Source organism: Struthio camelus, chromosome W (genome assembly GCF_040807025.1).
Source record: "Struthio camelus isolate bStrCam1 chromosome W, bStrCam1.hap1, whole genome shotgun sequence".
Lineage (NCBI taxonomy): Eukaryota > Metazoa > Chordata > Aves > Struthioniformes > Struthionidae > Struthio > Struthio camelus.
In genome coordinates, this window is record NC_090981.1 from 587,894 (window position 1) to 730,253 (window position 142,360).

Sequence of the window (142,360 nt, forward strand, 5' to 3'; positions counted from 1 at the left end):
TGGCAGGCTCACCTTGGTACGCTCCCTTTTGGCGGGCCCTCCTTCGCTCCCTTTTGGCAGGCTCTCCTACACTCCCTTTCGCTCCCTTTTAGTGGGCTCACTTTGGCACGCTGCCTTTTGCTCCCTTTTGGCAGGCTCGCCTTCGCTTGCTCTCTTTCGCTCCCTTTTCATTGGATGGCCTTCGCTCGCTCCCTTTCACTTCCTTTTGGCAGGTTAACCTTGGCCTGCTCCCTTTCGCTCCTTTTTGGCGGACTCTCCTTCACTCCCTTTTGCCGGGCTCTCCTTCGCTCCCTTTCGCTCCCTTTTGGCAGGTTCGCATTCGCTCGCTCCCTTTTGCTCCCTTTCGCTCCCTTTTGGCGGGCCCTCCTTCGCTCCCTTTTGGCGGGCTCACCTTCGCTCCCTCCCTTTTGGCGGGCTCTCCTTCGCTCCCTTTTGGCAGGCTCGCATTCGCTTGCTCCCTTTCGGTCCCTTTTGGCGAGCTCGCCTTCACTCACTCCCTTTCGCTCCCTTTTCATGGGATGGTCTCGCTCACTCCCTTTCGCTCCTTTTCATGAGATGGCCTTCGCTCGCTCCCGTTCGCTCCCTTTTGGAAGGGTCACCTTGGCATGCTCCCTTTCGCCCCCTTTTGGCGGGCTCTCCTACACTCTCTTTCTGTCCCTTTTGGCGGGCTCACCTTCCCTCGCTCCCTTTCACTCCCTTTTGGCAGGCTCAGCTTGGTACACTCTCTTTCGCTCCCTTTTTGGGGGCTCTCCTTCGCTCCCTTTTGGCAGGCTCTCCTACACTCTCTTTCTGTCCCTTTTGGCGGGCTCACCTTCCCTCGCTCCCTTTCACTCCCTTTTGGCAGGCTCAGCTTGGTACACTCCCTTTCTCTCCCATTTGGTGGGCTCGCCTTCGCTCGCTCCCCTTCGCTCCCTTTTGGCAGGCTCACCTTGGCACGCTCGCTTTTGGCGGCCTCTCCTTCGCTCCCTTTTGGTGGGGTTGCCTTCACTCTCTCCCTTTCGTTCCCTTTTCATGGGATGGCCTTCGCTCGCTCCCTTTCACTCCCTTTTGGCAGGCCCACCTTGGCACGCTCCCTTTCGCTCCCTTTTGGAGGGCTCTCCTTTGCTCCCTTTCTGTCCCTTCCGGCAGGTTCGCATTCGCTCGCTCCCTTTCGGTCCCTTTTGGCGAGCTCGCCTTCGCTTGCTCCCTTTCGCTACCATTTGGTGAGCTCGCCTTCGCTCGCTCCCTTTCGCTCCCTTATCATGGGATGCCCTTCGCTCGCCCCCTTTCGCTCCCTTTTGGCAGGCTCTTGTTCGCTTGCTCCCTTTTGCTCCCATGTGGCGGACTCTCCTTCACTCCCCTTTTGTGGGCTCGTCTTTGCTCACTCCTTTTCGCGCCCTTTTGGCAGGCTAAGCTTGACATACTCCCTTTTGCTCCCTTTTGGCGGGCTCTCCTTTTGCTCCCTTTTTGGCGGGCTCTCCTTCGCTCCCTTTCGGTGGGCTCTCCGTCGCTCCCTTTTTGGTGGCTCTCCTTCGCTCCCTTTTGGCAGGCTCTCCTACACTCCCTTTCGCTCCCATTTGGTGGGCTCACCTTCGCTCGCTCCCCTTCGCTCCCTTTTGGCAGGCTCACCTTGGCACGCTCGCTTTTGGCGGCCTCTCCTTCGCTCCCTTTTGGCGGGGTTGCCTTCACTCTCTCCCTTTCGCTCCCTTTTCATGGGATGGCCTTCGCTCGCTCCCTTTCACTCCCTTTTGGCAGGCCCACCTTGGCACGCTCCCTTTCGCTCCCTTTTGGAGGGCTCTCCTTTGCTCCCTTTCTGTCCCTTCTGGCAGGTTCGCATTCGCTCGCTCCCTTTCGGTCCCTTTTGGCGAGCTCGCCTTCGCTTGCTCCCTTTCGCTACCATTTGGTGAGCTCGCCTTCGCTCGCTCCCTTTCGCTCCCTTATCATGGGATGCCCTTCGCTTGCTCCCTTTCGATCCCTTTTGGTGGGCTCACATTGGCGCACTCCCCTTTGCTCTTTTTGGCGGGCTCTCCTACACTCCCTTTTGGCGGGCTCGCCTTCGCTCACTCCCTTTCGCTCCCTTTTGGCAGGCTTGCCTTTGATCGCTCCCTTTCACTCCCTTTTAATGAGATGGCCTTCTTTCGCTCCCTTTTGGCAGGCTCACCTTGGCACGCTCCCTTTCGCTCCATTTTGGCGGGTTCTCCTTTGCTCGCTGTTGTCGGGCTCTCCTTCGCTCACTTTCTGTCCCTTTTGGCAGGTTCACATTCGCTCGTTCCCCTTCGGTCCCTTTTGGCGAGCTCGCCTTCACTCGCTCACTTTCGCTCCCTTTTGGTGGGCTCACCTTCGCTCACTCCCTTTTGCTCCCTTTTCATGGGATGGCCTTCGCTCACTCCCTTTCGCTCCCTTTTGGTAGGCTCACCTTGGCACTTTCCATTTCACTCCCTTTGGGCGGGCTCGCCTTTTCTCGCTCCCTTTATATGGGATGGCCTTCGCTCGCTCACTTTCGCTCCCTTTTGGCAGGCTCACCTTCGCTCGGTCACTCCCTTTCGCTCCTTTTTGGCAGGCTCGCCTTCACTTGCTCTCTTTCGGTCCCTTTTCATTGGATGGCCTCGCTCCCTCCCTTTCGCTTCCTTTTCATGGGATGGCCTTCGCTCAGTGCCTCTCACTCCCTTTTGGCGGGCTCTCCTACACTCCCTTTCGCTCCCTTTTCGTGGACTCACCTTGGCACGCTCCCTTTTTCTCCTTTTTGGCGGCCTCTCCTTTGCTCCGTTTTGGCAGGCTCGCCTTCGCTTTCTCCCTTTCGCTCCCTTTTGGCAGGCTCACCTTGGCACGCTCCCTTTCCCTCCCTTTTGATGGGCTCTCCGCTCCCTTTTGGCGGGCTCTCCTACACTCCCTTTCGGTGGGCTCACTTTGGCCCCCTCCCTTTTGCTCCTTTTTGGTGGACTCTCTTTTTCTCCCTTTTGGCGGGCTCTCCTTCGCTCCCTTTTGGCAGCTCGCTTTCACTTGCTCCCTTTCGGTCCCTTTTCATTGGATGGCCTCGCTCCCTCCCTTTCGCTTCCTTTTCATGGGATGGCCTTCGCTCAGTGCCTCTCACTCCCTTTTGGCGGGCTCTCCTACACTCCCTTTCGCTCCCTTTTCGTGGACTCACCTTGGCACGCTCCCTTTTTCTCCTTTTTGGCGGCCTCTCCTTTGCTCCGTTTTGGCAGGCTCGCCTTCGCTTTCTCCCTTTCGCTCCCTTTTGGCAGGCTCACCTTGGCACGCTCCCTTTCCCTCCCTTTTGATGGGCTCTCCGCTCCCTTTTGGCGGGCTCTCCTACACTCCCTTTCGGTGGGCTCACTTTGGCCCCCTCCCTTTTGCTCCTTTTTGGTGGACTCTCTTTTTCTCCCTTTTGGTGGGCTCTCCTTCGCTCCCTTTTGGCAGCTCGCTTTCACTTGCTCCCTTTCACTCCCTTTTGGTGAGCTCGCCTTCGCTCGATCCGTTTCGCTCCCTTTTCGCGGGCTCACCTTCGCTCGCTCCCTTTCGCTCACTTTTCCTGGGATGGCCTTCGCTCGCTCCCTTTCGCTCCCTTTTTGCTGGCTCACCTTGGCACACTCCCTTTCGGTGGAGTCTCTTTCGCTCCCTTTTGGCGGGCTCTCCTTCGCTCCCTTTCGCTCCTTTTTTGCAGGCTCGCCTTCGTTCGCTCCCTTTCGGTCCCTTTTGGCGAACTCGCCTTCGCTCGCTCCCTTTCGCTCCCTTTTCATTGGATGGCCTTCGCTCGCTCTCCTTCGCTCCCTTTTTGCAGGTTCACCTTGGCCCGCTCCCTTTTGCTCCTTTTTGGCGGGCTCTCCTTCACTCCCTTTCTGTCCCTTTTGGAGGGCTCACCTTTGCTCGCTCCCTTTCAGCGAGCTTGCCTTCGCTCGCTCCCTTTCGCTCCCTTTCCATTGGATGGCCTTCGCTCGCTCCCCTTTGCTCCCTTTTGGCAGGCTCACCTTGGCACACTCCCTTTTGCTCCCTTTTGGCAGGCTCTCCTTCACTCCCTTTCTGTGCCTTTTGGAGGGCTCACCTTTGCTCGCTCCCTTTTGGCGAGCTCGCCTTCGCTCACTCCCTTTTGCTCCCTTTTCATGGGATGGCCTTCACTCACTCCCTTTCGCTCCTTTTCATATGAGAGCTTTCACTCACTCCCTTTCGCTCCCTTTTGGCAGGCTCTCCTTCACTCCCTTTCGCTCCCTTTTGGGGGGGCTCACCTTCGCTTGCTCCCTTTCACTCCCTTTTCCTTGGATGGTCTTCGCTCGCTCCCTTTCGGTCCCTTTTGGCAGGCTTACCTTGGCACGCTCCCTTTCGGTGGAGGCCCTTTCGCTCCGTTTTGGCGGGCTCTCCTTCACTCCCTTTCGCTCCCTTTTGGCAGGCTCACCTTGACACGCGTCCTATTTCTCCCTTTTGGCGGGCTCTCCTTTGCTCCCTTTTGGCGGGCTCTCCTTCGCTCCCTTTCGCTCCCTTTTGGCGGGCTCGCGTTCGCTCACTCCCTTTCGCTCCCTTTTGGCGGGTTTGCCTTCGCTTGCTCCCTTTCGCTCCCTTTTGGCAGGCTCGCGTTCGCTCGCTAACTCCCTTTTGCTCCCTTTTGTCAGGCTGGCCTTTGCTCGGTCACTCTCTTTCGCTCCCTTTTGGCAGGCTTGCCTTCGCTCGCTCCCTTTTCATAGGATGGCCTTTGCTCGCACCCTTTCGCTCCCTTTTGGTGGGCTCACCTTGGCACGCTCCCTTTTGGCGGGCTGACCTTTTCCTCCCTTTTGGCGGCCTCTCCTTCACTCCCTGTCGCTCCCTTTTGGCAGGCTCACCTTGGCACGCTCCCTTTTGCTCCTTTTTGGCAGGCTCTCCTACACTCCCTTTTGGCATGCTCTCCTACACTCCCATTCACTCCCTTTTGGCAGGCTCGCCTTCGCTCGCTCCCTTTCGCTCCCTTTTGGCAGCTTCACCTTGGCACGCTCCCTTTTGGCAGCTTCACCTTGGCACGCTCCCTTTTGCTCATTTTGGCGGGCTCTCTTTCGTTCCCTTGTGGCAGCTTCTGCTTCGCTCTGTCACTCCATTTAGCTCCCTTTTGGCAGGCTTACCTTGGCACTTTCCCTTTTGCTCCCTTTTGGCGGGTTCGCCTTTGCTCGCTGTTGGCGGGCTCTCCTTCGCTCGCTTTCGCTCCCTTTGGGTGGGCTCACCTTCGCTCACTCCCTTTTGCTCCCTTTTCATGGGATGGCCTTCGCTCGCTCACTTTCGCTCCCTTTTGGCAGGCTCACCTTCGCTCGGTCACTCCCTTTCGCTCCTTTTTGGCAGGCTCGCCTTCACTTGCCCCCTTTCGGCCCCTTTTGGCAGGCTCGCCTTTGCTTGCTCCCTTTCGGTCCCTTTTGGTGAGCTCGCCTTCGCTCGCTCCATTTCACTCCCTTTTGGCGAGCTCGCCTTCGCTCGCTCCCTTTCGCTACCGTTTGGAGGGCTCACTTTGGATCGCTCCCTTTTGCTCCCGTTTGGAGGGCTCACTTTCGATCGCTCCCTTTTGCTCCTTTTTGGCGGGTTCTCCTTCACTGGCTTTTGGCGAGCTCGCCTTCACTTGCTCTCTTTCGGTCCCTTTTCATTGGATGGCCTTGCTCCCTCCCTTTCGCTTCCTTTTCATGGGATGGCCTTCGCTCAGTGCCTCTCACTCCCTTTTGGCAGGCTCTCGTACACTCCCTTTCGCTCCCTTTTGGCGGGCTCACCTTCGCTCGCTCCCTTTTTCTCCTTTTTGGCGGCCTCTCCTTCGCTCCGTTTTGGCAGGCTCGCCTTCGCTCGCTCCCTTTCGCTCCCTTTCCATTGGATGGCCTTCGCTCGCTCCCCTTCGCTCCCTTTTGGCAGGCTCACCTTGGCACGCTCCCTTTTGCTCCCTTTTGGCAGGCTCTCCTTCACTCCCTTTTGGAGGGCTCACCTTTGCTCGCTCCCTTTCGGTGAGCTCGCCTTCGTTCGCTCCCTTTCGCTCCCTTTCCATTGGATGGCCTTCGCTCCCTTTTGGCAGGCTCACCTTGGCATGCTCCCTTTCCCTCCCTTTTGGTGGGCTCACCTTGGCACGCTCCCTTTGGCTCCTTTTTGGCGGACTCTCCTTCGCTCCCTTTTGGCGGGCTCGCCTTTGCTCCCTTTCTGTCCGTTTTGTCAGGTGCGCATTCACTCGCTCCCTTTCGGTTCCTTTTGCCGAGCTCGCCTTCGCTCACTCCCTTTCACTCCCTTTTCCTGGAATGGCCTTCGCTCGCTCCCTTTTTCTCCCTTTTCATGGGATGGCCTTCACTCACTCCCTTTCGCTCCTTTTCATATGAGAGCTCTCACTCACTCCCTTTCGCTGCCTTTTGGCTTGCTCTCCTTCACTCCCTTTTGGCAGGCTCTCCTTCACTCCTTTTCGCTCCCTTTTGGAAGGGTCACCTTCGCTTGCTCCCTTTCACTCCTTTTCGTATAATGGCCTTCGCTCGCTCCCTTTCGCTCCCTTTTGGAACGGTCACCTTGGCATGCTCCCTTTCGCCCCCTTTTGGCGGGCTCTCCTACACTCTCTTTCTGTCCCTTTTGGAGGGCTCACCTTCACTCGCTCCCTTTCACTCCCTTTTGGCAGGCTCACCTTGGAACGCTCCCTTTCGCTCCTTTTTGGTGGACTCTCCTTCGCTCCCTTTTGGCAGGCTCTCCTACACTCCCTTTCGCTCCCTTTTGCTGGGCTCAGCTTGGTACGCTCTCTTTCGCTCCCTTTTTGGCGGCTCTCCTTCGCTCCCTTTTGGCAGGCTCACCTTGGCACGCTCACTTTTGGCGGCCTCTCCTTCGCTCCCTTTTGGCGGGGTTGCCTTCACTCTCTTCCTTTCGCTCCCTTTTCATGGGATGGCCTTCGCTCGCTCCCTTTCACTCCCTTTTGGCAGGCCCACCTTGGCATGCTCCCTTTCGCTCCCTTTTGGAGGGCTCTCCTTTGCTCCCTTTCTGTCCCTTCCGGCAGGTTCGCATTCGCTCGCTCCCTTTCGGTCCCTTTTGGCGAGCTCGCCTTCGCTTGCTCCCTTTCGCTACCATTTGGTGAGCTCGCCTTCGCTCGCTCCCTTTCGCTCCCTTATCATGGGATGCCCTTCGCTTGCTCCCTTTCGATCCCTTTTGGTGGGCTCACATTGGCACACTCGCCTTTGCTCTTTTTGGCAGACTCTCCTTTACTCCCTTTTGGTGGGCTCTCCTTCGCTCACTTTCTGTCCCTTTTGGCAGGTTCACATTCGCTCGTTCCCTTTCGGTCCCTTTTGGCGAGCTCGCCTTCACTTGCTCCCTTTCGCTCCCGTTTGGAGGGCTCACTTTGGATTGCTCCCTTTCGCTCCTTTTTTGCAGGCTCGCCTTCGTTCGCTCCCTTTCGGTCCCTTTTGGCGAACTCGCCTTCGCTCGCTCCTTTTCGCTCCCTTTTCATTGGATGGCCTTCGCTCGCTGCCTTTCGCTCCCTTTTTGCAGGTTCACCTTGGCCCGCTTCCTTTTGCTCCTTTTTGGCGGGCTCTCCTTCACTCCCTTTCTGTCCCTTTTGGAGGGCTCACCTTTGCTCGCTCCCTTTCAGCGAGCTCGCCTTCGCTCGCTCCCATTCGCTCCCTTTTCATGGGATGGCCTTCGCTTGCTCCCCTTCGCTCCCTTTTGGCGGGCTCACCTTGGCACGCTCCCTTTCCCTCCCTTTTGGTGGGCTCACCGGGGCACGCTCCCTTTGGCTCCTTTTTGGTGGACTCTCCTTCGCTCCCTTTTGGTGGGCTCGCGTTCGCTCAATCCCTTTCGCTCCCTTTTGGTGTGTTCGCCTTCGCTTGCTCCCTTTCGCTCCCTTTTGGCGGGTTTGCCTTCGCTTGCTCCCTTTCGCTCCCTTTTGGCGGGCTCTCCTTTGCTCCCTTTCTGTCCGTTTTGTCAGGTTCGCATTCACTCACTCCCTTTCGGTTCCTTTTGGCGAGCTCACCTTCGCTCACTCCCTTTTGCTCCCTTTTAATGGGATGGCCTTCACTCACTCCCTTTCGCTCCCTTTTGGCTTGCTCTCCTTCACTCCCTTTTGGCGGGCTCTCCTTCACTCCCTTTCGCTCCCTTTTGGCGGGCTCACGTTCGCTCGCTCCCTTTCGCTCCCTTTTGGCGGGTTCGCCTTCGCTTGCTCCCTTTCGCTCCCTTTTGGCAGGCTCGCGTTCGCTCGCTAACTCCCTTTCGCTCCCTTTTGTCAGGCTGGCCTTTGCTTGGTCACTCTCTTTCGCTCTCTTTTGGCAGGCTTGCCTTCGCTCACTCCCTTTTCATAGGATGGCCTTCGCTCGCACCCTTTCGCTCCCTTTTGGTGGGCTCACCTTGGCACGCTCCCTTTTAGCGGGCTGACCTTTTGCTCCCTTTTGGCGGCCTCTCCTTCACTCCCTGTCGCTCCCTTTTGGCAGGCTCACCTTGGCACGCTCCCTTTTGCTCCTTTTTGGCAGGCTCTCCTACACTCCCTTTTGGCATGCTCTCCTACACTCCCATTCACTCCCTTTTGGCAGGCTCGCCTTCGCTCGCTCCCTTTCGCTCCCTTTTGGCAGCTTCACCTTGGCACGCTCCCTTTTGGCAGCTTCACCTTGGCACGCTCCCTTTTGCTCATTTTGGCGGGCTCTCTTTCGTTCCCTTGTGGCAGCTTCTGCTTCGCTCTGTCACTCCATTTAGCTCCCTTTTGGCAGGCTTACCTTGGCACTTTCCCTTTTGCTCCCTTTTGGCGGGTTCGCCTTTGCTCGCTGTTGGCGGGCTCTCCTTCGCTCGCTTTCGCTCCCTTTGGGTGGGCTCACCTTCGCTCACTCCCTTTTGCTCCCTTTTCATGGGATGGCCTTCGCTCGCTCACTTTCGCTCCCTTTTGGCAGGCTCACCTTCGCTCGGTCACTCCCTTTCGCTCCTTTTTGGCAGGCTCGCCTTCACTTGCCCCCTTTCGGCCCCTTTTGGCAGGCTCGCCTTTGCTTGCTCCCTTTCGGTCCCTTTTGGTGAGCTCGCCTTCGCTCGCTCCATTTCACTCCCTTTTGGCGAGCTCGCCTTCGCTCGCTCCCTTTCGCTACCGTTTGGAGGGCTCACTTTGGATCGCTCCCTTTTGCTCCCGTTTGGAGGGCTCACTTTCGATCGCTCCCTTTTGCTCCTTTTTGGCGGGTTCTCCTTCACTGGCTTTTGGCGAGCTCGCCTTCACTTGCTCTCTTTCGGTCCCTTTTCATTGGATGGCCTTGCTCCCTCCCTTTCGCTTCCTTTTCATGGGATGGCCTTCGCTCAGTGCCTCTCACTCCCTTTTGGCAGGCTCTCGTACACTCCCTTTCGCTCCCTTTTGGCGGGCTCACCTTCGCTCGCTCCCTTTTTCTCCTTTTTGGCGGCCTCTCCTTCGCTCCGTTTTGGCAGGCTCGCCTTCGCTCGCTCCCTTTCGCTCCCTTTCCATTGGATGGCCTTCGCTCGCTCCCCTTCGCTCCCTTTTGGCAGGCTCACCTTGGCACGCTCCCTTTTGCTCCCTTTTGGCAGGCTCTCCTTCACTCCCTTTTGGAGGGCTCACCTTTGCTCGCTCCCTTTCGGTGAGCTCGCCTTCGTTCGCTCCCTTTCGCTCCCTTTCCATTGGATGGCCTTCGCTCCCTTTTGGCAGGCTCACCTTGGCATGCTCCCTTTCCCTCCCTTTTGGTGGGCTCACCTTGGCACGCTCCCTTTGGCTCCTTTTTGGCGGACTCTCCTTTGCTCCCTTTTGGCGGGCTCGCCTTTGCTCCCTTTCTGTCCGTTTTGTCAGGTGCGCATTCACTCGCTCCCTTTCGGTTCCTTTTGCCGAGCTCGCCTTCGCTCACTCCCTTTCACTCCCTTTTCCTGGAATGGCCTTCGCTCGCTCCCTTTTTCTCCCTTTTCATGGGATGGCCTTCACTCACTCCCTTTCGCTCCTTTTCATATGAGAGCTCTCACTCACTCCCTTTCGCTGCCTTTTGGCTTGCTCTCCTTCACTCCCTTTTGGCAGGCTCTCCTTCACTCCTTTTCGCTCCCTTTTGGAAGGGTCACCTTCGCTTGCTCCCTTTCACTCCTTTTCGTATAATGGCCTTCGCTCGCTCCCTTTCGCTCCCTTTTGGAACGGTCACCTTGGCATGCTCCCTTTCGCCCCCTTTTGGCGGGCTCTCCTACACTCTCTTTCTGTCCCTTTTGGAGGGCTCACCTTCACTCGCTCCCTTTCACTCCCTTTTGGCAGGCTCACCTTGGAACGCTCCCTTTCGCTCCTTTTTGGTGGACTCTCCTTCGCTCCCTTTTGGCAGGCTCTCCTACACTCCCTTTCGCTCCCTTTTGCTGGGCTCAGCTTGGTACGCTCTCTTTCGCTCCCTTTTTGGCGGCTCTCCTTCGCTCCCTTTTGGCAGGCTCACCTTGGCACGCTCACTTTTGGCGGCCTCTCCTTCGCTCCCTTTTGGCGGGGTTGCCTTCACTCTCTTCCTTTCGCTCCCTTTTCATGGGATGGCCTTCGCTCGCTCCCTTTCACTCCCTTTTGGCAGGCCCACCTTGGCATGCTCCCTTTCGCTCCCTTTTGGAGGGCTCTCCTTTGCTCCCTTTCTGTCCCTTCCGGCAGGTTCGCATTCGCTCGCTCCCTTTCGGTCCCTTTTGGCGAGCTCGCCTTCGCTTGCTCCCTTTCGCTACCATTTGGTGAGCTCGCCTTCGCTCGCTCCCTTTCGCTCCCTTATCATGGGATGCCCTTCGCTTGCTCCCTTTCGATCCCTTTTGGTGGGCTCACATTGGCACACTCGCCTTTGCTCTTTTTGGCAGACTCTCCTTTACTCCCTTTTGGTGGGCTCTCCTTCGCTCACTTTCTGTCCCTTTTGGCAGGTTCACATTCGCTCGTTCCCTTTCGGTCCCTTTTGGCGAGCTCGCCTTCACTTGCTCCCTTTCGCTCCCGTTTGGAGGGCTCACTTTGGATTGCTCCCTTTCGCTCCTTTTTTGCAGGCTCGCCTTCGTTCGCTCCCTTTCGGTCCCTTTTGGCGAACTCGCCTTCGCTCGCTCCTTTTCGCTCCCTTTTCATTGGATGGCCTTCGCTCGCTGCCTTTCGCTCCCTTTTTGCAGGTTCACCTTGGCCCGCTTCCTTTTGCTCCTTTTTGGCGGGCTCTCCTTCACTCCCTTTCTGTCCCTTTTGGAGGGCTCACCTTTGCTCGCTCCCTTTCAGCGAGCTCGCCTTCGCTCGCTCCCATTCGCTCCCTTTTCATGGGATGGCCTTCGCTTGCTCCCCTTCGCTCCCTTTTGGCGGGCTCACCTTGGCACGCTCCCTTTCCCTCCCTTTTGGTGGGCTCACCGGGGCACGCTCCCTTTGGCTCCTTTTTGGTGGACTCTCCTTCGCTCCCTTTTGGTGGGCTCGCGTTCGCTCAATCCCTTTCGCTCCCTTTTGGTGTGTTCGCCTTCGCTTGCTCCCTTTCGCTCCCTTTTGGCGGGTTTGCCTTCGCTTGCTCCCTTTCGCTCCCTTTTGGCGGGCTCTCCTTTGCTCCCTTTCTGTCCGTTTTGTCAGGTTCGCATTCACTCACTCCCTTTCGGTTCCTTTTGGCGAGCTCACCTTCGCTCACTCCCTTTTGCTCCCTTTTAATGGGATGGCCTTCACTCACTCCCTTTCGCTCCCTTTTGGCTTGCTCTCCTTCACTCCCTTTTGGCGGGCTCTCCTTCACTCCCTTTCGCTCCCTTTTGGCGGGCTCACGTTCGCTCGCTCCCTTTCGCTCCCTTTTGGCGGGTTCGCCTTCGCTTGCTCCCTTTCGCTCCCTTTTGGCAGGCTCGCGTTCGCTCGCTAACTCCCTTTCGCTCCCTTTTGTCAGGCTGGCCTTTGCTTGGTCACTCTCTTTCGCTCTCTTTTGGCAGGCTTGCCTTCGCTCACTCCCTTTTCATAGGATGGCCTTCGCTCGCACCCTTTCGCTCCCTTTTGGTGGGCTCACCTTGGCACGCTCCCTTTTAGCGGGCTGACCTTTTGCTCCCTTTTGGCGGCCTCTCCTTCACTCCCTGTCGCTCCCTTTTGGCAGGCTCACCTTGGCACGCTCCCTTTTGCTCCTTTTTGGCAGGCCCTCCTACACTCCCTTTTGGCATGCTCTCCTACACTCCCATTCACTCCCTTTTGGCAGGCTCACCTTGGCACACTCCCTTTTGCACCCTTTTCATGGGATGGCCTTCGCTCGCTCCTTTTTGCTCCCTTTTGGCAGCTTCACCTTGGCACGCTCCCTTTTGCTCATTTTGGCGGGCTCTCTTTCGTTCCCTTGTGGCAGCTTCTGCTTCGCTCTGTCACTCCATTTAGCTCCATTTTGGCAGGCTCACCTTGGCACTTTCCCTTTGGCTCCCTTTTGGCGGGTTCGCCTTCGCTTGGTCACTCCCTTTAGTTCCCTTTGGGCGAGCTCACCTTCGCTCGGTTACTCCTTTTTGCTACCTTTGGGCGGGCTCACTTTTGCTCGCTCCCTTTTCATGGGATGGCCTTCGCTCGCTCCCTTTCGCTCCCTTTTGGCAGGCTCTCCTTCGATCCATTTCCTTCCCTTTTGGCAGGCTCGCCTTCACTCGCTCCCTTTCGCTCCTTTTTTAGCGAGCTCTCCTTTGCTCCCTTTTGGCAGGCTCTCCTAAAGTCCCTTTCGGTGGGCTCATCTAGGCACGCTCCCTTTTGCTCCCTTTTGGCAGACTCTCTTTCGCTCCCTTTTGGCGGGCTCTCCTTCGCTCCCTTTCGCTCCCTTTTGGCGGGCTCACCTTCGCTCCCTCCCTTTTGGCGGGCTCTCCTTCGCTCGCTTTTGGCAGGCTCGCATTCGCTTGCTCCCTTTCGGTCCCTTTTGGCGAGCTTGCCTTCGCTCACTCCCTTTCGTTCCCTTTTCATGGGATGGCCTTCGCTCACTCCCTTTCGCTCCTTTTCATGGGATGGCCTTTGCTCGCTCCCTTTCGCTCCCTTTTGGCGGGCTCACCTTGGCCCGCTCCCTTTTCCTCCCTTTTGGCGGACTCTCCTTCACTCCCTTTCGCTCCCTTTTGGAGGGCTCACCTTCGCTCACTCCCTTTTGCTCCTTTTTGGCGGGCTCTCCTTCGCTCACTCCCTTTTGCTCCTTTTTGGCGGGCTCTCCTTCGTTCCCTTTTTGCTGGCTCGCCTTCGCTCGCTCCCTTTCGCTCCCTTTTCATTGGATGGCCTTCGCTCGCTCTCTTTAGGCGAGCTCTCCTACACTCCCCGTCGCTCGCTCCCTTTTGGGAGGCTCACCTTGGCAGGCTCACCTTTCACGCCCTATTGGCAGGCTCACCTTGGTACGCTCCCTTTTGGCGGGCCCTCCTTCGCTCCCTTTTGGCAGGCTCTCCTACACTCCCTTTCGCTCCCTTTTAGTGGGCTCACTTTGGCACGCTGCCTTTTGCTCCCTTTTGGCAGGCTCGCCTTCGCTTGCTCTCTTTCGCTCCCTTTTCATTGGATGGCCTTCGCTCGCTCCCTTTCACTTCCTTTTGGCAGGTTAACCTTGGCCTGCTCCCTTTCGCTCCTTTTTGGCGGACTCTCCTTCACTCCCTTTTGCCGGGCTCTCCTTCGCTCCCTTTCGCTCCCTTTTGGCAGGTTCGCATTCGCTCGCTCCCTTTTGCTCCCTTTCGCTCCCTTTTGGCGGGCCCTCCTTCGCTCCCTTTTGGCGGGCTCACCTTCGCTCCCTCCCTTTTGTCGGGCTCTCCTTCGCTCCCTTTTGGCAGGCTCGCATTCGCTTGCTCCCTTTCGGTCCCTTTTGGCGAGCTCGCCTTCACTCACTCCCTTTCGCTCCCTTTTCATGGGATGGTCTCGCTCACTCCCTTTCGCTCCTTTTCATGAGATGGCCTTCGCTCGCTCCCTTTCGCTCCCTTTTGGCGGGCTCACCTTGGCACGATCCCTTTTGCTCCTTTTTTGGTGGACTCTCTTTTGCTCCCTTTTGGCGGGCTCTCCTTCGCTCCCTTTTGGCAGGCTCGCCTTTGCTTGCTCCCTTTCGGTCCCTTTTGGCGAGCTTGCCTTCGCTTGCTCCCTTTCGCTCCCTTATGACGGGCTCTCCTTCGTTCCCTTTCTGTCCGTTTTGTCAGGTTTGCATTCACTCGCTCCCTTTCGGTTCCTTTTGGTGAGCTCGCCTTCGCTCGCTCCCTTTTGCTCCCTTTTCATGGAATGGCCTCGCTCGCTCCCTTTCACTCCCTTTTCCTGGAATGGCCTTCGCTCGCTCCCTTTTGCTCCCTTTTCATGGGATGGCCTTCACTCGCTCCCTTTCGCTCCTTTTCATATGAGAGCTTTCACTCACTCCCTTTTGGCTTGCTCTCCTTCACTCCCTTTTGGCAGGCTCTCCTTCACTCCTTTTCGCTCCCTTTTGGGGGGTTCACCTTCGCTTGCTCCCTTTCACTCCCTTTTCCTTGGATGGGCTTCGCTCGCTCCCTTTCGCTCCCTTTTTGCAGGCTTACCTTGGCACACTCCCTTTCGGTGGAGTCTCTTTTGCTCCCTTTTGGCGGGCTCTCCTTTGCTCCCTTTCGCTCCTTTTTTGCAGGCTCGCCTTCGTTCCCTCCCTTTCGGTCCCTTTTGGCGAACTCGCCTTCGCTCGCTCCCTTTCGCTCCTTTTTCATTGGATGGCCTTCGCTCGCTCCCTTTCGCTCCTTTTTGCAGGTTAACCTTGGCCCGCTCCCTTTTTCTCCTTTTTGGCGGGCTCTCCTTCGTTCCCTTTTGGCAGGCTCTCCTTCGCTCCCTTTCTGTCCGTTTTGTCAGGTTCGCATTCACTCGCTCCCTTTCGGTTCCTTTTGGCAAGCTCGCCTTCACTCACTCCCTTTCACTCCCTTTTCCTGGAATGGCCTTCGCTCGCTCCCTTTTGCTCCCTTTTCATGGGATGGCCTTCACTCACTCCCTTTCGCTCCTTTTCATATGAGAGCTTCCACTCACTCCCTTTCGCTCCCTTTTGGCTTGCTCTCCTTCACTCCCTTTTGGCAGGCTCTCCTTCACTCCCTTTCGCTCCGTTTTGGTGGGCTCACCTTCGCTTGCTCCCTTTCACTCCCTTTTCCTTGGATGGGCTTCGCTCGCTCCCTTTCGGTCCCTTTTGGCAGGCTTACCTTGGCACGCTCCCTTTCGGTGGAGGCCCTTTCGCTCCGTTTTGGCGGGCTCTCCTTCACTCCCATTCACTCCCTTTTGGCAGGCTCGCCTTCGCTCGCTCCCTTTCACTCCCTTTTGGCAGGCTCACCTTGGCACACTCCCTTTTGCACCCTTTTCATGGGATGGCCTTCGCTCGCTCCTTTTTGCTCCCTTTTGGCAGCTTCACCTTGGCACGCTCCCTTTTGCTCATTTTGACGGGCTCTCTTTCGTTCCCTTGTGGCAGTTTCTGCTTCGCTCTGTCACTCCATTTAGCTCCCTTTTGGCAGGCTTACCTTGGCACTCTCCCTTTTGCTCCCTTTTCATGGGATGGCCTTCGCTCACTCCCTTTCGCTCCCTTTGGGCGGACTCGCCTTTTCTCGCTCCCTTTATATGGGACGGCCTTCGCTCGCTCACTTTCACTCCCTTTTGGCAGGCTCACCTTCGCTCGGTAACTCCCTTTCGCTCCTTTTTGGCAGGCTCGCCTTCGCTTGCTCCCTTTCGGTCCCTTTTGGTGAGCTCACCTTCGCTCGCTCTATTTCACTCCCTTTTGGCGAGCTCACCTTCGTTTGCTCCCTTTCGCTGCCTTTTCCTGGGATGGCCTTCGCTTCCTCCCTTTTGATCCCTTTTCATCGGATGACCTTCACTCGCTCCCTTTCGGCGGGCTCTCCTTCGCTCCCTTTTGGCGGGCTCTCCTTCGCTTCCTCCCTTTCGCTCCCTTGTGGCAGACTCGCCTTCGTTCGCTCCCTTTCGCTCCCTTTTGGTGGGCTCTCCTTCGCTCCCTTTCTCTCCCCTTTGGCAGACTCGCCTTCACTCGATCCCTTTCACTCCCTTTTGGCAGGCTCTCCTTCGCTCCCTTTTGAAGGGCTCTCCTACACTCCCTTGCGGCAGGCTCACGTTCGCTCTCTCCCTTTCGCTCCCTTTTCATGGCATGGCCTTCACTCGCTCCCTTTCGCTTCCTTTTGGCAAGCTCACCTTGGCGGGCTCTCTTTCGCTCCCTTTTGGCAGGCTCTCTTACACTCCCTTTTGCTCCCTTTTGGAGGGCTCGCCTTCGCTCAGTCACTCCCTTTCGCTCCCTTTTTGCAGGCCCACTTTCGCTCCCTTTTCATGAGGTGGCCTTCGCTCACTCCCTTTCGCTCCCTTTTTGCAGGCCCGCTTTCGCTCCCTTTTCATGAGATGGCCTTCGCTCGCTCCCTTTCGCTCCCTTTTGGCAGACTCTCCTTCACTCCCTTTCAGTTCCTTTTGGAGGGCTCGACTTCGCTCGGTCACTCCCTTTCGCTCACTTTTTGCAGGCCCACTTTCGCTCCCTTTTTTGCAGGCTTGCCTTCGCGCACTCCCTTTTCATGGGATGGCCTTCACTCGCTCCCTTTTCCCGGGATTGCCTTCGCTCGCGGCCTTTCGCTCCCTTTTCATGGGATGGCCATCCCTCGCTCCCTTTCGCTCTCTTTTGGCAGGATAATCTTGACATGCTCCCTTTTGCACCTTTTTGGCGATCTCTCCTTCGCTCCCTTTCAGTCCCTTTTGGCAGGCTCGACTTCACTCGCTCCCTTTCGCTCCCTTTTGGCAGGCTCACCTTGGCACGCTCCCTGTTGCTCCCTTTTGGTGGGCTCGCCTTCGCTCACTCCCTTTTTCTCCCTTTTTCTCCCTTTTGGTGGGCTCACCTTCGCTCGCTCCCTCTTGGAAGACTCACCTTGGCACGCTCCCTTTTTTCGCCCTTTTGCTCCCTTTTGGTGGGCTCTCCTTTGCTCCCTTTTGGCAGGCTCTCTTACACTCCCTTTTGCTCCCTTTTGGCGGGCTCGCGTTCACTCTCTCCCTTTCGCTCCTTTTTGGCAGGCTCACCTTGGCACGATCCCTGTTCCTCCCTTTTGGCAGGATCTCCTTCGCTCCCTTTTAGTGGTTTCTTTTTCGCTCGGTCAATCCCTTTCGCTTCCTATCGTTGGGCTCACCTTCGCTCGCTCCCTTTCGTTCCCTTTTGGTGGGCTCGCCTTCGCTCGCTCCCTTTCGCTCCCTTTTCTTGGGATGGCCTTCGCTCGCTCCCTTTCGCTCGTTTTTGGCAGGCTCACCTTGGCGTGCTCCCTTTTGCTCCCTTTTGGCGGTGTCTCCTTCGCTGCCTTTTGGCAGTTTCTCCTTCGCTCGGTTACTCCCTTTCGCTCCCTTTTGGTGGGCTTGCCTTCGCTCGGTCAGTCACTTTCTCTCCCTTTTCCTGGGATGGCCTTCGCTCGCTTCCTTTAGCTCCCTTTTGGTGGGCTCTCCTTCGCTTGCTCCCTTTCGCTCGCTTTTGGCAGGCTCACCTTCGCTCACTCCCTTTTGGCAGGCTCAGCTTGGCGGGCTCCCTTTCACTCCCCTTTGGCAGACTCGCCTTCACTCTCTCCCTTTCACTCCTTTTTTATGGGCTCTCCTACACTCCCCTTTGGCAGACTCGCTTTCACTCTCTCCCTTTCACTCCTTTTTTATGGGCTCTCCTACACTCCCCTTTGGCAGACTCGCTTTCACTCTCTCCCTTTCGCTCCTTTTTGGCAGGCTCACCTTGGCACTCTCCCTGTTCCTCCCTTTTGGCAGGATCTCCTTCACTCCCTTTTAGCGGTTTCTTTTTCGCTCGGTCACTCCCTTTTGCTCCCTTTTTGCAGGCCCACTTTCGCTCCCTATTCATGGGATGGCCTTCACTCGCTCCCTTTTGGCACGCTCACCTTGGCACGTTCCCTTTCGCTCCCTTTTGGCGGGCTCCCCTTCACTCCCTTTCAGTCCCTTTTGGCAGTCTCTCCTACACTCCCTTTCGCTCCCTTTTGGTGGGCTCGCCTTCACTCGCTCCCTTTCGTTCCCTTTTGGTGGGCTCTCCTACACTCCCTTTCAGTCCCTTTTGGCAGGCTCTCCTTCGCTCGCTCCCTTTTCGTGGGCTTGCCTTCGCTCACTCCCTTTTTCTCCCTTTTGGTGGGCTCACCTTCGCTCGCTCCCTTTTGGAAGACTCACCTTGGCAGGCTCCCTTTTTTCACCATTTTGCTCCCTTTTGGCGGGCTCTCCTTCGATCCCTTTTGGCGGGCTCTCCTACACTCCCTTTTCTCCCTTTTGGCGGGCTCTCCTTCGCTCGCTCCCTTTCGCTCCCTTTTGGCAGGCTCTCCTTCGCTCACTCCCTTTTTCTCCCTTTTGGTGGGCTCTGCTTCGCTCCCTTTTGGCAGTTTCTCCTTCACTCGATCACTCCATTTCGCTCCCTTTTGGCGGGCTGGTGTTCATTCTCTCCCTTTCACTCCCTTTTGGCAGGCTCACCATGGCACGCTCCCTTTTTTCACCATTTTGCTCCCTTTTGGCAGGCTCTCCTTCGCTCCCTTTTGGCGGGCTCTCCTTCGCTCCCTTTCGCTCCCTTTTGGCAGGCTCGCCTTCACTCGCTCCCTTTTGCTCCCTTTTCATGGCATGGCCTTCGCTCGCTCCCTTTCGCCCCCTTTTCCTGGGATGGCCTTCGCTCGCTCCCTTTCTCTCCCTTTTGGTAGGCTCACCTTGGCACGCTCCCTTTTGCTCCCTTTTGGCTGGCTCGCCTTCGCTCGCTCCCTTTCGCTCCCTTTTCATGGGATGACCTTCGCTCGCTCCCTTTCGCTCGCTTTTGGCAGGCTCGCCTTCGCTCGCTTCCTTTCGGTGGTGTCTCTTTCGTTCCGTTTTGGCAGATTCTCCTTTGCTTGGTCACTCCCTTTCGCTCCCTTTTGGCGGGCTCTCCTTCGCTCGCCCCCTTTCGCTCCCTTTTGGCTGGCTCGCCTTCGCTCGCTCCCTTTCGCTCCCTTTTCATGGGATGACCTTCGCTCGCTCCCTTTCGCTCGCTTTTGGGAGGCTCGCCTTCGCTCGCTCCCTTTCGCTCCCTTTTCATGGGATGACCTTCGCTCGCTCCCTTTCGCTCCCTTTTGGCGGGGTCGCCTTCGGTCCCTTTCACTCTTGCCTTCGCTCGCTCCCTTTTCATGGGATGGCCTTCACTCGCTCCCTTTCGCTCTCTTTTGGCAGGGTAACCTTGGCATGTTCCCTTTTGCTCCTTTTTGCGAGGTCTCCTTCGCTCTCTTTCAGTCCGTTTTGGCAGGCTCGCCTTCGCTCGCTCCCTTTCGTTCCCTTTTGGCGGGCTCTCCTACACTCCCTTTCGCTGCCTTTTGCCAGGCTTGCATTCGCTTGCTCCCTTTCGCTCCCTTTTCATGGGATGGCCTTCGCTCGCTCCCTTTCGCTCCCTTTTGGCAGGCTTGCGTTCGCTCGCTCACTTTCTCTCCCTTTTCATGGGATGTCCTTCGCTCACTCCCTTTTTCTCCCTTTTGGTGGGCTCTGCTTCGCTGCCTTTTGGCAGTTTCTCCTTCACTCGGTCACTCACTTTCGCTCACTTTTGGCGGGCTTGCCTTCGCTCGGTCAGTCACTTTCTCTCCCTTTTCCTGGGATGGCCTTCGCTCGCTTCCTTTCGCTCCCTTTTGGTGGGCTCTCTTTCGCTTGCTCCCATTCACTCAATTTTGGCAGGCTCGCCTTCGCTCACTCCCTTTTGGCAGGCTCAGCTTGGTGGGCTCCATTTTTCTCCCTTTTGGCGGGCTCTCCTTCACTCCCTTTCATCCCCCGTTGGCAGACTCGCCTTCAGTCGATCCCTTTCACTCCCTTTTGGCGGGCTCTGCTTCACTCCCTTTTGACGGGCTCCCCTACACTCCCTTTCACTCCCCTTTGGCACACTTGCCTTCACTCGATGCCTTTCATTCCCTTTTGGTGGGCTCTCCTTCAGTCCCTTTCGCTCCCTTGTGGCAGGCTCCCCTTCGCTCGCTCCCTTTCGCTCCCTTTTCATGGGATGGCCCTCACTCGCTCCCTTTCGCTCCCTTGTGGCAGGCTCCCCTTCGCGCGCTCCCTTTCGCTCCCTTTTCATGGGATGGCCTTCACTCGCTCCCTTTCGCTCCCTTTTGGCAAGCTCACCTTGGCGGGCTCTCTTTCACTCCATTTTGGCAGGCTCTCTTATACTCCCTTTTGCTCCCTTTTGGAGGGCTCGCCTTCGCTCAGTCACTCCCTTTCGCTCCCTTTTTGCAGGCCCACTTTCGATCCCTTTTCATGGGATGGCCTTCACTCGCTCCCTCTCGCTCCCTTTTGTCAGACTCACCTTGGCACGCTCCCTTTTGCTCCCTTTTGGTGGGCTCTCCTTCGCTCCCTTTCAGTCCCTTTTTGCAGGCTCGCCTTCGCTCGCTCCCTTTTGGCGGGCTCTCCTTCGCTCCCTTTCAGTCCCTTTTGGCGGGCTCGCCTTTGCTCATTCCCCTTTTCTCCCTTTTGCTGGGCTCTCCTTGGCACACTCCCTTTCGCTCCCTTTTGGCGGGCTCTCCTTTGCTCCCTTTTGACAGTTTCTCCTTTGCTCGGTCACTCCCTTTCGCTCCCTCTTGTCGGGCTTGCCTTCGCTTGTTCCTTTTCACTCCCATTTGGCAGGCTGGTTTTCGCTCACTCCCTTTTGCTCCCTTTTGGCGGGCTCGCCTTCGCTCGCTCCCTTTCACTCCCTTTTAATGGGATGGCCTTCGCTCACTCCCTTTCGTTCCCTTTTGGTGGGCTCACCTTGGCATGCTCCCTTTTGCTCCCTTTTCATGGGATGGCCTTCACTCACTCCCTTTTACTGCCTTTTGGCAGGCTCACCTTGGCACGCTCCCTTTTGCTCCCTTTCGCTCCCTTTTCGCGGTTTCTCCTTCGCTCGGTCACTCCCTTTCGGCGGGCTCGCCCCCTTTCCATGGGATGGCCTTCGCTCGCTCCCTTTCGCTCCCTTTTGGCAGGCTCACCTTGGCACACTCCCTTTCATGCCCTTTTGGCAGTCACTCCCTTTCGCTCCCTTTTGGCGGGCTCACCTTGGCATGCTCACTTTCGTGCCCTTTTGACGGGCTCTCCTTCACTCCCTTTCTCTCCCTTTTGGCAGGCTCGCCTTCGCTCACTCCCTTTCACTCCCTTTTGGCGGGCTCGCCTTCACGTGCTCCCTTTTAATGGGATGGCCTTCGCTCGCCCCCTTTCGCTTTTTTTTGGCAGACTCACCTTGGCACGCTCCCTTTTGCTCCCTTTTGGCGCGCTCTCCTTCGCTCCCTTTTTGCAGTTTCTCCTTCGCTCAGTCTCTCCCTTTCACTCCCTTTTGGCAGGCTCGCCTTTGCTCGCTCCCTTTTCATGGGATGGCCTTCGCTCGCTCCCTTTCGCTCCCTTTTGGCTCGCTCACCTTGTCATGCTCCCTTTTGGTGGGCCCTCCTTCGCTTCCTTTCACTGCCTTTCGGTGGGCTCTCCTTCACTTGCTCCCTTTTGGTGGGTGCTCCTTGGCTCACTGGCTTTCGCTCCCTTTTGGTGGGCTCTCCTTTGCTGGCTTCCTTTTGGCAGGCTTTGCTTCGCTCGCTCCCTTTTGGTGGGCTCTCCTTCGTTCCCTCCCTTTTGCTCCTTTTTTGCAGGATCTTCTTCACTTGCTCCCTTTCGCTCCCTTTTGGCAGGGTCACCTTCGCTTGCTTCCTGTTTTTTCCTTTTGGCGGACTCTGTTTCGGTAGTTGCCTTTTATTTGGCTCTCCATTCCCTCCCTTTTGGGCGGGCTCTTCTTCAGTTGCTCCCTTTTGCTCTCTTTTGACGGGCTCTCCTTTGCTCGTTCCCTTTCGCTCCCTTTTGGCGGGCTCTCCTATGCTCGCTCCCTTTTTGTGGGCTCTTCTGCACTCACTGCCCTTTGCTCCCTTTTGCTCCCTTTTGGCAGTCTCTCCGTCGCTTGCTCCCTTTTGCGGGGCTCTCCTTTGCTCGGTCGCTCTGTTTTGGCAGGCTCACCTGCGCTCACTCTCTTTCGCTCTGTTTTGGCAGGCTCTTCTTGCTCACTCTCCTTCACTCCCTTTTGGCGTGCTGTCCTCCACTGGCTCCCTTTTGGCGGTTTCTCCTTTGCTCGCTCACTCCCTTTTGCTCCCTTTTAGCAGACTCTCCTGCGCTTGTTCCCTTTTGCGGGGCTCTCCTTTGCTCGGTTGCTCTCTTTTGGCAGGCTCACCTGCGCTTGCTCCCTTTTCATGAGCTCTCCTTCACTTTTTTGCTCCCTTTTGGTGGGCTCTCCTTCATTCGCTCACTCCATTTTATTCCTTTTTGGCAGGCTCTCCTTTAGCTTGCTCCCTTTTGCTCCCCTTTGGTGGGCTCTTTCGCTCACTCCCTTTCGACGGGCTCGCTTCCTTTTTTTTCGTTTTGGTGGACTCTCTTTCATTCGCTCCCTTTTGCTCACTCCCTTTTGACAGGTTCTCCTTCACTCGCTCCCTTCTGCTCCATTTTGGCGGGCTCTCCTCCGCTCACTCCCTTTTGCTCCCTTTTGGCAGTTTCTCCTTCGCTCGGTCACTCCCTTCTGCTCCCTTTTAGCAGACTCATCTTGGCACACTTCCTTTTGGTGGGTTCGCCTTCGCTCACTCCCTTTTGCTCCCTTTTGTCAGGCTCTCCTTCACTCGCTCCCTTTCGCTCCCTTTTGGTGGGCTCACTTTCGCTCGCTCCCTTTTGCTCCCTTTTGGTGGGCTCACTTTCGCTCGCTCCCTTTTGCTCCCTTTTGGTGGGCTCGCCTTCGCTCGCTCCCTTTCGCTCCCTTTTCATGGAATGGCCTTCACTCGCTCCCTTTCACTCCCTTTTGGCGGGCTCGCTCCCTTTCGCTCCCTTTTGGCAGGTTTGCCTTCGCTCGCTTCCTTTTTTTTCTTTTGGTGGGCTCTCCTTCATTTGCTCACTTTTGCTCGCTCACTCTCTTTTGCTCCCTTTTGGCGGGCTCTCCTTTGCTTGCTCCTATTTGCTTGCATCTTGTGGGTGCTCCTTCGCTGTCTTCCTTCGGGCAGGTTTTGCTTCACTCACGCCCTTCTGCTCCCTTTTGGCGGGCTCGCCTTCACTCGCTCCCTTTCGGCAGGCTCCCCTTGGCTCGCTCCCTTTTGCTCCCTTTTGGCAGGCTCTCCTTCACTCCCTTTCACTCCCTTTTGGCAGGCTCGCCTTCGCTCCCTCCTTTTTCCTCCCTTTTGGTGGGCTCTCCTTCGCTCGGTCGCTCCCTCTCGCTCTGTTTTAGCAGGCTCTCCTCCGCTTGCTCCCTTTTGCTCCCCTTTGGTGGACTCTCCTTTGCCCGCTCCCCTTTGCTCCCTTTTGGGGGGGGGCTCTCCTTCGCTTGCTCCATTTTGACCTGCTCTCCTCTCGCACCCTTTTGCTCCCTTTTGGCCTACTCTCCTTTGCTTTTTCCCTTTTGCTCCCCTTTGGCGTGCTCTCCTTTGCTCGCTCCCTTTCGGCCAGCTCTCCTTCATTCTTTTTTGCTCCCTTTTGGGAGACTCACCATCACTTGCTCCCTTTTTTTTCCTTTGGGTGGACTCTCTTTCGGTAGTTCCCTTTTGGCGGGCTCTCCTTCGCTCACTCCCTTTTCCTCTCTTTTGGTGAGCTTCCTTCCCTCACTCTAGTTTTCTCTCTTTTGGCGGGCTCTCCGTTGTTCACTTCATTCTGCTCCCTTTTGGCAGGCTTTCCTTCGCTTGGTCCCCTTTGCTCCCTTTTGTTGGGCTCCCCTTTATTTGCTCCCTTTTGGTGGGCGCTCCTGTGCTTGCTTCCTTTTAGTCCCTTTTGGTGGGCTCTGCTTCGCTCACTCCTATTTGCTCCCATCTGGTGGGCTCTCCTTCACTGGCTTCCTTTTGGCAGGCTTTGCTTCGCTCACTACCTTCTGCTCCCTTTTGGCAGGCTCTCCTTGGCTCTCTCCCTTTTGCTCCCTTTTGGCGGGCTCGCCTTCACTCCCTTTCACACCCTTTTGGCAGGCTCTCCTTCATTTACTCCCTTTTGGTGGGTTGGCCTTCGCTCGCTCCCTTTTGCTCCCTTTTGGCAGGGTTGCCTTCGCTCACTTCCATTTTTTTCCTTTTGGTGGACTCTGTTTCGGTAGTTGCCTTTTGGCAGGCTCTCCTTCGTTCCCTCCCTTTTCCTCCCTTTTGGCAGGCTCTCCTTCGTTCGCTCCCTTTTGCTCGTTCCCTTTTGGCGGGCTCTCCTTCGTTCCCTCCCTTTTCCTCCCTTTTGGCGGGCTCTCCTTCGTTCGCTCCCTTTTGCTCGTTCCCTTTTGGCGGGCTCTCCTTCGTTCCCTCCCTTTTCCTCCCTTTTGGCGGGCTCTCCTTCGTTTGCTCCCTTTTGCTCGTTCCCTTTCGGCGGGCTCTCCTTCGTTCCCTCCCTTTTGCTCGTTCCCTTTCGGCAGGCTCTCCTTCGTTCCCTCCCTTTTCCTCCCTTTTGGCGGGCTCTCCTTCGTTCGCTCCCTTTTGCTCGTTCCCTTTCGGCGGGCTCTCCTTCGTTCCCTCCCTTTTCCTCCCTTTTGGCGGGCTCTCCTTCGTTCGCTCCCTTTTGCTCGTTCCCTTTCGGCGGGCTCTCCTTCGTTCCCTCCCTTTTCCTCCCTTTTGGTGGGCTCTCCTTCGTTCGCTCCCTTTTGCTCGTTCCCTTTCGGCGGGCTCTCCTTCGTTCCCTCCCTTTTCCTCCCTTTTGGCGGGATCTCCTTCGTTCCCTCCCTTTTGCTCGCTCCCTTTTTTTCTCCTTTGGGTGGACTCTCTTTCAGTAGTTCCCTTTTGGTGGGCTCTCCTTCATTCTTTTTTGCTCCCTTTTGGCAGATTCGCCTTTGCTCACTCCCTTTTTTTCTCCTTTGGGTGGACTCTCTTTCGGTAGTTCCCTTTTGGTGGGCTCTCCTCTTGCTCCCCTTTGCTCCCTTTTGTACTGCTCTCCTTCTCCTGCACCCTTTTGCTCCCTTTTGTACTGCTCTCCTTCTCTCGCACCCTTTTCGCCTGTTCTCTTCTGCTTGCTCCCTTTTGCTCCCCTTTGGCAGGCTCTCCTTTGCTCGGTTGCTCCCTTTTGGCAGGCTCTCCTTCACTCACTCCCTTTTGCTCCCTTTGGCTGAGCTCTCCTTTGCTCGCTTGCTCCCTTTTGGCGGGCTCTCCTTTGCTCGGTTGCTCCCTTTTGCTCCCTTTTGGCGGGCTCTCCTTCACTCCCTTTTTTCCTTTTGGTGGGCTCTCCTTCGTTCCCTTTTTCTCCTTTTTTGCAGCCTTTCCTTCACTGCCTTTCTCTCTATTTTGATAGGCTCTCCTTTGCTCCTGTAGTGACAACACCTGTTTAAGATCTGGTGAGGAGTTTGGTGACTGGGAGAGTATGTGATAGCAGCCCCAGAGTGTGAAACTACACTGACCGAATTCCCATCAGGGCCAGGCATGCATATTCCACTTTGTCAACAACGTCTAACTGCTTCCCGGACAGTAGCTACCAAGTTTAGCACAGCTGAGATAAGGAAATAGTTCTATTAGATAAAAGGGGCCCTTAGAATACAAGTTGAGTCCCGCCTGGGCGTCCAACCTGTGCTTCCAGCAGCCTCCCATCAGCAACCCCTCTGTGCAGTTCCCGGGGCTCCCTGTGCAACTTGGAGTGTAAGTCCTTTACTAAATTTATCCTGTTTAACCCCTCATGAACCCTGAGTGTCTCTCTATGCTGGTATCTGACTAGCCCTTTCCCACCTTGCGGTCACAAGAATGGATATAAGATTATATAATTTGGTATCATCTTTCTTTCTGGGATGTTAATAAAATAGTTAACTTCCTAGAGAGAGAGAGGGAGTTTTTGCACTTTTGGTGGGATCCAAAAGAACCAGTGCCTCCTGGTGCAAAACAGTTGTAAGCTCAGAATGCTTGTGGGCTTGGAGCTCTGTGAAGGATACTGGATGTCAGCACTGGTCCTGGAGGCTGGGCTATAAAGTTCTTTTCCCATTAAAAAAAAAAGTAATGGGCAAGGATTCTACTATCAAAACATGCCCCAAAGGCTGGTGTGACGTAGTGCCTGGGATCTCATGGGACCTAAGTACGTTGGCCCAGTGTATCGAGACTCAAAACACAGTGGTTGGGTGACTATCAGATAGCAGACCTCTGACAACACAACTTTTCCCTATATGGAAAGCAATTATGTCAGTGCTACAGGGGATTCCCCTAATTGGCTCCAATCATTCTTAAAACAACAGGTGCTATTCACAACTGGAAAAAGCATAATTTTTAGCTGGATGTTATTCTGATTCAGCCTGGCAATTCACATGTTCCTTGCTAAGACCTCAACAATCAGGAGACATGCCAAAATGTTTGAGGGAGATTTCAGAAGACTGAGATTCCTGGAACTGAGGTACAAATGCTGCACTCAGGAGCAACATTTAAGCTCAGGCCCTCGCTCTTGGGCCTTGTCTGAGCTATGTTGTAGATATACCTGTGTCCAGCCTTGTACCTTGCTCATCCTGACTTGACTTCCTGGCTTGACCTCAGACCTGCCTCATGACTATGAACTTGTGCCTGACCTGTGGCTGACCCTGGTCACTGTCACCAGACCTGCCCTGCTCTCCTTGTTCAGGTACTATGGAATTGGGCCCTGCTTGTGAGGCCACTGCCCTGCCTGCCTTGCGGTAACCTTTGACTGCTGGCTCACCTGCCCTTGTGGGGTAGCCTGCCCTTGCTTCTCCCTGACAGGGACATGCATTTGAAATTCTGGTAAAGCTACCATGTTGCGGAAGTCAGAACTGGTCTGGGTCACTGGCCATGAATCCACATGGTGAGACTTTTTCTAGCAATGTGAATCAAATCTTGCTTTTAATGCATAACTAAAGCATGACCCATAACTAATTTTTCTTCTCTTTCAGAATTACTTTTTGTTCTGAGATCAAACATAGGCTTCCAGTATCAAACTATTCATTCAGGTACATGGTTGTTTACAATGATAAATATTTAATGATAAATATTTAAAGGTCTGTCAGAACCCCAAAAGGCCCAAGAAAGTTTGTAGTTGTTTTATAGTAGTGGGAACAGGGTACTATTGCATAGTATTGCGCACTTTCTCAGGGACAGCTTTCGTCTGCCCCCTCCAGACTATCCCTAGGAATTGCGCACTAATGTCCGGCCCCTGCACCTTCTTAGGGTTCACTGTACTGTAGAGTCTGTACTAGTAACAATAGCTGTTCATGGACTCGTTCTTTAGAAGGTCCCGTTATCAAAATATCATCACTATAATGATGGATGGTACCTCCTGCAAGGGGGAGAAGGGAGATCAGCTGTGACCATCTGGTGGCAAATCGTGGGGCTGTTTATAGCCCTGAGGAAGGACTTGAAACATATATTGCTTGTTTTCCCATGTAAACACGACTTGAGCGTGTGATTGTGGGGATATAGCGATGGAGAAAAATACATTCACCAGATCAATGACAGCTCGCCATTCCTGCAGATGTTTCCCCACTCCTTCTAGTGGAGTTACCATGTCAGGTACTACGGCCGCTAATGGTGGGGCAACTTTATTTAGCTCCCTATAATCCACAGTCATACGCCATGAACCATCAGGCTTCCGAACAGGCCAAATAGGACTACTGAAAGCCGACAGGGCAGGGCGTATGATTTGGGTATGCAATAAAGCGTCTAGAGTTTCCTGAATCTCCTTTTCCCCACCAGGCATCCTATATTGCTTCACTTGCACCACAGTGGGGGGAACCGGTAAATCCACGGGGGGGGGGGTGTCCCATTTTGGATACCCTCTAATCAAAGTGATGGATCGCAACTGTGGTAACGCAGGACTTTTTCCAAAGGAGAACAATCCTTGCAGGGTCTGAATATCTCTGCCCAGTAGAACGTCGATCCCCAAGATATACTCATGAATCGGTGCTAATAAAACAGGGGTAGAAAATGGGGGGGATTTTTCCAATTGCTAATGTAACTACAGCCCGTACTGCTGGGGTGGCCGATCCTCCCAACCCACACGTGTGGGTAGTGGCCTTCCCCAGAGCTACCACGCGATGTAATGCGGAAACTTCTGCCCCAGTATCTGCTAAAGCACGCACAGCAATTTCTCCTCCAGTACATAAGGGTGTCGGTCCCCCCCCCCCGATGGCAAGCCGCAACTGGCACTCGTATTGCAGGGAACCTGCCTCCCCCTCACTGTCTTTTGGCTGGCGGTTTCCAGGCTGTGGCTGGGGCGGGTGGGGCGGTAGGCTGTGTCCGATATTGCTGATTCGCAGGTAACTGCTGCCACCGCTTAAACAAGTCAGCAGTAGAAAGACCATCTATCTCATCACATAATACCCCTGCCTGCAGCAAAGCAGTCCACATCTGCCTCCTCGGTCCCTTTCCACTCAATTTAATAGTCCCTGCCAATTTTCTCACCTTGGAATTCTGAACTGCTCTCACTTCCTTAGTATCTGGTCCACCAACAAGTGCCAAATCCCTTATATTGTTTACCAAAGCCCCTACTGTCCCAGCTGCAGGCATTACTGTGCCAAGTAGTAACGGCTTTAAGGCACTTGAAGCCCCCTTTAATAATTGGGTTTTCATCTGCCGCGTTATTTCCACACCTTCCTATCTGTCTCCATCTGCTCACCCAATAGCTACCCCGAGCTGCCGCAACGCATTAATCCCTTCCTCAAAAGTACGCCACGCTCCCACTGTAGCAGCTAAATCACCTGTGGATGGGTAAGCACCCACCACAGCAGTGCATAACCATTGACATAATGTTGGAGCTTCAATAACATTCCCTGCCTCATCCTGCGCAGAAGTTAATTGGGTAAGATAATACTGTACTTGAGCATCAGTTGATAAGGGACTCATTAAATTCAGCTCCTCTCTTAAGAGAATAAGTGATCTGGTACCTGCATCCCATGCCCTCACTAACCAGGCTCACAAAGACTCCCCGGGCTGCTGCTGGAAAGTAGTTAAAAACTCATGCAATTCCTTGGGGGGTATACATCCGAGATTGCTCCACTGTATTCCCATCTACTTGCCTCTCCCACTTCAATTGCACAAGAGGTCGGACCTGGGGAGTAGCCAGTTCTCCTTCTAATCCAAATTCAACCTCCGAGTCAGATGAAGTGCTCCAAATAGTACCATCCCACTCCTCAGGGTCCCAGGAGGGTCTAGTTATCATTGCTCACACCTGGGCCACTGTAGCTGGGGCTTTACCATAGCGTGCATGGTGTTTGTTAGCCACTCGAAAAGCCAATCACTCTACCCTATGGGTTAATTCCTGACTCTTTTCAGCTTGGGTCATAATCAACTCCTGTGCTACCATCTTTGCATCATGCAATTCTCCATTCTCCTTCTCCAGATCTTTTACTCTTTGCTGCAAAGATGATACCCCATTAGCTAAGGCCCATCAGCAGTGCCCACCCTAATCATTCAGCTAGCTGCTGAGCTGCTTCAGAAGCAGTGCAGAAGGGCATAGCCTGTAAAGTGGATTCAACCACCTTCAGGGTAACATTTTCCCCCGCGCCAACTCTGGCCAGTCCTTGGGGACTGCCAGAATGGCAAGCAATGTGGCTACCAGCCGCGACTGCTCAGTCTGGGGCCATCCTGGCAGCCGCAGGCGAGCAGCCCCTCCTTGGCTCTCACCCTCCCCCTTCAATAAGTAATGCAATCTGCTAGGGCCATCTCAGCCAGTGTGTCTTGCCCTAAAATTTTGTGCCTGGGTATAACTCTCTGTTAATGCACATCTTTCACAGGTTATAAGATCTGAAGGAAAATCATTGGCCCAGTGGACTAAAGGAACACAGTCTTCCTAAAGCGCTTAGAGATAAGTGGATCTTCAAAAGTACCTGGACTCCCCAATGGGAAGGCTCTAAGAGGGGAATCTGTCAATTTCCAAGGGCAGAGGGAGGTAGGTGGGCAGGCAGGTATTGAATCAATGCACAGTTCCTACATCCAGGTGTGGGGGAAGGGTACAACCTATTAAATGAGGAGGTAGGAGTTTGAGCTGGACTAGGAAACTCGAAGGAGGAGTGGCCACAACAATCCCCAAACTTCAATGTATAACCCTGGTAAAGGCTGAACAATGGTTCACTGTAAATGAATGGATATGTTGGGAAGGTAGTGCTGACCTTAGCTAGAAGCATGGGACATCAATTGACAAAAAACCTTATCAATAAATGTGTAACATGGACTGACACCATTTATGGTACTGAACTGAAATTACTTCTCAATAATCAAGAGATGGACTTAACTTGGCTAAGTCACGTTGCAACATTGAAGGACATCAACACAGACCTACCCACCGAGTAGATTACTCAAACCTTCAGAGGTGGGAGCAGATCCAGCAAAAGCTCAGAGATCTGGATCTACAGGTGAGAACAGGGCTCACTCCAGAAGCACAAGTCAGTGAGATAGCCTTCCACCTTGTTGCCAACAATGTTATCTTGTGGGTGGGGAGATGCATGTGCTATCAAGGCCAAAATACTGGACTTGCTTACTTTACTCTTAAAGGGGCATTATTGCTCTTAAGTGTCTCACTATGTACAGGTTGCATTGTGCTTAATGGCTCAAGGTGATGCCAGCAATGGCCCAAGGTTAGACTGCAGCTGCTTGTATCCCTCACAGGTAACGCCCAGTAGAGCTGGGTTCCTGCACCCTATGTGTGCAGCCCATGTAAGAGGGTGCCATGAGAGGTCCATTTGGGATCTATGGGAGAGAGAGGGAATGGTGCAGCTCCTTCTGATATTACCTTTAAGTGGAGGAGCATTAGGGCTGCAGGCTGCTAACTAGGCCCTGGCCTGAGGTTCAGCTTACTCAACAGGTCATGGAAAAATTCTGGCCATGACATGAGAAACTGCCAGATGTGACAGATAACTTTCGGCAGCTTGTCACTCTGTTACAGGCAGCACTATGAGGGATGGCTGGATTTCAGAGGTGGTTAAGGGGGAAGCTACATGAGAGAACAGAAGGCTGGCGGGGTGGGGGGGGAAATCTTATCAACGTGTATAAATATCAGATGGGAGGGTGTCAAGAGGATGGGGCCAGACTCTTCAGTAGTGCCTGGTGACAGGACAAGAGGCAAAGGGCACAAACTGAAACACAGGAAGTTCCGTCTGAACATGAGGAAAAAGCTCTTTCCTGTGAGGGTGAGTGAGCACTGGCACAGGTTGCCCAGAGAGGTTGTGGAGTCTCCATCCTTGGAGATATTCAAAACCCACCTGGACACAGTCCTTTGCAACCTGCTCTAGTTGACCCTGCTTGAGCAGAGGGGTTGGACCAGATGATCTGCAGAAGTCCCTTCCAATCCCTACTAGTCTGCGATTCTATGATTTTTCACAGTAAAGTTCCTTACTAGGTGAAGTTTATGGCAGATCACCTGATAGGAGGCAACCATAAAAAGCTCTTTGCTGGAATAAAAGCTAACTTGAGAACTATTACGTCTCTGGTCAGATGCATGATCAGTGGCCTACCTAACAGTAGTGTCTGAGAAGACATTGATTAGTGATTTATCCAGTGGGAAAGTAAAATGGCAATATTCTGAACTTTGATTATAGAGAAAGGATACTACAGGCAACACCTGGCTTGAGGAGGTCTTCAGACTTGCATGCAACCATGAGGTATGTTATCATTATGTAGTTTTCTATGCTTCATGGAATCTTTACATCTCTATGCAGATTTTAAGATGACTTGCAGCTTATGAACTTGAACACAAAGAGCTTTGGATCCACATGGAGAAATAAGCAATTCTAGGTAGTATTATGTGAGAGTTGAGCACACTAGTCTGTAGTTTTGCCAGATAATCACTGAGAAGCATTTAATCATTTCTCTAATGTCTCCATGTTCTTCTAGTAAAAGATGATCCTTAAAGAAGGATGAGTTGTTTGAAGAAAAAGCCTTTTTTCAGGTTGCAAGATTATTTCTTGAGTGTGATTTAATGCCACTTTGTCCAGGTGAGTCACCTTGAGGGGATTTGCAAACTATATAAAACACAGAACAAACAAAGATGACTCACCCAATATGTAGGCTCAGCTTGAGAAATTTATGATTAAGGCCAGGTAAACACTCATTCCCAGAAAGGATTGCTTGCTATCTTATTTATGGTGAAATTTAATTTCACTCCTTTAGTTTCTACTGCCTGCTTTATTACCCATTCTTACAATGGAAAAGACAAGAAATATTTGAGTACCACAAGCAGATTTGTTTTAATAGCATAACTGGTTCAAAGTTAATCTTCAGTTTTTTATTCAAATTTAAGTTTGAGTCATTAGATTTGAAATTGAGGGATGATCTTAAATTACCTACCCATGTTGTAATCAGTACACAAGAGGGTATACAGACAGGCACACCCCATCTTATTATTTTTCTTTACACTAAAGGACTGCTAATAATTACATATTCCTGGGTTCAAGAAAAAAAAAAACAAGCTTCTATTAAAAAGAAAAATCCACAGAACTGAAAGGAGCATTTTGACTCCTCAAACATAATTTAATACTTCTTCAGATACAAGTGTTAGAGTAGTTTTAATTTAAAAAGATGAATCTAGGTAATCTAATACCCCCTCCTGTTGTCTGGACACCCATTAGAAAGGTTTTTTAGGAAAGAAACAGGCACAAGAATTTTTCTATAAAGGTTCCTATATGTAGGATTAGGCATACATACCCAACTGTCTTTTGCCATCCAGAAAATAAAAGAACAAATGGATTATATCTTACTTCTGGTAAGAATCAAAGCAACTGTTACAAACTCCTTTCCTGTAACAAAATATAGAACTTTGAGTTAAGTAAATTCATGCATGTGTAGTTGAATTTATTATAGATCTTACAGTCATAATAGGCATTCTTATTAGTATTTTTTTAATTAATCTATTAATATAAATAGTTGTTTTGAACCAGGTCTTTATAAATTATTGAATGCTATACATAAATTTTGCAGTTGTGGCACAATTTAACTTTAGGAGACAATATTAGTTAGAAGTTACATTGTCCTAGATAACATAAACATTAATAAAACAATCAGTCAAAAATAACGTTCACAACATTTAGAATACTCTAAATACTTGGAGTACAGATATTAATTTTATTATGAACTTTAGAAATTCTTTTAAATTAAAATCAGATTGAGGATAAAGGCTGGGGGTTGACCTGCTGGAAAGCAGCTCTGCAGAGAAGGACCTGGGAGTGCTGGTGGACCACAAGTTGACCATGAGACAGCAATGTGCCCTTGTGGCCAAGAAGGCCAAGGGTATCCTGGGGTGCATTAGGCAGAGTGTTGCCAGCAGGTCGAGGGAGGTGATCCTGCCCCTCTACTCAGCCCTGGTGAGGCCACATCTGGAGTCCTGTGTCCAGTTCTGGGCTCCCCAGTACAAGAGAGGTGTGGCCCTACTGGAGAGAGTCCAGCGGAGGGCTACAAAGATGACTAGGGGACTGGAGCATCTCTCCTATGAAGAAAGGCTGAGGGAGCTGGGCCTGTTCAGCCTGGAGAAGAGAAGACTGAGAGGGGATCTCATCAATGTGTACAGGTATCTGAAGGGAGGGTGTCAAGAGGATGAGGCCAGACTCTTCTCAGTAGTGCCAGTGACAGGACAAGAGGCAAAGGGCACAAACTGAAACACAGAAAGTTCCGTCTGAACATGAGGAAAAACTTCTTTCCTGTGAGGGTGACTGAGCACTGGCACAGGTTGCCCAGAGAGGTAGTGGAGTCTCCTTCCCTGGAGATATTCAAAACCTGCCTGGATGTGATCCTGGGCAATATGCTCTAGGTGACCCTGCTTGAGCAGGGAGGTTGGACTAGATGATCTGCAGAGGTCCCTTCCAACCTCAACCATTCTGTGATAAAACCATACTTGAAATCCATACTTAAAGCAGTATAAATTCTCCTCAAACCTACTGTAAATAGGATGAAGTTCTAATTCCAAGACTGTTAGACTTCAGGACAAGATAATGTGAGTTATAAAATTATATGAACAGATTACTGTTAAATATATTCATAGTTAATAGAAAACTAAACTGAAAGTCTCCTAAAATAATCCTGTTAACATCATACCTTTTTTAGCTAAAAAAGAGAGTCAGGAAAAAATGAAACTATGAAAAAAGATGAACTGTTCTAAAGCTTAGATGTCATTTGCTACATCAGTAGAAAGAATGCAAAGAGCCTAACACACCTAAGTGATAACTATCACCTGGAAATCTGAAGGTGGACTGTCCGCAGAATCGTTGATACCTAACAATAAGGTACCAAATATTAAGAAACATCCTTCCTGGGACTGGTCAACTTACTAGTATAAGTGAATAGAATAAATATTAATAAAAGAAGTACAACTGTAAGCTATCATCTTGATTCTGCCCAAAGAGGGTCTACCCATTTCAAGCAGTGAGACTCCTTTAAAAGATAGAAGCCTTTTTATTTGGGTGATGAACTCAGCATCCAAGTCATTGTCTTGACTTATGAAAGAGGACTCATTCCTGAGAGACAAGAGACAAAGAAACTACATGAAGACTCTAAAGAGATATGATTTAAGATTTACATTAACAGTGGCTGCTGCACTGCTGTAAATCCCTGATATGACCACAGCACACCTTGGTCTTGCCCAGGATTCCTTGAGGCATGGCAGACTAGCCAAAGCTACTGTGTATGGATGCTGTGCCAAATAGCTATGAATAACAAGTCCTGAGCATCCACATATGGGCACACACACTGCCCTGTTATCCCAGCATGCATAAGATGTCTGCAGAAAGTAGAGGGTATTGGATTATCTGTATATGTGCAGGAGGAGTGTATAACACACATGAACTATTTCTATCTGTGATATCTCAGCTGGGAGCCCTATCTCTTGTAGAAGCTCACTGTTGAGGGTTATCACTAGTTCTGTTCACCTGCCTTTAATTTTAAAGCACTATTGAGCATGTACTAGTATTGCTCTGCTATTAGCTTCACTTAATTTACCCTTATGGCCCTCTCCGCTGCTCCTCTGTAAAGTGTGTGCCTCAGAGAATACTTTCATTCAGTCTCTTCCCTAGAAGAGCCATGCTACATGGGAGTGAAGGAGGAGAAAGAATGCTTCATAACTCTTGATATTACTTCAGTCTTCATATACCTATACTACAAAAAACTTAGAATACAAGATATTGTTCCATACTGATCATGACTTTATTATGTACAGCCTAACTGTCAGGGAACAGCAAAGGCCAGCTGCTCCCTCAGGGATGGGGAACTGAGTGCAATAGCTCTCATGGCAAGCAGGGTAGGGGCCTTGCCAGTCAGGGCCCACCCCCACAGTACCTGAATGAGACAAGCAGGGCAGACCTGGAGATGGTAGCCAGGTTCAATCAAGAGTCCAGATCATCAGGCAAATCTGTGGTGATGAGGCAGGTCTGAGGTCAAACCAGGAAGTCAATCTGGAGGTCAGGTGAGGGTAACCAGAGTCAGACATAGCTCAATGATTGCCAGGCAGATCCATAGTGACAGAACATGCTGAGGTCATGCTAGGAAATTAGTCCACAGGTCAGGGTCCAGATCAATAAGGTCTATGACAGGGCATTAGCATGGCTGAACTATAGATCAGTGCTCCTACAACATAGCTCAGGTAGAAAGTGAAAATGCAGGGCTGAGCTTAAATGGAGCTTATGGGCAGGGTGTGGGTGTAGGCCCCAGGTGAGGCTGTTCAGGGCCATTAAGGCCTATTAGTGCACTCAGGGCCCTGACACTAACTAGTGATGCTAGCCTGTGTACTTGTAATGAGCATAAGTTATAAGCTTTAAGTAGTAGGGGGCTGCAGTGGTGACCTGTGGGGGGTGGGGAGGTCATAAACTGCCATGAGTCAGTTGAAACTGCTTCCAGCCAGCTCTGAAACTGAAATAAACAGTGGGAAAAAAAACCTATCACATGCCAAAACTGTATCAAATTGGAGAAGTGCATGGTGCCCCTGCTCAAACATATTTAAGAAAGAAACCAGCAGTTGCTAGGGGCTGGAGACACACTCTTGGGGGGGGGGCACTCTACACCAAAAGGGGGTGCATACACCCCTAAAGGGACTGTGGTCCATGGACAACCCATGCTGCAGCAGGTACACTAAGGAATAGAGCAGAAGGAAACCATTACTGGTGGATGTTATCACTAGGCCACTCTCCATCATCTTTGAAAGGTCCTGGAGATCAGGAGAGGTGCCTGAGGACTGGAAGAAAGCCAGTGTCACTCCAGTCTTCAAAAAGGGCAAGAAGGAGGAGCCAGGAAACTACAGGCCTGTCAGCCTTACCTCCATCCCTGGAAAGGTGATGGAACAGCTCCTCCTGGAGGTCATCACAAAGCATCTGGAGGACAAGAAGGTGATCAGGAGTAGTCAGCATGGATTCACCAAAGGGAAATCATGCTTGACCACTCTGATAGCCTTCTATGATGGAATGACTGGCTGGGTAGATGAGGGCAGAGCAGTGGATGTTGTCTTTCTGGACTTCAGCAAGGCTTTTGACACTGTCTCCCATCACATCCTCCTAGGTAAGCTCAGGAAGTGTGGGCTAGATGAGTGGACAGTGAGGTGGCTTGAGAACTGGCTGGATGGCCGAGCTCAGAGGGTTGTGGTGAATGGCGCAGAGTCAAGTTGGAGGCCTGTGGCTAGTGGTGTCCCCCAGGGGTCAGTGCTGGGTCCAATCCTGTTCAACATATTCATCAATGACCTGGAGGAAGGCACAGAGTGCACCCTCAGCAAATTTGCTGATGATACTAAACTGGGGGGAGAGGCTAACACACCAGAAGGCTGTGCTGCCATTCAGAGGGACCTGGACAGGCTGGAGAGCTGGGTGGAGAGGAACCTCCTGAAGTTCCACAAAGGCAAGTGCAAGGTCCTGCACCTAGGGAGAAATAATCCCATGCACCAGTACAGGCTGGGGGTTGACCTGCTGGAGAGCAGCTCTGCCGAGAAGGACCTGGGAGTCCTGGTGGACAACAAGTTAAACATGAGCCAGCAGTGTGCCCTTGTGGCCAAGAAGGCCAATGGTATCCTGGGGTGCATTAGGCAGAGTGTTGCCAGCAGGTCAAGGGAGGTGATCCTGCCCCTCTACTCAGCCCTGGTGAGGCCTCACCTGGAGTACTGTGTCCAGTTCTGGGCTCCCCAGTACAAGAGAGACATGGCACTCCTGGAGAGAGTCCAGCGGAGGGCTACCAAGATGATTAGAGGGCTGGAGCATCTCTCCTATGAAGAAAGACTGCAAGAGCTGGGCCTGTTCAGCCTGGAGAAGAGAAGATTGAGAGGGGATCTCATCAACATGTACAAGTATCTGAAGGGGGAGTGTCAAGAGGATGAGGCCAGCCTCTTCTCCGTGGTGCCCAGCAACAGGACAAGAGGCAATGGGCAGAAACTGAACCACAGGAAGTTCCATCTGAACCTGAGAAAAAACTTCTTCACTGTGAGGGTGACAGAGCATTGGAACAGGTTGCCCAGAGAGGTGGTGGAGTCTCCTTCGCTGGAGATATTCAAAACCCGTCTGGATGTGATCCTGGGCAATATGCTCTAGAGGACCCTGCTTGAGCAGGGGGGTTGGACTAGATGATCTCCAGAGGTCCCTTCCAACCTAAACGATTCTGTGATTCTGTGATTCTGTGATTACACATACCACCTCAGCCTCCTCCATCAGCTTGCTGGAGGAATTTTGATGGACTGAGCATAACTTGTGGTGAAAATATGGAAAATTCAGACCGGGGAGGGGAGAGGGTAGATGTTTATGTTTATATAACTGTTTGTCTAATTGTTTGTGGGTTTTTTTTCTCAATACCCAAATCAGTGATCGGAGGTTTTTGTTAGTTGTCAATAAATTAAGTCAAATATTCCCCGACTCTAGACTGTTTTGCCCATGATGGTGCTTACCTTAGACTTTCTGAAACTAACCTCTACTAGCCTGCATTAACTCAAATGCTTTTTTTCCCCCTTGACTGGAAGATTGTGTTTGCAGTATTCTCATGTCAGATTCTGAGACATTTTGTAACTGTTTGTATTATAGGCTAAAGATGATACATGTTTAACCAATCTTTCAAAAGTGATACTTTCTCTCCTCAATGCAAATTAATTTGAATGACATGATCACCCCATTGGGTCTCATTCCAGCATGGCTAAACTCTGCTTGCTTTGCTTGATTTCAACTTTCCCCTTTATACTCAACTTTTTTAAATTTCTTATTATTATCCTCCTTCTCTCCCAGCAAACAAGAGTTATCTTTCTGTTGTCTTACTGTTGTAACAATCTTATCGGAATGTGGTTATTGTCACAGAAGCTGTTTTAAAAAATTTATTGTACTCATCTTCAGCCACTCATGTACATGAATGAATAGAATTGTTGCATGAACTTGAAATATCTTTCATTCCTCTGCTTGATCTTAGGAAATACCATTTAGCGAAGAGGATATCAAAAATAACTGAGCAATACCTTTTTAATTTGAGACAAGAAGGACAATCTGGAGAACTATAGGCTAATCAGCCTCACATTGGTCCCTGGGTAAATCATGGAGCAGGTCCTCTTGGAAGCCATTTCTGGGCACATGAAGGAGAAGAAGGTGAATGGGTACCAATTTTATTAAAGGTAAATCATGCTTGACCACACTAATAGCTTTCTGTAATGAAATGACTAGATCTGTGGATGATGGGAGAGTAGTGGATGATATCTACCTTGACTTTAGCAAGGCTATCAACATGGTCTCCCACAGCATCCTTGTATCCAAGTTGGGATGTTACAGTCTAGATAGGTGATCTACTAGATGGGTGAAAAACTGTCTGGATCTTTGGGCTCAAAGGGTAGTGGTTAATGGTTCATATTCTACCCAGATGCCTGTGACAAGTGGAGTACTGCAGGGGTCTATCCTGGGACCTGTCCTGTTTAAGATCTTTATGAATGATCTGGACGAGGAGATGGAATGTACCTCATCAAGTTTGAAGACAACAGCAAACTAGAGGTTGCAGTTGATATGCTTGAGGGCAGGGCAGGAGGTTGGACTAGAGATCCCCTGAGGTCCCTCCCAACCAAAATGGTTCTGTGATTCTATTTCCCCCTCCACTGAATTTGTCTTCCAAGTAACAATTAGTGGATGATTGTTATTTCTCCTCATTTTTAATAATGATAACTTGTGTTCCTTCTTCATTTTAATTAAAAACATTTTTTGAAGTTAATTTTTAAATCAGCCCACTTTGGAGATCTACTGAATCCCCCATAAAGAGGACAGGGACAGATACAGCTAAAATCAAAAGACTGGTCAGTAACTTTGGTCAGGATTAGCATCTAGGCCTCATTATTCCTAGTTTTATGTCCTATTCATTTGCCTGAAATACCTCTTACATTGGCAATTAGGAGCCTGGGGACATGGTGGTAGAAGAAAAAACTGTAAATCAGTGTTAACCAAGGAAACCCATGCTATTAAATCCCAGAAGTCTGAGCCGTCCATCCCTCCATATTTCATTGTACTGATATTCAAGCTAAATTAGAGTCAAACCAGGTATCTTCATGTATGCTGCAATCACACAGTGCAGTGTAGACACGGCCAAAAAATGGTAACGTGAAGGGATGTACAAATTAAAGACCATTGTAGCCTAGTAAATATAGCGTTGCTATTGCTTGTAACAAGCCACAGGCTTTGTGTTAAGCTAGCAACACAGGCCTCAGGACCTGTCAGGCTTTGTATGGAGCTTGTTTTGACCTGCCTGGAGATTTATTTAGCTTGTAACAGTAATTATCTACTGACCAGGTGACTATTACCTACTCTGTTTTAGCTTATCTTTGTATGACTGTGTGGTGTAACACCAATTGTTATATATATTTCTGTAACTAATAGATAGTAGTAACAAGTATTTATTCTGTGCACAATGAACGATCTGTGACCCTAAAATAAAATGCAGCATGGGATAATAGCAGAGGCCTTGAAAGTACAGGCCCAGGATGATACTGGAAGCTCCAGAGTAATGAATAACTCACCAATGGTCCATTACTGGTGTAGTGAGAACACCTGCAGAAGATCTGGCAAGGAGCCAGGTGACTGGCAGATTACGTGATTGCAGCCCCAGAGTGTGAAACTACACACTGACCAAATTCCCATCAGGGCCAGGCATGCATACTCCATTTTATTAACAATGTCTAGCTGCTTCCCAGCTGGTAGCTACCCAAGGTTAGCACAGCTGAGATGAGGAAATAGTTCTAGTAGATGTAAGGGGGCCCTTGGGATATGCAGGGAGAGTCCCACCTAGGCATCCGACCTGGACGTCCGACTCATGCATTCAGCAGCCTCCCATCAGCGACCCCTCCGCGCGGTTCCCGGGGCTCCCCGCGCAGCTTGGCGCGTAAGTCCTCTGTTAAATCTACCCTGTTTAACCCCTCTGGAACCTTGAGCGTCTCTCTACGCCGGCACCCGACCCTCTCTTGCCCGCCTTGCGGTCACATTTGGTGCGGTCGGCAGGGTCCCGGTGTGGAGATGCCTCTTTGGGGGCGAGAGGACCGGGGGGAGGCGGGGAGCCACGTTCCCGGGTGGCCCGCTACGGGTCAATGGGCACCCATGGCTCGCGAGCTGGCGAGGCGCCCCCGCAGCGTGGCCAGAGCTAGAGGGTGAGCCGGGGGCATCCCCAGAGCGGCTCGTGGGGCTGGTCTCCGAGCTCCGAGCTCCGGCTGGCAGAAGCAGGGCTGGCAGCGGGGGATCTGGGGTGGGTCTCGCTGACTGCGCTCCGCACCCCGGACGAGGCGTTGCTGACGCAGCGCCAGCGAAACGGGCAGGTGGAAAGGGGTCTCGAAGCCGCTAAGGAGGCTCGACAAACGACCCAGGAGGCCGCAACTGCAACCGCGGGTCGAGCCGAGAAGCTGCAGCACCGGTGCGCCGCTGCGGCCGCCCGCATCGCAAATCGCCGGTGGCGACAGGGGGGTGGCGAGATGTCCGTCCCCGGCGGTGCGGGCACTGGTGCGAAAAGCGGATGGGGATCCGGAAACTTGGGACGGCAATATCTGGGACCCCGACGAGCCCCCCAGCTCGGAGACGGACCCCAAGTGTGAGGGGGAGGCAGCTGCCCGGCCGGTGGCAGCGCAGCCGCTTACCGGACCGAGCGCGGCCAGCCTGCAAGGGACCGCAACTGCTCGCGATTTTAAAGCGTCGGAGCTGCAGGATGTGCAGGGGCGCTACCGGCAGCAGCCCCGTGAAGGGTTGTTAGAGCGGCTGTTGAGGCTGTGCGACGATGGGCCAGAGGCGGTTCATTGTACTAGAGGGGAGCTCGATGCGACGGGGGCCCTGCCCCAGGATCCCAGGCTGCGCGGCACCCTCCGTCCCCCGCAGCAGCAAAGCCGAAGCGTTTCCCCCTCCCTAGTGGAGCGGGTGCTGGGCGCGGCGCGGTTAACCTGGCCGGCTGCCGCGGACGTCGATGACGGGCTCACCGGGTGGACTGCTATCGCGGCAGGAATGAACCGGCTGCGGCAATCAGGAATGCTGTCCGGAACGTATTCCCCCGCGTTTACCGGATCCGATCCCCGTGAGCAAAACCATCCGGACTAAGATGCTGCGAACCGGCCCGCCCATCTTAAAGCGATGGTGCTGCCTGTGGGTGGTGGGGGAAGTTGCAGCGCTGCCATCTCAGTTGGCAGAGGTGTCCTCTGTTAGCAGCGGTGGGAAGCCAGGACACAGGCGGGTCAACGTGAAGCGGGCAGAAAGGGCGAGTCGCGGCACTATGTTCCGAGAGCTGCTGCGAGCGGCCATGTCATGGCGGGAGGCGGACGGCGAACCCAGCGCAGAGCTGCTCGAGCGGTGGCTGCAGCTGCAGCCGGAGCAGCGCACACCGCCCCCGGGGGTGGGGGCGCGCGGCGAGCAGCCTGGAGAGCACTGGGGGGGCGCGGTGGCACCCACTGCCCCGCCAGTTCAGAAGTTGTACAAATCTCTTAAAAAATGAGCACTGAGCATGCTTCTCAGTCATCTAATGAAGCAAGGCATACATTTCCTTTCCAGAGACACTGCTGCCTCATTAATGGTTGCATACTTGCTGGGACAGTTTGCATGCTGATATCTGTAGATGTCTTGCTAAAAAAACAACAGTGTACAAGGGAGAGTAGAAGAACAAAGCAGAAATGTGTGCGTGTGGGTGGGGGTGTTGTCTGGAGAACAGAGAATCATAAAATCTGTGAAGAATTTTCAAAACCTGTACTTGCTGGCACAATATGTACTATATCAGCTTTCATTATATGTATATAGTCTTAAGTGCTAAGAGCCATCACAAACTAATGGATGTTATGCTGACCTTCCCCTTAGCCTTGCAGAAACTGTATTCAGCATTTGATCTGATTATAATGTAGGAACTTACTAGTGAAGCTGGAGAAAATGGGAATTAGGACAACCATGGTATAGCAGGAAAGGAGCTGATTAAAGGTGGGGAGGGGGTCTGTACTGACAGGGGACCATGATGCTAGACGTTATTTTAGAAGCTCCTCAAGGACTTCTGTTCAGACCCATCTTATTTAATAAGATGCTATAGACCACCTTATCGGGAAGAAGTAGATGAGGCCTTCTTCAAACAACTGGAAAAAAATTCACGTTCCTAGACCCTGGCCCTCATGGGGGATCCCTGTATCTGCTGGAAGGGCAACACAGCAGGGCACAAGTAGTTCAGGAGGTTTCTGGAGTGCATTGATGACAACTTCCTAACACAGGTGATTGAGGCTCCAATGAGGGGAGGTACTCTGCTGAAACTCATTCTTACAAACAAGGAAGAACAGGCTGGCATGTGAAGGTCAGGGGCAGCCTTGGCTGCAGTGATCATGAGATGGTGGAGTTCAGGATCCTGAGAGGAGGAAGCAAAGCAAAAAACAGGATCACAACCCTGGGCTTCATGAGAGCAGGCTTCAGCCTGTTCTGCTTGGATCTGCTTGGAAGCATCCCATAGGATATGGTCCTGGAGAGAAGAGGGATCCAGGAGCGCTGGTTGATTTTCAAGGATCACCTCCTCCAAGCTCATGAATGGTCCATCCCAAAGAGCAGGAAGTCAAGCAAAGGTGGCAGGAGGCCTGCATGGATGAACAAGGTGCTCCTGACTCAACTCAAACATATAAAGGAAGCATACACAAGTTGGAAGCAGGGACAGGTGACCCAGGAGGAATATAGAGACACTGTTCGAGCATGCAGGGATGGGGTTAGGAAGCCAAAGCTCATCTGGAGTTCAATCTGGCAAGAGACATTGAAGGGCAACAGGAAGGGCTTCTACAAGTACATCAGCAGTAAAAGGAAGACTAGGGAAAATGTAGGCCCACTGCTGAATGGGGCAGGGGACCTGGTGACAAAGGACACGGAAAAAGCTGAAGGTCGCATCTGGAGTACTGTGTCCAGTTCTGGGCTCCCCAGTACAAGAGAGACATGGCCCTACTGGAGAGAGTCCAGCAGAGGGCTACTAAGATGATTAGAGGGCTGGAGCATCTCTCCTATGAAGAAAGGCTGTGAGAGCTGGGCCTGTTCAGCCTGGAGAAGAGAAGACTGAGAGGGGATCTCATCAATGTGTACAAGTATCTGAAGGGAGGGTGTCAAGAGGATGGGACCAGTCTCTTCTCCGTGGTGCCCAACGACAGGACAAGAGGCAACGGGCATAAACTGAACCACAGGAAGTTCCATCTGAACCTGAGAAAAAAACTTCTTTCCTGTGAGGGTGACTGAGCACTGGCACAGGTTGCCCAGAGAGGTTGTGGAGTCTCCCTCCTTGGAGATATTCAAAACTCGTCTGGATGCGATCCTGTGCAACATGCTCTAGAGGACCCTGCTTGAGCAGGGAGGTTGGACTAGATGATCTCCAGAGGTCCCTTCCAACCTTGGCCATTCTGTGATTCTGTGACTCTGTGACTTCTTCACCTTGGTCATTAATGGGAAGATTTGCCTTCAGGAATCTCTGGCCCCTGAGACCAGTGGGAAAGCCTGGAGCAAGGAAGACTTACCTTCAGGGGAGGATGATGGATGATCAGGTTAGGGGACATTTAAACACACTGGACAAACACAAGTCCATGAAACCCAATGAGATGCACCCATGAGTGCTGAGGGAGCTGGCTGATGTCATTCCAAGGCCAATCTTGATCATCTTTGAAAGGTCATGGCAATCAGGAGAGATTCCTGAGGCCTGGAAGAAAGCAAATGGCACTCCTATATTCAAGGAGGATCCAGGGAACTACAGGTCAGTCAGCCTCACCTTGATCCCTGGGAAGGTGATGGAGCAAATAATCCTGGAAACCATTTCCAAAGGTATTAAGGGCAAGAAGGTTATTGGGAATAGTCAGCATGGTTTCCCACAGCAACCTCATAGACAAACTGATGAAGCATGAACTAGATCAGTAGATGATGAGGTGGACTGAAAACTGACTGAACTGCTGGGCTTTAAGTCCTGCATCTGAGGAGGAATTACCCCATGCACCAGTATACACTGGGGGCCAACCAGCTGGAAAGCAGCTTTGCAGAAAAAGGCCTGGGGGTCCTGGTGGACAAGTTGAACAGGTGCCAGCAATGTGCCCTTGTGGCAAATCAGGCCAATGGTATCCTGGGGTGCATTAGGCAGAGTGTTGCCAGCAGGTCAAGGGAGGTGATCCTTCCCCTCTGCTCAGCACTGGTGAGGCCACATCTGGAGTCCTGTGTCCAGTTCTGGGCTCCCCAATACAAGACAGACATGGACCTGCTGGAGCGAGTTCAGAAAAGAGCCATGAAGATGATTAAGGGATTGGAGCATCTGTCATATGAAGAGCGGCTGAGAGAGCTGAGACTGTTTAGCCTGGAGAAGAGAAGGCTCAGGGGGGAATCTTATCAATGTGTATAAATATCTGATGGGAGAGTGTCAAGAGGATGAGGCCAGACTCTTCTCAGTGGTGCCCAGTGATAGGATGAGAGGCAATGGGCACAAATTGAAATACAGGAGATTCCACTTGAATGTAAGAAAACACTTCTTTACTGTGAGGGTGACTGAGCACTGCCACAGGTTGCCCAGAGAGGTAGTGGAGTCTCCTTCCCTGGAGATATTCAAAACCTGACTGGACATGGTCCTGGGCCACCTGCTCTAGTTTGAGCAGCGGGGGGTGGACTAGATCACCTCCATAGGTCCCTACCAACCTCAACTATTCTGTGATTCTTTGATTCTGTGGATATTTTCATTAATTACTTTGTTGCAAAAAGCAAGAACACTGTGCAGAAACTTGATTATTAGACCAAAGTTTGGAGGTACTGTCAGCACAAAGGAAGAACAGAATGTGAAGCAGGAAGAAATTACTTTGATAAATGGAGTAGGAAAACAGGAGGAAATTTAAATAGTACAAACTGCAAAGTCATCCCCTCAGCAGTAACTAGAATTTCTGCTCTAAGCTCGGTCAGCAGTTGTAAACTGCTGAAAAGGTAAGAGAGATGTGGGTGTATATAGCTGATCCTAAAGTGCCTATGTCATCAAGATGACAAGGCTGTGAGAAGGATGAATGCTTTCACTGAGTGTTCAAGGCAAGGCACAGAAGTACAAATGGTACTAGTGATATTTCATGGGGAGGGGGGATGGTGTACAATTATGCTCACCCTTGTCCAAGAAAGATTAAATCACACTGGAACAGGTGCAGAGAAGGACAACTAAGATAATCAGGGGAACAGAGAGAAGACTACAGGAGCTTGGCTTGTTTAGCCTTGCAAAATTAAAGCTGAGAGGGGTACAACAACTGTCTATAAATACATCACAGAGGGGGATACTGAAGGGCCATGTTGGAACAAGAACAAGTAAGTATAAACTGATGACAAATACATTTACACTGGAAACAGGAAGGCAGTTAACTTTCAGAAGAGGAAGTTTCAGACACAGCTTGCTTTACTGGTAAGAGGGCAAGAAAACCACAATTAATCTGTTTTAAGATGCTTTTAAAAAACAAGAAATTGTATAAGATCTCTGAGGAAGTTTCCTCCTGTCGTGTCTCTTATGTTCCTAATTACTAAGTTTTATGATTTTATGGTCTCTGACCTAGGAGTCGCTTTACATATGTCTATTAAGTGAAAAGAGTAGCTATGCATACAAGTGATTTCCTGATGAATCCAGAGGTCCCACATTCTCCAGCTGTCAGGTCATGCATATGCTAGGAAAGCAATGTATTGCAGCAGTTATGTTACTCCACAACAGATGGCCTATAGAGGCTATGAACAATGTGACAAAAGCCTCAGAGAATACCATATTGTTCTCTTTTATTATGCAGAGTCACTGAAAGCAAAATGTTGTAAAGTGAATGCCCAAACCCAAGTAATACATAAGTCCATAGTCAAGTCCCTATGAATGGACCTGTTTTGGGGTCTAACTCTTCATTTCTGCACTGGAAAAGATTAAACTATGTGTGGGACAGTATGATTGAGGCTAAATTTGTTTAAATGAGTATTAAATGAGTATTAAACTGTATTTTGATAAAATTAAAATCCTTGTAGATAACCATAGTGATGACTGTAACATGATTAATGCCTCATATGAAAACAAACTCGTCTAATTTATTTGTGGTATGCCTAGTCAGTTCTGTAGGATTTGGTTCAATATTTTTAGATAACTATTATGCTTGGAATCAATGTTCCAGATTAATGCTGACAGTATCTGATGTCATTTCCCTTTGAGCTACTTGTAGTGCAGTCAGCAATCCATTCCACAACTGCTCAGTCCAGCCCTGAAGTTAGGAAGGCCCTTTATTGTGACATTATCAAATTACAGAAATAGCACTGAGCTACTCTGGTTTGATCACATTATTTGCCATCCTAACGTCTTGTACAATAACTGGTGTTGCTTTGGAAATGGTCAGATGTGTGGCCTTCTCTATAGGGGCTCTACTAAACTACAGAAGCCCTAGAGGTAGTTTCTGGCTTCCATTTGTGCCTGTTAATACAGCACAGGGACAAAGACAGGTCAGAAGCTCAAAGCGTAACCATTACAATAGTTGTCAAATAGAGTCCACATTCTGAAACACTGTAACCTCCCCCAGCAACAACAGTCCTTGGAAAAAAAATAGCCATCAGATAATTGTCCTCAGAGACACAACAGATGACAATTATCAAAATCAAATAATTTTATTCCCTTTCCTTTTAACTCTCTAATACTTGAAAGAAATCAGTGATTAAGCAACCAAACATTTATGGATAAAGAGTTTTGTTTACTTCCCAGTAGGGGAACTCTTTTGACTTATACAGAATTCATTATTGCTGCTCCACTTAACGACAACTCATCTTTATGCATACAAAGACTTACAGATGTTAATTCCAATGCCCAAACAATAGCCTCTACCGGGCATTGACACTGATGGGCTAAGCTTCCAGAATCATTGACCACGATTGTTACAAGCTTGGAAGATGATCTTTGCTTTAAAATGCTTTGGGAATCATGCAATGTGCAGCCTCATATTCGATTACAAGCTCCCAGATGGCCTTTCTTGGCTCTACTGCTTTGGAGTGGGACTTCTCAAAGTCTGAAGGCTCTGGCCCCTTGTGATGACTTCGTCAGATCTTAAGTCAAGCACAGATGAAAGGGCACTGAAATAGCTGACAAGATTAGAATTACATCTAGACCCTCTTCTGGCTGCAGCTGGTACTGGCTGAAGTGATTATAACTACCCTGCTGCAAGTTACCACTGCTCACGTGATTGCTCCCTAACATATCACAGTCTAAATACGTTGAGTTAGCTTAAACAGTTGGTCTTTACTATTACAACAAGCATATTGTAATGCTGTTTCAACATTGCCCTGTAGAATAATTGAGAAGGAGGTAAATAAAGCTTTTGAGTGCATTTAAATTAGATTAAGGGTGAATTAACATGAACCATTTATATTATATTGATTCTGTAAAACTGGAAATAAAGTATGAGTTAACCTGTTCCCAGCGTGGTGCTTGCAGCTGGTTCAACTGATTTTATTGTAGTCTTCCAGAAATATACACTGGAATTCTGTGCTAATGGATGTTACACAGAAAGCAAAGTAGAGCTAATAAGCAAGGCTTGTAGAACAGAGGACAATCAAACTAAATGGAATATCTCACCCTAATGGAAAAATAAAATGTCCACATCCTAAGACACTTTACACTAATCTGTGCCCATTTAATGTAAACAGCTGTGGAAAATCATTGCTTTCCAAACATTGTTCTATGGGATAGGTCAAACTGTGGAAGTTAGAGGGTATAAAAGCTACCTTTCATTAAGGATAAGGATAGAGCTCTCCATGTTACTGCCTGTTAGTTACTGTGCTACCATCCCTATCTTCCCTGTTACAGTGTGTACTCACCTTGATCTGGAGTCTCTCTAGAGCATCACATACAGTCTTTCTACAGACATACCTAGGTGACAGCCCTTCCTAACCACCCTCACAAGCCCCAAACTGTTCAGAAGCCTGATGGTTCATGGCATATGACTGTGGATTATAGGGAGCTAAATAAAATTGCCCCACCATTAGCAGCCATAGTACCTGACATGGTAACTCCGCTAGAAAGAGTAGGGAAACATCTGCAGGAATGGAGAGCTGTCATTGATCTGGCGAATGCATTCTTCTCCATCACTATATCCCTGCAATCACAAGATCAGTTTGCGTTTACATGGGATAATAAGCAATATATGTTTCAAGTCCTTCCTCAGGGCTATAAACATAGCCCCACCATTTGCCACCAGATGGTCGCAGCTGATCTCCCTTCCCTCCTTGCAGAAGGTACCATCCATCATTATAGTGATGATATTTTGATAACGGGACCTTCTAAAGAACGAGTCCATGAACAGCTATTGTTACTAGTACAGACCCTACAGGAGCGGGGGTGGGCTGTGAACCCTAAGAAGGTGCAGGGGCCGGACATTAGTGTGCAATTCCTAGGGATAGTCTGGAGGGGGCAGACGAAAGCTGTCCCTGAGAAAGTGCGCAATACTATGCAACAGTACCCTGTTCACACTACTGTAAAACAACTACAAGTTTTTTGGGCCTTTGGGAGTTCTGGTGGACCTTTATACCCCACTCAGCATATTTAATGCAGCCACTACAGCGTTTGACCAAAAAAAGTAGCCAGTGGCGATGGACTACAGAACAGCAGCAAGCCTTTGACCTGTGCAAGGAGGCGGTGGTCCAACACTCCGAACTATTCACTCCATATAAAGGACAACCTTTTGAGCTGGAGGTACCGGTTATGGGGGATACTGTGTCTTGGGGGTTGTGGCGACAACGTGCCCATGCAAGGCAGGAACCTATAGGTTTCTGGTCCCGTTCCCTGCAAGGGGCCACAGCAAATTATACACCTCTGGGAAAACAGCTTTTGGCTGTGGTGTGGGCTTTGCAGGATACCAAACGAGTTACAGGACGTGACCCGGTGACTGTACACACCCCCATCCCCATCCAGGCATGGGTGACTGACGATACAGTCAGGGCCCATGTAGGGGTGGCCCAAGGTGCAACTCAATGGAAATGGAAACACTATTTACAAGCCCGGTTTAGGGGAGGGAGCTTTCACCAGCACATACGGTCGCATCAAGCGAGGCGAACAACCCTTTGCAACCTGGCAAGTGGATTATGTAGGCCCGTTGCCCCCCTCACAGGGGCGAAAGTATATATTACCTGCTGCAGACACTTACACAGGCCTTATGTATGCATAGCCTACCTCCCATGCGAATCAACCCATTACTGTCGTGGGGCTTAGAGCAGCTCATGTATACTTATGGTATACCAAAAGAAATACAGAGTGACCAAGGTACCCACTTTGCCAGCCATGTAGTACAAGAATGGGCAAAGGACTTGGGGATCACCTGGGTCTTGCATATACTGTACCACCTTCAAGCTACTGGATTAAGAGAGAGAACGAAGGGCCTGCTGAAGGAACAAATTTGGAAACTTACCACCACGCAGACATTAAGGGGGTGGGTGAGCATGCTCCCCCAAGCGCTGTTTATGCTTAACAACGGGCGTGTGGGAATGCTTCCTCCCTACGAGCGAGTACAAGCCAAAGCAACCCTAGCAATCCCTGCTCGGATATCTGTAACGGAAGGGGGAATTGCCCCCCGCCTGCTCACCTCCGGGGAGGTAGAAGTCTATGCACCCGAGCAACTGATGATTACTGAACAAAGAGTTAGCAGCTTACATTTGAGACTTGACTGCCCTTCACCGTGTGTATGGCTGTTTACACCTTTAATACCTGTTCAAATAGCCCCACTCTTATTGACCTCTCCTCAAGATTTCTCTTCCAGGTATCCGTATCCACGCCAGTGGATGTCTCGCAGGGAGCACCAATGCTGCGAGGAATTCTGATGCACAGTGCCGGAGTGCCTCAAGTTCAGCAAACACCCTCAGTACACTCTCTAGCCAGTGTGTGGATACTAACTCCTCAGAAGGCAAAATGGCCTGGCACTGTTTTAGCAGATGGTCCAGGAGCCACTGCTCGAGTTCTTCCTGATGGCGATACCATGCCTTTCTATCTTCCCATCAACAGGTGAGCACGCCAGCAGCTGTAAGTTCCTGTTGGAGCGTTGCCTCTTGCTGACCATGACAGATGCCATTGACCTACAAGACCATCCAGCTTGCCATGTAAATACATGGATGTGGCTCGCACAAAGATCAGCTAACCTCTCTGCTTTCTGTATTGCAGGAGGACGATCAGTGGATGATGTCTTAACTACGTGTTACATAGGTGTACCGACTCCACTCGCGGTATTGCAGAGTTACACTTTCCTAAAAAATTTTTGATATTTCTGTTACTCCCATGAATTTATATGATTTGGGTATTGTTTCCCAAAAGCTGACACCTTGGACTTACTCTTTTTGTATAGCTAACCTATCTAAAGCAGATATTTGCTTTTGCTTTGTAAATGCTACCTCTGTTCTGCGGAATGTAAGCAATACCCAGTTAATTTGTAATGACACTATGAATATTGCCTATGCATCTGCTCACCTGATGCTACCACTAGGATGGTTCCTTCTGTGGGGCACTACAGCATAAACATATGTACCGGCCAACACCACAGGTGGCCCATGCACTGTGGGTCGTGTTACTTTTGAGCATCCTTCCCTTTATGATGGAGCAGCGAAGGACCCCAGGGCATGTCCTGGATGCCACTTGTAACCCCCCATATAAGTTTATTTTCTCATGCAGAAGCCTTAGGCCTATTGTTAAGCCTGGTTGGGATCCTGGGGGTGGTGGCGCATAATTATAAACAGTTAGAGCATGTGGCCTGTGCTTTAGCTCAAGGCTTAAATTGGACATTTAGAGCCATTGCCTCTTTAAATAAAGAGTTGGGAGCAGTATGGCAAGGAACACTGCAAAGTCGTCTAGTGATTGACTATCTCCTACTGCAACATAACCACGGATGTCGTGACCTCACTGGGATGTGCTGTTTTAACATCACTGGTGAATTGGCGTCTATTGAGAATGTATCAGCCGCTTACAAGATATTATCCAACATATTCGGCAGAACGACGGAGATGCCTGGCTGGCTGATTGGTTTGGCTCCCTAATGGGATGGCTGGGCCACCTCATACAAGGAGGACTCTTGTTTACCTTTTGCTTTGTATTATGCTATGTTTTGATTTCATTGCTTTGTAAACTCCCTTGCCCTCATACCCCATGCCCTTCTGAAGATTGGGACGGCCTGTAACTAGCTTTCCAAGGCGGGGGTGGAGTGTATGGGAAAATGCAGAAGAATGTGGAGCAGATAGGCGATGGAAGCTAGCCAGACCGTTCCGTGGGAAAAGGAGCATCTACAGGGCATGCTGGTCCACAGTCACGCAGCTGAGCCTGTGCCAGTGTGACGCTGCACCTGGGCTTTGAATCGAGAATAGCAATGAGCTCACTATGCTTACTGAATATGTGTGTAGTCCATTAAAACCTCCTATAGTGCCCCCCTGGTGTTCCTCGCCATGGACCGACGCTCAGTGGTGCCAAGGACTCTCCCGCTCCATTATTGCCTTGATCGGGAAATCGCTGGGGAACCCCCACTCAGATGCAGCGGTAATAAACACTCAGTATCCACCCTAGTGTGCCGTGTGATTGTGTATCTGTCCCTGCCGGGAGTCCAGGCATTGCCCCTACCTTTACCCTTACACCACCCAAACGCAAAGTGTGGATATTTATTGCAAGTTATTGCAGAGCTTGAATAGACCAACACAGCAAGCACTGGGGCACTGACTGATACAAATGTTTGTCTCTATGTTTGCAAGAGAAACAGCAGTAAGACCAAGTAGCTCAGAGAAAAGGTAATAATAGAAGTCCAGATGTAGAAGCACCCTGTTTGATTCTTCTTGTGCTCAGAGAATAAGGAGCTTGTTGCCTGGGAGCAGTAATAGTAGGCTGCTCCCTAAGGGCAGGTAAGCCAGGAGCCAAGGGTGACATCAAGGCAGGCAGGGCAGTGGCCTCACTGACAGGGCACAGTCCCACAATACCTGAAAAAGCAGAGTAGAGCAGGTCCGGTGACAGTGACCAGGGTCAGCCACAGTCCAGTGATCATCAGGCAAGGCCATAGTGACGAGGCAGGTCCAAGGTCAGGCCAGGAAGTCAGTCCACAGGTCAGGGTCTGTGTTAGGAGTTGCTAAATCCAGTAGCCCAATAGAGGCAAGGCTGCTGCAGCTCCATCTCCCCAGGTCCAGCCAGTAGTGAGGCTGAGCATGTATTCTCAGTAGGTACACATGCACACATAGACACCATATAAATATATATAGTTATATAGATATATATTTGTATGTATGTACATGGCCAGCCACACACATCAATGCAGACAGAAAACACAGCACCCACAGAAATACAAAGAGCACAAACGGCCTGATCCAATTCTCCTCTCTGGCTAATCTGGATGAAAGTCCATTAGTGGAAAATATATACATATATATATCTATAATATGGATCCCTCCAGTAGTTGGCCTTAGACACTCAGTCTACCCAGCAGCTGGCCCCTAGATCCCCTGGTCTCACTAGTTTCTGGGGAGTTCCTGGACATATGAGTCCCCAAGGCCTGCAGCCCCATTCCAGTTGCTGGTACTCAGACCTCCTCATGCACACACACACACAATGGATCCCTCCAGTAACTGGATTTACACAAGCTTGCTAATCTAGTGAGGAATCACAGAATCACAGAATCGTTTAGGTTGGAAGGGACCTCTGGAGATCATCTAGTCCAACCTCCCTGCTCAAGCAGGGTCACCTAGAGCATATTGCCCAGGATCACATCCAGACGGGTTTTGAATATCTCCAGGGAAGGAGACTCCACCACCTCTCTGGGCAACCTGTTCCAATGCTCTGTCACCCTCACAGTGAAGAAGTTTTTTCTCAGGTTCAGATGGAACTTCCTGTGGTTCAGTTTCTGCCCATTGCCTCTTGTCCTGTTGCTGGGCACCACGGAGAAGAGGCTGGCCTCATCCTCTTGACACTCCCCCTTCAGATACTTGTACATGTTGATGAGATCCCCTCTCAATCTTCTCTTCTCCAGGCTGAACAGGCCCAGCTCTTGCAGTCTTTCTTCATAGGAGAGGTGCTCCAGCCCTCTAATCATCCTGGTAGCCCTCCGCTGGACTCTCTCCAGGAGTGCCATGTCTCTCTTGTACTGGGGAGCCCAGAACTGGACACAGGACTCCAGGTGAGGCCTCACCAGGGCTGAGTAGAGGGGCAGGATCACCTCCCTCGACCTGCTGGCAACACTCTGCCTAATGCACCCTAGGATCCCATTGGCCTTCTTGGCCACAAGGGCACACTGCTGGCTCATGCTTAACTTGTTGTCCACCAGGACTCCCAGGTCCTTCTCTGCAGAGCTATTTTCCAGCAGGTCAACCCCCAGCCTGTACTGGTGCATGGGATTATTCCTGCCTAGGTGCAGGACCTTGCACTTGCCTTTGTTGAACTTCAGGAGGTTCCTCTCCGCCCACCTCTCCAGCCTGCCCAGGTCCCTCTGAATGGCAGCACAGTCTTCTGGTGTGTCAGCCACTCCTCCCAGTTTAGTATCATCAGCAAACTTGCTGAGGGTGCACTCTGTCCCTTCCTCCAGGTCATTGATGAATATATTGAACAAGACTGGACCCAGGACTGACCCCTGGGGGACACCACTAGCCACAGGCCTCCAACTTGACTCTGCGCCATTCACCACAACCCTCTGAGCTCGGCCATCCAGCCAGTTCTCAAGCCACCTCACTGTCCACTCATCTAGCCCGCACTTCCTGAGCTTGCCTAGGAGGGTGTGATGGGAGACAGTGTCAAAAGCCTTGCTGAAGTCCAGAAAGACAACATCCACTGCTCTGCCCTCATCTACCCAGCCAGTCATTCCGTCATAGAAGGCTATCAGATTGGTCAAGCATGATTTCCCTTTGGTGAAGCCATGCTGACTACTCCTGATCACCTTCTTGTCCTCCAGATGCTTAGTGATGACCTTCAAGGGGAGCTGTTCCATCACCTTTCCAGGGATGGAGGTGAGGCTGACAGGCCTGTAGTTCCCTGGCTCCTCCTTCTTGCCCTTTTTGAAGACTGCCGTGACATTGGCTTTCTTCCAGTCCTCAGGCACCTCTCCTGATTGCCATGACCTTTCAAAGATGATGGAGAGTGGCCTAGCGATAACATCTGCCAGCTCCCTCAGCACTCGTGGATGCATCCCATCGGGGCCCATGGATTTGTGGATGTCAAGTTTGGACAAAAGATCTCTAACCTGATCCTCCTCCACCAAGGGAGAGTCTTCCTTTCTCCAGCCTTCCTCTCTTTTCTCCAAGGTCTGGAATTCCTCAGGACTGGCCTTAGCAGTGAAGACGGAAGCAAAGAAGGCATTCAATAACTGTGCCTTCTCTGTATCCTTTGTCACCAGGGCACCCGCCCCATTCAGCAGCGGGCCCACGTTTTCCCTAGTCTTCCTTTTGCTATTGATGTATTTGAAGAAGGCCTTCTTGTTGTCCTTGACATCCCTTGCCAGATTTAATTCCAACTGGGCCTTAGCCTTCCTTGTCGCATCCCTGCACACTCTGACAACGTCCCTGTATTCCTCCCAAGTGGCCTGGCCCCTTTTCCACATTCTGTACACTTCCTTCTTCTGCTGGAGTTTTGCCAGCAGTTCCTTGCTCATCCATGCAGGTCTCCTGCCCGCTTTGCTGGACTTCTTCCTCAGAGGGATGCACTGATCCTGAGCCTGGAGGAAGTGACGCTTGAATATTAACCAGCTCTCTTGGACCCCTCTTCCTTCTAGGGCCCTACCCCAGGAGATTCCCCTAAGTAGGTCCCTGAAGAGGCCAAAGTCTGCTCTCCTGAAGTCCAGGGTTGCAATCCTACTCATTGCCCTGCTCCCTCCTCGCAAGATCCTGAACTCCACCATCTCATGGTGGGCTTTAAACTAGGTATGTCACAGGGTTGGAGATCACAGCCTGTACTTAAGTGAGGGAATGGAGAACAGGGTAGAAAGTACATGGGTGATAGGAGCAAGGGAAACCTCAGGAAGGATAAAACAGGGTGATGGGGGGGTGGCAACTTCCAGTGCCTGCACACAAATGTGGGCAGCCTAGGTAACAAACAAGAGGAGAAAGTGGTTGCAGAACTATGACATCATTGGAGTTAGCAAGCCAGGAGAATTTTTGGAGGGTGTCAGAGAATTTGTTAACATAGTTGCTGGATGGGCTGAATGCAGTGATGCTCTCCTGGATCTACGACCCATGAACAAGGAAGAATTGGTTGGGGATGTGCTAATCAATGGCAGCCTTGGCTATAGCAACCACAAAATAGTGGAGTTGAAGATCCTGGGTGGAATGAACAAGGTGAGTAGCAAAGTACAGACCCTGGACTTCAGGAGAGCAGACCAGCTTATTCAGGAAACTGGTAGGTGGGATTGTGTGTGAGTCAGCTTTGAAGGGCAAAGGAGCTCAAGAGAGCTGGCAGGTCTTTAAGGGCAACCTCTTCCAAGCACAAGAATGGTCCATCCCAGTACTCAGCAAAATGAGTAGACATATCAGGAGATGGGCTTGGCTAAACAAGGGGTGCATGACTGAGCTCCAATACAAAAAGGATGTATACGGGAGGTGGAAGTGAGGACAGGCTACAAAGGAGGACTATAGAAACATTGCCTGGGCATGAAGAGATGATGTTAGGAAAACCAAAGCCCAACTAGATTTGAAGCTGGCAAGGGATATAAAGGGCAACAAGAATAGTCAGCGGTACGTCAGCAGTAAAAGAATAAACAAGGAAAAATGTGGGCCCACTCCTGATTGGGGCAGATGATTTAGTGACAGGGGGTGCAGATAATGCTGAGGTACTCAATGCCTTCTTTGCCTTGGTCTTCAGCCACAAGGTCTCCCAGGCCCCTGTGCTTAGAGATAGGGTTCAAGGAGGAGAGGAACTACCAGTGGTGGTAAAAGATCAACTCAGGGATCTCTTGAGAGAACTCAATCCATGCATGTCCATGAGACCAGATGGGATGCATCTCAGAGTGCTAAGAGAACTGGCTGATATTATTACAAGGCCACTCCCTATCATCTCTGAAAGGTTGTGGAGATCAGGGGAGGTCCTTGATAACTGGAGAAAGGCAAATGTTGCACCCATCTTCATAAAGGACGGGAAGGGAAATCTGGGCACTACAGGCTGGTCAGTCTCACTTTGTTCCCTGGGAAAATCATGGAGCAAGTCCTCTTGGGAAGCTATTTCTGGGCACATAAATGTGAATGGGAATAGTCATCCATGCTTGACCAATCCAATGTCATTTCATTATGGAAGGTATAGATCTGTGGATGAGAAGAGCAGTGGATGATGTCTACCTTGACTTTAGGAAGGATTTTGATACCATCTTCCATAGCATCCTTGTATCCATGTTGGAATGTCATGGTCTAGATGGGTGGACTACTAGATGGGTGAAAAATTGGTTGGATGATTGGGCTCAAAGGGTAGTGGTTAATGAGTCGTACTCTACCTGGAGGCCAGTTACAGGTGGAGTACTGCAGGGGGGGGTCTATCCTAGCACTTGTCCTGTTTAACATCTTTATCAATGACCTGGTAGAGGTGACAGAATGCACCCCATAAAATTTGTGGATGACACCAAACTCAGGGTTTGCAGTTGATACTCTCGAGTGTAGGGCTGCCATCCAGAGGGATCTAGACAGACTGGAGGAATGGGCTAACAGGAACCTCATGAAATTCAACAAGGACAAATGCCAAGTCCTGCACCTGGGATGGGAGAACACAGGCTGGGGACTGACTGGCTGGGGAGCAACTCTGCTGAAGAGGACCTGGAAGACAGTAAGGTAAACATGGGTCAGCAGTGTGCCCTGGCAGTGATGAAGGCTAACAGTATCCTGGGCTGTATCAAGAGGAACATAGCCAGTAGACTGAGGGAAGTGATTATCCCCCTCTACTAAGCACTTGTTAGACTGCATCTAGACTGTGTCTGGTTTTGGGATCCCCCAATACAAGAAAGATGTTGATCAACTTGAGTGAGTTCAGTGGAGGCCAAGATGGTCAGGGGGCTGGAGCACTTGTCCTATGAGAAGAAGCTGAGGCAACTGGACTTGTTCAGCCTGGAGAAGAGAAGGCTTCAGGGGGACCTAATAGCCCCCCAATACCTATGAGGAGGTCATCAAGAAGATGGAGCCAGGCTCTTTACAACAGTGCATAGCAGGAGGATGAAACAACAGGCATAAACTGAAATGGGGGGGGGGGTTCTGACTGTACATAAGGAAAAAATTTGTCAGTGTGAGGTTAATTAAGCATTGGAACAGGGGCCCAGAGAGGTTGTGCAGTCTCCATCCTTGGAGGTTTTCAGGACCTGACTGGACAAAGCCCTGAGCAACCTGGTCAGACCTCATAGCTGACCCTGCTTTGAGCAGGAGGTTGGACTAGAGATCCCCTGAGGTCCCTTCCAACCTGAATGATTCTGTGATAACAGCAAAAATAGACAAGACACAAAGTGGCTACTAACTTTATCTTCAGAGAGGGTGTGTGTTTGCTTGCATATGTTCATACTTATGTGCATGCTCCTCTCATACCCTTCTTTCCACACTGTCATCCATCTTCTTCCTTTGCTGCTTGCGCACGCGTCCTTCCTTCTTATTCCCTTTCCCTTTCCTTCTAGTCCCCGAACAGTGCCCATCGCCTGCTGTTCCTTCCCCCTTGCTTTCATACGCGGAACCTGTGCGCGCGTCCTTTTTCGCTCTTCCCCTCCTCCCTCCTTTCCGGGGCGGTGAATGCGACTCCAGGCCTAGGAGTGAGCGGCGACAAGCATAGGCTGAGCTTTTGCTACTTATCTGTCTTTATTCTTTTTCTTTCTCCCGCTTCTGGGACGCACGGGAGCAGCGAGTGTGAAGGGTGCTCCCCCACCGCCATGCAGATCACACTGAAAACGCTGCAGCAGCAGACTTTCAAGATCGACATTGACCCCGAGGAGACGGTGCGGGGGGGGGGGGGGCGGGGGGGGAGTGCTCGTGCTCTGTTCTTTCCTTCACTCCGGCTGCAGGCGCCACACCTTCCATTCCCGGAAAAGGGGGTGGGGGCACCTACCCCTTTCTCGCTAGGGGTTGGCAGACAGGGATGAGAAGCAAAGGTGGAGGGGGGCTTCCAGTGTGTGTGTCCAGTTCTCCCTAACTCCTCTCTGTACTTCCCTTCCTCATTTGGTTGGAGGAAGTGTGTGTGGCAGGTAGAGGATAGCATGAATTGTACCTTTTTCTTTGGAGGAGGAGGGCAAAGAGAACTATAGGGAGTTATAACCTTTTCTCTCAGTAGCATGTGTGTGTACATAGGAGTGGATAATGGGCATAAATTATAACCTCTGCTGGTTTGTATAAGGAGTACTGGCAGTGGGTCATGGCCTTTTGGAGAGGGAGTATAGGGGAGGGAAGGAAACAGGGGAAGTTGCAGGATTCTTTCTGCAGAAGTGTATATTGAAGAGGGGCTGATGGTTGTTTGCCCTTAGATGTGCTTGTGCTTCCCTACTGGATGAGGTAGGTGTGTACTGGGAGCAGGATGCCTGTATCTGAGGAAGGTGGGCGACTGTTGGGAGGCTTTTTTGTTTAGCCTACAATGTGGACTGTAATAATTACTCTGTCCTTGTGGGGTGAGAAGGTGCGTTTGAGATTCTGCTAGCCACTTTGAGGTGTGTATTGGTAGCTCCTGCTCAGCAGGTGTTTGGGCATGTGGTAGGATTTGTAATAGAATCAGTTTCTCTCCTTGATGTAAGTTACAGTGACTATGCAATTCTGTAAGGAGAGAAGAGACGCTGTTTGCAGGTGTGTGTTTCTCTGCTGGTGCTTGGAGTTTGTTGAAAAGTCCTCAGGCAAATATAGTCATATTGAGATGGGAAGAAGGGCCTTCAGTATGCTTTCAAGTTTGGAAAGTGCCTTACAACTCCCCCTGAGGAATACAGATACTTGTCTCTTGCAGGCAAGTCTGATATTCCTGCTGTCTTCCTTTGAGAGATTTGGTGAGCGTAGCTTTTGGAGGTGTGTTTGCAACAGCCTCTTATGTTACATCTGGGCTGTGAAACTATGAAAGGCCTTTACTTTTCTACTGCTGTTCCGAAGGTTGTTTACCTTCCTCTATCTCAAAAACATAATAAAGGGAGGGCAATTAAAGTCAGGTTGCAGAATTTCTTGAATCTGGACAGTGTGACTGAGGGAGATTGAATGTCTAACTGAAGTATGTGTTAGAGTCCTTCAGGGATTTAAAACACCAGTCTTTAATCTCCACTGAGAAGGCTTTCTTTCATTTTTTTCTGCTGGTTCTGATATTAAGTAAGGTCCTGGGAAATATGAGCAAGGACAGGACTGAGGGAATGTTTGTCAATCAAATAAGCTCTCTAGTTTGAGACAGAAAAATGTATTGGCTAGAAGTTAGAGTATGGGGAAAATAGAAAGCATTTTCTAGTTTATAAATATAATTTCTCCAGTGGTTCAGTAACTGAACAAAGAATGTTCTCCAGTAAATTCGGGGCTTGGCTTGGAATCATAATGACAGTAGGGAATACAGGTAAGATTTGAGGAGTGTTTTGTGTTAGTATGTATGACGATGCCTTGATCTTACTAATTCTAGATCTGTGGGTGTAAAAAGTGCATTTAAAATTCCTTGAGGTGCTAATTAGAAATTAAAGGATAAACTCTTTGGAGGAAAATGTTGAAAATATTAGAAGTACAACTTATTAAAAAGCAAAGCATCTTCTTGAGTCCTCCGCTTAAAAACTAAATTTGTTTAAATTGCTGGATCTTTTAAAATGGCCCTTGTTAGCTTTATCTTTCAAAACTATTTGCTTGGATGTTCTCTTTTATTCTTGTTTTGAAAAAGGTTCTTTGTAGCTAATTGTACTAGTGCCCTAGACTAAATTTGTGACTTCTGTTGAGTATGTTAGCTTCTGGGAGTTCAGAAAGCATTGTGTTTAGTTGTACTGTACTTGTGTGCTCTGCTGCTAGAGGAAGGCTTGTTTACTTGGAGCTCTGCCCTATACTGTGACATGGCCAAATCTGATTTAGTTGCAATAGGCCCAGGGAACTTGTTGCTCTGAAATTGGCTTCTGTTTCTAGTAATTTCTGTCCTTATTCTTACTACAAATTGAATTTAAACAGACTTGATGTTGTAGTGCAAAGTAATATCTTACTGAACCAGCAGTTCAGGCTTGTTGCTCAAAACTCATCAGTGGTATGGAAAATATTGAAGCATGTTGCTTCATATTTACATGTATCTTTCACTGAGAATATAATTAAGTAGCTATAATCCTTGTAATAGCTTTTACACAAATAACTGATTGTCTATTTTATCAAGTGGCTGGACTTTATAATTCAGAACCTGCACTTAATATTAGTGTGACTTTAGGTTTTGTTTACTTGTGTTTTAAAGTATTGGTATGCTGAGCATTTGCACTTAATGCTAGACTTGAAGCATGAACTGTTCTGTGTTTGTGAAAGTGCTAGATGGAGATGGTAGAATACCTGAACTGATATAATATGTGGTTTAAGAGAATTCTAGTCAAAGGCCCTGTTATTTGAGAAGCAAACCTCATTAACTATGAAATGGAGAAAATGTGTCAGACATGTCCTGATTTTGACATTTTTGAGAAAACTTGTGAAGCAAGTGTATGGGAATCAACATTGTACTCGTGCTCTGTATAGAAGATGGAGTTACCAGTTGGAATTATATTAGTGTTTTGAACAGAGTAGTTGAGCACTTCATAATGCATTCAAACTTGGCCAGAATAAGTTAAAGCCTTTATTTATGTCGGTTCTCTTGTTTATTGGCTCTCTACAAAACACTGAGTGCATTAGGCTGTGTGTTAGAAATATGTAATATGCACTGTCTGATGCAGATCTGTGTAGCTACATCTCTTGATTGAGGTGAGTGATTACGTTATTTCTCACTGTGGGTTTCTAAGCCTAGTGCTGCTGGGAATGCCTTTTTGGAGCTGCAGTTACTATTATGTTGGCATGAAACATGCTTTAATAAAGCTGTAATCTCAGCAAATATTCTGAACTTCCTTATCAAGTTTATCAAGTGAAAATAAGTATGTTATTTCATTTTCAGTTTAACTGTGCTGTTAACCTAAACATCTCGATTGTCCAGAGAGGTGCAAGGAATATGCAGGATGTCCTTAGTCCTCTGACAATTTCTAGTTGATGTAATATGGGCTCTCATATTTCACTGTTCTGCCACAATGTTTAAACACCTAGGAAATGCTTGCTTATTTAAAACTTCATTATGGAAGTTTGAAAATAACTTCTGGATGATCTAGTGTATCCTTGTTTTATTGTTAAATGTATACATCCAAAAATCCCAGTACACATAATGTCCTTCTGGTGCTGGAGGATGTTGCATTTTAGGTTGACAAATTTAACTTGGGTACTAACCTAAGCTGTACTAAGTAGCTGGGGAGTGTGTTCCAGCAAAAAGAAATTGTGCAAATGGAGCAGGTTCCAAAGAGGTTGTAATAATGGAAAAAGTAAGGAATAGCACATGTTTGGGTTTTGTAGCAAAACAGAGGAAAGAAATAATATAATTTTGGAGGAGATTTTTTGGAGAAGAAACAGCTCTAGCAGAGAGCATGTATTTCCTGATGTGTAGGGAACATAAGTGATATTTCAATTGGGTAATAAAGGTGCACAGAATTCAATTAAAATCCAATAAACTAGAGAGGTGCTTCTTAGGATGGAGTTATTCATATGTATGGGGAGGAATATCCTAAAGTAACAAGTTACTTAAATAAAAGGATCTCTGAAAAAGATTAGTGATAAATTACTGAATTGAAGGTTAAACTGAAGCTATTGTTTGGGTGGCTGGTGTACTATTTATGAACCCATGTGAATGTTTGATCAGTTTCACCAGTTTGTATCTCTTCAGTACTTTAAGATCTTTGCTAAAGCACCTAATTTAAAAAAATGTGGAAAGGGCATGCAATTTTAAGACATACTTTGCATCCTTTCTCATTTTATTTGGGGTAAGAAAAAGATTTATGGAAAGAAATTATAGTTTGTAGTAAGATCTGCCTAGTGATACCTGGGAAGCTTTAAGAAATATATACTGCAGGCTTCTGTTACAAACATACCTACTGACCTAGCAGCGTTTAACTGAAACAAAAGTGTTAACATAATTCTACATATAGCTTCACGGATTATATAGCCTAGAAGAAAGTGAAAATCCTTTTTCGTAAGTGTCAAACTCAGTCTCTAAAAACACATAAAAATAATTGTTTTAGGATTTGTTCTGACTGCCTATGTCTGTCAGAAGAGTTGACTTTTGAAACAGTTTTGTGATAGCCAGAGTATTGCTTTGTTCAATAATGGAGAGATTTGACCTTATGAAGCTTCTAACTTGTGAGGGACTATGAAATTATTCTTTTATTTTTCTTAAATACCTTTGTGGCCACCTCCCTCCTAAGTGCGCTTCGGTATTAGTTTCTATAGCAGTAGTCTCTGAGAAGAGAATTATTTTTTGTGTTTCCCTGATAACTAATATTCTCAGTGGTTAATTAGAGGAAAAGTATTCTCATGATCCTGCGCAGAATTCAGACCTATGCTTCTAGGCTAGAAGACATGTTCCTATGTCGTTAATTTCTGATATTTTTCTTTTAGTGCTTGTTTCATTTTCTGCTAGGTATCTTGCTCCTCTTCTAGAAGATAGTTATGTTGCTCCTTTATCTGCTAGGCTTTTTGTATACTATCAGAGAAGCTGAGAAATTGAAGGGCCTGTAGTCTGCTGCTTGAGATTTGATAGGTGACTCTTCAAAAGTGGCAGCTTCAGAGACAGATTAAACTGTCAGGTAGCATGACAGATGGCACAATAAACCCTGAATACAAATATATGGGTTGTGTGTGCTAACAGATTGTTCTGTACATAATTGTGCCTTATTTAAAGCTTATTTTGCAGCTATAATCAGCATCTAAAGAAATCTGTCCTTTGTACAGATAATCGAACATACTAGAAGATGGTACCTTTGGAATCTTGAGAGGAGGAAGGTATATGCTATTTAAGGACTGCTATGACCTAAAACAGAGCATGTTACTTTTTACAAACTTATTGCTGCCCACCTGCATACAAGGACATAATTTACTAGCAAGTGTTTTGCATGCAATTTCACTATATTTCTAAAGTATCACAAACATTTTTAAAGGAAAACTTATAGGAAAAGATAAACATATAGGAATACAAGAAGTACCTGCCAATGTCTTCTCCCATCAAAGAAGATTGCTTCTTTGGTCACTGTTGCTGACAGGATACTTGGTTACTTTAAGTGGGCTCAGTCAAAGAAATCACTTTCTGCTTTACAGGATCATAGAATCGTTGAGGTTGGAAGGCATCTCTGAAGATCGTCTAGTCCACCCCCCCCCCTGCTCAAAGCAGGGTCAACTAGAGCAGGTTGCTCAGGGCCTGGTCCAGTTGGGTTTTGAATATATCCAAGGATGGAGATTCTACAGCCTCTCTGGGCAACCTGTGCCAGTCTTTGACTACCCTCAGAAAAACAAATTGTTTCTTATATTTAAGTGGAATCTCCTGTATTCTAATTTGTGCCCATTGCCTCTTGTCCTGTCGGTGGATACCACTGAGAAGAGTCTGGCTAAGTCTTCTTTACACCTGCCCATCAAGTATTTATACACATTGATAAGATTCCCCCCTGAGCCTTCTTTTCTCCAGGCTAAACAATCCCAGCTCTCTTAGCCTCTCCTCGTATAACAGATGCTCCAACCCCTTAATCATCTTCATGGCTCTTTTATGAACTCGCTCCAGCAGGTCCATGTCTGTCTTGTAGTGGGGAGCCTAGAACTGAACACAGTACTCCAGATGTAGCCTAACCAGTGCTGAGTAGAGGGGAAGGATCACCTCCTTCCACCTTCTAGCAAAACTCTGCCTAATGCAGCCCTGGATGTTGTTGGCCTTCTTTGCCACAAGGGCACATTGCTGGCTCCTGTTCAACTTGTTGTCCACCAGGACCCCCAGGTCTCTTTCTGCAAAGCTGCTTTCCAGTTGGTCTGCATTGGCTAATTCCTCCCCAAGTGCAGGACTTGGCATTTCCCTTTGTGGAACTTCATGAGGTTCCTGTTGGCCCATTTCTCCAGCCTGTTGAGGTCCCTCTGAATGGCAGCACAACCCTCTGGTGTATCAGCCACTCCTCCCAGTTTTATATCATCTGCAAACTTGCTGAGGGTGCACTCTGTCCCATCGTCAAGGTCATTAATGAAGGCATTTAAACAGTATTGGCCACAGTATTGACCCCTGGGGGAAACCACTAGTGACTAGTCTCCTGCTGAGCCCAGCAGTTCAGCCAGTTTTCAGTTGACCTCACTATCCATTATTCGCATCCATACTTCATCAGTTTGTGTATGAGAATGTTATGGGCGACAGTGTTGAAAGCCTTAATGAATTTGAGATGAACAATATCTGCTGCTCATCCACCAAGCCAGTCATCTCATCGAAGGCAATTGCATTGGTTAAGCACAATTCCCCCTTCATAAATCCATGCTGACTACTTGTGACCACAAGGTGAGAAAGAATGGGTCGGATACCAGCATAGAGAGACACTCAGGGTTCATGAGGGGTTAAACAGGATAGATTTAATAAAGGACATGTACGCCAAGCTGCATGGGGAGCCCCGGGAACCACGAGGAGGGGTTGCCGATGGGAGGCTGCTGGACGCACAGGTCAGATGCCCAGGTGGGACTCACTCTGTGTATCCCAAGGGCCCCTTTTATCTGTAGAACAATTTCCTTATCTCAGCTGTGCTAACCTTGAGTAGCTACCAGCCAGGAAGCAGCTAGACATTGTTGACAAAATGGAATATGCATGCCTGGCCCTGATGGGAATTCGGTCAGTGTGCAGAGAGCACACTCTGGGTCTGCTATCAGTCACCTGACTCCTCACCAGCTCTTCTGCAGGTGTTCTCACTCCACTACTCCCAATCACCTTCTAGTCCTTCATGTGTTTGGAAATGGTTTCCCGGATTACTTGCTCCATCACCTTTCCAGGGATTGAGGTGAGGCTGAAGGGCCTGTAGTTCCCTGGATCTGCCTTCTTGCCCTTTTTGAAGATAGGAGTGACATTTGCTTTCTTCCAGGCCTCAGGAATCTCTCCTGATTGCCATGACCTTTCACAGATAATTGAGAGTGGCCTTGGAATGACATCGGCCAGCTCCCTCAGCACTTATGGGTGCATCCTGTCAGGGCCCATGGACTTGTGGGTGTCCAGTGTGTTTAAATGTTTGTTAACCTGATCCTCTTTCACCTAGGTCTTCCTTGCTTTGGACTTTCCCACTGATCTCAGGGTCCTGGGATTCCTGAGGGCCAGGCTTACCAGTGAAGACAGAGGCAAAGAAGGCATTCAGTACCTCTGCCTTTTCTGTGTCCTTTGTCACCAGGGCCCCTGCCCCATTTAATAGTGGGCCCACATTTTCCTTAGTCTTCCTTTTGCTGCTGATATACTTGTGTCATGTTTTAGGTCAGGGTAGACTAAACATGTGCATTAATTACTATGTAATAATTGGATCCATGTGAAGGAGTTTGGGTGTTTATCGCCTCTGTGAAAGTGATTAATAATGCAAAGAACACTACAAATTTACAGAGAATTGGTTATCTCTACTTCCCCTTTCCTCACTGACTGGAGCAACAGTTGTCAGTAGTCAGGAGGAGCAGGGTGCTGAGTGTGTTGGTTCCGGCTGTACGAGCTTGGTCCCAGGTGTCTCTGGAGGTCCTCCACAGTCAGGTGTCCCCAAAGGTAGATTCGTGTCACTCCCCTTCGGGCTGAAGTGGATGAGATTTATGAGGTGGAGAGCACCAGATTGATCTTTACTGGTTGGTGGACTGCTCCAAGCTGTTGCTCATTGATTGGTGTAGCGAGTTGCCATGCAAATATTCTCATATAAGTTTGGTTCTGCTATTTCTGCCAATTATGTGTTTTTTCATAGTGCCTGCCTAATTGTGCTCTAACAAAAGTTAGATCCCTAATTGTGCTCTAACAAAAGTTAGCGCTGTGTACTCAACTATGCAGACTACCATTCTAGATGGAGCCTAGCATACCCCTGCTAAATTAACTGGCTGACATAACCATGGGGAGAACTGGGCAACACTTAGCATCATCTGCTCCATGCAAGCTTTCTTTAGGATGCCAAACTGGTTTGTAGAGTTAGGGTCCTGTGTTTCTTTAGAAAGCCTCATTTTCTCAGTTAGGAACTGATCAGCTATGGCTCTGCTAGCCAGTGTGCTGCTTCCCTTCTTGATGGTATTGTGTTCAGTAAAGGCAATGAATAATAGGGAGAGTTGCAAGCCTTAATTTATAGGGAGCAGAAGAGAAACAACTTGTTTTGAGTGTGATCCATTGTATTGTGTGTGTACTGTTTGTGTACGCTGTGTGAATCAATGCTAATCCTTAAAGGTGTGTTGTCTGTGGAGTCTGGGTTCCCTTTATTCTGATAAGAATTTATTACAGGGGAAGAAAAATGGGACTCCTTGAGGACTAAAATATATTTTTGAAGCCAGTTTACATAAAGTGAAGCTAGGTAGGCTGGAGGTTTGGCTTGTGGATGTGCATTTTTTGAGGAAAAACTGTCATAATGTTGTAGATGCCATGAAGTTGCCTATACATCTTTAAATTGGCTTTTCAAAATCACCAGATCAACTTTCTGGGATTGTCTACCAGAATTTAATTTTCACTTAACCGTGGCCTGTGGAATTGCTGAAGTCCTGAGAGATAATCTTCTAGATGCTTAAAGACCTAACTTGCTAGGGGCACATTTGATTGCAGATGACTGAAATAGTTTAACGCATTGCTTGCTGCCTTCAGCAATTTGTCACTGCCCACTAACTAGAAGGTACTGCCACTGTTCCAAAGGGAACAGAAGAAATGCAAGTGCTCCTCTTCTGTTTCCCTGAAAATAGGGCTTTTGCACTTTAGATTAAACCAGGTTAATTTGGGTTTAATGTGGCTGACTTTACATAAAAGTGGATTATGTATGTATGTATACTTATATGTATGGTCTTCTGTTGACTGACTTAAGGGAGTGGATAACCTCTCATTAGTGGGTGCTAAGTCTTCAGTCACTCTATCTAGATCTGTAAGAGGAAATTTAACTGTGTCCTAACATGTTGTCAGCAAAGTCATTGTATCAGATGTGACCCTTATAGTTTTTATTCTAGTAATTAGTGTTATATCCTTTGCAGGTAGAATGCTGGCTTGATAGGCTAGGCAGCAGTAAAAGCCAAAGGAGGTGACAGTTGCAAAAACTATTTGTAACAGAAGTGTGTCTTGAAATTCTCCTTCTAATAGCAGAATAACGCTGGTATCTGTAGCACAATGCAATCTAGTGTAAATACGAAATATAGGAGATAAGAGCTGGCTTAAGTAGAATTTTTTTGTTTGCCATTTTGAGTAGATAGAACATTTAAGTGATGCCTTTGGGATGTTATTGAGATTCTTTTATCTAAATTGGTTTTCTGTATAATACAGTTCAATGCATGTTTAAAAATATATTTTCTGGAAGTTACTTGAATATCTTTCTCTATATCCAGTTTTATAGGAACATGTTGAACTATTTCAGAATTCCTTAATTCATAATTAAGGGCTCGCCACATGTTAAGTTACTGTCAATCAGCAGAACACATTCTCAGTGAATGGCAACAATTTAGCTTTAAACCTCAGTGAAAGGCTATATGAATGAAAGGGTTAAGTTGATGGTACTTACTTTGCCTTTGCAAATGGCAGCATGTGCACATAGTCAGTTAGCAAGTTGCTGTAAATTAGCTGAGTCATGTTAAGCTTGGTGACTCAGTCTTGTGCCAAAGCCTTAAGTTTGATTTAGACATATGTAATCTCATTGTCAGTTGTCCATATTTGAGGACTGGAATTGTTTATTTGTGTGACTGCAACGCAGGAAAGGGAGGGTCGGATACTGGTGTAGAGAGACACTCAAGGTTCCTGAGGAGTTAAACAGGATAGATTTAATAAAGGACTTACTTACACTCCAAGCTGCACAGGGAGCCCTGGGGACTGCATGGAGGGGTCAATGGGAGGCTGCTGGATGCGTGGGTTGGATGCCCAGGCAGGATTCACCTCATTTTATCCTAAGGGTCCCTTTTATCTTCTAGAACTATTTCCTTATCTCAGCTGTGCTAACCTTGGGTAGCTACCAGCCAGGAAGCAGCTAGACATTGCTGACAAAACAGAATATGCATGTCCGGCCCTGATGGGAATTTGGTCAGTGTGTAGTTTCACACTCTGGGGCTGCTATCACGTACTCTGCCAGTCACTGACTCCTCACCAGATCTTCTGCAGGTGTTCTCTCTACAATTTGAATTTAGTGTATGGTCTGTTCTTAAACTGATTTACATGTATTGTAATTTCTGAAAATGCAGAAGACCAGTGTTGGTCACTATAGTGTTCTTGTCTCTAGTGTATTAATTTTATTTTTGAGTTCCTGTTAGAAGCCGATCATGACCTCATGACCACATTGTTTGTATTTTATAGCTTGCTCTAATCAAAGAGTATATCAGTTCTTTGGTGAGCAAGTGTGTAGTTTGATTCTGCATACAGTACTTCTGTTAAAGTGGCTTTTGTGATTTTTCAGAACTTTTTTTTTTTTTAACTTTGCATGCACTTTGCCTGCTAATAAAGTCAAAGGGGTTGTTTTCCTGTTAAAGCTTTATTTGTGAGAGTAGGGTTTGCTTTTGTTACTAGTAGAAAGAGTGTGTAATCTGAAATAAAACTCAAACAACAAAACATGAGGAAGATAAAAGTCAATAGACACCTGAGTATAGTAGCCTAAGGGCAGTAACAATGAAACAAGCTACAGTTTTCTCCATCAAAATGCATCAAACCTACTGATCACATTTACAATATTTAGTATATATTTGTAACAAATTATAGCCACTGATTAGAAAAGAGGAACTATGAGGCATAATTTTGGACCACTTAGCATAAGTGTGTATATATATATATATATATATGAATAAATATACATATATATATGAATAGACAGTCTATGTTAAAAGGTAGGCATTTTAAAACACAACATATTTTAATTCTGAGTCATTCAGGGATTGATTTGTCTGAATGGAAGTAGGGCATTTTTAGGGGCTGCCTCATGCATCTAATTCTTTAAAAATCAAAGAACTTGCTTGATCATATATCTATGACCTAAGTGAATTTTTCAATGGTAAGGTGAATGTTTGTCAGCCTTAGATAGTAATTGAGAAGGAATTCACATTTCAGATTTTCAATTTTCAAGGAAAGACTTTTTTTGAACTTTTAAAAAATGTAAATTCAGTGATAGAACTGACTTTTTTTCCCCAAGTAATTGCACAAAATGCTAATGCTATCAGCAAATCACTAGTATTAAAGCAGGAAGTACTCTAGCTTTACTAAAGTCAAATGAAAGGCTATAAGCTGCTGTCAGTTTTGCAGTAGAAATGCAACTGGCTAGCTGGCTGCTGTTTTTTTTTTTTTAACAAAAAAAAAAGCTTTTGGCAGGTCCTGGGGCAGCATGTCTAATAGTAATGCAAGCATTTTCCTTTCTCCAGCTTCTAAGAAAAAAAGGGTTGGCTCTTGATTTGAATGTTTTCTCATACACACTAAAGCTCAGTCTTCTGTATCCATGTGTGGCTAGTAATTTAATCATCTAAACCAGATGTAAGCTTACAGAGGAGGCTTGATTCTGTAGGCCAGCCTTTGCTAGGTAGTGTAACCTGGTGCAACAAGCACTCCATTTCACGTCATTGTTGCAAAAATGGAACACTGCTCCTTCATGAACGTCACAGAACTACCTTTAAGACTTCCAAATTCTATGCAAAGGATTAGCCTGGGGGAGACTGATAAAGTAACTTAAAAGTATTTCATGTAAAACTTGAAAGGGGTGGGGGAAGAAGATGGAGGGTAGTGGACTAAATTGGAGGGAAAAGGGCAAAGACACTGAAAACTAAGGTAGAAGAGGTCAGTTACAGAAGAATGAAGTGAAAGCAGGAAACATGACTGATATATGGCAAATGGGTGACAGCTTTTACTTGGGTTGAAATGTTGGACTTTGTAGTATGCAGTGAAAATTTACTGTCTGGAAGTATTATTTCAGTACACTTACTATTTGAGCAGCCCTAATAGTGAGCTGCTGCTTTAACAAAAATAACAAAAATGATATTACTACAGCTACATGTGACATAAGTAGTTGTCAGTCCAATTAGGCTGTCAAGATGAATGTGTTTTGATATGCTTAACTGTTTTAATAGGTATGTATGTGCTTTTCAGCCACAATAGGTATGTTTCACAAAGTATGAATTTCCAAGCCTTCTCTGAAAAAAACCTCTAGAACATGGAGTTAGTTTGGATGCATGTGTGACACTTGGCTTGGTTGCCCATATTTCAAATATATTGGGAGTGTCTGTGAACTGTCAAGGAGTAAGAAGAATACATGTGAAATGTTCTGTCAGTTTTTCTTAAAACATGTGATTTCAAATGCATCAATATGAAAACTCTTATGTGATATCCTTTGCTCAGAATGTTATTATGCAGTGTTACTTGAGACCATAGATTCATAGCAACTAATGCAGTGGCATTTGAACTATTTTTTGTGGTCCTCTGGAAGTAGAGGTTACTTCTAAATTGTCTGTGATAGGCAATTAAGTAAAGCAAAATGTTCCCATGTGTAGGCTTAAACTTCCTATGCAAGGCTGCACAAATTAGGGAGGAGGAAAAGTTGAAAATCACTGATCTAAAATGAACTGAATAATTTACCTTATGTCATAGCACATCAAGGCTTCTAGTAACTCCAGTGAGTGAAGTGAAATTTTAGTGGTGACCTTACAGAAAACACAGACATTCTATGGATAAGCACTGTGAAGAAGAAAACTGTCAGTTATATATTGCATGTGTACCCTTTGTATTCAGAAGAGCAACATTAGGGAAATGGCTCAGTGGGTAGAAGCATTTTTCTGCTTCACTACTTTTCATTGAATCATAAACCTGTACTTAATGTTTGTCATGGAGTAGTTGCAATGTGAAGTACTGTATCTGTAATTTGATTAGGCAGAAGATAAATTATTTGGGGAGGAAAAATACTGCTCTGGGAATAAGTTGGAAAGAGAACTTTGGCAGTATAGTTTACTTGATGTAATTCAGACACATGACTGAAATACTGCTTATTCTTATAAATAGTATTCTTAATTCTTTTATGTTCTTATATCTTATAAGCAACTATGATTTATAGTTGCTACTTGGCTAAAACAAATGTTTGCTTAGGTTTGACTTGTGAAGCTATTTTTTATTATTAAGATCATTTCTATACTTTAGGTGAAGGCATTGAAAGAGAAGATTGAATCAGAAAAGGGGAAAGATGCTTTTCCAGCAGCTGGCCAAAAACTAATTTATGCAGGTAGGTAATGGATCCTCTAAAGATACTATGTCTGAATCTACCATATATTTTTCTCTGTTTTCTTTCCCATTGACCTCTTAAGATCAGTATTACTCTGATTTGAGTTTTAAGTGATGAAATGCAAACAAACAAACAACCTTGTTGACAAGGGGTGCTCTTAATAGTGCATCAGATTTTTTTTTCTCCATACTCCAATGAATACTTTTTGTTTGTTTTCTCTGATTTCTACATCATCTTTCATCAGCTCTATTCCTGGGTAGCATATGCTATGTTAAGTGGGAATAGCTATCATTACAAGAAACTAAGGCTTAAGCAGATCAAATTTAATCTTTTTGGTGAACTCTTGTCTTCTGGACATATACCAGAGAAACTGAACAAAACATTCTTCTACTTACCTCCAGAATTAAAAATCAGCTAATTTCTTTTGGACTTGCTCTATTCAGTCAGCTGATGGTGGGGGAGGGGGAATGTTGCTAGAAAGAAGGACTTGTAATACTTCTAAGCTGTCATTAACAAATCTGCTAGAAACATGTGTCACATACTAGTGAAAAGCAAGCTATGTCAAATAAAATGTGAAGACTTAATTATTTTCTTTGTACTAAGGCACTTTGAAACCTTAGACAGTATTTGTGATAATCTTCTATGTGATTGGTCCATTCTGGCATTAACATACAGATATGTTTTTTTTCTTGCTTAATTGCTGGAAGCAGAAGACATTGTCTAAAGATTCACAATACCCCTACTGCTTTTTTTCTCTCAAGACATACTTGAAAGAAGTTGTGGTTATCTCTTAGCTCCTCAAATATGCTGATTTAAAATTTTTATGCTTTGATAGAATTGTGTGTGAGGCTCTGAGTCAATCTGATAAAGTATATACCATTTGCTAGTAAAGACATTTGTTTATAAAAAAGATTATGCGATTCAGAAAGCAAGAGTGGATTTGTGGTTTGGGATCTGTATTACCGTAGCACCTAGAAACACAGAGTGATGTGGGCAGAGAAAATAGAATGCTCGTATATATGCATTATAAAAGCTCCTTCCCCAAAGTGCTTATAAACTAGATTAATTATGTAGGCTCTAAGTCAGATATTGCACCATGCGTTACCATTATTGATCATTTGGAGTATTTGACCTACAAGGCCATAGTGGAGCCAGCAGAGAGTAAGACAGCTACCTCATTTGTGTTCCAAGTGCCATGCTGTGTGTACCTGCTTCAGCTCCTTACAATCAGCAGCACAAAGATGTGTTCTACTAGTTATAGGTAAATGGCTTATTACACATTCAGCTAATATTTTAGCCTTTGTTAACTATAAATTGATAAAATTGCAGAGTTGTAAGCTTGTTTCAAGCAGTTGAATTCATGCTGATGCAAGGGTCCAGACTCTTCTCCGTGGTGCCCAGCAACAGGACAAGAGGCAGCGGGTACAAACTGAAACACAGGCAGTTCCATCTGAGAATGAGGAAAAAGCTCTTTCCTGTGAGGGTGACTGAGCACTGGCACAGGTTGCCCAGAGATGTTGTGGAGTCTCCATCCTTGGAGATATTCAAAACCCGCCTGGACATGATCCTGGGAAATATGCTCTAGAGGACCCTGCTTGAGCAGGGAGGTTGGACTAGATGATCTCCAGAGGTCCCTTCCAACCTCAACTATTCTGTTCTGTGATTCTGTGAACTCTGGATCATTTCCTGAATTTGAAAAGCTAACAGAAGAGAATAACTCAGAAGAGGTATGAAGCAGGCAGGATATTGAGTTTTTTCCTCTGTCTTAAGCATATAGACAGATTTAAATTATTCAACTCACCCTACTCTCTTCTGAAGGGTTTTTTCCTCTATATTACTTGAACCTCTATGATGAAGGTCCAACAAATCTTTTCCTAGAGTTGACAATTGTATTTTAAATAATCTGAAGTCTATTTGACACTTGGCAAGGTGTCAAGTATTCTATTGAAATCGAGAGAGTTGCTTTCAAGTAATTAGTGTCATGGAAGTTACAGGAGGAAAGTTATTTGGAACTCTACTGCTAGAGCTTAATAGCTAAAATGCTTTTCTTTGGATCATGAATATTCATGTCTGCATAAATCCAGTTCTTAGCTATTTTGGAACTGTTTGCATGAATGAATTCCAGGATCATCTAATGATTTGTTAAATGATTTGCATTTGTCTAATTTGCTAGGTAAAATTCTTAATGATGATACTCCTCTTAAAGAATATAAAATAGATGAGAAGAACTTTGTGGTGGTTATGGTGACAAAAGTGAGTAGTTCTTTATTGAAAAGAAAATTGCATTCATCTTTTTTTTTCAATGATATGAATGGTTGTATATGGATATGTACCCTTAAAACCAATGGAAATCGATTATCTGAAAGTTGTGGTTAACAGTGAAATGTTTGTGGGAATTGATTTGAAATATTGCTTAGCTATCCTGGTCTCCTTAAGTTGATCACTGCTGTGCTGGATGTTTATACCCGAGAAAATATCCACTTCAATTGCTGTTGGGCAGTGGTTGACTTTGATTTTACTGTCTTTCCTTCCTTTGGCTTACAGTCCTATGTTCTATTCTTCCTATGATTTTTTTCTTAAAAGGAAGAAGAGAACCTAGGTAGTTTGTTATTAAATCATCCTCTACAAAAATCCCTATAGTCTCCCACTGTTGGTTTTCAAAATTCACGGCTCTGTTTCTTGTGCCAACCTCAACAGCCTAAACCAAAAGAAGAAAGAAATGTGCAAAGCAACAGACCTGTGAGTTTTGAATGACAGTTGTGGCAAACTAGAGGGCATGACTGTGACACTGCCAGAGGGGACATACTGACAATAATCTGGTGACTGGCCTTGGGGTCTGAATAAAATTCTGGCTTTGTCTCCATCTTGAGGCCATGAGGCAAATGAGAGTTACAGGCCCTTTAACTCTAAAATTTCTTCTTAACAAAGGGAACCAGTAGTCCAACTGTCCATCAGTTCAGTTCAATATTGGCTTATTAGATTCTTCACACTCATCTTATGTACACCCATCATCAAATTCTTACTGAAGAAATTGGTGTTCTGGTCTATGGTTTGCCCCTTGAAGAGATATATCAGTGGAAGTAAACACGTGTAGATTGGATTTCAGAGCATTTTTTTCTTATAGCATAAGAAATATATATTGTTTGAAAACTTGCTAAATGCACTACTTCTTATCTTACAGAGGGCCTATGTTTTGGAGTTAGTTCTTCTATGTCATGGTCCTGTGTGTGACATGAGGAAACTGGGGTACTCCTTGAGTTGAGGTCAGGCCCTCTGCAGTGCACATATTTCTGTGCATGTTAAGTCTTTAAACTTAGTTTTCCTTTTATTGACTCATCCCCAGCCACAATACACCCACCAACTCTTTCCTGTGCTCAGAACTACTTATGTGTCTGAAGCTTTTTTGTGAACACTTCTTAAAATCATCTTTATGTCTCTCTGGCTGGTGGAAATTTGCCATTCTCAGCCACTTTGTCCTCCTTTTAGACAAAAAGGAGGAAATACCTTTTTCCTAGTTCAAGTAAATGGATTGTCCCAAAGTGATTCATCTTGAATAAGCAGTTGTGTGTAACTAAAACTCAACTACTGTGCTTGTTCAGGCAGAGATGTGACTCAGCCTTGCCAGCCCCTAATGCATATAGACAGAGGCTCACAACAATACAGCTTTCAAATAGTCAATTCCATACCCTGAACCAGAAGTTATATGCCATTCTGCAAAGCATAGTTTATATGCAACAGGCTTAATATTGTATTCAAGTGGATTTCATGTTTCTAATAGATGTGAAGATGAAATTAAAATTATATGCTTGTATTAGTAAATCTAGGCTTGTTGCTGTCAACTTGATAGTTAATCCCTGATTCTGCTGGATTTTGGTGATCACTACATAACTCAAGTATGTTTGACATTATTTACGAAATAATGCAAAGACTACATGAATAAAACTGTGGGTTAAGGTGTGTGGGTGGGTTCCCCTGTCCAGAAAACAGCATTCATAATGAAATGTGATTTCTCCCATTCAGGTTTTTTCAAATTTTCATGGTAAGAAATCCTTATGCTTGTTACACTTCTCAACTGTCTTTTTGACAACTATTTTAAAGTTTCCTCTACAGAAAATGTCTGCTTTTATAAAACACAAGACGGTATTCACATTTAGAGTATTGCATTCTATAAAAATTTAGAGTTTATATTTTACTTCATATTTAAATAGTTCTGAATGCTTAGGTGTCTAAGTAAATACCCGAGTGGCACTATAAAATGCCTATTGAAACATAAGACACTGAAGATGTAGATTTTATACCTTCATAATATTTCTAGGATTTGCTAGATGTTGAAGCTGCTGTTCTAAGCATAAATGGTCTTTACAGAACATAGTCAATACATTGCCTTCAAAGTATTGGTTTAGGAACTTTGTGCTCTGAATGCTCTTGTTCTCATACAGCCCAAACCAGCAGCTGCACCAACACAATCACTGGCAACAACTCAGCAATCAAATGCTATCACCACTGTTAGCTCTACAATGGCAGCTGCAGCTCCCACATCAGTCCCTGCTCCAGCTCCTGTCTCTACCACTCCAACATCAGCTGCAGTTGCTTGTGAACCTATACCTGTAAGTGCCCCTAAAGAAGAGAAACCATCTGAGACACCAGCTGTTCTCGGTCCATCATCAACTGGCAGGTATGAATGAGCCTCCCAGAAGGGTTTCTGTGTTTATTTCCTCTTGTTTCTGGTTTTGGTTTTAAAAATAAGTTCTCCATTGTAATATTAGTTCAGATTTTTTATTTACCTATTTTTCCCCCTAAATGTAATGTCTGTCTATGGCTCAAATATAATGTTATTATGGGTAATAAGCCCCCCACCCCAGAAGTATGACCTTGTGATTAAACTTACATAGCTGGCAGTCAAGTAATACAGGACGTAATCTACTCTCCTTGGGCATGTCGTGGAGTTGTTGTGACTCAACTTTTTTTTTTTCTTTTAAACTGAGGCTATTTTGCTATGCCTGCATGATAAACTGATGTTTATGAAGCTCTTCAAGACTTTAAATGGGTGTGTTGTCCCATCCTGTCTTGTTTCCCTTTCCCCCCCCACACACTTTTTTTTTTAAGATCTGATTTTGTTTTGAATCACGCTGGTCAGATTTGATACACGTGATGTAGTAAGTTCTTATTCCAATAAGAATCCCCTCTCTTCTGGAAAGAGATAAAATTAAAGGATCTACAGTGTATACACTTTTGATGGAATTCAACTTTGAACCAAAAGGTAGGATACAGTATTGCTCTTAATCATAGAGTATCTTAAAGCTACGAGACTATTCATCATAAACAATCCTTGGCCCTTCTGTAAGTGGTTCTGGTGGTTAGGATGGCTTGTGGTCTCGGCTCTCAGAGTTCAAAAAAATCAAGCGCAAGTTTGCAGTTGCATCTCTGGTTAATACTCTACCCTTTGCTCGTTTGAAGTTGCTTGAGGATTGCATAGGATTTAAAAGAAAAAATAGTTGGCTATAACTTCATGGCCCTTGGAGTGTTGCATAACTTTAGGTCTTAATTCTCCATATACAGGCTTATAATTATTTGTGTACTATTTATGTGAATGCTGTTGCACAAGACATGATTTTTTGAAGTAATAGTATTTAAATAACATCCAATATGGGTTTATTTTGGGAATGGGGAAACAAAGCTTGGCACTGATGGAAATGTTGGCACTGATTTCTTGCAATAAATACCCCTAATTATAGATGTAATCTTGCTTTTCTAGAAAATTAACAACTATTTTGAACTAGTAAAGTATAGAATACAAATGAAGCTTATCAACAGAATAACTTGCATTTTTTTAACTTAGTATTTTGTGCTGCTCAGTTTGTCCAATAAGTTTAAAGAATAGATGAAATCTTTTAAGTTAAAATGGTGCTTTCTGTTTCTTGTACACATGGGCTATAAAGTTGTAAAATTGCAGTAAAAGGAGTCTTGATGTAAATATTAATTCTAATAGGAACCAAAGGAGTAAACTGACAAATACAATATGATACCTTATTTGATTGTAGCAGGTACTGTTTGTTTCTGATGTGCTTGATCAGTTAAATAACTACTATTTGAAGGCTGGATAAAGTTTTCTGGGCTTGATCAGGAAAGCTGGTATTTTATTTCTTCTTTTCAAGCCTTTGTTTTTGTTGTTGTTTTTTTTTCCTTTTGTAGTTCTACTAAATCTTGACAGTGATAAATATTAGTGGAGTATTCTTGCTGGAACTTTTTTTTTTTTCTTGCGTTAAAATTGCATGTATGTAAATGGGTTGTTGGGGTTTTTAATGGCATCTTTTAAAAGTTGATCCAGATAAATGGTGATCTTTCACTTGTAATTTGTGTATTTGTGAATTTTAACTTATCTTGTTAAAGTATGATGCTGAGACTTTAAAACGTGCTTGGCACTGGCGTGCTTTGATTTTCATTGAGGTCAGTCTGAGTTACATTGTCGGTTTTGGGGAAATGGTTAGGGACAGAATTCTGCTTTTGGAAATCCATCTTGTTCTCCCACCATTAAACATTCAAGCAAGATGATACTCCTGGAACAGATGAGTAGTAGTATATGAATGTGTATTGGGTATAAATGACAGAGTTTAAGTAGCAAGTGACTTCAGTGGTGACCAGTGTGGGAGTAGGCTATGAACTACCCAATGCCAGTCACAGCCGGTTCCAGTCAGCTTTGAAACCAATGTAAGCAACCCACTGCATGCCAAAACTTCAGCCAAACAGAGGAGCACATGGTGCCTCTGCTCAGACATATGTAAGAAAGAGCAGTAGCTACCAGGGGCAGGAGACATGCAGAGGAGATGCTCTTAGAGATATGCTACTTGAGGATGCAGTGGGAGACGCACTCATTGAAGGAGGCACTCCATGCCAAAGTGGATACAATGAGGTTGCTCAGGACCATGCCCAGTTGGGTTTTGAATATCTCCAAGGATGGAGACGCCACAACCTCTCTGGGCAACCTGTTCCAGTGATTGACCACCCCCAGTGATTGACCACCCTCAGAAAAAAAAGGCTTTTTTTCTTATGTTTAAGTGGAATCTCCAGTATTTCAACTTGTGACCATTGCCTCTTGTCTTTTCACTTGGCACCACTGAGAAGAGTCTGGCTCTGTGCTGCCCTGTGTCCCCCCTCCTCCCATCAAAAAAGACAGGTACTTATATACATTGATAAGATCCTCCTTGAGCTTTCTCTTCTCCAGGCTGAACAGTCCCAGCTCTCTCAGCCTCTCCTCATATGTCAGAGACTCCAATTCCTTAACCATCTTCATGGTCCTTTGCTGGACTCATTCAAAAATGTCCATGTCTTTTTTCATACTGAGGAGCCTAGAACTGGACACAGCGCTCCAGATGTTGCCTCCCTAGTGCTGAGTAGAGGGGAAGGATGACCTCCCTCAACCTGCTGGCAACACTTCCTAATGCAGCCCAGGATGCTGTTGGTCGTCTTTGCTGCAAGGGCATGTTGCTGGCTACTGTTCAACTTGTTGTCCACCAGGACACCCAGGTTCTTTTCTGCAAAGCTGCTAGTCAACCCCCAGCCTGTACTGGTGCATGGGGTTATTCCTGCCTAGGTGCAGGACCCTGCACTTGCCTTTGTTGAACTTCAGGAGGTTCCTCTCCGTCCATCTCTCCAGCCTGTCCAGGTCCCTCTCAATGGCAGCACAGTCTTCTGGTGTGTCAGCCACTCCCCCCAGTTTAGTATCATCAGCAAACTTGCTGAGGGTGCACTCTGTCCCTTCCTCCAGGTCGTTGATGAATACATTGAACAAGACTGGACCCAGGGCTGACCCTGGGGGACACTGCTAGCTACAGGCCTCCAACTAGACTCTGCGCCACTGACCACAACCCTCTGAGCTCTGCCATCCAGCCAGTTCTCAATCCACCTCACTGTCCACTCATCTAACCTGTACTTCATCAGCTTGTCTATGAGGTTGTTATGGGAAACCATGCTGACTACTCCCAGTCACTTTCTTGTCCTTAATATGTTTCCAAATAGGTTCTAGGATTATTTGCTCCATCACCTTCCCAGGAATCAAGGTGAGCCTGACTGGCCTGGAGTTCCCTGGATCCTCCTTCTTGAATATAGGAGTGACATTTGCTTTCTTCCAGGCCTCAGGAATCTCTCCTGATTGCCATGATCTTTCATAGATAATTGGGAGTGGCCGTGGAATGACATCAGCCAGCTCCCTCAGCACTTGTGGGTGCATCTCATCGGGCCCTATAGACTTGTGTCTGTCCGGTGTGTTTAAATGTTTGTTAACCTGATCCTCTTCCCCCTGAAGGTAAGTCTTCCTTGCTGCAGGCTTTCCCACTGGTCTCAGGGGCCAGGGATTCCTGAAGGCAAATCTTCCCATTAGTGGGCAAGGTGAAGAAGTCATTGAGTAATTTGGCCTTTTCCATGTCCTTTGTCACCAGGGCCCCTGCCCCAGTTCAGCAGCAGGCCTTTATTTTCCCTACTCTGCCTTTTGCTGCTGATGGACCTGTAGAAACCTTTCTTGTTGCCCTTGACTTCCCTTACCAGATTCAACCCCAGGTAGGCTTTGGCTTTCCTAACCCCATCCCTGCATAATTGAACAGTGTCTCTATATTCCTCCTGGGTCACCTGTCCCTGCTTCCAACTTGTGTATGCTTCCTTTTTATGTTTGAGTTGAGTCAGGAGCTCCTTGTTCATCCATGCAGGCCTCCTGCCACCTTTGCTTGACTTACTGATCATTGGGATGGACCATTCATGAGCTTGGAGGAGGTGATCCTTGAAAATCAACCACCTCTCTTAGACCCCTCTTCTCTCCACGGCTGTCTCCCATGGGATTCTTCCAAGCACGTCCATGAAGAGGCTGAAGCCTGCTCTCCTGAAGGCCAGGGTTGTGATCCTGTGTTTTGCCTGCTTCCTCCTCTCAGGATCCTGAACTCCACCATCTTATGGTCACTGCAGCCAAGGCTGCCCCCAGCCTTCACATCCTCAACCAGCCCTTCCTTGTTTGTAAGTATCGGGTCCAGCAGATAGTCCTCTTGTCAGCTCATCAATCACCTATCTTAGGAAGCTATCATCAGTGCATTCCAGAAACTTCCTGGATTGCTTGTGCCCTGCTGTGTTGTCCCTCCAGCAGATATCAGGGTGGTTAAAATCCCTTATGAGGACCAGGGCTCACAAATGTGAGGCTTCTTCCAGTTGTCTGAAGAAGGCCTCATCTACTCCTTCCTGATCAGGCAGTCTGTAGCAGACACCCACCACAATGTCACCCACGTTGGTCTACCCTCTAATCCTAACCCATAAACCCTTGACTGGCTCATTCAGCCCCAGGCAGAGCTCCATATATTCCAGCTGCTCTCTCACATAAGGGTGACTTGCCTTCCTGGCCTGTCCTTCCTAAAGAACCTGTATCCATCCATTGCAGCACTCCAGTTGTGTGAGCTATCCCACCATGCTTCTGTGTATGTGCATTAGTGTACAGGCACTTCAGAGAGGCACCCAATCATGCTGATTTCCCCCCAAAAAAATGTGAGAGCTTCTCCCATAACGCTTTCCTCTTGGCACTTTCTCGTTTGTGTGCATATGCTTGGGGTGGGCCCCCTTCTGCCCTGTTTTGTTGTTTTCAAGGTCTCTCTTGTCCATATCACCCTTTGCTTTCCAATCCGGTCCACCACTTCCTCATTTGGTATCTCATCATCTCCCTCCCCCATTGTTCCTAGTTTAAAGCTCTCCTCACTAGGTTGGCCAGCCTGTTGGCAAAGATGCTTTTGCCCCACTTAGTCAGGTGTATCTCATCTCTTCCTAGCAGTCCTCAAAGAGGGTCCAGTGGTGGTAAAAGCCAGATCCCTGTTGTTGACACCAGCTGCACAACCAGGTGTTGACCTGTAGGATCCACCCACTCCTCCTCAAGTCCTTCTCCCTCACTGGCAGGCTTGAGGAGAAAACCACTTGGGCCCCCATACCCTTGACCCTCACCCCTAGAGCCATGTAGTCACTCTTGATTATGCTCCAGGTTACTTCAGCATTATCATTGGTGCCCATGTGGAAGAACAGCAGGGGGTAACAGTCCAAGGGCCAAAAAAGCCTTAGCAACCTCTCTGTAACATCCTGGATCTGAGCCCCTGACAAGCAGCAAATCTCCCTAGTCAGCAGATCAGGTTGGTAGATGGGGGCCTCTGTCCCCCTGTAGCACGGAGTCTCCCACTACTATCATTTGCTGCTTCTTCCTGGTGCTGCTGCATGGTTCAGGCTCAGCTAGCTCAGATGTTTCACTAGACAGAGCTTCCTGCCTCTTGTTTGCTACCAGAGCACTAAACCTATTCCATAAGTGGAGCAGGAACCTTCCTCCTGGTGCCAGAAGTCACAAGCTTCCAGCCTTCGCCATCAAGTGAGTCCCAACCTGATGAGCACAGACTCTGCCTGCCCTTTCTTCAGTACAGTTAGGGGTTCGTGCTCTTTTCTCTGCAGGGTCTCTGAGAAGATCTGGTTAATCTTTTTTTCATCATCTCTGATGTTGTGCAATCTGCTGACCTCCTCCCACAGCTCCTTTACTTGACAACATAGATCCTCCACCAGCACACACGTCCTGCAGGCAAGGACACTATCTCCCCCAGCCTCAGCAAGAGGCCTCAGGCATTCCCTGCAGCCTGAGACCTGCAGAGCTGCATCCTTCCTTGGGGGCTCTGTTTGAGTCAAAGCCTCTGATGTGCCAGGGATAGTTGCTCCAGTTGGTGCTGGGGACCGTGCCCTGTGGCACATCACCACCATTGCTGAGCATGTGTAAATTGCACTTGGCCATTTCTGGCCTCCTTCTATGCACAAACTGTTGTGTCTGTTAGCTGTGTTCTAGGCTCAGCAGTTATCTAGGGCTCTCCCTAGCACCTGCTGAAAGGGTGTTTGACCCTCCCTAATCAGGAGCCTGCTGAAAGGACCCTTTAATCAAGAACAGCTGAAAGGGCTTCTTAGAAGCTGCTAGAGCTTACCAGAAGTCATAGCTTCCTGAAGCTATCCTTTCCCAGCAACAGCAAGCACCCTTGAGTTTCTAGGATTTCCTCTGATGATCCCAGAAGATCAAGATCTCAAAGTAGAGCCCAGAAACTGTTGTGCAAACTGCTGCCTCTGTTGGCTGTGCTCTCACATTAAGTCTTAGAGAGACAGTTCCTTTATAAAAGGGTATTGGTTTTACAGAAACAGAAGGGGTTACCTACAGAGTTATAGTTGCTGCTTCTGTTTAGCAAAACAGTTTTCCAGAGTTTTGTAACTAATATTGCACTTTTTTTTCCTTATTGCAGTACAACAGGTGATGCTTCTCAATCAAATCTTTTTGAAGATGCTATAAGTGCACTTGGTAAGTGCCATTTTTAATGTAGTCACTGCTTCAGTGCAGCAGAAACAAATGAAGGATGAGCAGATGTTGACATTCTCTACTACATCTGTTATTCCTAAAGTTATAATCAAAGCACTCTTCTCCAAGAACTAAAGTTGTCATAGCAGAACTGACATCAGGAACTTATTTACTGAAAAACATTTCACTTTATATGGAGTTATTACATGAAAAGAAAGATGAAAGTTTTCTTCCCTCTGTTGAAGTGGCTTGGATAGAAGAGTAACAGATATTTGCATATATTTTTCTCTTCACCTCTGCTCCCCAATTAAAAAGTTTGATAAAAAGTTTGGCTTGATATATATATTTTTAATTTGTTCCAGCTTTGACAGTACTGTCAAAGTATATACCAGGTAAATTTAGTTTGCAGTTAGATGAATTCATTTAGACAGCCTCCAAATGCTTATAACCAGTTCCCTTTTGGTTCTGACAATTTAAATACCTTTGCTTCTCAGTGAAATGAACCAGGTAAAAATAATGTGGTGTAATTCAATTGTGAATAGACCTTGTTGTTTGGAAAAATATATATATTTTTTGAATCTGAATTTCTGTCCTCCAGTCTTGCTGATGCAGCTGTTTATGGGATTGCTTAACAAACCCTAGACTCCAATTACTAAAATGGCCTGGGGGAGTTTTGAGAGGGTAGCAAACTGCAGCACAGAAATTAGGAGGGGGAGGGGGATGTTTTCTTCTCTAAGTAAACATTAAACTGTATCTTTTGAGCAAATACCTAAACTGATTGAAAGAAAGATTTGCACTTACATATGTTTATAGGAGGTCTATGTGGGTGTATTGAAGGCAGATTTTATGATAAATAGCAGTTGGGAGCAGTAAACCTTAACCTGGATGGGCAGTAGCCACTAGATTTAGTTATAGTAGATGTTGTAACGTAGTGATTTAGACTGTTTATCACCTGAACTGCCTCTCTGCCTTTTTTTAGCTAACACCTCTCAAGTCAAGAATCCTTTTATGTGTCATAAGTGACTGCTAGTGCCAAACATGCTACAGGCTTCATTACTCCTTTGTAACACTTAAGTGGTTGAAATGTGAATATCTGTGATGAACACTTGACTACTGACCAACAAGTTAAAATAAATTGGTAGTCTTAGTTCAATAGTTACCTTCAGGGTTGAATAAAATAAATACTTTTCTTGGTGTGCAGCAAAAGAGAGAGATGCATCCTATTCAATGCAAATGATCTTGGGTTTGTTAGTGTTAAAGAGTAGCTGAATCAGGCACCCTGACAGAGGCAAGGCTGCTGCAGCTCCGTGCCCCCAGGTCCAACTAGTAGCAGGGCTGAGCATGTATTCCCAGTAGGCACATGCACAAATACATGTATATGATACATGTGGCCGGGCCTCACAGATCAACACACTCGGCACTCATACAAACACAAACAGCACCAACAGCCTCATCCTGTTCCCCTCTCTGGCTGGTCAGGAGGAAGGTCCATTAGTGGGACATATATATGCATATGTACAACGTGGATCCCTCCAGCAGCTGGGCTTGGACACTCAGCCTACTCAGTACCTGACCCCTGGATCCCTGGTCTCCCCAGTTGCTGGCGCCTGGGCATACGAGCCCCCAAGGCCCACAGCCCCACTCCAGCTGCTGGTACAGACCACCCCCCCACACACACACACTGTGGTTCCCCCAGTAACTGGGCTTAGACACTCAGTCTACCCAGTAACTGGTCCCTGGATCCTCTTGTCTCCCTGCTTCTGGGCACCCAGGCATAAGAGCCACTCCCTGTGGCTCCCCTCCAGCTCTCTCCCTATCTCCCACCCTGCTCTCCTCCCCCCCCCCCCCCCCCCCCCCCCAGCCACACTCTCCTCGTGCTCTCTTCCCCCTTTCCCCCGTTTTCTTTAATCTCAAGCGAATGCCTCAAATTTAGGGTAAAAGTGGCATTTCTAAATTAAAACTTGTGCTCCTTTTCTCCTGTAAAATGGTGATCTTCTAGTGACAGGTCAGTCCTATGAAAATATGGTGAGTGAGATCATGTCAATGGGTTATGAACGGGAACAAGTAATTGCAGCACTGAGAGCCAGCTTCAACAATCCTGACAGAGCAGTGGAATACCTCTTAATGGTGAGCAGCTTATTTTATCTAGATTTTTGTTTCACTTTTTTCCTCATTACAGAGGAATTTTAACTTTGATTTACTTGATATTTTGAACATTGCACAATCTGTAAGAGGAATATAAGTTCATAAAGGAACAGTAACTATAAGGGCATCTGGAAGGCCTGAGGTATGGATTTTTGAGAATCCTACTGTTTTAGAGGAAATATTAAAGTCATCTTAGCTGCTTCTATCACTTTTTTGCTTTTATTATATACATAATCATACAAATCAACATAGAAAGTATGACTAGTTTGAATCTCATGCTGTAACTGTCTATGGCCAGCTCAAAGAATGATTCTTAAAATTTGTAACCTCTCAGTAACAATAGCCACTGCATTTTTCTACTAGTATCTATAACATTACAAGGGCATTTTTAACCTTTAGGTTCATCTTTGTTACTCATCATGTTCAGTGTTCTCATTAACATATTTATTGGACAGCAAGATTTGTATTTCTAGTTCTAGTTTCTCCTGCTTGTTTCCTAGGCTGTGCACTTCATATTCACAGTGAAAGCATTACGCTTCATTCTGTGAATTAAACAGTATGTGCAGTAAAACAAATATTTTTGAGCATGCTGTAAATAAAAACGTGATTTGTGACTAGGGTATCCCTGGAGATAATCAGGCTTTGGCTGATCCCCCTCACACGGCTAGCACTGTTTCTCAGTCTTCAGCAGCGGCGGCAGCAGCAGCATCTACAACAATGACTACTAGCTCTTCAGGAGGTAAGAGAGATTGTGTTTGAGAGGAGCTGATAAACATATGCACCTAAGCATTCTGTGCTTCAGTGACTTTAAATCAGTTCACCCAGGGGTTGTGAACTGATTTAAGTGAATCGGATAAGAGCAGTAAAATGAAAAGTGTTGTCTTGCCAGGAAGAAATCTACTTGTGTGGGTGTGTCTGTAATACTGCTTCTAACTTCTAATGTTGCTGTGATCCTGCCCTGCTTCTGTGATCCAGTATTTCAGGTTAAACTTAAAACCATACATAAGGATGGTTTTGGTTAACACCCCCCATCCCCACCTCATGCCCTGGCTTCTTAATGTTTTGGCTCAGTGTGGGACTTGCTGAGTGTGAATATTAATGCAGTGATCATTTGGGAGGAGGGGGAAAGCATGTGATAAAGGCAATCAGGTATAGTGCCTGAGGGATCCATTCAGGAACCACTCTGCAGTGCACCTCATAGAGTGGAATAGTGCCTGCCCTCAGAGAACTTAGTTTAAGAAAGAACAAATGAATACATGAAGGAAGCATGATGCATGGTTAGGAAAAACCTTAGTTAATGTATGTCACAAAGAATTGCCAAAACTTAAATCCTGATAGAGACTAAAGCGTTTGATGTACTCCATGAGTAGAGAATGTGCTATTTCAACACAGCAGAAAATGCCCTTAATTTAAGGTGATTTCTAATCAACTAAGAAATGTCAGAGAGCCAAGACTGAATTGAGAGAGAGTGATCTAATACAGAGGATGTGCCAACAATAGAGTTCTAAAGATGGATGTATGTCTCCAGATGACATTACCCAGAGATGAGGGATGAAAAGAAAAGTGCAGGGAATCGACAGAGCCCTGTGAGATCTGGAAAAAGCTGGCTGAGAAGAAGCAACACTAACTTTGGTAGAAAGGATTCTTTGTTAAAGCTGCAGAATGAGTCAGTGTGAGGAAGTAAACTCTTTTTTCACCAGTGCAGGTCTTTTGACCACTTACATGTGAGATCAGTTAAGCTATCAAATGTCAGAGAAGAGTAAGATGGGGGCTGCCCCATGAGGTAAGGCAATATGGGAGCTGAGGGTGACCCCCAGCACAGGCAGGGACAGTGTGCCATCACCAACACAGTGCAGTCCCACCGTAGCTGAGCAGAGCTGGGTTAGTGGCAGTGAAAGGTTCTGTTGACAGTTCAGTGATCATCAGACACATGGGAGGTGATGAGTCAGGTCTAAGGTCATAGAATCATAATTTAGGTTGGAAGGAACCTCCAGAGGTCATCTAGTCCAACCCCCTGCGCAAAACAGGTCTAATTAGATCAGGTTGCTCAGGTCAAGCCTTGAACTCTTCCAAGGGCAGGAAATTCCACAAACTCTCTGGGCCGCTTGTTCCAGTATTTAACCACCCTCACGGTAAAAAGTTTTTCCTTAATATCTAATTGGAATTTCCCATGTTCCAACTTGTGCCTGTTGCCTCTCATCCTATCTATGTGCGCTTCCAAGAAGAGCCTGGCTCCATCTTCTCTGTATCCTCCAATCAGATAGTTCTAGACAGCAACAAGGTCTCCCCTCAGCCTTCTCTTCTCCAGACTGAACAGGCCCAGTTTTCTCAGCCTCTTCTCGTATGACGTGCTCCAGGCCACTGACCAGCTTGGTGGCTGGACTCACTCCAGTATGTCAATATCCTTCTTGTAGTGGGGAGCCCAAAACTGGACACACTTCTCCAGATGCAGTCTCACAAGTGCTGAATAGGGAGGAAGGATCACTTCCCTGTACCTGCTGGTTATACTGGCTAATACAGCCCAGGATGCAGTTGGCCTTCTTGGCTGCAAGGGCACACTGCTGACTTCTGTTCAACTTGTCCTCAAGGACCTCCAGATCCTTTTCTGCAGAGCTGCTTCTTAGCTAGTTGGTCTCAGCCTGTCTTATTGCATGGTGTTATTTCATCCCAGATGCAAGATCTTGCACTTGCAATTCTTGAAACTGATGAGGTTCCTACCAGCCCATTTCTCCAGCCTGTCCAGGTCCCTCTGAATGGCAGCCCTGCCTTTCAGCATATTGATCATCTCCCCCCCTAGCCAATTTGGTGTCATCTGCAAACTTGCTGAGAGTGCACTCTGTCCTATCATCCAGGTCAATAATGAAGACATTAAGAAGTATTGATCCCACTATCGATCCCTGAGGGATGCCACTAGTTACTGGCCCCTAGCTGGACTTCGCACCATTGATCACAGCTCTTTGATAAGGTGGGTGGACAATTGGCAGGACTGCCAGACTCATTCATTTGTCCATCCCATATCCCACTAATTTGGTGATTGTGAGACTGTCAAAGGCCTTCCTAAAGTCAAGGTATACAATATCCACTCCTCCCCCTGTCCACAGCACCAGTCACCTCATCATAGAAAGTAATGAGGTTGGTCAGGCTTGATTTGCCCTCCGTTAACCCATGTTGGCTGTTTGCAATCACCTTGTCCTTTGTGTGTTTAGAAATGGCTTCTAAGAGGATTTGCTCCATAACCTTCCCAGGGACTGAGGTGAGGTCGACTAGCCTGCAGTTCCCTAGACCTTCCTTCTTGAAGATAGGTGTGACATCTGCCTTTTTCCATTCATCAAGATCCTCCCCTCCATTGCCACAACCCTTCAAATATAATAGAGAGCAGCCTCACACTGGCATCAGTCAGCTCCCTCAGCACCCTTGGATGCATTCCATCTGGTTCCATGGACTTGTGTATGTCCAAGTGGGTTAAGTGATCCCTAACTTTTTTCCTCTACTGTGGGTACTGCTTCACTCCCCCGTACTCTGCTAGGAAATCCAGGGACCTGGAAGACCTGAGGACAAGCCTTACCAGTGAAAACTGAGGCAAAAAAGGCATTGAGTACCTCAGCCTTTTCCATGTCCCTTGTCACTAGGTCTCCTGCCCCACTGAGCAATAGGCCCATGCTCTCCTTAGCCTTTCTTTTGCTGCCGATGTCCTTGTAAAAACATTTATTGTTGCCCTTCACTTGCCTTGGTAGTTTCAACTCCAGCTGAGCTTTGGCTTTCCTGACTCCATTCCTACATGAGCAGGCAGTGTCTTTGTATTCCTCCCAAGTAGCCTGTCCCTGCTTTTGCCTTCTGTGCGCTTCCTTTTTGTTTGAGCTCTGTCAGGAGCTCCATGTGCACCCATGCTGGCCTTCAGCCATACTTGCTCAACTTCCTACACATTGGAGTGGGCCCTTTTTGTGCTTTGAGGAGGCTGTCCATGAAGATTAACCAGCTCTCCTGGGCCCCTTTGTCCTCCTGGGCAGTTTCCCATGGGATCCTGCCAAGCAGGTCCCTGTAGATACTAACATCTCTCTTCTGAAGGCCAGGGTTGTAATTCTGCTGTTTGTCTTGCTCACTCCTCTCAGGATTTTAAGCTCCACTATCTCATGGTCACTGCAGCCAAGGCTGCCCTTGACCTTCAAATCATCCAACAGTTCTTCCTTGTTTGCGAGTAGCAGGTCCAGCAGAGCATCTCCCCTAGTTGGTTCATCAATCACCTGTATCAATAAATCATTTTGAATACATCCAAAAGTTTCCTGGATTGCTTGCACCCAGCCATATTGCCCTTCCAGCAGATATCAGGATGGTTAAAGTCCACTCTATAATTTGTATAAAGAGGGTCAATCCAGGAAGTCCAGTGAGCGAGTCAGGGTTAGCTGGAAACAGGCCTATCTATAGCATATCTCAGACAAGGACTGACTTCCCAGGCCTGAACTTAAATGGAGCTCCTGGGCCATGGGCAGAGGGTGTGTGGCTGGGGGGTCCTAGGTGAGGCTGGTCAGGACAATTAAAATCAATTGGTGCACTCATGGCCTTGACATCCTTCTTAGTCTGCAGATGATGCTATGATACTGAGTATTTGGAAAACTTGAGTTAGTTTGAAAGGAATTTTGCAGTGAATTTAAATGAGAATTTAAGCTTTTCTTCAAATGAAATCATATACCTTCTTTACTTTCTAACTTGACACTGAAAATGCTGTATTTTATCTACATTTATATGGTAGATCTTTATTTCATAGAAGTCTTGGTAACTTGCTTTTTAAAAACGTACATCTCTGCTTTTCAGGACATCCACTTGAATTTTTACGAAATCAGCCTCAGTTTCAGCAGATGAGACAAATTATTCAGCAAAATCCTTCTTTGTTGCCAGCATTGCTACAACAGATAGGACGGGAAAACCCTCAACTATTGCAGGTGATTTTTTAAGTGTCATAAAATAATGTTGTTAACATTGATGTGACTTCAGGAAAAAAAGGGAGATGTTGATGTTAACTAGGATAACATGTTAGCAGCAGTTTGCAACATGCTATTGTCTTTTCAGTAGATGTTGCTGTCCAGGGCATGTTTTCTATTACGTCTAAAAACAATGCCTTAATGACTGGTGTAGAGGGCATCAGGAAGAGGAAGAGTCACTGCAACTGGACTTAACCATGAAACTGTATTTCTTCTGATTAGCTAGATTTAATCACTCTTCTTTGAATGCTTTTAGCTTGTTCTCTTGACTACTCAGTTCACCAAAAATTAAAACTGTTAGTCACCTATTGGCAGAACTAAACATTAATTCAGTGTGTTGCTTCCTTTTGTTCTCCCATGCACCACAGCAAATCAGCCAACACCAGGAGCATTTTATTCATATGTTGAATGAGCCAGTTCAAGAGTCCAGTCAAGGTGGAGGAGGAGGAGGTGGTAGTGGCGCCAGTGGTAGTGAAGGAGTAGCAGAAGCTGGAAGTGGTCACATGAACTACATTCAAGTAACACCTCAGGAAAAAGAAGCTATAGAGAGGGTGAGCCTTCCTCCTTTGAAATGTTATATGGCTGCTGCCCTAGGGTCTTAATTCCAAGGTTTGTGCATGATTAAGATGTGCCATGTATAAAGCTATGTTCAGATAGCTTGTTAATAACTCTTAGGTTTACCCTGTAATGTTTGACAGCTGCTATAGTCCTCATCTGTTCCAAAACCCCACAAGGAGTGCAGTATGCTCTCCCCTTCCTCAAAGGTCTATCTCAAAACTTGAGTGCCCTACATGATGCTACTACTGATATATATGTGCTGTTTGGAAGTGTGAGACTAAAACTCATAATGGTTGATAAGGGATAACAGGATCTAGTTTCTCACAGAGTTGATCTGGTATATACATAGTATTTTGCAGGTGCTCTGAGGTTTTTAAGGAAATCTTCAGAAAAAGACACTTTACTGACTTGCGTTTGGCTAAAACAAAGATGGGTTTATAGAGTGTCTAAGTGAAATGAGTTTAGTCTATTCTTGGCACAGTAACAAGCCCTTGTCTTATATTCTGATTTCCCCATTGTCATAATGTCAGAAGATGTTAGTCCCCACACTTCCGAACAATGGACTATTATCAATTTATTTCTCATGGCTGTACCTTTGTTATCAAACTTCTGAAAATGAAAGCCTATTGGAGCAGTTAAAAGTATGGCTTAATGTGGTGATCTGGGCTACCTACCAGTGATCTGCAAATCGCAGACTGGGAGTTGTTGCTCCAGGCCCCTTTTGTTAAAAATACTGAACTGTTGTATTCATGGTTTAAAATGTGCTTTGTTTCAGGTTAATTTTGTCTGCAGCAGTGCAATGTGGTTATTTTGTAATGTTGCTGTGACCCAGGTCTGTTTTAGTAATTTACTGTGGCGGTGAAAGCAAAGTGACGTTAAGTGCTTTGCTAAACTCATTCAAGTCATGTTTTCAAGTGAGAACTTAATTGTGGTTACTAGGCTACTCCTTCTTGGTATTCTTTATTTGCTAAAGACTGAATTAAGCCATTTTTAGTTTGTGGAAATAAACACTGTTTAGCTCAAGCGGAATCTTGGGTTATTAAACACACAAGGAATCTTAATGTATGAACTGTGTTTTCTAAATGTGTTTCTCTTCTTCAGCTAAAGGCATTAGGGTTTCCTGAAGGACTTGTGATACAAGCATATTTTGCTTGTGAGAAGAACGAAAACTTGGCTGCCAACTTTCTTCTACAACAGAACTTTGATGAAGATTGAAAAGGAGAGACTTTAATCTCATACTTCATGCCAGTGCATTACAATAACATTCACTGGATTGTCTGAGATATTTGGGCTCCCATTCACAATATTTGGTGTGGGGGGTATAGGAAATGGAGCAAGGAAAAATACAAGCATGTCTACTTTAAATTGGCAAACGTGGAAAATCACACAATTTAAAATAACATACAGTCAAAAATCAGCTTCTGTAGATATTTAGTTCCTTCTATAAACTGTAGGTTAACTGTTTTCTAGGTTTTCACTCTAACTATACTAGTTTAAGAAAATTAGTTTAATGCCCTGCTTCATGGTTGGTTGTGGGTTTTTTTTGGGAGAGGGGTGGGGTTAGGGGGGAGGTTAACTTAACACTGGTATTGGAGTCTACAATCTGTATTTCATGGCAACACTGGATAATGGCTTTGTGAAATTTAAAAGATCTGAGCAAGTGTAAATGCCAAAATATAGGTGGTAATTTTGCTGCTTCAGATAAATTACTGCAAGAAGCCCATTTTTCATATTTAATATTGAGTTAAACTGAATTCCTTCAAATGAAAATCCATTACTGATTAAAAAAAATTTCTTGATCATTAAGTGAGGCCTCCTTCTAGCATGATTTGAGAAGCTGTATGCATACAAGCAAGCTTATTTTCTTCTTTGCATTTCTTATTTTGGGGAAAAATGATAGCTATCTATTGTTTACTTCAATGTTATTTTGCAGTAAAGACTTTTCTAAAAACAACTAGTGCATATTTAGTTATTTAGTTTTAATGTATTCACTCTTGGGGCGTTTTTGCCAGTAAAGGAAATGTAAGCTTTCTTTTTTTCTGTTCTAGTGAGAGACTATTATCAAGTCAAATTTCACTTTCCTACTTTTCTGTTAAAGTTAGTCCAACAAATACAGCTGGAAGCATCTCAGAACTAGGTGTCTAATATTTGTAATACCCTAAACTTTGTTTTCATTGTTGGGAACACATGACCATTCTGAAGCTCTTGGCATTATATTGTTCTTGAATAGATGGTACTGTTCCAGAGAGTTATCTTCAGTAAGGATATTGTATGGTTAAATTACTTTGTGAGGAAGAGAAGTTTGGAACTTGAGAATTAAGCAGTCAAGTTATTGCATCCCAGCAGATTATGCACACCTACTTTTCTTTCTATTAAAAATAAGCCCTAACTGTAGAGCTCTGAGCATTATTTCTTGGTGCCTCTCTGTCATTTATTTTGTATAATTAACAGATAATTTAACAATTGTTCCTTTTGGTATGTTTTGGTTTAAAACTAACGGACAAAATTGTCTCTATAGTGTGGGGGATGAAAACAAATCCTAGCTTCTCTGAAGAGTCTTTTGTACAGCACTTCCTGAACGCAGCTTGGGGATGTTTTGAGCTTATGTTGTCATATTCCAGTGAACTTCCCTGTCTTGTCCATGTAAATAAAGCCATTACTTTTTGTCCGTAAAAGCAACTTTGATTTGGCTCTAGAATACTGAAGAAAATTATTAATATTTTTAGTTGTACAACCCTGAATTGTAGAAAGATTTTCTGCATGGAATATGTAGAAGTAGATTTAATTGCTACTTATTCTCAAAGAACAAGTTATGTAGCTCAGAAAACAAGGTAGGGAGGGAGAAATAGTGAAACATTTCTCTTGGTGTTTCATTTCTTCATTGGCTGACTTTTTTTTTTTTTAATCGAATAAAATAATGGAACATAATAGAGCCTTTTGTGGCTCCTCTGTAGCTTTAAGCATCTGTGATGGTCTTTAGATGTTTTGTATTTTAATCATTCAAATTTTATTCTTTAACATTTCATAGGTGCAGAATGTCCAAGTGCTAAATAGTACAACCATGTTTATCAGTACAAGTTATATGATGCTGCTAAATACAAAGTAACACTTTCATAATGATTGCGTTCTACGCAAGTTTAATATTAAACGCTTACAGACAATACACTTTAGATAAACAACTAAGCAGGAATATTGGTATATTTATGGCATTGCAAGATATAGATTAATGATGTAATGTTCTGCAGGCAAAAAAGGGCTAATAATTGCCTGTAAAAATAATATCTTCCAGATGATTGAAAAATGCTAATTTGATCTAAGCATCCTTTACTACATAGCTCATACCTAGCTGAAAGAAAAGCTTTTGGTTTGTGGGAGTCCTCTGTACAAATCAAATTGTCTGCTCCTAAAAATAATTAATTCTCCATCAAAAGGATGGAGAATAAAGCAATGGCTGTGAATATTCCTATTCTGATTCCTTCAATTTTGATCCTAAAGAGTTTGCTCATTATAAATGCTTTTGGATTATACTAATTTTATCTTCGTAGAATTTTTCTTTGCAAAAAAGCAAGTAGCTTTGGTCATTTATAACTTTGTACATTGGATGACTGAGGGGTTTATAGTTGCTGTGGTTGAAGCCTTACTGATGAAAATAGGTATATTACTTCGTTATCAATGGAATGCTTGCTGTATGCTTCTGCTGGTCTGACCTCTAATGAAGAGCAGGTTCTTGGATTGATATGCTAGCAAAAAACTGTATCTGGCCAACAGTAGGATACTTGTTGGGGAGTACCATGCATTTCTTCATAGTTGCAGCCCCTCAAAAAAAAAAAAAAAGAATATGTGGTAGTCTCATAGTGTTAAGTAGGAGTAAATGTGACCTAAAGAAGTTGTTCAGATATGATGCTCCCCATTGCTTACCAGCTATTGCCCTAGGAACAGGAAGTGTTTGTATAGATAAATGTTCTTCAACTTTTTTGCAACAGATCTTCAGGGGCTTGGGGGGCTATTTCCTAAAGGCTCTCTGAAGAGTAGCTAAGAAAAGCAACTGTTTTTTCTTTAAATTTTGTTATATTAGGGTTCTCACTTATACTTGAAAACTTTCAGGTGTTTTTATATTGAAATGGGTGAAAACTACTGAAAATTCTTTGTTTTCCTCTCATGCTATTCATGATGAACTTCTCAGTGGGGGGAACATCATATTCTGAAAGTTGCATCAATTCTATGTGTATGGGAAAATGCAGCAGAATGTGGAGGAGATAGGCGATGGAAGCTAGCCAGACCGTTCCGTGGGAAAAGGAGCTTCTACAGGGCATGCTGGTCCATAGTCACGTGGCTGAGCCTGTGCCAGTGTGGCGCTGCACCTGGGCTTTGAATCGAGATGAGTGATGAGCTCAATATGCTTGCTGCACATGTGTGTAGTCCATAAAAACCTCACACAGTGCCCCCCGAGGTGTTCCTCGCCCTGGACCGACGCTCAGTGGTGCCAGGGACTCTCCCGCTCCATCATTGCCTCGATCGGGAAATCGCTGGGGAACCCCTGCTTAGACGCAGAGGTAATAAACGCTCAGTATCGACCCTAGTGTGCCTTGTGTTTGTGTATCTGTCCCTGCCGGGAGTCCAGGCGGTGCCCCCGCCTTACCCTTACAGTTGGCGTAGTCGGCAGGAGACACAAACGACAATGCTGTGGCCGAGAAGAGCCAAGGGGGAGGGAGAGAGCCAAGGAGGGGCTGCTCGCCTGCGGCTGCCAGGATGGCCCCAGACTGAGCAGTCACGGCTGGTAGCCACATTGCTTGCCACTCTGGCAGTCCCCAAGGACTGGCCAGAGTTGGCGCGGGGGAAAATGTTACCCTGAAGGTGGTTGAATCCACTTTACAGGATATGCCCTTCCGCGCCACTTAAGAAGTGGTTCAGGAGCTAGCTGAACAATTAGGGTGGGCACTGCTGATGGGCATTTGAGCCTTAGATAATGAGGTATCATCTTTGCAGCAAAGAGTAAAAGATCTGGAGAAGGAGAATGGAGAGTTGCATGATGCACAGGTGTTGATTATGACCCAAGCTGAAAAGAGTCAGGAATTAACCCATAGGGTAGAGTGATTGGCTTTTCGAGTGGCTAACAAATGCCGTGCGTGCTATGGTAAAGCCCCAGCTACAGTGGCCCAGGTGTGAGCAATGATAACTAGACCCTCCTGGGACCCTGAGGAGTGGGATGGTACTATTTGGAGCACTTCATCTGACTCGGAGGTTGAATTTGGATTAGAAGGAGAACTGGCTACTCCCCAGGTCCGACCTCTTGTGCAATTGAAGTGGGAGAGGCAAGTAGATGGGAATACAGTGGAGCAATCTCGGATGTATACCCCCAAGGAATTGCATGAGTTTTTAACTACTTTCCAGCAGCAGCCCGGGGAGTCTTTGTGAGCCTGGTTAGTGAGGGCATGGGATGCAGGTACCAGATCACTTATTCTCTTAAGAGAGGAGCTGAATTTAATGAGCCCCTTATCAACTGATGCTCAAGTACAGTATTATCTTACCCAATTAACTTCTGCGCAGGATGAGGCAGGGAATGTTATTGAAGCTCCAACATTATGTCAATGGTTATGCACTGCTGTGGTGGGTGCTTACCCATCCACAGGTGATTTAGCTGCTACAGTGGGAGCGTGGCGTACTTTTGAGGAAGGGATTAATGCGTTGCGGCAGCTCGGGGTAGCTATTGGGTGAGCAGATGGAGACAGATAGGAAGGTGTGGAAATAACGCGGCAGATGAAAACCCAATTATTAAAGGGGGCATCAAGTGCCTTAAAGCCGTTACTACTTGGCACAGTAATGCCTGCAGCTGGGACAGTAGGGGCGTTGGTAAACAATATAAGGGATTTGGCACTTGTTGGTGGACCAGATACTAAGGAAGTGAGAGCAGCTTGGAATTCCAAGGTGAGAAAATTGGCAGGGACTATTAAATTGAGTGGAAAGGGACCGAGGAGGCAGATGTGGACTGCTTTGCTGCAGGCAGGGGTATTATGTGATGAGATAGATGGTCTTTCTACTGCTGACTTGTTTAAGCGGTGGCAGCAGTTACCTGCGAATCAGCAATATCGGACACAGCCTACCGCCCCACCCGCCCCAGCCACAGCCTGGAAACCGCCAGCCAAAAGACAGTGAGGGGGAGGCAGGTTCCCTGCAATACGAGTGCCAGTTGCGGCTTGCCATCGGGGGGGGGGGACCGACACCCTTATGTACTGGAGGAGAAATTGCTGTGCGTGCTTTAGCAGATACTGGGGCAGAAGTTTCCGCATTACATCGCGTGGTAGCTCTGGGGAAGGCCACTACCCACACGTGTGGGTTGGGAGGATCGGCCACCCCAGCAGTACGGGCTGTAGTTACATTAGCAATTGGAAAAATCCCCCCCATTTTCTACCCCTGTTTTATTAGCACCGATTCATGAGTATATCTTGGGGATCGACGTTCTACTGGGCAGAGATATTCAGACCCTGCAAGGATTGTTCTCCTTTGGAAAAAGTCCTGCGTTACCACAGTTGCGATCCATCACTTTGATTAGAGGGTATCCAAAATGGGACACCCCCCCCCCCGTGGATTTACCGGTTCCCCCCACTGTGGTGCAAGTGAAGCAATATAGGATGCCTGGTGGGGAAAAGGAGATTCAGGAAACTCTAGATGCTTTATTGCATACCCAAATCATACGCCCTGCCCTGTCGGCTTTCAGTAGTCCTATTTGGCCTGTTCGGAAGCCTGATGGTTCATGGCGTATGACTGTGGATTATAGGGAGCTAAATAAAGTTGCCCCACCATTAGCGGCCGTAGTACCTGACATAGTAACTCCACTAGAAGGAGTGGGGAAACATCTGCAGGAATGGCGAGCTGTCATTGAGCTGGTGAATGTATTTTTCTCCATCGCTATATCCCCACAATCACACGCTCAAGTCGTGTTTACATGGGAAAACAAGCAATATATGTTTCAAGTCCTTCCTCAGGGCTATAAACAGCCCCACGATTTGCCACCAGATGGTCACAGCTGATCTCCCTTCTCCCCCTTGCAGGAGGTACCATCCATCATTATAGTGATGATATTTTGATAACGGGCCCTTCTAAAGAACGAGTCCATGAACAGCTATTGTTACTAGTACAGACTCTACAGTACAGTGAACCCTAAGAAGGTGCAGGGGCCGGACATTAGTGTGCAATTCCTAGGGATAGTCTGGAGGGGGCAGACAAAAGCTGTCCCTGAGAAAGTGCGCAATACTATGGAGGCATGGAGCTGGAGGTACCGGTTATGGGGGATACTGTGTCTTGGGGGTTGTGGCGACAACATGCCCATGCAAGGCGGGAACCTATAGGTTTCTGGTCCCGTTCCCTGCAAGGGGCCACAGCAAATTACACACCTCTGGGAAAACAGCTTTTGGCTGTGGTGTGGGCTTTGCAGGATACCAAACGAGTTACAGGACGTGACCCGGTGACTGTACACACCCCCATCCCCATCCAGGCATGGGTGACTGACGATACAGTCAGGGCCCATGTAGGGGTGGCCCAAGGTGCAACTCAATGGAAATGGAAACACTATTTACAAGCCCGGTTTAGGGGAGGGAGCTTTCACCAGCACATACGGTCGCATCAAGCGAGGCGAACAACCCTTTGCAACCTGGCAAGTGGATTATGTAGGCCCGTTGCCCCCCTCACAGGGGCGAAAGTATATATTACCTGCTGCAGACACTTACATAGGCCTTATGTATGCATAGCCTACCTCCCATGCGAATCAACCCATTACTGTCGTGGGGCTTAGAGCAGCTCATGTATACTTATGGTATACCAAAAGAAATACAGAGTGACCAAGGTACCCACTTTGCCAGCCATGTAGTACAAGAATGGGCAAAGGACTTGGGGATCACCTGGGTCTTGCATATACTGTACCACCTTCAAGCTATTGGATTAAGAGAGAGAATGAAGGGCCTGCTGAAGGAACAAATTTGGAAACTTACCACCACGCAGACATTAAGGGGGTGGGTGAGCATGCTCCCCCAAGCGCTGTTTATGCTTAACAACGGGCGTGTGGGAATGCTTCCTCCCTACGAGCGAGTACAAGCCAAAGCAACCCTAGCAATCCCTGCTCGGATATCTGTAACGGAAGGGGGAATTGCCCCCCGCCTGCTCACCTCCGGGGAGGTAGAAGTCTATGCACCCGAGCAACTGATGATTACTGAACAAAGAGTTAGCAGCTTACATTTGAGACTTGACTGCCCTTCACCGTGTGTATGGCTGTTTACACCTTTAATACCTGTTCAAATAGCCCCACTCTTATTGACCTCTCCTCAAGATTTCTCTTCCAGGTATCCGTATCCACGCCAGTGGATGTCTCGCAGGGAGCACCAATGCTGCGAGGAATTCTGATGCACAGTGCCGGAGTGCCTCAAGTTCAGCAAACACCCTCAGTACACTCTCTAGCCAGTGTGTGGATACTAACTCCTCAGAAGGCAAAATGGCCTGGCACTGTTTTAGCAGATGGTCCAGGAGCCACTGCTCGAGTTCTTCCTGATGGCGATACCATGCCTTTCTATCTTCCCATCAACAGGTGAGCACGCCAGCAGCTGTAAGTTCCTGTTGGAGCGTTGCCTCTTGCTGACCATGACAGATGCCATTGACCTACAAGACCATCCAGCTTGCCATGTAAATATATGGATGTGGCTCGCACAAAGATCAGCTAACCTCTCTGCTTTCTGTATTGCAGGAGGACGATCAGTGGATGATGTCTTAACTACGTGTTACATAGGTGTACCGACTCCACTCGCGGTATTGCAGAGTTACACTTTCCTAAAAAATTTTTGATATTTCTGTTACTCCCATGAATTTATATGATTTGGGTATTGTTTCCCAAAAGCTGACACCTTGGACTTACTCTTTTTGTATAGCTAACCTATCTAAAGCAGATATTTGCTTTTGCTTTGTAAATGCTACCTCTGTTCTGCGGAATGTAAGCAATACCCAGTTAATTTGTAATGACACTATGAATATTGCCTATGCGTCTGCTCACCTGATGCTACCACTAGGATGGTTCCTTCTGTGGGGCACTACAGCATAAACATATGTACCGGCCAACACCACAGGTGGCCCATGCACTGTGGGTCGTGTTACTTTTGAGCATCCTTCCCTTTATGATGGAGCAGCGAAGGACCCCAGGGCATGTCCTGGATGCCACTTGTAACCCCCCATATAAGTTTATTTTCTCATGCAGAAGCCTTAGGCCTATTGTTAAGCCTGGTTGGGATCCTGGGGGTGGTGGCGCATAATTATAAAGAGTTAGAGCATGTGGCCTGTGCTTTAGCTCAAGGCTTAAATTGGACATTTAGAGCCATTGCCTCTTTAAATAAAGAGTTGGGAGCAGTACGGCAAGGAACACTGCAAAGTCATCTAGTGATCGACTATCTCCTACTGTGACATAATCATGGATATTATGATGGGTAAATGCGCTCAGCCGCAGAGGTAATAAACGCTCAGTATTGACCCTAGTGTGCCTTGTGTTTGTGTACCTGTCCCTGCCGGAAGTCCAGGTGTTCCCTCCACCTTACCCTTACACTATGGTTTGTTTATTCCTACGTCCTCTATGCTGTTGCATTTTAAACACTGTAGTTTAACCTTATCCCTAATCCAAAATCCTCTCATAAATCTAGCCAAAACCCAAAAATTGGATTGATATACTGTAACCTTACTACTCACAACAGAAGAGAATGTTTTTAGAAACATGGGGTAACAACACATCAAGGCAACAATGAAATCACAAGAACATGCCAGCATTTCTGCATGTTGTCTCCTAGATCTATTGCAAGATATAAGCTAGGTGGCTTATCTCTACCAATATGGTCCTGCTTAAAAAGTGAGTTGAAATAAAGCCAAATGATTTTTTTTTTGAACTGGAAGTCACCTTGTTATGACCTGAACTGCTCTTTGTGCCTTTGTGAAATTACCTTGTTTGAGGTAAGGGGCATGGGTGATCCATCTAGACAGTGCATTTTATAGTTATAGTATTGTTTTGGGTTTTTTTTTTTTTTGTATCAATCAGTTTACTAATTAGGTGTAACATATTGATTTCCCCTGTGGAAATGCAGGATTAATAATGCAAAGTTCATTTTGACAAGTAATTAATGGGATTATGCAACATCATCATATTTTCAGGATTTAATACAGGTATGACCAGGTCATTGATTAAACTGTAGCCTGCAGGAAGATGCCAAGGAAACAGCCAAATATACTTGGTTTTTATCTTAACCCTGCTGCTCATTTGAGATTATCAAAATGCATGAAATATGGCACTAAATCATGAGGTGTGTTGTGGATGTTCTTTTGTAATTCCTGTAAGGGAATGGCTTATTACTAAATGAGGACATACCTATTGTTTTTTTCTTTCCATGCTCTCATTTCCCAGACCCCCAAGAAACTGGAGCATTCCCCTACACTGGAAAGATTGTGGCCCACTGGTGCACAAGTACCAAGTATTTAAAGTACACAGAAGGCCATTTTCTACACCTAGTTAAACTAAACGTGCTGTGTTCATATCCAGGTCACTGTTCAAAATCAATGTTAAATCAGCATTCCTGAAACACCTTTACCTTGAACCAGAATAATGATTTTGCTCACCTGCAAGATAGCAGAGTGGAGAGATGTTACTGCTGGCTGTAAGTGCTTGACATGTCCATCTGTGAGATAGGAAAGTAAATGCCTTTTAACGGCAGCTTTGTATGCCACTGCTGCTAGCAGTCTGGGTTGCCTTTTGTTCCTGGGTTCAGTTCAGAAGTGTTTGCTTCATGCTGATTGGAAAAGACCTGTTGCTTTACAAACTTCATTGGAGAGTCAACTTTGTTATCTCCAGACTGTGTCCCCACACTGCTTAAAGGGGAAGCTAGTTGAAAAAAAAGCAAATGTTTAAGTGAGGAGAACTGGAAAAGTCACCGACGCTTTCACCAGATAACATGATCTTAGCCTTTTCTGGGAAGAGGCAGATTTCTGAGCATAATAATGCAAAGTGAGGCTGAATTTGGAGTCCTGCATCTGATGCACTGTATCCTGATTTCATGTCATCAGATGGCAGAGAAAGAAAGTGCTCTTTTTAATAAGTTTGTGAAATATAATGTGAGGGAAGAGAAGGGAAAGTGTTTCCAAACCAATGTTGATGGATCTTCTTTAATCACAGTAAATCAAGTAAGAGGAAGTCCCTTGCGGTCAAGTATGTACAAAAAAAAGATCAAGATATCTCCCAACTTTTTTTCTCATGAAAGCATCATGGACATGAATTAGTGGAGATTAGTTGAGCTACTAACTTCTGCCCACTGTCTTCTCATGGACTACCAACTGAAAGTCCTGTTTGATGTGACCTAGGAGGAAATAGAAGTGTGGGAGACAAATGTCTCCACACAAAGAAAAATAGGATTAGTGGGACATCTTCTAGTGCACAGAGAGAGATCTGACATCTTTTTTATGTTTAGATTTAAATTGAAGGCATTCAAGTGCTGTGAGTGTTTCCTGTTGATTGTTGCACTGCTGGAGATTCACTGTGGTGTCTTTAAAATGCCTTATAAGAATCCAAGTGCTTGAGTCTGCATTTATGTGAATGAGATATCCTGGTGGTAAGATGTCATTTGCATGACTGTGGTTTGTAGGTGAAGAAGCTGGAAGCTTGTCATATTGTTCCTTTCAGCTGAAAGCAATCCTCTGTGCTTGACTGTCATGTCATATTCATAGACCATGTGGGACGAGGAGAGTGAATTTTACGAGTGCCTGAAAGATTGTTGTTGTTCCTAGTCTTAGTAGTTTCTCCTTGGGTGTCTTGGTTTATTGAGAGAAAAAAACAAGTAGCTCAGTGTGCTGGGACAGATGAAAACAGGTTTTCTGTATACTCTAATCTCTAACAATGGCATACTTGTACTTTTTTAATGTAGAAGTTCCAATGCCCAAAAAGGGGTTCAAAAAAGTCAGGCTGCAACTTTTTTCCTTAGTAGTAACAATAACAAGGTCTCTCACCCCTATGCAGCTGCTTTAATCAGGTGGAAGCACAGGTTGCTTAGCTCAGTCCTGCACTCCCTCCCACCTCTGATCCCAGTCACTCAGTTACCTGTCTTTATGCTAGTGCTCAGCTTGTGCAGTTGTAAGTAAACTGCATTGGTGAGGTGAAAATGAAGGGTGTGTTGGCTCAGCTGTCATATTAAACTAACAGCTACAAAAATGTAGATGTTATCCAAAGCTAACTAGACCTCTTATGTGGCCTGGAACATAAGATAACATGAGAGGTGGGGAGAAAAGGGCAGGGTGATTCTGCATTGGGACAAGAGAAGGTAGAAGTGTTTCTCAGGTTACTATAGTTGGTTTTCAAAGCTGTGCCTGGGACTGAAGAGTTAGAGTAATCTTCCATGCTGGGTGTCTGCCTGTTATTTCCCTTTTTTTTTTTGGGGGGGGGGAGGTTGTTTCAGATGCACAGTTCTGCTATTTTGGGAAAATAAGATTGTGGAGGGGGAGAGAATGCATTGTTTTCCAGTTTCAAATTTGTTTCTGTGAGCAAAGCTACCAGACATCTGGGTGTCTTTGGATGTGTCCTTTTTTTTGCCCTGGATACTTGGGGCAAGGGGGAGGAAAACTTTTGAGGATTGAGAGCATTTTTCTTATCTTCCAGGTGTTCAGTGCCCAAGTAGAGCTTCTGTGATGTGGGATGTCTGGAAGTCCTGACTCTATCCATTGGCCCATATAGAAAAACTTGAAAGCTTGTTTGTAGCGAGTCTGACCCTTCTGGTCTTTGCATGAGTGATAAATCTCATCTATTCTGAATATGTTCAGTTTACTGTGCATGCACAATACAATGCAGATGCAGAGACTTGTGTCTGTGGAAATGTGGCTGCTATATCAGTGAGAAAATGTAGCACCCTGTGCTCTGAAATGAGGGCTTGAAATTTGGACGGGACCAGCAGAGAGGATCAGGCTTTGGATGGAAGGAGCAAAACTTCTTGATCTTTTGGTTTTAATCAAAGAAAAAGAGGCCACATATAGTCTTGTGCTGTGCTGTTGCAATAGTGTTCACTTACAAGTAAGTAAAACTTAATAAGCCAACTGTCAAGAGTGAGCTTGATTTAATTTTTCTGCATTTTTGTCCACTCGTGTATGTGGGTATTTCATGTGTTCTGTTTGTGTTTGGCAGCAGTTCCCAGGACTGCTTGCAAATACTGTACAGATCATGGGATATGAATTGCCAAACTCTAGGGCATGTTCAGTTCTGGAAATGGGACCCAAGAGCCTGGAGTATTGCCTTTCCTCTGCTGTCAGTAAATATCTATTAAGCCTCCTAAAAAGTTTTCCTCATCCTGCTCTCATCATTATCCTGCTTAGAGGATGAGAACCTATTACAGCTGTTAACTTAGCTCAAGTGGAAAGGCCTGTGATCTAATGATGTCAATCTCCAGTTATGAACTGAGAGATGAGTACAAATCTAACTGATAGGATTTCTGAGGCGTTTTTTTCATTTGGCCAACTTTAACTTTTGCATGTCCTAATGCTTGATTTGTGCCTAAAATCAAATTGTAAGAGTTCACAACTGTGAAGGCTCATCCTAACTTTGTTTTCTTTGCTTGCTGTTCCTTGGAGGGGAAAATAGACTGACCAAGGAGCACTGAGGGCTTGATTCTGACACCTTTATCCTGCATGACCATGTTTTTAGCAGACCTGTGGAAATTAATGAAGCAAGCTCAGCTAACACTGTCAACTCTCTGAATATCTCCCAGTGATGTCAGTGCAAGTTAGATTGGGCCTATATTTCTTAGTTAGGCTCTGTTGTTAGAAGTTGCAGAATTGGATACAGAGTAAGTTGACAGTTTTTATCAAGTGTTCTGTGTTGGTTGTTTGTTTTTAAAAAGAATATTTTGGGTAGCACAAAACACAAATATGAGGGTCACGCATACATATCTCACTATTTGCTGTAAAGTTGTCTGTCCTCTTTAACCTGAAACAAAAGCAACTGCCTTATACCATCCCACTTGTGCTTTTTCAACAGCTTTGCTGCCACAACTGGCTTGCTTTCCTCTCCTTTCTTCTGCTACTACAGACTCTTTATTAGCCTTGGTAAAAAAAATGTTCTTTTTGAAAAATGCTAGTCAAAATAATTTTCTTTTGGTATGGTAGACAAGGTTTTGGATTGCTTTCTTTTTTTAAGTGTATTATTTTAACAAGCCATCTAGATAATTGAGAAACTTTATTTTCTAAACATGTGAATACAAATGATTTTAGGAAAACGTGTTACTTGAAATCCTTACTGTTTTCAGTTCAGCTGTGCAACTGTTTCTTTCACTCCACTGGATCTAGATTGATGTATTGCATTCACTTCTTCCCACAATTGTTATACAGATTGCAGTGAAGTAGCCACCCAGGCTAGGAAAGCTGTCACATCTCTTTGGGAAACTTCTAAAGATGGGTGGAGTCACAAAGTAGAACTGCTGTAGGCTGTAATAAGGTTAAAAATTGTGCATCAAGAATAAAGCAGAAGTGCAGCCTGGTGCTTCCTGTTCCCTTTCTCTTTAGGTTGGGTTCTAGCCAAATGTCATTTCCCTTGATGCTCTAGGGCTATGGGACTGTCATTACATATTACCAAGATAGGTCCAGTTACTTCATGAGAAATGAAGTTGAGCTGGTAACAGTGAATACTAGAGGAGAAAGTAATAAACTGTTGTGATGACAAGACAGGCAAGAGAGGGTGGGATACTGGTAAAGAGAGACACTCAAGGTTCCGGAGGGGTTAAACAGGGTAGATTTAATAGAGGCCTTGCACTCCAAGTTGCACAGGGAGCGCTGGGAACCGCGCGGAGCGGTCGCTGATGGGAGGCTGCTGGACACACAGGTTGGATGCCCAGGTGGGACTCACCTCGCTGTAGCCTAAGGGCCCCTTACATCTACTAGAACTATTTCCTTATCTCAGCTGTGCTAACCTTGAGAGACTCCTGTCTGGGAAGCAGCCAGACGTTGTTGACAAAACAGAATATGCATGCCTGGCCCTGATGGGAATTTGGTCAGTGTGTAGTTTCACACTCTGGGGCTGCTACCACGTACTCTGCCAGTCACTGACTCCTCACCAGATCTTCTGCAGGTGTTCTCATTACACTCCATCCCCTGACTGACAGAGACATGGTGTTGGTGCCAAAAGTGAGTAGACAAGGTTCAGACATGCCTTTCAGGTATTGCCTTAACTAACAGCCAAGGTGTACAAGGAACTAAATCATAGTGAATATATACATATATATATATATATAGTAAATTGTAACATGTATGCACACAAAACTAATCAGCCCAGAAGACCAGGAGTATAATGCGTTTTCCCCATAGTCCTAAATTCAACAGCCATGATGACAGTCACTGCCAGGGGTTGTCCTACACTGATTCTTTGGACTTTACATCATGTAGTACTTGGAGTAGGCTCTCTATCTTGTGGATGTTGGGTTTGATGTGCTCACTGTAGTTCCATCAGTGTCCCAACTGCCCTCAGCATGTAGGGTTAGGATGGAGAGCAGCAATGTCACCACCATTCAGCTCAGCATATTCATCAGGTCTCGATTCTCTGGGTGAGAGTCTCCTAGCGGGGACGTGGACTGGGACACTTTCCCCTTTGATTAGTACCAGGTGGGTGTCTCCTGGCCCATCAGCAATGATTTCCCCTTCCAACTGTTTGGGTTTAGTCAGATCACACACTCACATAGTGTGCCCTGTAGACCAGAAACTGCTGGGTTGCTGAGTGGGCTACAAGGAATCTACTTCCTGGATAGTGGGGACCCCTATCCACTCAGGTGGGCTATTTGATCTCCCTGTGTACATTGCAGGGGTTGGGATCTGGTGTAGTGGATCCCAACTTTCACCTCCTCAAGATAGTTTGAGTCAAAGACTCCTACCTCGATGTCCACCCCTTGTGGAGAGCTAAACTATTACAGGGCACCAAATGACTGCAATACTATAGAGGTATGGCAATTGCCAACCCCATACTCACAAGATGATGGCTCTCTGGTTCCAGGGTTATTTCTTTGTGTGGCAATCACAGATCCAACCTTGCACTCCCAGGCATGGCTCGCACGGGGCGACAGGCTTGGGGCTGCAGCCGTTGCACTCTAAGCACATGCAGCTGCTCAATGGACTTCCCTTTGAAACGAGCATATGGGGTAGAGCCATGCAGTGGACGGTCATTGAGGCAGGCAGCTGCCTGACCCGTGAGGGTACCAGTAGGGGACAATTTGCGCAGCTGCTCTTTGAGCAGCCAGTTCATTTGTTCTGTCACTCCCACCCCTTGCGAATGGTAGGGTATGTGATATGTCCAGGCTATTCCTCACTCTCCAGTCCAATTTTGAACATCATTCCCTGTAAAATGAGTGCCCTGATCACTTTGGATTTCCACCAGGGAACCATATAACCCAATCAAGTCTTCTAATGCCTTAATGGTGTGAGCCTGGGTAGCTGTGGCACAGGAGTGGCTGGACAACAGACCAGAGCAGGTACCTACAGCAGTCAGGACATATCTGTGCCACTGGCTCTCCGGTAAGGGTGCAATAGAATCAATTTGACACAGTTCCTCAGGCTTTTGTCCTCTGGGAATATACCCCTTTTTGGTCCGCAACCATTGGGGAGCTAAGCGGATACAATGGTGTCAGAGTCCAGTACTCTCTGACCAGGTTCTTTTAGATATTCTACACATACAGAGAGTGCAATATTTAATATTAAAGTTTATTTTGAAGGAATTTGATGTTACACGGGATTTTTGATTTAGCAGAGTGATTCAGCAATATACTAAAATCACAATACAAGTGTATACACTTAAAATCTAGCTAGGCACTTCAATCACAATACCAATGTGATTGCCATTACCAGTCTCAAATATGCTCACCATCACGACGTTGGGCATCCCCAGTTGCTGGGAAGGAATATGTGGGTTGAAGCCATCTCAAGCCCGTTGCTCTCTTTGAAATTCCTTTGTTAGTTGTTGAGGTTTTAGACTCTCTGTTGGGCTGAGCCATGTATACACTTCCCCCATGTTGGTCTGGCTAATCTCAGGGAGACCTTCACATTCTTTTGGACAACTCAGGAAGAAACATTTACACCAGGTCCAACTAACAGATTTGGCTGCTTATCTAACACAAAGGTCACCCTCTGGCCTGCTTTGTGTTGAGATAAAGTCAGTTTTCTGAGCAACAGCAAGGATTAAGAGCCACATCCTACACTGTTCCTGAACTTCATGGAGCACCTCACCCTCTGAGCCTTCTCCCATTGTAGGGGTTATTGGTCAGTCACACTCATTAACACACATAATCTCATTAACTCATTGCTTGTTGCATTCAGCTGTGTCATGCACCTTTCCAGTATAGTGTCACAAAGGGAAAGAGAGGTCCTTAGTCTGATCTGTCAAGAATCTGCAGAAAGAATTGCAGGCTGTGTTCATGATGTGTTGCTACTTCCATAAACATCCTGTCACATGGGGTTCATGATCTCTTGCATCACCTAACCAGTCTCAGAAGGAAGGTGCTGACAAATAATTGTTTCCAAATCTCATTTTAAAAAGTCTTTAGTAGTAAAAATATTGGCTTTGTCTGCACTGTTCTGCACCTGCTTTGCAGTGTGGTCTGCTGGGTTGGAAGTGCTGGTTATTTGGGTTTTGGAGCATGGTGAAAGGTCAGTTCACCTGACAATGCCTGGGGACTGGAAAGCAGACTTTGTTTCGTAGGCTTATGAGATGTTCTCACAGTGAAGAGCTCACAGAGCTAAAGAACAAAGTAAAAGGGCCAGATTTCTAGGGGGGCAAAAATAAATAAAAATGAAATGTTCCATCAGTCGGTGATATTTGTGCATGGTTTCATCAGGTGGGAGCATGACCCAAGCACTTGGTCCCAGTAGTATTTGTCCCATTCCTGACTGCTATGGTCATCCATGGTCATTTTCTTGGTAATTATGTGAGAGGCAAAGGGATGTCCGTCCATGAGAAAGAATGGTGAAGTGTCTCCATTTTATTTCTGACTGATAGACTATTCAATTTAAATTAAGCTTCAGATACTGAAAATGCTTTTAAAAAAAACCCTGCATTCTAACTCAGATTGCTAAATGGTAACCAAAGGGACATCCTACATTTACATTTGGGATTAATGATGAACTAAACATTAATGAGGTCTTTTTGTGTTGTGCATAAGCCAAGTGTATCAAGGCTTTCTAAAACTTCAGTTCCTCCAACAGATTCTGGAATCAGAAGTTCTACCTTCCTCCTCCATATCCTGTAAGGCGCACCTGGAGGAAGCAACATGGATCCAATCAGTGGTGTTGCACGCTCTACATCCAGACTACCTGAATGTATACATGCTTCCTTTTCTTCAAGCACATGTGCTGCAAAAGAGCAGCCCATAGATTTAGGATTCAGTTGAAAAGTAAGCAAAAAACCCATGCCCCCCCCCCCATAAAACATTGAACACAGATGATCTTTTCATCAATTCATTAATGCAAAAAGCAGTGGGGACCAGCAGATCATCTGGCCCTGACCTCTATATCAGAGGCCATTAAATTTCACTCAGCTGCCAATGCATTGAGCTCAATAATTTGCTTTTGACTCACATACGTCTTTCAGAAACTCAGCCTGCTGTAATATGAGGGCATCAAGGGGCAGTGAACCCATTGCTTCCCTCTGCAGTTAGTTCTGATGGTCAGTCATTCTTCCTGCTAAAAAAAAAAAGGTGGCCCTTACTTCTAGTCTGAAGTTGTCTAGTTCTGGTTTTCAGCTCTTAGGTCTTCTTATGCTTTTGCCTGCTAGATCAATGAACACTTTAGGATGTGGCATTTCCTTTTTTTTAAAATGCATAAGGGTATATCTGTGTTGCACTGTACTGTGGAGATATCCAAAACACTCTAAATGGGCAAACTTGAGTCCCACAGAGGTCCCAATATAGCAACATATGCCTTTTTTTCTGAAGCACCGTGGAAGAAAGCATATGGGGATGATGTGTGCTCTTGGACTGATCTATTCTTGTGTCCTGGGTTGTTGTTTTCCAATCACTGTCTTGCTATGCAACTTATTAGTGCTTTTCTATGCCTCCATTTCCTGTCTGTAGGACTGGATTCAGCAATCCTGCCTCACGTGGGAGTGTTGGGACATTCAGTGACATTCATAACATCTTTTGCTTTCCACATACAGAAGCAGCAACACAAAATGCATTATATTGCCATAAAAGCAATGAGAACCCTGAAGTGTTTTGTTGCCTTTGCCCAACATATTCATTATGAAATGTGAGATATGCAGCTTGACTTCCCTCAGACACACCTGTATTAATTTTACATTACTGTGATTCAACCATCTCTAGTGAAGTTAAGAGTGTGTGATGTGAGAATGAGGGAATAAGGGTCTTTTTTTTTCCTGCCCCACCAGTGAAGTGCTGTTTCTGAATTCGAAGAGCATCTCCAGTTTTGTGTTGTAGCCCAGTAAATATGGTGTTGCCATTGCTTGTAACAGGCCACAGGCTTTGTGTTAAGCTAGCAACACAGGCCTCAGGACCCATCAGGCTTTGTATGGAGCTTGTTTTAGCTGTAACAGAAATTATCTAACAACTGCATGGCTACTACCTACCCTGTTTTAGCTTTTACTTAGCTTTGTATGATTCTGTGGTGTAACACCTATTGTTATATATATTTCTGTAACTAATAGATAGTCTGTTTAGGGCTGTAAGGGTAAAGCAGAGGCACCGCCTGGACTCCCAGCAGGGACAGATACACAAACACAAGGCACACTAGGGTCAATACTGAGCGTTTTATTACCGCTGCGTCTGAGCAGGGGTTCCCCAGCGATTTCCTGATCGAGGCAATAATGGAGCAGGAGAGCCCCTGGCACCACTGAGCGTTGATCCATGGAGAGGAACATCAGGAGGGGCACTATATGAGGTTTTATGGACTACACACATGTGCAGTAAGCATACTGAGCTCATCGCTAATCCCAGTTCAAAGCCCAGGTGCAGCGTCACACTGGCATGGGCTCGGCCGTATGACTGTGGGTCAGCATGCCCTGTAGATGCATGTTCCCACGGAACAGTCTGGCTAGCTTCCATTGCCTATCTATCTCCTCCACGTTCTTCCACATTTTCCCATACGTTCCAGTTTGTCAATGTATTTCTTGGATACAAGACAATTGTGGGAGACAGTGTCAAAAGCTTTGCTGAAGTCATAGTAAATGACACCCACTGCTCTCCCCTCATCCACAAATCCTGTGTTTTATCATAGAAGGCAATCAGGTTGGTCAGGCAGGATTTATCCTTTGTCACTCCATGCAGACTGTTCCCAATCACCACCTTCTTTCATATGCCCAGAAATGTGTTCCAAGAGGACTCAGTCCATGTTTTTTTCCTGGGACTGAAGTGAGGCTGACTGGCCTGTAGTTCCCTTGATCATCTGTCTTGCTTTTTTTGAAGATGGGTGCAACATTTGCCTTTCTCCAGTCAGCAGGGACCTCCCCTGTTCTCCGTGACCTTTCAAATATGATAGAGGGTAGCCTTACTATGGCATCAGCCAGTTCTTTCAGCACCCTCAGATGAAACCTGTCAGCTCCCATGGATTTGTATGGGTCAATTTCTTGTAAGTAATCCCTGACTTGAGCCTCATCTGCTGCTGGTAGTTCCTCTCCTTCTGAAACCCTTTCACTAAGTACGGGGCCTGGGAGAACTTGTTGGTGAAGGCTGAGACAAAGAAGGCATTGAGTATTTCAGCCTTATGTGTGTCTACTTTCACTAAATCTAATGTCACTAAATAATGAATAGGTGGACAGAACATGAAAGTTATGCAAAGGGGAATCTGTTTTGCTGAGGTGAGACTGCTATTGGAGTATTTTAGCTTAGATGTTTTATGACTGGATCCAGAGAGTCTATGGAAAGCTCAATCAAGTAGATGTGGACCTGTCAAACTGAATTTGTGCATTTGCAATGTCTTAGATGAGCCAAGTAACTCTTCCAAACTGAAAGCTTAATAAAAAACAAACAAACAAACAAACACCCCCCCCCACAAAAACACCTCTGAATTGGATTTGATAGTGCATTTGAATCCAGAAAGAGAGTTGTCAATGACAACCCCCCTCCCCCCAGCCAATTGTTGGCATGGGGCTGGCTAAAGCTATCCTGTTTTGGGGGAGGGGGGAAATATATATATATATATATATATATATATATATATATATATATACATACACACATGGTGATTTAATGCACCGCGTCTTTTGATCTCAGCGCTTACAGCTAGACTTAGAAACACCCACTCTACATCCAGCTGTAAGTATCAATAAATATTTACAGTTTCATTAATCTCTTTTTTTTTTAATGAAGTAAAACATCTTTGTCTCTGCCTGTCTCTGTCTCTCTCTGGTAGCGATCATGCAGATAACACAGTCATGTTACTGTGCATCTGAATGTCTAAAGCTACGCAAGTCACTGAACTGCATGTGTGCAGATTTTGCAGTCATTTCATTAGCTCAGCCTTCTCCATAGCATTCTCGTTCCTTCAGAGGGCGCTATAGTACAGATTTTGAAGGCATAGGAATAAATTAATCACTGTATTTGTTTCCACTTACTTCCTTTTTTCTATTATTTTTATTATTACACATATAGTTCAGTTGAGGAAACAAGTAAATTTTGGAGGGTTGCGCTAGTATGTATTTCTCCCCTGTTGAGAGTATCTGGAGAGAGGCACTATTTGGAAGGGGAAAGGTGTTTACCAAATACTCAGCATAGCGGACTTCCAAATCAAGGTACCAATCACTATAACTTTACAACTTGGCAAAGCTGCTCCTAGTAACTAACAGCTGTCACTTTGGGGGAGGGTGGGTGTGAGCAAAATCAACTGGGAAATGTAAAGGGGGGGAGGAACATTGTAGTTCTGCTCCCACTCAGACCAGCCTCATTTTCATTTGAAATAAATTTCTGTTGTCAGTCTGCAATCATTTTTCTGCACAGGTCTGTATAAATATAGCACTGCTTACACCAGTGAGCTCAGCTTCCTCTGTTCCCAAATACATTCATGCAGACACATATAGAAACATTTCCACAATAACAAGCAACTGAATGCCTTGATTTTTTGATTTCTATTTGAGGTAACCAAAACTAAAAGATGTGTAGAAGAGAAATAGCAAGTCCTTTAAGCTATCATCTCAGACTGGGCAACCACAACCAGAGGAATCATTAGCTATTTTGAAACCCCTTCACCTGTGATGAGTTGAAAGTTGGTTTCCAATTTGCCAGCCTGAATGATGTTTCCATTGTTAATTGCCCACCATTAAAGTATGCCAGTAAGTGGAACAACAATCTAAAGACTTAAGCAAAGCAAGCTTTGTGAGGAATGGTGATATTTTATTAGTAGGCATCCACTTGTGATATTAATAAAAGAAGACAAAAATAATACATTCAGCTGGAAAGCAAATTGTTAAGGTAACTCTAAGATATGCTGGATATAGTCTGTTCACCAGCTCAGCTGTTGAGTCAGACTCAAAAACAAACCAAAGCAAAACCCTATGATAAGGGTTTTCAAGAAAACATTGAAAGTATTGTGAGCTCCATTCCCAGAGTCTTAGTAAAAGATGGATAAACTGGTTCCAAAAATACATGAAACCACCACACCTAAACCCTAGCCCATTCCTAGCATGAAAATATTCAGTTAAAATGAAGTGTTTTCAAAGGCTTTGAAATGTTTGGTGATTATTTATATGCCAGTGGTGTCTTTGAACCCAAACAAGATCAAAGCCCCACTGTCCATGTACAGTTTTTATCAGCTAAGCAATTGGGATTGGAGTTTCAAAAAAAAGTTCTACATCTTTCAGAACTAGGCTGCTTGTTGCAGTGGCTTAAGATGGATTTAGGATACTGTCCTTAGACATCGACTGATATTTTTGATGCCCTCCCCCTTTTAAAAAAAAATGTTTCCCCTTATGTTAAATGGGCTTTAAAATCCCCAATCCAGTCTGGAGAGGAAGGCCAAATAACAGCCATGGGACTGCCTCTGAGAACCTCTATGTGAGCCCTGACAATCTTTGCAGACCTGCTAAGATTCTAACATTGTTACAGGCCAGAGTACAGCTTGGGGAGCCTGGTGTCATTTTGATGGATATTTGGAGTCTTTCTACTTCAAAGAAGAGCCCAGGCTAATGGAAGTGTAAAGATAGATTATGCCATTTTTAACTTCATCTCCTGTTGGGCTGTAAGATCTCTGATCAGTTTCCAAAAAAGTGAACTCTTACCACCTCAGTGAAGAGTCCCCACAAGAGCTCAAGGAGAACTATCAATAGTGGAGGAGGATTGAGTCAGGTCTCTCTTAAGAAATCTTGCCCCATACAAGTCTATGGGACCATGTGGGTTGCATCCAAAGGTGCTGTGGGAGTTGGCTGATGTCATTGTAAGGTCACTGTCTATCATTTTTGAAAGGTCATGAAAAATCAAGGGAGGTCTCCAATGACTGGAGAAAGGCAAATATTGTACCCATCTTCAGAAAGGGCAAGAAGGACAATCTGGGAAACTACAGGCTGCTCAGTCTCACTTCAGTCCCTGGGAGAATGGAGCAAGTTCTCTTGGGAGTCATGTCTGGGCACATGAAGGTGAATGGGAATAGCCAGCATAGATAAACCAAAGGTAAATCATTGAGGCAGATCATGCTTGTCAACCTGATTGCTTTCTATAATGAAATGTCTAGTTCTGTGAACGAAGGGAGAGCAGTGGCTGTTGTTTCCCTTAAGTTTATCAAGGTTTTTGGCACGGTCTCCTGCAGGATTCTTTTAGGATGTTATGGTCTGAATGGGTGAAATACTGGCCATGAATAATCACATTTTTACACTTCACTAGCACAACTATGTATAACTGGGGTTTGAGGTTATTTTTGCTTGCATGGCTGAATATTGGCCAATGAAATTTCAAATTGCATACCTAGATAAGACAGTGCTAATGGCAAGTTGCTGATTTCCCGGGGGGGGGGGGGGTGTTGCATGAGGTTGTTTTGTTTTGATTTTTTTTCTTTTTTTTTTTTGCATGCCAACATGCCATTCCAAATTGGCCCTCTTCATGGATGGTTGGATATACCATCTATGACGAATCAGAAGTCTAACTGGCTGCTTTATTGCCCCACAGACAGAAATATCATGCTTTTTAAATCTTTGCCTATCACGAGTGATTTACTGCTCTGACTTCTTCCATGAAGATCACCCTTGAACCACATTAAACAGTCAATACATGGGGTAATTTTGTACTGGTTCCCAGAAGTTTTGCAAACAGAGAAATAGTAAAACATAATAAGTAATTAGATTCAATTTACCCCTTTAGCTCCAATATGGAGGTCAAGAGTATATTGCCACAAGTATTTAGCTTACTAGTAGTCATGATTCAGTTTGCTGACTGTTGCCATATTACCAGAACAAATTTGTTCTAATGACTAGAAAACCATTAATAACCATGTTATCAGTCAAATGTCTAAAAATCTCACTTGCTGTTCTAATGCAATCCCTAACGTGGGAGGAGGGGGTTGTGCTAAATTGAATTGCCTATTTGCTTTCTGCTTCCTCTATGGGGTTTTTTTTTTTTTTACTTCTTCAGAAAAGCTAAATAGATTGCTTAGAGTATTTAATGCTGAAATGAAAAATCTAGTATGGAGGGCAAGTAGTTTGCTAAATGTACTAGAGGGGTTCAGTAATGCTTGTAGGTTAATTTTGGCTGTATGTGTCGGGCCAGAACTGTGCATACCTACTTTAGACTTAAGTAACCAAAGTCACACTTAGGCCTTCTTATAACCTGAATTTCTGAAACAATAACCAAAATGGTGGCAGCTCAGAAGCCAACATATGTGTGGCTCAGCCATGCTGCCAGCGGTGCAGCAACCCTCGGGAGAGAAGAAGGTCTGGCATCTGAAGAAGGGAAGCCTTTCAGCTGTCAGACTTCAATCCACCTGTGTTCATATAAGCATAAGCAGGCCTTACAGTGTCACATGTGCCTATCTGAAGGTCTTGTAAACATCACCAGTGATGCAAACAGCCTAGAGTGTCAGTGAGAACCAGGCTCTATTTTCATTTCAAACAGTCCTCAACTTGAAAGACAATGTAATAAGAAACAGATAGTTAAAAGTTATCTTCCTGATGCATGAAAAGTCAATTAGTGTGTTACTAAATACATGTCAGGAGACATTGTAATAGGAACAATCAAATCATTTTAATAGCCAAATATGCTTTTATGCCATAGCTGTTTACCTCACAGTTTATTTACCTCTGTGATATGTATGCAAATGTCAAAATGTATGTCTTGTTAGATATATTCCCCCCCCCCAACTATCAGATGGTTCTTTTTTGTACATGTCAAAGGTTGCAGAAACTTACAATTGTAAGTTTCTGAATGCAGTTCTTTGCCAACAGGAATATCCTGTTTGGTGGAGTTTTCTAAGGTGCAGTTATATGAATGTGTTGCCACAACAGACCATTTCATGGTTAAACTAAGAGGTATTTCTAGTAATGTAGCCCCTTAACACTACTGCTAGAAATGTAACAATTTGTCTAATGCTGCGTTGTGATTTTGTTTGCTTTATTAGTGTCAAGTACAAATGATTAATTCCCAGTTATGCATTGGCAGTATGAAAAGCCTCTCGGTGCAAGCCACATGGTAAAGTGCAATATCATCCAAGTGTAAATAAATGCAGCCAAATATGAGGTCTCTGACAAACTTGATTTCAACTTCTGAGCCAGAATTTTGCAGGAAAATATACAAGGTCCTGATCCTTTAATATGTTGTCCTACACCAAACAGATTTCAGTCTAAGCATGCAAAGCAGGTAGGAATAGGGAAGTGATTCTTGTTCTTCTTCCAGAAGTTGGAACCTGAAACACAGAGAAATTCTGGTGCTAATTCAGCAAGGTCCTTAAGACCATATTTAATTTTTAAGCTCTGAAACGTATGGGTGTAATCTAGCTCCACTAAATCAAAGGCAAAACTTACATGAAGTAGGCTTTTACCTCCTCTGACTATGAAGTGCTTTGGGAGGGAAATAGCTTGCCCAAGGTCACATTTGGAAAGCTGTGGCAGAACTGGAAATTGACTCCAGAACTCTGGAGTTGCAAAGTAACACCTTAACCTGCTTTTAACTGACTGCACACTTCCTTGCAAAACATCATTTTATATATATATATAAACCCCAGACATGCTTGAATGACTACAAGCCTGACATTCATTTCAGCCATTTCTGGAGGGTAAGATGAAAATACAACTTTTACTTCATCCCTCAAGTAATATTTAAAGAAATGTAAACAAGCAAACCTGAATGCAAGTACATGAGAAATAGTGTTACATGAAATACATTATAGAGTCTCTACTATATCTTATGTATCAAAGAACCATTCAGCTAAAAGATATATTCATATAGGTAGCCTGTTGCTGTACTGGGGCCTGCTCCCTGGGTTTTAAAAGCAGAAGGGTATTACTGTGCTTGGCTAGTGTGACCTGCATAGGAACGTCCAGGGATTTTCCCCAGCACCTGCTGCATCATGCATCTAGTCCAGTGTATTTTATTTACTCAGACTGATTCTGACCTAAAATAGTGGGGCCGCCCTAAACTCTGACAAAGAACATAAATAGACTTCAGTGGCTGGTGCTGGTTGTGGCTGCTCTAACAAAGGTAAAGATGCAGATCCTTATAAAATGGTTCAGTAAGATCACCTTAACTTTCACTATTCAGTGTTGCTAGTTGTTAGGTTACTGAACAGTTTGGCTGCAGTGCTTAGGTACCTAAAGGAGAGCTGAGTGGTGATGAGACTCTGACATCGAGTTGGCCAAACAGGAACTGCTTAGCAAGAGTTCAATGAACAAAACCAAACAACCTGACCCAAACATTCATAAGCCTTCATAAAGCCTGTCCACAGGGATGACAATACAGCAGGCATTTAAGGCCCATTGGGTTAACTGGATCAGTGCATAAATGTCAAAATCACCCACACGACCCTGCTGTTATGCAGATGGCTCTGGTGATGGCTGTGTTTTGCCCTGTAGACCTAAGCCAGAAATTACAAAACTGCTTAAAACTCCTTGAGTCCAATGTTAGCTAGAATATTATTCTTGAGGTGCTGACTCTTGTTATCCTCAGTCCCTCCCTGGTTTTTTATTTTGGTCTAAGAAAGTAAGTGGTAAATGCTCCCCACACTGATTTGTACAGTATGTGCACAGTCAAATTATCTTTGAGCCAGCAGTCCTCATGGGGGCACTGGAAAACAATCAGTGGCTTCACAAGCAGATCTGCTCTTCTTGGACTGCTGAGGCTTAACTGTTTAGCTCATGCATGCTCTGCCTGACTGTCATTTACATTCTGGTTGTGTTATCTTACTTTTTCAGCAGAAAGAGACTTTATGGTGAAATCTGTACCCACTCTAAACTTCACTTACACTGCTGGAATATTTCATATGCCTTCTAAGCCAAACATGTGAATGCAAAGGGTTGTCTAATCTGCTAATGCTTGCTAAAAAGCTTTCATCCAGTCTCCATGTTTCAGCAAGTGGTAACTCATGTTAATACCCTCTTTCATGTTCTACTAGCAATATTTTTTGTTGTTATCCTTATGCAAAACACTAGCATTAAAAGGAAGGCAAAAAAAAATATCCAAACCCAAACATCTGAAACATGATTATTCTCAGCATTCAACTAGTATTGTGGTTATTCGGTCCTGGCAATCAACATACTGTTTTTCCCACCCAGCAGAAGAGCAATAGCTCTTTTTCAATTGTTGCTGGAACTTAAACTGGGCCAAATTCTGCACACAAGCCCTTAAGAAAACAGGGAGGGTTGTGTCTCATTAGAGTCTGACTCAGCCAGGTAATGGAAACATGTGAGCAGTCCTTGAGGCATGATGAACAAACCCTGGGTTACATACGTGCCTGCCAAAAACAGAAATACAAGGAAGAACACAAACACAGCTGAAGGTTTTCAGAAGTGATTAATGATTTTACATGCTTGATAACTGAAGATGCTTCAAAGTATGTAGTTACAAGGGTCGCTGATTACTGTCTCTGAAAAATTGAACCCTCTTTATGATGCTATTTTCAAGTGTTTAAGCACTGCAGTATTGCTTATTTCTGAAATGCAAGCAACAAACTGCTCCTGAAAAGGGGAGGACTAGATTCATTTCACAGAGTCACAGAATCACAGAATGGTTTAGGTTGGAAGGGACCTCTGGAGATCATCTAGTCCAACCTCCCTGCTCAAGCAGGGTCACCTAGAGCACATTGCCCAGGATCACATCCAGACGGGTTTTGAATATCTCCAGGGAAGGAGACTCCACTACCTCTCTGGGCAACCTGTGCCAGGGCTCAGTCACCCTCACAGGAAAGAAGTTTTTTCTCAGGTTCAGATGGAACTGCCTGTGGTTCAGTTTCTGCCCATTGCCTCTTGTCCTGTTGCTGGGCACCACGGAGAAGAGACTGGCCTCATCCTCTTGACACTCCCCCTTCAGATACTTATACATGTTGATAAGATCCCCTCTCAGTCTTCTCTTCGCCAGGCTGAACAGGCCCAGCTCCCTCAGCCTTTCTTCATAGGAGAGGTGCTCCAGTCCCCTCATCATCTTTGTAGGCCTCCGCTGGACTCTCTCCAGTAGTGCCATGTCTCTCTTGTCCTGGGGAGCCCAGCACTGGACACAGGACTCCAGGTGAGGCCTCACCAGGGCTGAGTAGAGGGGCAGGATCACCTCACTCGACCTGCTGGCAACACTCTGCCTAATGCAGCCCAGGATACCCTTGGCCTTCTTGGCCACAAGGGCACACTGCTGGCTCACAGTTAACTTGTTGTCCACCAGGACTCCCAGGTCCTTCTCTGCAGAGCTGCTCTCCAGCAGGTCAACCCCCAGCCTGTACTGCTGCATGGGGTTATTCCTCCCCAGGTGCAGGACCCTGCACTTGCCCAGCCAGTCATTCCATCATAGAAGGCTATCAGAGTGGTCAAGCATGATTTCCCTTTGGTGAATCCATGCTGACTCCTCCTGATCACCTTCTTGTCCTCCACATGCTTAGTGATGACCTCCAGGATGAGCTGTTCCATCACCTTCCCAGGGATGGAGGTGAGGCTGACAGGCCTGTAGTTCCCTGGCTCCTCCTCCTTGCCCTTTTTGAAGACTGGGGTGACACTGGCTTTCTTCCAGTCCTCAGGCACCTCTCCTGATCTCCAGGACCTTTCAAAGATGACGGAGAGTGGCCTAGCGATAACATCCGCCACCTCCCTCAGCACTCGCGGATGCATCCCATCGGGGCCCATGGATTTGTGGATGTCAAGTTTGGACAAAAGATCTCTAACCTGATCCTCCTCAACCAAGGGAGAGTCTTCCTTTCTCCAGCCTTCCTCTCTTGTCCCCAGGGTTTGGAATTCCTGAGGGCTGGCAGTGAAGACTGAAGCAAAGAAGGCATTCAATAACTCTGCCTTCTCTGTATCCTTCGTCACCAGGGCACCCGCCCCATTCAGCAGCGGGCCCACGTTTTCCCTCGTCTTCCTTTTGCTATTGATGTATTTGAAGAAGCCCTTCTTGTTGTCCTTGACATCCCTTGCCAGATTTAATTCCAACTGGGCCTTAGCCTTCCTTGTTGCATCCCTGCACACTCTGACAACGTCCCTGTATTCCTCCCAAGTGGCCTGTCCCCTTTTCCACATTCTGTAGACTTCCTTCTTCTGTTGGAGTTTTGCCAGGAGTTCCTTGCTCATCCATGCAGGTCTCCTGCCCGCTTTGCTGGACTTCTTCCTCAGAGGGATGCACTGCTCTTGAACCTGGAGGAGGTGATGCTTGAATATTAACCAGCTTTCTTGGACCCCTCTTCCTTCTAGGGCCCTACCCCATGAGATTCCCCTAAGTAGGTCCCTGAAGAGGCCAAAGTCTGCTCTCCTCAAGTCCAGTGTCGCAATCCTACTTATTGCCCTGCTCCCTCCTCATAGGATCCTGAACTCCACCATCTCATGGTCACTGCAGCCAAGGCTGCCCCCAACCTTCACATCTCCAACTAGACCTTCTTTGTTTGTTAGTACAAGGTCTAGCAGTGCACCTCTCCTCGTTGGCATCTCCACTACCTGTGTGGTAGATCCCCCCCTTGGCGTTCCTTTCCATGGACCGACGCTCAGTGGTGCCAGGGACTCTCCTGCTCCATTATTGCCTCGATTGGGAAATTGCTGGGGAACCTCCGCTCAGACGCAGAGGTAATAAACGCTCAATATCAACCATAGTGTGCCTTATGCTTGTGTATCTGCCCCTCCCTTACCCTTACAATTGGCGTAACGGCAGGATACACATATGACAATGCCGTGGTTGAGGAGAGTGAGGGGGGAAGGCAAGAGTGAAGGAGGGACTGCTCGCCTGCGGCTGCCAGGATGGCCCCAGACTGAGCGGGGGTGAGTTCCCCAATGACAGTTGGAGCAAACCTGTAGTTCATCCATGAACTTGGTCTCACAGACCACCTTCAGATCACCTCATGCAGAACAGCAGTAACCACTGTACTATGTATATTGAGAACGTTTCACTTTGAGGTGTGTTACAGAGGAGAAGGATACAGTTATCTTCCTTTTACAGATGGGGACACAAGGCACACACAAAGGGGAAGTGACCAGCGCCATCTCATATGACAGGCTTCCCAGAAAGCCTCAGCACCACTCAGGCAACCTGCTGCTTCTCCTACAGACTCCAAGGGACAAGGATTTCACCCTGAGAAGTTCTGCCTTTTATGTTCAGTGAGAACACAAGCAGAACCTCTTCTCCCCACTCTCCCCTAAAACCCTGGGCTGAAAGGATGTGCCAGCTTTTCCAGGACCCTCTGCACTGTTTAGAATCAGCAACACAAAATATGGTGCCTCTTACCTCACGCAAGCAATAGATCCTGAAGTTCTGAAGAGGAAAATTTTGTCTGAATAAAGTCGACAAGATGCAGCCTAGAAACATCTTTGGGCCACGCATTCTGTGCATTGGGTTTCACACAAACCACAAGAAAAACAAGTTATCCACTTTAAAATAGTTTCATGAAGACCTCATACTTCCCCATTTTGTGTGTGTGTGCACATGCATGCATGCACATGTGTTAGCACCCTTTCAGCCAGCTGCTATTTGGACAGGTGAAGAAGGCAGAGGCATGCTTCAGGGTCCTAAGTTAAGTGACAAATCCTGAAAGTGTGTCCCCACACACAAACCATGAGTCAGAACACTGTGGGCCTGCACACATGAGGGTATGCAGGATTGTAAGGATACAGCCTTACAATATTGTATTTTCTCTCTCAAATGTATGTGGAAAGATATGGCACTGGAAAGAAACAGCACTGGTTAATTGCAGGGCACAAAATCCCAAAAGGAGAGCTTGAGGTTGGGTTCCCACCCTGCCCCACACATATGTATTTTGTATAGATTTAACTACATGATACAAGAAAGGAAAAGAGACTTGGCCAGATATGAGAGCGATGAGTGCCATAGAAACGCCTATAAATAAATAAAATCACAGAGTAATACCAGAACTCTTAAATGGAGGATGGGAAAAAAACACCCCTGCCTGGAGTTTTCTTCACAGTCTATCATTTTAAAGAAACAAAAGCTCACCACAGACTCTTTTAGACACTGGGACCCTTAGACCCTGATGCTCCTTCATACTTGTTCCTTCTGTTGTCCTCAAGAATCACAAGATGGATACAACTTTCTTTACGTTCTCTAGGCTCTCCTTCCTGCTAATTCTGTGGCTTCTCAGCACCTGAGAACTGATTTGTGCATATTAACGAGGATCTGGAGCCCTGAAAACCTCGCAAACTTTTATACCATTTGAATTTTGGAGAAAAATGCAAGCTTCCACACACATCCCAAGTTTGAAATCCTGTCCACATTATGCATTTTCTTAACTGTAACAATAAATAGGACAAAGCCCTACAGAGGCACAAATGGTGTTGCGTAATCTGTTTTTCCATTGTATTCAATAGATATTGAGAGCACTCACCAAGTTGCTCAATTAAGCCCCCTTGCCACCTGATTTCTGATTCCTCCTGGCATGTTTTTCAAGCCTTTCACCTCCACTCCTCAGGTCAGAAATGCATTTTGTCATTTCACTTAACCCACAGGACTCCAAGGGCTGGATCTTTATGAATGCTCAGTCATGAAGCAAGAGCTTTGTCTCCCCAAATAAGACTGTCACTTTGGCTTCACCATACTACTGCAAATTCCCTTGCTCTAGACCAGCAAGGGTAAATAATGTCATCCCAAAGCAGAGAGAGAGAGAGAGAGAGAGAAGAAAGCTGGAACAACAGCAGCCGACCCAGTGTACTTCAAAAAATTATCATTTGCTCTGCTCTGATTCAAAACAGCTCTGGTTTCAATTCATTTATATATGAAAGGGGAGGAAATCAGAACAGCTGTTGTTCTATTATTCCCTCTAGCATTTCTGAGCTATTTTGACTGCCTGCAAATTTTCTTCCTACCAGCCTCCTTCCTGTTTTCACATCCCTCACACAGAACCTTTGCAGGCAGCAACAGAACGCACCCAGAGCTCTGAGTGCCTCTAGACGCAAGCATCCTGTGGAGCACTCACTGTTAGTCTTGCCTTGGAAAAGAGAAACAACAGTCCTGGCAGAACATTACTGCGTTCATCCTGGGAGGTTTGTCTTTCTGCTGTCATTTCAGCTTCCAAGAGTCAGTGCCAAAGAACAGACAGTGAAAGAAGTCTGGGCAATCTGTAAAGTGACTTTCCTGGCCTAGAGAAAATTTATCAAGCTTTATATATGATTCACACCTGGAGACAGCTTTCTTTTCTGTCTCACACTGCTGTCCTCAGTGATTTGCATCCATGGACAGTCAATATGTATTTAAATGACTAATTGGCAGAAAAGTAAATGTAAACTCTGGTATTTTATGTTTAGTACAGGATAAAATGCTGGGCAAAGCCAGTCAGAGAAAACACCTGACATATCCACTAGTTTGGGCAGTACTTAAATTGCTCCTCTGGTCTGTATTTGCCCATACCTCACTCCTCCAGCACCTCTTTACCTCATTCACACATAGCTTCCAATTCTAGATCCTGAAGATCCAGATCTTAAACTTCTTCAAAGTGCTATCTATTTTTACAGTGATTTGGATTTGCTTACGTGGTTCAGTTGCTTAGCTCCAAATCAGCATAAATTCTAACCTCACCTCACCAAAGGGATTTACCTGTAACTGTCAGAATTTGGTTTGCTAATAAAGTAGTCAAATTCCCAGACAGCTAAGGTTCAGTTTAATTGCTTCTTAGAAAGATAATTCTTTCATCTAGAATGGATTTCAAGTACTCCTCCACACAAAGAGACACTAGTGGTTTTTGTTTCTTGCTCTTCAAAACCTGGAACACAACAGGGAGGGAAAGGCACAGAAAGAAAGGTTTTTGAAAGTGTGATCAAAAAGAAAAGGCTGGAGTTAACCTTCAAAAGATTAGATTACAATTGGTAAATGTTACTATGGTCAGTTTCCCTTTTCATGTTACAATAAATGAGAGCAAATATGCAACCCAACAAATATTAACAAATCCTTAATAATAAACATGTACAAATAAATAGTGAGTAATTCAAATGCATGCAGATGTTTGGGGGTGGGGGGGAGGGAGGGAATGATTTAACCATGAGTGTTGCATCCAGCAAAGGTTCATGAATCCAAAGGGAAAAAATCATATTTTGTAGAATTATATTTTAATTGTGACCCCCCCCCATGTGAAAGATCACCCATGTTAAAATAGAAGCCATTGGTAGATAAGGGCTTTTCAGATGTCCTCAGTATTAAAAAAAGAAATTAAGATAAACCATCTTTTAAGCTTCTTCTAAAATGCCATGTTACATCAAATTCTCTTGCTATTCTTCTTGTGTGAAGCAGATGTGATGAACTCACTATACATGCATTTGCAAAAAGCTTATATTTACTCTCTCTTCTCAAATTTATTTAAAAAATACAACTGAATTTGAATCCTTCCAAACAACAAAAACAAGGATGATTTAGAAAAGGCAGTTTCTTTCTCTCCCCCTCTCTCTCTCATAGAAGAAGCAAGGAAACTGGAGGAATCTGGAAGGTGCCAACCTCAGAAACTAAATACTCCCCCACCCTTTTCTTTAAAGTTAGCACATAATTAGCTGTGAACCTCCTTGCCACAAGTCTCTCTCTGAAGCCAGATGTTCAGTAAGGCTCCAAAGAACAATGATTTATTGAATAACTAGAACATGAAGAATTGTAACAGTAAGTAGCATAATAGTCTCCAAAATAAGAAAATATGTACATAGAAGAGGTGGCTGAACATAACACAAGCAGTTACTAGGGAGACAGGAAGGCTGAAAACAGTGCAATGTTTTTTGCTTTTGTCTGGAAAACTTGATGATATTTTGTAATACAATCTGTTGCACAGCCAACACTGCAACCCCTTGTCAGACAGGGGGAACCCCTCTTGCTGAAATACTGTGATGCAGGAACTGAGAAAGGACAGACAAATCCAACACACCCCAGTACAAAGAAATTCAGCCTTTTGGTTAGCAAAAAGGATTATTGACTCAGTATGTTTAAAACCTAAACACGGAATAAAACCTTGTCCGGAGCTTAGAAAGTAAATTCCATCACACTTCTGTTATCGCTGTGAACATTGGTACTAGTAGCTTATCAATGTATTAATGTACAGTATCCATTTGATTGGAAAATATGAACATGATGATTGAATATAAGTCCAGAGAAGATTGTTAGATGATTCAAGCTGAACACTGGACAGCTGATCTCCTCCATAATGTCCTCTGAGGCCCAATGCACAAATTAAATAATGTAGCTTTTGAGAAACTGTTTGTTATACTGTTACGCTCAAAATCTTGTTTATGGGCAAAGAGGAAGTACACCATATACATACACACACAGAGCCAAGAATTTATTGTTAGTATAATGGAAATTTTAACAGCAATTCAAGAATCATCATTAGTCTGGATCTAATTATTACAGAAAAACAAAGATAATAATGCAGTTTGAGTACTTATATACAGAAAAAGTCTCAATAATAGTAATAATACAATTAAAACTGTAATACGCACTTCTTAGTTTCTGTCCCTTCACTTGGAGTTATGCTCACCCTTCCATTGCTCCTCAGGGTCTTAAAGTCAGTAGCTTCGGACTGCTGGAGAGGATAACACCCTGAGTTGTCACAGATAAGCACATAAGGATAACACTACTGGAGTTCAGAATCTAGAGTCCTTTGTTGGCAAGAATGGGATGTTTATGTTACTGGTTTCTTGTTCCTCTCTAGGATCCATCGGGGTCATTTGTATATGTTCACTAACATGCTTCTACATCTTTCTCTTTCTTCGTTAGTCTACAGGTCCATGTTACATCGGAATTTACTATATATGGTGCCCTTTATGTGTGTTAGATACTATTTCTTTGCTCTCTTTGTTGCCCCTAAAACCAGTTTTGTTCAGCTCCAGGTCTGCATTTTTTTTCACTGACCATTAGTGAGTTGTTCATAGCCATGGGGTCTCCAGTGCCAAGCCTGTGCCCCATCTCTTATCATCCCATCCCCATACTCTATGCCGCATCCCACGTCTCCCCTCCTCAAGGCCTTTGCTCTCATACCAGGCCTGTATTTCTCTACACTACGTCACTGTGTTAGTCTCATAAATGTCTCATTCTACCTAGAACAGCTGCTCATTACTGCTATCTATATAAAACTATGGCTGTACCACACAAAGATAAACAAAAGAAAAACAAAGTAGCCATAGACACCTGGTCAATTAGAGAAATTGCTGTCACAGCTAAACCAAGTAAAACAAAGCTGCAGGCAGGTCAAAAGTTCAGACAGAGCAGGCCTGACAAGCCTCAGTCCTGAGGCCTTGCGAACTCAGTGCAAAGCTTATGGCCTGTTACTAGCAATGACAATACCATACTACAGGGCTACATGGTTACAATACAGACAGTCATTTGAACAAATCCCTGTCTGCAATATTTCCATGTGGTAGAAAACATATAGTGGTCACAGTAAAGCCAGTGGCAAAAGCCTAGGAAGATAAGATTTTTCCATTTGGTAACCTGATCCCAAGGCCAAGAAAATTAGTCTTCCCATGGCTTTCTATGGGTGCAAGAGCAGAGTCTACTTGAAGCTCTATGCCTGCTAACAGTAAAGGCAATAGCAACACTGCACTGACTTCAAAATGTACAGAAGTAGACATCAAACAATACTGAGGGAATTTGAGTAAATAAACCTGTATTCTGGTGGTGCAACATTACCTGTCAGACCATTTCTAATCACTGTGGCAACAGGGAAACTATTCTGAATAATTGCCCAATATATGTTGCTATAATTAAGGGTCTTCAATCAACCAGTACAGAGAAGCTGTATCATTTTGTTGAATAAGTCTGAAACTTTAATAGTAAAGAATTTGGATAGCAAGATTTAAGCAAGCCTTAGCTTGCGCTCAATAAATAAGCCTGCTGTACCCAAAGCAAAACCATTCAAAACTTTTTCAAGTTGCAACAAAATGGCTGAGGCACATGATTACTCTTCTCAGCAGCTGATGCAAGCTTCTAAGTGAAAGGAGCTTGACATTTTCCCTGTAAGTGTTTATTAATAAACATGTCAATGCCAACTTTGAGCTAGCCAGGTTCATATGAAAATCACCATCTCTGTTATGGAAGGTGTCACAGATTCAAGAGCCTGGAAAGCATCACCGAAGGGAAATGATCTAGCTGTCAGATACCTCTTGTGACCAGCTGTAAGACCATTTATCTTCTGTAATACTTACAGCATACATGCTCTAAATATAGAAGTTAAATAAAACAAGCAATTTTTTTCCTCCTGTCTTTCACACAATTAAGGTTCCAACCCTGAGGGCTCACAGGTAAGCCTCTAGGTTAAAAAGAGTCTAATAAATACCTATCTGCAGCCAGGGTGGAGAACAAGGCTGCTGAGATATCACCACCCACTTCCATGCCTCAAATAAGACTTCTGCACTTGGTGACAAGGCCCTCAGCTGTAATAAAAACATTCATCCTTGTAAGTCACCACAGGAGCAAATGGCAGACAGAAAATGAGTCATCTTTCTATATTGTAGACAGGAAAATGTGGGTGTGTTACTCCATGGCTCAAAGCCAATGTGATCTCAATTAAGTTTTGCTGAATGACAGGCATTCCCCTCTTTTATAGACGTGTTCATCTCCTTGTTCTCCAAAGCTGTATCCACTGAGCCTACACACAGCTAATCACAGAATCGTTTAGGTTGGAAGGGACCTCTGGAGATCATCTAGTCCAACCTCCCTGCTCAAGCAGGGTCACCTAGAGCACATTGCCCAGGATCACATCCAGACGGGTTTTGAATATCTCCAGGGAAGGAGACTCCACTACCTCTCTGGGCAACCTGTGCCAATGCTCAGTTACCCTCACAGGAAAGAAGTTTTTTCTCAGGTTTAGGTGGAACTTCCTGTGGTTAAGTGTCTGCCCATTGCCTCTTGTCCTGTCACTGGGCACCACGGAGAAGAGATTGGCCTCATCCTCTTGACACTCCCCCTTCAGATACTTATACATGTTGATGAGATCCCCTCTCAGTCTTCTCTTCGCCAGGCTGAACAGGCCCAGCTCCCTCAGCCTTTCTTCATAGGAGAGGTGCTCCAGTCCTCTAATCATCTTTGTAGCCTTCCGCTGGACTCTCTCCAGGAGTGCCATGTCTCCCTTGTACTGGGGAGCCCAGAACTGGACACAGGACTGCAGGTGAGGCCTCACCAGGGCTGAGTAGAGGGGCAGGATCACCTCCCTCGACCTGCTGGCAACACTCTGCCTAATGCAGCCCAGGAGTCCATTGGCCTTCTTGGCCACAAGGGCACATTGCTGGCTCATGGTTAACGTGTTGTCCACCTGACTCCCAGGTCTTTCTCTGCAGAGCTACTTTCCAGCAGGTCAACCCCCAGCCTGTACTGGTGCATGGGATTATTCCTGCCTAGGTGCAGGACCCTGCACTTGCCTTTGTTGAACTTCATGAGGTTCCTCTCCGCCCAGCTCTCCAGCCTGTCCAGTTCCCTCTGAATGGCAGCACAGCCCTCTGCTGCGTCAGCCACTCCTCCCCTGGACTTCTTACTCAGAGGGATGCACTGCTCTTGAGCCTGGAGGAGGTGATGCTTGAATATTAACCAGCTTTCTTGGACCCCTCTTCCTTCTAGGGCCCTACCCCATGAGATTCCCCTAAGTAGGTCCCTGAAGAGGCCCAAGTCTGCTCTCCTCAAGTCCAGGGTTGCGATCCTACTTATTGCCCTGCTCCCTCCTCCCAGGATCCTGAACTCCACCATCTCATGGTCACTGCAGCCAAGGCTGCCCCCAACCTTCACATCCCCAACTAGACCCTCTCTGTTCGTTAGTACAAGGTCTAGCATTGCACCTCTCGTTGGCGTCTCCACCACCTGAGTCAAGAAATTATCATCAATGCTTTGCAGGAACCTCTTTGACTGTTTGTGCCTAGCTGTGCTGTCTTCCCAACAGATGTCAGGGTGGTTGAAGTCTCCCATGAGAACCAGGGCCTGTGATCGTGAGGCTACTTCCAGCTGTCTGTAGAAGGCCTCATTGATGACTTCCTCCTGATCAGGTGGCCTGTAGTAGACCCCCACAACAGTGTCACCCATGTTACCCTGCCCTTTAATCCTTACCCATAGGCTCTCCACTTGCTCTCCATCCACCCCGAGGCAGAGCTCCATACATTCTAGCTGCTCCCTCACATAAAGAGCAACTCCACCACCTTGCCTTCCTGGCCTGTCTTTCCTAAAAAGCACATAGCCATCCATGACAGCATCCCAGTCATGTGAACTATCCCACCATGTCTCTGTAACTGCAATGAGATCATGGCCCTGCAACCACACACAGATCTCTAACTCTTCCTGTTTATTCCCCATGCTGCGTGCATTGGTATACAGGCATTTCAGAGAGCCAGTCAAGCACACAGGCTTCCCAGGAGAGGTGCAAGAGGAGCCTCCATGGCCATGTTGCATGCTGTCTCCCCTGGCTGCATGCACCCACTGGAGGCATCCTGACTTGAGCGGTGTTTTACTGACTCTCCTGCCACTATACCACTCCCCTTCCCCCATCTTGCCTAGTTTAAAGCCCTCCTTACCAGGCTGGCCAATCTGCTGGCAAAGACGTGCGTGCCCCACTTGGTAAGGTGGATCCCATCGCTCCCCATCAGCTGTTGATCTTCAAACAGGGTCCCATGGTCATAGAAACCAAAGCCCTGCTGCCAACACCAGCGGCGCAGCCAGCTGTTAACTTGGAAAACTCATCTACTCCTCCTCCCATCCTTTCCCCTCACAGGCAAGATTGAGGAGAAAACAACCTGGGCTCCCAGACCCTTGACCACCATTCCCAGAGCTCTGAAGTCTCGTTTGATGGTTTCCAGTTTGCCTTTTGTGTCATTAGCACCCACATGGAAGAGCAGCAGTGGGTAGTAGTCTGATGCATGGACAAGCCTTGGCAGTCTTTCCACGACATCTCTCATTCGAGCCCCTGGCAGGCAGCAAACCTCTCTAGACAAGAGATCAGGTCGGCAGAGAGGTGCCTCTGTCCCCTGCAGCAGGGAGTCACCCACAACAATCACTCACTGCTTCTTCTGGGGGTTCCTGCACAGCACAAGGTCTGCCAGGCCAGTTGCCTCACTTGGAGCCATGCCCAGCTCCTCCTCAGCTTGGAGGGCGCTAAACTTGTTCTTCAAGGGTAAGTCTTGAGGAGGAGCAAGAGCCTTTCTCCTTCTACGAGAGGTCACCAGCTTCCAGCCCTCTTCAACAGCGTTATGATGCACCTTTACACACGGTGCTGAGCCCTCTGACAACTCCGCTGCAGCGGGGGCAGGGGACTCCCGGAGCTGAACAGTCTCTGGGAACGCCCTGTCAATCTCCCGCTCATCCTCTCAGATGCTACGCAGCCTACTAACCTCCTCCCGTAACTCCTTTATCTGGTGATGCCACTGGTCAACCACAGCACACCTCACACAGGAGAGCTGATTGTCAGCCCAGGCCTCACAGAGAGGCCCCAGACACTCCCTGCAGCCTGACACCTGCAGAGCTGCATCTGCTGTCTGAGGGTCTGTCTGGGTTGAAGCCTCAGACACAGCCGATGCAGCACCTCCAGCAGCCACTGGGGAACGTGCTCTGCAGCGTGTCATGACCATGCCCTGGGGAAGGACACACCACTGTGCAAAATGGAGAGGTGCCTTCTTTGCCTTTGAGCATCCTTCTGCACAAACTGCATTCTGGGAGCTGTGCTCTAGGCCTGGCTCTTATATAGGCCTCTGACTAGCAGTGACTCACAAGGGTGCTTGACCCACCCAATCAGGAGCCACCTGAAACAAAAGCCCCAACTCCCTCTGACCAGGGCAGCCCAGAGAGCTCGTTAGCAGCAGCCCCACCTAGCTAGAACTTCCCAGGAAAAGTTAAGTCAAGGTCCCCTGCAGGAGTCTTTGCCTAGCTCTCCCTTCCTGCTAGCAGCAAGCACCATCTAGTTCCTCGGGGGTCCCCAGAAAGTCTCCACAACTTCCAACAAGGCCCACAAAAGGCCTAGGCAGAGCCCAGACGCTGCTGTGCAAACTGCTGCGTCTGTTTGCTGCCTCTGTTGGCTGCGCTCTGCAATCAGTCTGTGGAGGTGTCCTGGCAGGTACAAGTCAACATGTGGTATTATTGTTCCTGTTCCTCTCTAAGTTTTGCACACCACACCTTACCTTAGGTTTACTTCCTCAGACTAAAACTCCTGCCGCATCCAGACCTTTGCAAGATTTCCACAGCATTAACAGTGCCTTTGCAAGCAGCGCAAGTTTGCAGTATATTCCCATTCTCCTGCTGCTTGAAACCAAACAATCCAGTCATGCACAGGAGGAAGGAAACCCCAGGAAAGAATACAGTATGCAACTGGTTGTTCATTTTAGCATCTTAATTTGGCGCTTGCACTCAAGCACCATTAAAGTGTTTGTCAGGGACTGCAATGGGGCAGGCTAGCTCTAATATCTAGCACACTTCCATAGGAAACCTGTGTAAACTATTTCAGATGAACCATTAGCACTTGGGATGATTAACCACAGGAGTCTGATCTCCCCTTATTAAAGAGGGGGGAGGGAAAAATGAGATTCACTGATTAGTATCAGCTTAATATAAATCCCTGTGAGATTGACAATTGACTTCAGTAGCAGCAGGATTTGGTAATCTCCATGGGGAAAGAACAACTTGAAAGTATGACTTCATGCAACAAGGGAAAACTGGAAGGTATTTGTACCAAGTTACAAGGTACAAATGAGTTTGAAATCTACAAACTTCCAGACAAGTGCAAAGAAGTGCTGCTGTCTTGAGAAGATTTTTTTTTATTCCAAAGCCACTTTTGAATACTTGGCAGGCAGGCATGTGTCATCTTGTTCTAAACAGTTTCATCTTCCCATGCTAAATATGCCTGGGAGAGATTTGGGCTAGGAGTGAATAGGATTAAGGATGGCTGCAGTTTGACAGCAGAGATCATTCTCTGCCTCAGAGGCTTTTCCTTCAGTAGCCAAAACTACCTCAAAGCACTCTTCTGGAGATGTTAAACATGTGAGAAAGGCCACTTTTAAGAAGCTCAAATATAGGTTTTGTTTTAGATACCCAAGCCTGAGAAAAGTAACGTGTGCATATAGCTTTAGTAACATTAAACAAATCTTGTTTTTCAAGATACACTTACAAGATTGTTTTGTGTTTTGCATGTATTATAAAATACATTTATGATAGCATAAAGGGATGCTGTAGAACAATGTATGTTCTTGCACTTAACTACAACTCCAGGACAAAAGACATAATGGAACAGGTGGCTATCACAACATGCTATTTCTAGCTGTACGTGCATATCAAAGTACAACTAGTATAACTGCTTGTCTTAGTATTTCCCCCAGAGACCTCCTTAAGAACAAGGACTGCTTCTCACAGACTGCACTCTACAGCAAAAGTTGAATGTTGGCTCCTGTTCCAAAACATATAGGCAGTAGCATTTTGGAAATGGTTAAAAGAATAGCAACTTTTTTTTTTTTAAATACTTAGCTGCAACTATGTTTAACTCTTGAAAAAAAAATTCATATGTGAGGAGACCTTTGTTAGTATCAGAAGAAAAAAAGGAGTTATTTTCAAGTGGGAGAAGAGAACAAAGCCGTATCTCAGGAACTTTTTTTTTTTTTAAATGCAACTATAAACCTTGGGTTGATAAAAACCATCAGAAGGAACCTGAAGCTGGCTTTAAAAGACATGTATTTCCAAATGCTAGAGCATCTTTATAAAAATGTTTAAGGCTTTGTAACAACAATGCTCTTGAAATGCAGAACAAAAAATGACTTCTCGAATAGTATTCTTCAGACTTCAATATAGATGGCTGTTTTAGGATGTAAACCTTGAGGAGATTTAAAGAGGTTCTAAATAGCAGTCATATAGATATAGATAAACAGAGACATATGTAACATACATGTTCAGCAGGTACATACCTACATGATAGTTGCAATTTTGACCTTGGATATCTTCTCCAAGAGAATAGCTCAGAGGCAAAGCAACAAGAAAGGTCAAAAATGACTTTTTTTTTTTAAGTTTTAACTTGAGAAAATAAATAAAGAGTGACTCAATTTCAATAAGCACTAGTACTGTAATAATCTCAGTTACATGTTTGTAAAGAATCTAAAGCAATGAAGCCCCTAAACACAACTGCAATAAAAGTAACTACCTCACACATGCAGTGGGTTTGTTCCATTTACTTCCAATAAAGTATTTACAATGACACATCTTGAACATACAACTACTTAATTTGTAGATTCTCTACATAACTAATGTTACCAAGTTATGAATGCATAACTGGGCTTCTTGTAGATGACCCAGACTCAGCTCCTACTGAATTTTTTTGCCTCTTCAGAGATGGCACTCAATTACCAATACACAAACTTCAAATTAAACAATACTTCATGCAGCATACTGTCAGAGCACTTTATGCACATACTCAAAATGTATTACTTCTAGTCTAAGATATTTAGATATTTTTTTCAGTTGCATAAATATGATATAAATATACCACCTTACCTGGGCAACTGAAGAGAGTGAAGCTAAAAAAAAATCATTCATCCCAAAAAGATCACTTCAGAAAGATAGCCAGTTTCTAGACTTAGTTTAATTTTTAACACATCAGACCTTATATATTATTGGGCTACAGTTCCTCTGAGAAATAATTCAAATGGAGTTGACTTAAAAATGGCTAATCACAGTTTCATGATTCAGACTGTGATATTTGAAGCAAAGTTTGCAGTACACTTTTTTCTTAAGAGGAGGCTTTACAGCAACACTAGAAATACAACTCTAATCTTTCAGTCATGGGTGTACATGCTTTTCCTTGTGAAACTGAGCCACTAATGAATATTTAAAAATAAGGTTTCTTTGGACATATACATGCATAGAAGTAGAAAACCCATTCAGATAAAATTATAGGTTTATTTAATACTTATTTTCAACTTGAATATACAAAATACAGACTCCAACAAAATGTTCATTTTTACTTTTTAAGTCTACAAATATACAAAATAGAAGTTTGCTTAAATTTATATTATATATTTTTTATGTGTAAAAATTATATAGAAAACATTTGTTCTGTTTAAGGCGCATTTGGGAATAAACCAAACTACTGCACATTGAAACCACAGTGCATTAGACTGTTTGCATAAACTTATTTTCTTTAAAACAGATAAACAAGGTTTATTTACCTGATTTAAGTCATAACTACAGGTCAGAAGACAAAAATATTGTCAGATATGCAGCAGCTTGAGAACTTTGGCTTCCTGTTTCCATACTTCTAGAACGAACAGTCATTAAGCACCATGAGATAGACTTAAAATTAATTCTGTACCTGAATTTTTCCTCCTCTTTATATAGTAATAGATTTTGGAAGGAAATAAAAACAAAAATGAAAAAAGATAACATTTATATCTAATTTCGCACTGAAAGAAAATTTAAGTGAATGTCATTTCCCTGTGTTATCTCCTCAGCCTTCCACCCGTACACAGTCTATTTAACCCTGACATCAATAACTTCCAGTCACTCCTGGGCATTTTTTAGTCCAAAAATAATTCAAGTTAGATTTAAAAATGGGGTAATAGAAGATCCAGTCACTGACCCCAATTTTTAATTCTTATTAAAATGAGAAAGTTTCAACATTTGGAAGCAATTATCTCTTTATTTTCAGTCTTCAGAAGACTTCGCCATAGTTCTTTGTGGTGCTTTAATTGGGTTGCCTCCCATATTTCTTGTGAAAAATTATCCTTGTGCTTTAAACATTGAATCTCTTATAGCAGTTTGGGAAAGAGACACTGCTTTAATTAGAAGTGCCTCTTCATATGTAAGGCAAGGTGGTCTGACCTGGAAAATGCTCTGTCACACTGCTGGCACTGGAAAGGGCGGTGGCCAGTGTGTTTTCTATAATGACGAGTAAGCTCATCAGACCGGGCAAATTTCCATCCACAGCCTTCCCAGTCACAGTGATAAGGTTTCTCACCTTTAAAAAAAATTCCAGTTTGATATCTGTGGATATGTAGGTGCTTTTGTTCCATTTCACTTCTAATACCTTGCATACATTTAGTAATAGACAGAGAAAAGGGTAGTAGAAAATACAATGAAAATCTTCAAGTTAAACAACCAAGAAGAAACTAACAGTTGGAGTAAGATAGTCTTTGCAAGATAGCGTTACAAGTATTATAATACATCGCTGTTACTGAAATCTTATGTAAAATGCTAGTTTCCACTGTTTGTCTTGTACACACGACTTCAGAATGCAGGGTCCAGATGATAATAGTGTGTATATTTTCCTGGCTAATGCTATACAACCAAATATCAATCAGGAACAGCTCAGTAAATATAATGGATTTAGAAAACTGTAGGTTTCAAGAATGAAAAAACAACTGGAAACTGCTTTCATTAGTACAACTTGATTAAATTAAGAACTCAATCTTACTATCTTCATTAAAGCAAAACTACTATTGACTGCAAGACAAGTTTCCCTAACAATTATAAAATTCCAGTCCTAAACATGCTGGAGACAGTACTGACCTTTCTGCCCATCCAGAGCTGAACTATTAACTGGACCAATTTTGCTCCCACTGGGATTAGCTAGAGACATAGCCTAAACACTTCTCCTATCCCCTCTTCAAGCAAAAGTTTTGATTTGAAGTCTTCAAGTTTAGTCAATACCAGCACTGGTGAAATTATATCATACACCACCTATTTTCACAAGCTCAGTTATTAACCTTGCTGCTGAATATTATATTGTAAAGTCTGAACCTAGGCTCAAATATACACACTTTAGCATACTTCATCTGAATTCTAACAGTATCTGATGAACTTGTAAACTCAATTTCTTTTGTTACTAAGCAGATTTGTTCTTCTAAATAGGCTACACACCATATCAATGTCATGGATACAACTGAAAGCTCAACTAACAAGGGGAGAGGCCTTAATGCTGTTTCGTTTTAAAGGGAATGGCAGCTTGCAGAGATGTCAAGACTTCAGTGAATTATAGCTAAGGCCATGTCAGTTACAGGATCTCTTGTACTAGTAGAACAAGTCAAGAGAGGGGAAAATGTTTAACCAACAGCAAAGTAAAATCTGAGAAAAGAGCAGATCTCCCTAGAAGCAGGCCAACACTATCTAAATCAACAAATCCTAGTTAATTTCCGACTACCTGCCAATTAACTAGACACAAAGCAAGAGGAGGGCAAACAAATCTTGCATTTGCAAGAAAACCCACCCTCTCCCACATCTAAGTCTTTCTGAACCATGAACACTATGAGCCAATAGGTAAAGTCAGGAATTGCACAGACAATGTAGCCAGGAAAAACTGAAATTATGTTTGCATGAGAAAAACAGCAGAGAAACATTGGGACTTGCTACTTTTGGTCCTTCTGTATTTCCCCTGCCCCTTTTTGTTGCCTGAGCAACATGCATCCCATCCTTGCCTATGCCTGAGCATCCCACATATGCTGACTTGTCATGCTAATACAGCTATCCAGACTTGGTCTTACCTGTGTGAGTTCTCAGGTGTGCCTTGAGATGAGAGCTCTTGGTGTAGGTTTTGCCACACCCTGCATAGTCACAAGTGTGCGTGGCAGTCCTTTTCCTAGGCCACAACCGACGTCCTCTCTTGTGCTTGGTTTCCACTGGCAAACAGCTCCCTGGTGGCATCAGCTCTAAAGGTGAAGAGGATGGAGTCAGTATCATCACCTCTCATACCAAATGAGGTACTTTTACAGGCTGTCTGTAAAGATTTAGATTGTTAAACTGACCTTGATACTGGACTGTGCTGGGTGGCAGTTGCTCAGGCAGGAAAGGAGGGTAGCCAGGGGCTGGGTGATAAACTGGCTGCAGTGGCAATGGTGGGTGCTTTAGCCCTTGCATAGAAGATTGAGTGTCTTGGCTATTTAGCATCTCTTCCAGTGCCAAGGAGGGGGTAGTCCTGGTAGGCAGTGGGTGGCCCAGTGAGAAATCATGCTGCGGGGCACTCTGACTGTTTCCATGTGGTGAGGCAATAGTGCAAGGAGGGGCTGCTTCCTGCTTGATTTTGGGGCACATCCTGGGCAAAGGACTGTAAGGGGCCACCAGGCTGTCCGTGCAAGGTGGTGGGGGAGCAGCTGCCATGGTGTGGTTGCTCTTGGTGCTAACAGTGATGTTGTTATAGTTGCCCATGGCTTTCACAACAAACTTTCCATGCACGTTGCTCAGGGGCAGCGGCTGTTGCTGCTGCATGTACACCAGGTCCAAATCTGGCCTCATGAGCTCAGCTATAAATCCACCCAAGGGGGACATATCAGTGATGTCAGCCAGGTTGAAGGGGACAGTGGGAGCCCCATCCTGGCTGCTGCTGTACAGGAGGCCACTAGGCTCTGCCCAGGGCTGTGGGTAGGTAAAGTTGCAGGTGGTAACAGCAGGCACTGCAGGGCAGGTGCTGGCTGGGCTAGAGGAGGAGGGAGAGGTGGAAGAAGAAGAGGCAGCATCAGGCTCCTGGTATATGAGGGAGTTGGAGAGGATGAAGTCAAAGTCCAGCAGCTCATTGAGCTCCTCGGTGTCCCAGCAGGACACGAGCACGGCAGGGCTGGTGCTGCTGCCTGCCTGGCTCTCCAGCTCCGACGGCGGCATGTCGTAGGGCCACCCTGCCAGTGCCCTTGGGAGCCGCTTCAGTTGGGACAGCTCCTCCCACCACCTCTGCAGGGAAACAGGCACTGGTCACACACACTCTGCAGCAAAGCCACCCGCTCCCTGTCCCCACCCCCTCGATGGGCAACCCCTCAGCAGGGCTCCTGCTCCCTACTTTTCCGCTAGGGGCACCATCCTGTGGACATGGATGGGAAGGGGGAGAAGGGACCCCTCTCGTCCCTCCATGCAATCTTGGCATTGCCTTGCAGATCGGTTTGGAAACAGCCGCTTCACTTCCCTTCCCTCCCCCCGAGCTACCCTCAATGTTGGGGTGGGTGGGGGGAATGAAGCCCCCTGGCCGCACACCAAATGCAGCAATGTGGGCGAACCATCAGAGGCAGAGGAATAGATGTTCTTATTTTCTAAGAGGGACTCCCTACTGCCATCTCCACCTACAATGTGTCACCATGGTAGACCTCATACAGTGGAGAGGTGCTACCTGGGGTACATACTGGGAAACCACCTTGCATTGGCAGATACTTCTCCACCTTCCTCACATAGTTTAAAAGAAGCAACTAGGAACTGAAGCGACTCCCTAAGCTCTTACAAGGCATTGCCATCCAACCCCACCTGGGTGCAGGGCATTTGTTCAGCCTTTCACAGGCAGTGATTGCAGCCTGGATCCACATTACCCCCCTCCTTTTATTTTATTTATTTTTAACAAGGGAAAGTGCTGTGGCCTGGAGAGACATCACCTTCGGAGAGTGGCAAATTCATTCCCCTCCCACCCGCACAGTAGCGCCTTCTAAATCAGAGCCTGAAGGAGTGACAGGAAACTGAGCATAGAACTGGAACCGACAAAACCCCGATGCCGTTCCCCACCTTGACAGTTGCTGGCCCGTGGGATTCCCATTAAACAAACCCAGCCCTGCTGCTGTGGGACGATAACCCCCCTCCCTCCCCATTGCAAGGGAGGCAGTTGATTACATTGCTCTCTTAGAACAAGAGCTGAAGTGGATAGCTGTGGAGATTAAGAGGGGAAAGAGAAGTAAAAAGGATGCTCATGTTGCTGGTACCTGCTTGCCTGAGAGTTTTCTCCCTGCCTGCCGTGCCTTCTGCCAAGGCAGAGATAGAGGGGAGAACCGTACCGCTGAGAGCCATATCAAACTCACCGGATGGCTGCCTGCAGACACAAGGGAGACCGGGGGGCAGGGGACACGACAGAGGAATAAGTTGCAGCTCGAACACTCTGATCCTCCTCGATCTGCACAAATCCCCCAACATCCACTATGGCAAGGAACAGCCAACTCCACTGTGATAAAAAATAAAAATAATCAAACAAGAACAGCACACATCTCATTAATATGGCAAGGGCTCCTCTTACTCTGCACATCTGGCAGAAGGTGCAACAGAAGCAATAGAAATTGGAATGAAACTTATACAAGCATGCATGGTACAGGGGTGCAGCACCCCCCCAACCCAAAGAATAGAATAAATTCAACAAAACTAAAAATTACTATTGGATTCCTTTAATCAAAAGGGAAATTAAACAACCGTGGGCGTTTGCCAGGATCGGTGCAGGGGATTGGACTGCTCTCCTCGCCTTCCCTCACTTTTCTTAACAAAAAAGTCCTTTTTAAAATTACCTTTTTTTAAGGAAAAAAGAAAAAATTGTGTTTCGGCTTCTTCTGCCCCGGAGCAAACAAGTCCAGCTGTCTCCGGTGTTAATTGCTGTACGAATCCCTCTGCGATACAACAGCAGCAGCCAGCAGCAGCAGCCGTCACCGCCTGGCAACAAGGCAGCGGCAGAAACAGCTGCTGGGCAAAGGCGAGAAGGGGGGGCGGCGCAAGTCGATTCCCGGGAATTCACTTTTCGCACCGCTGCCATGGGGGAAGTTACTGCGAGAAACTGAACAGGGGAAGCAGGAAGAAAGAATAAAGCGGTGAGGAAGGTAAATCTGCTGCTGCCGCCGCTGGCGTTCGCAACGTTGCTGCAACGAGCATTCTCGCAGGCAGGCCAGACCGGCTGACGCTCACATACCGTAAAAGCACTACACGCCCATTCTAAACGATCAAGCCACATGTCGGATCAGCCCCACTTATATAGCTTCACCCCCGCCCACCTTCCTCTTTGCTCCCCGAACCACGCCCACCATCGCTATGGTCACTGAGAAAATAAACTTGGACTCTCGAAACCGGGGAAGGAGGAAGGGACTGGGTAAGGCATGGTGTTCCCCTCCCCTCCCTAGTAGTGACGCAGGTAGCTGACAAGCGCGCGCCGTTGACGCCAGCGAGAAAGAGCCCGCAAGGCAGTGTGAAGGGGGCTGCCCGGGAACTCTGCAATCTTACGTGCCCGGGAAGTGAGGAGGGGTTGGAAATGCAGAGGATAATAGGGGGGGGAAGGAGAAGATTGAATTCAGATCTTCCTTTCTCACTGATCTTTCAGGTTCTTTTGGCATTTTCCCCTCTAAGTTTTGCCCTTAAAAAAACAAGAACACCCCTTTCTCCCCCCCCCGTCTTTTAACCTCAATTTTTCTCTTCCCTCCATCTCTTCCTTCAAAAACCAATCTCTCCTAGCTCTAAAATGCTAATTTTATTTGCAGTCCAATCTGGTGATTTTAATCACAATTCTATTTATTTAAATTTATAGGAGGATGAAAAAGTTTTGTATAGTGGAGGGGGAGACTGAGCATGGTTGTGTGCATGTGTGGCATTCCCCCCCCCCCTTTTTAATCTTTGATTCCAAGGGAGGAGATAAACACAAATGAAAGTTTCCCAAGTGTAAAGATCATTGGGAATTTGATCCAGCTACAGTTTTCCCAGTGTTTGATTTCTTGTCCATTTTTTTCCCACTGAATTGTTGACAGGAAAAGGTGAGAAAAGATCTCAGCAATTATCTAGAGCATTCAGGATTTAAATGAGATTTGTCTTAAGTTTGCTACTTCTAAACACCTTTGCTACCTCTAACTGGGAGTAGCAAGCAGAGCTTGATACGTTTACCAGGCTGTGTAGAAAGGAACAAGAAAGCTAAAAGCATCTTTATAAAAGACTCTATCTGGAGAGTCTATCTTTGTTACTATGCAGTATTTCTCAACAACAATTAACAAAAGCCTCTTTTGTTTTTCTTTTTTTATTTGACAGAACTATGAACTGTCCGAGAAGCCCTAGAACTGTAGGCCTACAGGCTTAGGAACATTAGTTTGCAATTGAAAGGTCATCTTTGGGAATGTGAGTTTATATATTTCTGAAATAGACTATAGGGGCTAACCACAAACAATACCTGCTCTTTGTGGTGCACTTTTGCATTTTGCAGCTTCCTGACAAGTCTCTCCTTTTTGGGGGGTCTTTTTTGACGCTGTCATCTACATCAAAATCAATCCTTAGCTACATTTCATTCACAAACAACAGTTCCCATTTACAAGGAATGTGTTAGCTGTGCTCCACGGTATCCTGATTGTGTTTGTTTCCTTATAAACAGGACAAAGTGCACCTAGACACAAAATGATGAGAAACCTATAAATATTTACATTTGTAACAATAATGGAAATGTCATATATTCAGAATCCCTGGCTTCTGAGTTCTACTGCCTTTTTTGAGGGAGAAGGAAATAACTTTAGAATTTATTGCCACAAAATGCCACAGAAATTAAAGATAGATCATTGGGAGCTATGTAAAAATGGCTCTGTGCATAAATATATAAGGTAGGACTTTTTTTGGGGGGGGGGATTTTCTTGCACCTCTCCTGGGAAGCTTGCATGCTTGACTGGCTCTCTGAAATGCCTGTATACCAATGCACGCAGCATGGGGAATAAACAGGAAGAGTTAGAGATCTGTGTGCGGTCACAGGGCCATGATCTCATTGCAGTGACAGAGCCATGGTGGGATAGCTCACATGACTGGGATGCTGTCATGGATGGCTATGTGCTTTTTAGGAAAGACAGGCCAGGAAGGCGAGGTGGTGGAGTTGCTCTTTATGTGAGGGAGCAACTAGAATGTATGGAGCTCTGCCTAGGGGTGGATGAAGAGCAAGTGGAGAGCCTATGGGTAAGGATTAAAGGGCAGGGTAACATGGGTGACACTGTTGTGGGGGTTTACTACAGGCCACCTGACCAGGAGGAAGACATCGATGAGGCCTTCTACAGACAGCTGGAAGTAGCCTCACGATCACAGGCCCTGGTTCTCATGGGAGACTTCAACCACCCTGACATCTGCTGGGAAGACAGCACAGCTAGGCACAAACAGTCAAAGAGGTTCCTGCAAAGCATTGATGATCATTTCTTGACTCAGGTGGTGGAGACGCCAACGAGGAGAGGTGCACTGCTAGACCTTGTACTAACGAACAAAGAAGGTCTAGTTGGAGAAGTGAAGGTTGGGGGCAGCCTTGGCTGCAGTGACCATGAGATGGTGGAGTTCAGGATCCTGGGAGGAGGGAGCAGGGCAATAAGTAGGATTGCGACACTGGACTTGAGGAGAGCAGACTTTGGCCTCTTCAGGGACCTACTTAGGGGAATCGCATGGGACAGGGCCCTAGAAGGAAGAGGGGTCCAAGAAAGCTGGTTAATATGCAAGCATCACTTCCTCCAGGCTCAAGAGCAGTGCATCCCTCTGAGGAAGAAGTCCAGCAAAGCAGGCGGGAGACCTGCATGGATGAGCAAGGAACTCCTGGCAAAACTCCAACAGAAGAAGGAAGTCTACAGAATGTGGAAAAGGGGACAGGCCACTTGGGAGGAATACAGGGACGTTGTCAGAGTGTGCAGGGATGCAACAAGGAAGGCTAAGGCCCAGTTGGAATTAAATC

At 46.2% G+C, this 142,360-nt stretch overlaps 2 protein-coding genes across 10 annotated transcripts; one reads left to right on the top strand and one right to left on the bottom strand.

Moving 5' to 3' along the window:
* The first annotated feature begins 57,700 nt into the window (after positions 1-57,700).
* LOC104140391 (UV excision repair protein RAD23 homolog B-like) lies at positions 57,701-99,914 on the top strand. Of its 5 annotated transcripts, XR_011137447.1 has the most exons (11): positions 57,701-57,970; positions 71,320-71,401; positions 73,575-73,654; positions 75,841-76,076; positions 82,684-82,739; positions 84,736-84,863; positions 85,500-85,620; positions 89,691-89,818; positions 90,226-90,408; positions 91,517-98,990; positions 99,147-99,914. XR_011137447.1 is itself a non-coding variant. In XM_068925556.1 (10 exons), exons 1-10 carry the CDS (start codon positions 57,905-57,907, stop codon positions 91,628-91,630), a joined length of 1,194 nt encoding a protein of 397 aa, XP_068781657.1. In that variant the 5' UTR covers positions 57,701-57,904; the 3' UTR covers positions 91,631-99,914. The 5 variants fall into 5 exon arrangements, 4 of the variants coding, with proteins under 4 accessions (XP_068781657.1, XP_068781660.1, XP_068781659.1 ...); XM_068925556.1 differs by having other exon boundaries at positions 91,517-99,914; XM_068925558.1 differs by lacking the exon at positions 57,701-57,970 and adding an exon at positions 58,145-58,520 and having other exon boundaries at positions 91,517-99,914.
* Positions 99,915-114,557: 14,643 nt separating this feature from the next.
* On the bottom strand, positions 114,558-139,663 carry LOC104150061 (Krueppel-like factor 4). 5 transcript variants are annotated; one of them, XR_011137521.1, is made up of 6 exons: positions 139,209-139,616; positions 138,735-138,874; positions 136,716-137,631; positions 136,455-136,619; positions 121,273-121,369; positions 114,558-116,275 (listed from the first exon to the last, which is right to left on the bottom strand). XR_011137521.1 is itself a non-coding variant. In XM_068925932.1 (6 exons), the coding sequence occupies exons 4-6, from the start codon at positions 137,563-137,565 to the stop codon at positions 134,757-134,759; spliced, it is 1,191 nt and encodes a 396-aa protein (XP_068782033.1). In that variant the 5' UTR covers positions 137,566-137,631; positions 138,735-138,874; positions 139,209-139,471; positions 139,604-139,663; the 3' UTR covers positions 129,687-134,756. The 5 variants fall into 5 exon arrangements, 3 of the variants coding, with proteins under 3 accessions (XP_068782034.1, XP_068782033.1, XP_068782032.1); XR_011137520.1 differs by lacking the exon at positions 114,558-116,275 and adding an exon at positions 119,280-120,194; XM_068925932.1 differs by lacking the exons at positions 114,558-116,275; positions 121,273-121,369 and adding an exon at positions 129,687-134,932 and having other exon boundaries at positions 139,209-139,471; positions 139,604-139,663.
* Positions 139,664-142,360: the final 2,697 nt, after the last annotated feature.

What these genes read in the sequence shown, in the direction of transcription:
- LOC104150061 (XM_068925932.1), bottom strand. Translation starts at nt 137,565, where the DNA reads ATGCCGCCGTCGGAGCTGGAGAGCCAGGCAGGCAGCAGCACCAGCCCT. An exon ending in CAGCACAGTCCAGTATCAAG is followed by an intron (nt 136,620 to 136,715) that starts GTCAGTTTAACA and finishes CTTCACCTTTAG; the next exon opens with AGCTGATGCCACCAGGGAGC. An exon ending in ACACCTGAGAACTCACACAG is followed by an intron (nt 134,933 to 136,454) that starts GTAAGACCAAGT and finishes TTTTTTTTAAAG; the next exon opens with GTGAGAAACCTTATCACTGT.
- LOC104140391 (XM_068925556.1), top strand. Translation starts at nt 57,905, where the DNA reads ATGCAGATCACACTGAAAACGCTGCAGCAGCAGACTTTCAAGATCGAC. An exon ending in TGGTGGTTATGGTGACAAAA is followed by an intron (nt 73,655 to 75,840) that starts GTGAGTAGTTCT and finishes GTTCTCATACAG; the next exon opens with CCCAAACCAGCAGCTGCACC. An exon ending in GACTACTAGCTCTTCAGGAG is followed by an intron (nt 85,621 to 89,690) that starts GTAAGAGAGATT and finishes TCTGCTTTTCAG; the next exon opens with GACATCCACTTGAATTTTTA.